We start from the raw sequence: 141,174 nt of genomic DNA, 5'->3' as shown, positions 1-141,174 counted from the left end.
GAATTTAAAGGTTTGGACGGTCCGAGGTTGTCGAACGGACAGGCACAAGCCAGTGGTCTGACGTGAGTGGGCATAAGCCGGCTTATCTAAAGGTAAGGCACTACCTGTTGAATTTTTTCAAAGTGTGCCAAATTGGATATGACTAAATTAAAGTCTACTCACTGAAATTACTGGTAGAGGGTCTGTTTTGATTTTGATGAGGATCCGCGTGTGTTATGCAGTTAAAGTCGGTTAAGAGTATTTAATGAAGTTGAAAAAGTATGAAAGAAATGCTGGGTTAGAGTCCCAAGGAATTGAGTTAAAGGCTCAAGTAGTTTGGTAGGGAATTGGTCATGTTGTTGGTTAAAGTCCAAATTGGTTATAAGTGTGGTCCTGTGTGATCATCTCTAGGCACTTGCCTTAGTCACACTCTTGTTTTAAGGTGTTGACTGTTGTTTCAAATTGTTACAAATTATTATAGGACGGCACCGGAAGTTTCTAAGAAGCGCATAGCCCGGAGGTTACGCTCCCTCCTGGCCGTGGACGCGCGGCTTTGACCTGTCGGCGAACAGGGATAGTTCAGTTTGGCTTATCTGTGGGGTACAGGGCATCCTGAAATAAGCTAGGAGTTAGAGTCTCCTCACCGTTGGAAACGGTGTGATGTGCTTTTTTGGACACAGTTAAATTGAGTTAGGGATTTTAGAAATCAGGCCATAGGCTGTTCTGGAGGAAACAGATACTGGTTAATTGATTACAAAAAAGTTATCTTTCTTCGGTGAGACCCGTTATGGTAAAATTTTTTGAAATTTGTTAGGTGCTGAATCTGTCAGGCCTGTCAGTGGTTGTAAATATAAGACGTCTTTGTAATATAAAATAATAGAGTCTTGCCTGAGTTTTGTCTGACCCTGTGTGTGACGACAGCGCACTGCAGCGCTGCGAGCTATTTTTAGACTGTGTGTGAACATGCAAATGAGCTGTGAGGCGCACAGAGGATTTTTGCTTCCTGTTTAGTGTGTTTTTGAGTTTTATAATTATGATTTGCAAACAATGATACATGCCTGTAATTAAAACGCTGATTTTGCTGATTATAATATTACAAATAAGGTTTTGAATGACTATGCTGAATGTTTGATGTTTGGCTGGGTTTAGATATAGAAGAGACAAATTGTGCTTGATTAAGACCGGCACTTCAGCCGGTCTTAATCTTAATCTTAACTTCTTAATCTTAATCTTAATCTTAATCTTCAACCGGTCTTAATCACAATCTTAAACTTAATCACAATCTTAATCACAATCTTACTCTGCCGGCACTTCAGCCGGCAGAGTAAGATTGTGATGAAAATGATATTAAATAAATCTCTTAGTGTGTTGATACAGGTGGCTACGGGCCTGAACCAACTGCCCCCCACGAGCACACAAAAGGTTAAATTAACCCACCTACAAACGCACATACACTAGAGCTGGGCGATATGAGATTTTTTCATATCACGATATGTTTTTTTCATTTCAGGCGATAACGATATCTATCACGATATAAGCCAAATAACTATATTTGTAAGATTTAAATGTGCCGTTGCTCACAAGTAAAATGTGAAATAATCAGCAGCTTGTTTTTAAATATTTATTTCCCATAATAAGTTCAACAGGGTAGATGTACTTAAGGAACATGAGACTTTTTCAGATAAATAAAGGCAAATATTGCAAACTACACAAAAGGCAGCCGCTAAAGCGTTTAAGTTTCAAAATAGAACAAACAAAACAGACTAAATTGTCAATTCCACTTAGAAACAAAATATTAATTCTAAAAATAAATCTTAGTTTGTTTTACAGAAGAACAGACAAAACTGACTAACTTTTGTCAATATCAAATAAACTGAGAACTAAAAGGAAGTTCTCAATCTCTCCTTGTTGTATAGCTGAGCTTTTCAAACAGTTTTAACAGTTACTTTAGTCTGACAAAAGCCGAATGACGAATCAGCGCTTCCAGTCAGAGACTGAGGCTACGTCCACACGTACACGGGTATTTTTGAAAACGGAGATTTTCCGTTTTCGTTTTAAAAAATAATCCCGTCCACACATAAAGGCAGAAATGAAGGAAAACGCTGCTATGAACATGCCAAAGCAGCAGGTGGCGCTAGATTCCTAACCGTGCCGAAATGTTGGCCAATCAGAAGTCTAGAAGCCTCGGTGGGAAAAAGTAAACAAAGCTGGGGCATAGAAGCAGAACCGAGTCGTATGTGTGGAGGGACAGTAACTGTGTGTATATGTAAGCATTTAAACACTGCAGAGAGTAGAATTAACAGTATTGTAGAAATTCATTTCACCGAAACAATAACGTGGCGCACAGTGTGACGCATGCACCAGTTTATTGTATTTCCAGACTTCCTTTCGGCACATTTACAGTGCACGCTACTCTGTTTTTTGTCAGACTTGAAATAGCCGAAATACCTTCACACTACGGAACTTCTATGGCTCTTCCGTTCGACAATCTCTCCGGCGTTGGAACTATCGTCTGTTTTCTCTTCGGTCACGCTCGGTTGATTTTTCTAGTCGGCACACTCATTTCCTCCATTACGCGCTGGCTCCATTACCCGCTGGCTGCTTCCCAAACAAACACACGTGCGGCTTGGCACTTGTGCTGTACGTAACAAGTCACCCGACGTGACGCTGCGGCTGTGATTGGTTCGGCTCTGCGCTACTTAATTTGGATTGGCTGACCTTTTTTTTTTTTTTTTGAGGACAAGAGCGGCGAGGTCTATCGCGATAGCTTAATTTCTCTATCGAGTAAAAGTTATATCGCGATACATATCGTTATCGTTCTATCGCCCAGCTCTAACATACACGCAATGAAGAAACAGCTTACACCCATGAACACGTGAAGATTTTCCAGCAAGTTTAAAGCAGTGAAACTTAACATACACCCGCCGTTAAACAATAAAGTTATCCACTACTAACAAATAAACTCTCTGGGTTGCAGGACAACAATTTAACTTCAAAAAAAAAAAAAAAAAAAAAGAAGACACTGGTATGACCAACCAGTGAAGGCACGACAAATTTAGTGGTTAGGAAAGTCAAATTGTGACATGTTTTCTGCTGATTGATTAATACAAGTGATTACTGAATGAAAAAAAATTCAATTTTTGAACTTTTAAACAAAATCTTAAGAATTTTAACATGTACCTGTGTTGTCCTGTCAGCTTGGTGGGTTATGAGAGGATTATATGGTGAGAAAAAACAAAAAAAGGGGGAGAGAAGGCTGACACAGGGCCTGGCCCCGGTGTTTCTCCCCTCTCTGAATGACACAGCCAACACAACATCATTATTTTCGTTCTGTTTTGTTTTGTTTTTGTTTTGTTTTTTCTCTTTATGTTTGATTACAGGCTGCTTTGTTGGCCCAGAAAGCCGAGGCTGACCCTGGACTCCTGCTCCCCCTCCCTACCATCTTTGCTCTCTCCTCCACCATCTTTGATGTGACCCTGACCAAATGCTATAGCAGCTGGACCCACAACAACAACTTGAAGATGTCAACAGCGCTGCAGGAAAACGATCTTATGCAGCGGAGACGGAGAGCGTTAAATCCAAGGCCCGTTTCACTACACGGGGGAGATTTCCAGACAGCTTCAGCTGACAGAGCTGTGAGGAGACGCCCATTAAGCCCGGAGGAAAAATGAGGCCGAGAAAGACAATGCTGACCTTAACCACTCTGCATCAAAGCTGTGCAGGACAGTGACGGACCAACACTGATCATCGGGCAGTAAAAAGGGCGTGCCAGAGACAGGAGGAGTAACTGAGGTCAGGAGGCACCTCAGAATGGACAAAAGCACCAGGAGAAAATAAGCTGAAGGCACAGGTGTCGGGGCTCGGCCAGGAGCTGACCTCTAAGAAGACTCGAACAGCAGAGCTGCAGAAGGCCGTGGAGCAAAGCAAGGGAAACATCAATGGACTTCAATCTGATGTGTATGGAAAAGACTCTGAGGTTTCTGCCCTCAGTAAGAGCTCAAGGCATCAGAGCAGAGACTGAGCATGGCTCAAGAGGAGCTGGCTGATAATCGAACCCATCAGGCTTGGAGTCCCAGACACAGGACTTGAAATCAGGCCGGAGCTTGCTGGAGCCAGATGAGCATTGTGATTTGTCCAGTCTGCTGTGGAGTGAACGTTAGGGGGATGGCTTCCTGTCGCCTCTGCCGTCCTCCGGTCGCTCAGCTTCCTTGGCTGCCCAGAGCCGGACTGAACGCTCGAGCCGAGACACCCCAGCAAACATGGACTCCATTCCCCTGGAATGGGACCACGACTACGACCTGAGCCGTGGGCTTGAAAGTGCAAGTGGGGATCCCAGAGAGCACCAGAGTGAGGAGGGAGACTTCCTTCGGCGCCCTGCCTCAGGCTTGTCAGATGTAGTGATCCCAGAGAGCCCTGAGGCCTTTGTTAAACTAACAGAACAAACACTGAGGTCTTCCACTGGGGAGGTTGCTGCTGCAGACTCTCATATACACCCTCTGGATGTCAGCTGTTTCCACCTGCAACAAACGGACAGCAGCCGCACTTCTGGCAAGCACAGAAACGGACTCCTCATACATGGGATATCTGTGACTGATGGGCGACTAGCAGATCCCAGCAGCTCAGAGTCCCAGACTTCAAGAGTGATTGAGCGCTGGAAGCTCCGGCAGGCTCAGGACCTCAGCAAGGAGATGAGAAAAAAAGCAGAACGAGCAGCAGTGGCAGCAGCTGAACTCTGACATGAACAAAATCTTGACCTAGCTGGGAGAGACAGAGGAAGAGCTGGAGCAACAGCGTAGACTGAAGCTTGGCACGGACATCCAGACGGTTGAGCTGCGTATCAAAACCCTGACGGAGCTACAGAAGAAAAAGGGTCAAGTTAAGGAGGAGTGGAACAAGGAGAAGATACAGGACACTGGAGAAAAGGACTGCCCCAATTGGGGCCAGAACCAGTAGGGACAGAACTTTGAGCAGCAGAACCGATGGATGTAAACAGACTGAAATGGAGGAGGGCAGGACCCAAGGGCACGCTTTAGGCCGTGGTTTACCCAGAACACCACAACAGGAAAGTGATGAACACAAACACCCACACAAACACACATACGCATTCGTCGATTGAGGGGGAAATGACACACACACATGCACAAATCGAAATGCTGATTCAATTCACTGAGAAGTGATACACACACACACGCTGATGCAATGAAGAATGCTTTACTAACAAATGCTGCACACTAACATTCAAATACGGAGTCTGTTATAACAACAAGAACCCATCAATTATTTATTGGTTAAATGCATTTCATGTCACCCAGAGGGCATTTGTAGATTTAGGGGACAAGGTCTATTGCAGTTTGGTAATGAAAATAATGTGTGTGCGTGATGTCTGTTTATGGCTCAAGGCCTCCACTGAATTGTTTACTGTGCTTCACACAGCCTAACAAGCAGTGTTGGGAAGGTTACTTTTAAAATGTATTCCATTACAGAATACAGAATACATGCCCCAAAATGTATTATGTAACGTATTCCGTTACGTTACTCAATGACAGTAACGTATTCTGAATACTTTGGATTACTTAATATATTATCATGCTTTTTACAACAACGTGAATGTACTATTGCTGTGTGATTTATTACTATTACTGAAGGTCCGCGACTCCGAACTGTAGTAAAGGCACCTCTGACTAATACGGCGGGGTCCCTGTCGGCTCGTAGCCGAAAAATAGCTTTACTTTGTTGTGTGGGTCAACTTTGCTTGCGAGAGACAGAGAGAGGCGTTGAAAGGCTGCTCCAACAGAACTTATTGTTTCGGAGGAAAACACGAACACGGTGTACAGTCGAGTCTTAATAGCTTACTTACAACTGGGCTCGTCAGGCTCTCTTCTTGGCTGCAGTGGTTATTATTATATTTACATGCTTCCAGCTCCCGTTTTTCCTCGATGACAGCTCGTACCTTTCCACTCCCCTTTTTCTCCCTCCTCGCGCTCACAGACCCATAACGTGTATGGCAGTCCATTCTCCCTGCAGCACGGACTACACTGCCCATGATGCTACATTCTTTAGAGCTATGCTTGTAGCATTCTGCCTGTTAGCTTAGCACAACAACAACAACAACGAAAAGGCGCTCTCTCACCCAGGAAACACGCAGAGAGAGAGCGTCGCCCTGTAACCATGGCAACCGTAACGCTGCCGCCTGGAACAACAGCACGTAGCTGTCAAACAAAACCCAAACAGTCCTGACCCGCGACAAAATGAAACAGGAAAGTACCGCAGTGTAATCCATTTATTTCAACAAAGTAACTGTATTCTGAATACCACCTTTTTAAACGGTAACTGTAACGGAATACAGTTACTCATATTTTGTATTTTAAATACGTAACGGCGGTACATGTATTCCGTTACTCCCCAACACTGCTAACAAGGAGCAGTGGTACAGAGTGAAAATTATGAATGAACGGTGTGAGTTTTATTTCGGAGAGAATATGAAAAGGTTGTGTTGATTTAACTTAGTTGTTTAAGTTTCTGCCAAAGCAAAGCGTCTGTGTGTAACCAGTGTCCACTATTGAGTCAAGTAAATCCAACATGTTTTCGTTGGTGCAGAAAAGGAGTTTCGGTAACTGTATGCCTACACAATATAGTGTGTGGAGTTTTGGTTGATCTTTGGGTTTTGTTTGACACTAGGATGATTCTATCAGTGAGGTTTGGATTGTTTTCCTTCTGTAAGAGAGAGAAGGATGGTTTTATGTTTGAACATGTTTGCAATGGGCCCCAGTATCTGTTATTATATGAGTGTTTTATTGGTTACGTTTGTTTTTGCTTTCGTTACAGTGCACTGAGATAAGAACGTCTGAGAGGTGTGATCCACCGGTGGTGATATTTTTGGTATTTTGTGAGCTCCTGATTTAACAAATCGGCTCCTTAATCCAGGTCTGAGAGATTGAACTTTAAAGCGCTATAAAATATTCTTACTGAAAACAGTGGCAAAGTGTTTTTCTCCATGATTATAATGGGCTGGGGAGAAATTCACTTACATGGGACACTGATCGAATGAGAAGTCCTGAGCCTAAAAGGATTGCAGCGAGTCAATCCAGTCCAAAGAAAAAATAACAAACAAGGAACTGTTTCCTTTAAAATGATGACGTCATCTTGCTGGTGATGGAGGCTCGGATAGGTTGCGCGTGAGACCCCATTATCAGCAATATCTGGAATGAATGTGTGTGGATGTATGCATGTGACTGGACTGTGATGGACTGACGACTAAAAGTTTTAACTGACTTGATACTGAGACAAAAACGGTACTGACTTTAGGATTAGTAAATGTCCATAAACAATTCGCCCAGCCTGTAAAAGAAGGGTGGATGTTTTGTCTTGCTTTGTTTTGTTTTTGCAAGAACAGAAGGTTGACAGAGACTAAGGGGGGAGGCTGTAGCTGCACAGGAGTGTGAACTGCAGACTTAACCCTTTGGTTGCTAATTTTGAGTTACTGATGTTTACATTAAGAAAATTATGTTTTAGTAGCTGTATTTCGATTAATGTATCATATTATATGGTTGGGAATGTTAAATGCTAAAGTGAAGAAAAGGTTTGATTCCACTCATGACTGAACATGTTATTATTAACCATAGTGGGTTACTGTAGAGAGTCAATTAACTTTTATAGAGGTAAAAAACAAAACAAAACAAAACCCTCTACCGAGGTCTATGAATAACAGGGGAATGATAGACTTGTCACACGCAAAATAGAGATATGTAATGATAAACACTGGTCCCCGCCTTTTGGGTGCTTTCTTGAAATAGTCAGCAATTTAAAAGTAAGATAGAACCGACAGGGGTGGTGCTGCACAAGAACAAGAGTAAGATAAAGTAAAATATTGTGTTTAGCTTTGAGAAATTCAAATTAAAATGTACCATTACACTCAGAGGATCAATATGAAGTTCAATATATGCTAATTTTGAATGAAGTACATGACTGGTGACTGTTCTGTCCTGAGCTTTTGTTTTTACAGCACCCGCTTGACCACAGCAACAGTTTCTCGTCACCGAAAAAGGGGTACTTGCAAAGAATAGAGAATGGGGAGGAATATCATCAAAACTGGGAAAGGTAAGCCCCAAAGGGGGTGATAACGCCATAACTTTCACTTATGGTCAAAATTCTCAAAATTTGACCCTGAACTTGAAAAATTCTTCAAACATTTAGAGACAGAGTGGAGGTTTAGATAAACATAATGTCACAAACCACATAAGGATGGAGCACTTGAATCGATAATATGGTGAATTGATACGCAGTGAAATGTTGATCATGTTGATTATGTTTATTCCAGTGTGTAGAGCAAGGTTATTACGGTATTATTAAAGACAACAAATGAAATAACGAAAACTAGAAGTGGAAAAACATTTGCGTTAACGGAAAGTTTTGTAAGCAGGAGATTAAAACTTATTTATATAATAATATCAAAAAATGTAGATCAGTGATTGCACTGGGCTTTCTATTTCACAAAAGTCAATTCATTTATGATATCTGAGGAAGTACTGTGATATTTTTATTGGGAGACACAAAGGAACATTTGGCACTTCCCACATCTCACATATGTTTTACTGTTGCACCCAACTATTCTACAACTGAAATGCCTTGGACCGTTAACCATTTCAGGCAAGTGGACTGAACCATATTTTTCTGCACTCTCATCTGATTGGGCCTCCTTTTCTTGATCTTTGGAGAGAACTTTTCACTACTGGTATTATTCAGGTCTTGTTCACATGTTTGTCCCTGGTTTCTCAGCCAAGAGGAGCTTGAACTCCAGATACGGTGAATTCTTTTCGCACATTGAGATCACTGATAACTTTTAGCAACGATGTGATCTTGTAGAAACAATTAGGTGTCATGGATTCATTTATAAATGCGACTCTTATTTTTTACTTTACTGGAAAACATTTCTGCATTTTACCCATATTTTATTTTTAACTCAAAATCAAAAATTCCAGATTCTCCTACATGTTGGTTTTGGACCAGATAGGACGACAGATTCCAGGTGGCCCTGTGTTTTTCTCTATTACATCTGCCACTGCATCTCGATAATCTTTGTGTGGCTCCTCCTGGGTTCTCACCCTCTCCTATCTGGCTCACATGACTCTCATCTTCTGAAAAATCTCTGTTTGAATCTCGCTCAATTATTCTGTTGAGAATTCTCTCCGCCTTTGTTAAAGAGTTGTCTACTAGGAAAAAGTGAAATAAATACAAGTACAAAGTCCCAACGTGCACTAGAGTACACATTAATAAATTAGTCATGTTCTCTGTGAAACTAAATAAGCCTAATTCTTAAAGACCCCTTAAATTATTTACTAGATGTTTATTTTTGAATAAAATAAAAATCTGAGTTTAACAAAACATTTTAAATGTAAATATCAAGCTTACCTTTCTTTCTTCCATAAAATGTGCTGGTGGGCACGCCAGCCATTTTGAAAAGGTGGGGAAAACAATTGGCAAGGCCACACCCCCACACATGTGATATAATGTTAAAGGTACTGTTTTCCTCTCTAAGAAACATCAGGACTTAGAGGAGTGGCAAGTAGAGTATGAGAGCTACAAGCAAAAACTAAATGTGTACTACAGTGCGCAAAAATGAATTACTGGGTCATCAGGGGGTTATGAGGGACATTTATAAAACTAAAAATCCCACAAACCTTGAAGTGCACTTGAAAAGCTCACACAAGAAGGTTAACCTAGCTTATCTTGAAGAGCTCCCCCACTCAACCCGCATCCCCAGAAAACAGCTAACCCCAGATAAGGCAGCGTGATGCATCCCGAGACAACAGGACTGGGACATCTAAATAAATGTGTGAAACAATCGCCTTCAAAAAGTCTATCAATTAACTTGAACCAAAATTAGGACCACCTGGTGCAGCAAGAGTTAATAATCTTAATACCCAAGGATAAGCAGAGGAGCATGATTGATATAATGGAACTGGGATTTGGTGACAATTTTTAATTTTTGCAAAACAAAACTAAAACTATAACTGGCGCTAATCAAAACTAAACTGAAACTAAGGATTTTCAGAAAATAAAAACTAGACTAAACTAGCAAAGAATTGGTAAAAACTAATTACAACTGGTAAAAAATTGACAATCTGGAGTCGAAGCTAAATAAAAATAAAAACAAATGAAAATGGCAAAATGTTTAAAACCCTGGTACAGAGATTCGCAAAATCTGACCAGGAAACGTTATAAAATGGATTGTCGGAACAGTCAGCGTTAAAGTCACCTTAGGCAGTCCAGACTAAGATGGCGTTGAACATCTTCAGGGCGGAAAAGGGTTGGTGTGACCAAGGTGTGGTTTGGCTTGTTGTATGTATAGTTTGAGATCATATGGCTCTGGATAGACCAGTTACCAGGGCATGGAAGGAGGACAGACTCATTAAATGAGGAGAAGGAATTTCCTGGGATTGGAGATCCTCTGGGTGAGTGGTTGACTGAAAGCATTCATAAAATAAAAGCTATCTGTTGTTATTCACTGATAATAGATTGAAAATTGGCCACATTTACAGCTGTATTGACTTGTGGTGGACGTAGTCTGCTTCATGTTTAAGCACTCTAATTAACAGATTGAAAATAGACACATTAAAGGAAGAGTGTGCAGCGCCACCCTGTCAGACGCCAGTGACGGTGGGGCTCAGTGACGAATCAGGTGAGCTGCATTCATGGCTGACTCATAGCAGAGTTTCCCCTGCTGTGGTCAGTGAAGGAAAAACCAGGGGAAGGTCAAATTTAAGAGAGCCATCTATGAACGTTTATGTGTCAAGTTAAACGGGATAAAAGGGGGTGTTTTACTGTTATTATTGTATGAGAATCATGCAACAAGCATTGCATTGATCATCATTTATTGAAGCTTTTGACCTTATACTAACATCTGTGTTCCTGTGATTGTTATAACCTCTGATTAATCTTCTATTTACAGGTGTTAGGATAATGATATAATCTTTCTTTGCAGGTGTAACCATGATAATTTTTATACATATTGCAGTTTGTTGCTCATTGTAGAGTTGTGCTCAAGTTAATAAGGGTTAAAAGCTACAGTCAGCGCGAATGTCTGACTGATCTATTGAGGGAAAAGGCTTCGAGCATAGAGGGCCGAACGCGCTTACATAACATTGATATCATGTTATTCTTTGTGATCTTTTATTCAATTATGTCTTTAAGCTAAGTTCTAAATAGTGGCAGTTGATTAAACGACATTTATTAAAATATTAAATACCTGAGTCAGAACATCACACACAGATCACCTTAACAATCTGGGAAACCTTGTAGCTGCCTAACCTTTTCTTTGAATGTTCTAGCTCCGTTGATTTGACACATGGGAATGTGTCAAAAAAGGGGGGAAAGTTGAGCTTTAACATCAAACAAGGATTATTTGAACATTTTTATAACTTCATTTGTGTCTTTAATAACTTAGGAATGGTAAAGCTTAAGCTAATAGTGGCCCGAGAAGTTTCCGGACTTTCTGTAGAGGATCAGTGAGAAGCATAAATCATTATTTCCATGTTTAGGCATTAATCATTGAAATGAACTGAATTAATTAGACAAATTAATAATTTTTAGACACACCTTGCAAATGTGCTTATAATGAGTTGGCACTTGGTCTTTTGAAGGTCATAAGCTTCGTTCGGCGTGATGGTCCGGACTGATATATTGTAGGTATTGACTTTGAGTGCAGAGGGCTAAATGCATACACGCTTACACACACATAGGATATGATTAGAATAAGTCCCTGGGACATTCTGAATGTTTTAAACCAATTCTGAAACACTAGAAGGTCAGTAGATAACAACATTAGATTATTAGGGTTAGGAGGAGAGGTGTTTTGGTTTTCTGTCTCTTACAGAGAAAGGAACAGACACCAGACGAGGTCACAGATATGCGAGGATCCTTGGCAGCAGAGATAGATACGGTGACTGCCGAGACACCAACTGGGTCCAAGGGTGATGGCGTTTGGGCTCCGGGTAGTCACCTCAAAAGGATGGATCCCATAAACACAGCAATAACCATGAAGGGGTTGGCGGAAATCCGGGAACACCAGACCAACGAGGTTCGAAAGGCTCTTGGGCAAAAGGGGGACGCCTTCCTGATCTTTTTCTGGAGGACACACAGGACCTGAGGATACACAGATCGTTGTTTGAAATCGGGGCAGAATAATCCCCTGATCTGTGCCACGACTGAAGGGTTGTCTAACCCCTGAGGTTGAAGAAAGAAGAGCAGAGGATCACCCAACTGGACGACACTGGTAGCTGCAGCAATAAAATAAAGGCTAAAAGCTCCTCGGACAGAGGTTCTAGTCTGAGTACGTCTGAAGGGTATAAGGTAGCACCAAATAAAGCTGTGGGAGAACTGGGGAGTGTCATCTGTACCTGCTATTGTTGGAATAATAGTTTTTCTTGCATCTGAACTGCGCAAACACAGAGGTCATCTCACATATGGTTCACCCATCAGGGGGACAAAGGACCTCAGGAGTGAGAAGAGATGAACCCGGCCACACTGGATTATAGGGTGTTGGTGAGCTCATTATTCTAACGAGCTCATCAGGGGGAATTGTTAGATTATAATATTATTTTATGCCATGTTATACCCCTAGTTAAAGATTGTGAATTATTATGTAGTTTTAGTTTGCATTATTCTCCTGAATTAGAAGAAGCTGATAACTATTGCATTCGTTAAACTGATTTGCATTACATTAGACTGCTGATTTATTGTGGATGAATGATATTGTTTTATGATGTTATAAGAAATACTGTTTGCAGAAAGTCATCGCCTTATTTGTCTGATTAGAAGAGAACAGAGCATGCTGGAGTTTTCTGCCCCATCTCAGCAGGAGCAGATAAAACGGGGAGCCAAGGTTGTAGCTTAGGCGCCGTGTGAGAGAAAAGCATGTGAATGTTTAGGCTTTTATGATAAGGTGGGGGCACCAGAGGCTATAAGAGTTTGAGTAATCCTCCACCATTTTGAGATCAGAGGCTGTCTGCATTCAGTTTCCATCTCCCACGTGTGTGACCATTAAAATCATCGTTTGACTTAACCCGGCCAGACCAGTGTTGTTATTTTGGTTTTTCTCTTGTCTCCATCCCCAATATTTTGAACCATAACACGCTCTGTACCCTCTTTATCAAAACCTCAGGACGGGACAGCTGAGTGTGATCAGCTGAGCCCTTGGTATTTCTCCAGCTTCTCGTGTTCCTTCTTCCTGATGTTGCTGTCATTCGGAACCGCTACATCGATCACTACGGCCGTCTTCTTCTGTTTGTCTACCACCACTATGTCCGGTTGGTTAGCCACCACCATTTTGTCCGTCTGTATCTGGAAGTCCCACAGGATCTTAGCTCGGTCATTCTCCACCACCCTTGGGGGCATCTCCCATTGTGACCTCGGGACTTCCAGGTTATACTCGGCACAGATGTTCCTGTACACTATGCCGGCCACTTGGTTATGGCGTTCCATGTATGCCCTGCCTGCTAGCATCTTGCACCCTGCTGTTATGTGCTGGATTGTCTCTGGGGCATCTTTACACAGCCTGCACCTGGGGTCTGCTGCCTGAGGTATTCACTGAGCACGCGGTCAGTTGGGGCCATCTTCCTGATGTATTCGTGGATGTTCATTATCTCATCCTGGACTGTGTTGCTGACACTCACCAGTTCCCGGCCTCCTTCCTTCTGCTTAGCGTACAGCCTCAGGGTGCTGGACTTGGGGAAAAACCCTCCATGCATGGTCAGGAGTCTTGATATCAGTGGCTTCTATCTCTTCCTTTGCTCAACTTATTATCCCAGCAGGGTACCTGATCATGGGCAGGGCGTAGGTGTTGGTAGCCCGGATCTTGTTCTTACCGTTCAGCTGACTCCTCAGGACCTGCCTGACCCTCTGCAGATACTTGGTGGTTGGAGCTTTCCTAGCGACCTCTTCATGGTTCCCATTTGCCTGTGGGATCCCCAGGTACTTGTAGCTGTCCTCTATGTCTGCAGTGTCCCTTCATTGGCTTCCTGTTAAATCCAGAATTCAAAATCCTGCCCCTCACATACAAGGTCTTAAATAATCAGGCCCCATCTTATCTTAATGACCTTGTAGTACCATATCACCCTATTAGAGCACTTCGTTCTCGCTTTGCAGGCCTACTTGTTGTTCCTAGAGTATTTATAAGTAGAATGGGAGGCAGAGCCTTCAGTTTTCAGGCCCCTCTTCTGTGGAACCAGCTTCCAGTTTGGATTCAGGAGACAGACACTATCTCTACTTTCAAGATTAGGCTTCAAACTTTCCTTTTTGCTAAAGCATATAGTTAGGGCTGGACCAGGTGACCCTGAATCCTCCCTTAGTTATGCTGCAATAGACGTAGGCTGCCGGGGATTCCCATGATGCACTGGGTGTTTCTTCTTCACTCACTATGTGTTAACAGACCTCTCTGCATTGAATCATATCTGTTATTAACCTCTGTCTCTCTTCCACAGCATGTCTTTATCCTGTCTTCCTTCTCTCACCCCAACCAATCACAGCAGATGGCCCCGCCCCTCCCTGAGCCTGGTTCTGCTGGAGGTTTCTTCCTGTTAAAAGGGAGTTTTTCCTTCCCACTGTCGCCAAAGTGCTGCTCATAGGGGTCATATGATTGTTGGGTTTTTCTCTGTATGTATTACTGTAGGGTCGACCTTACAATATAAAGCGCCTTGAGGCGACTGCTGTTGTGATTTGGTGCTGTGTAAATAACATTGAATTGAAGAGAAGAGCTGTACATAGCCACACATACACAGAGGTGAGAGCACTAAGGTCAACAGTTTATTCAGCACTGCCATTGTGTGAACAACACATACGTTTCAGTTACATTCTTGGGGTTCCAGCATTTATTCAGTGGACCTCTGTTTAGATGTGCACTGTGGTCAAACTATTATAAACCAACTTATATATGCAGTGTTGGGAGTAATGGAACACATGTACCACCGTTAAGTATTTAAAATACAAAATATGAGTAACTGTATTCCGTTACAGTTACCGTTAGGTGGTATTCAGAATACAGTTACTTTGTTGAAATAAATGGATTACACGGCGGTCTTGTCCTGTTTGATATGTTCGGCTGTCCCCGCTCTATTTTTGGTTTCCACGCCGGTGGAAACCCAAACAAAACATGGATTAATTGGCTCTAATGTCTGTGTCTCAATCTTGCGTCTCATAATGACGTGAAGAAATATATATTTTAAATGATTTAATATGAAGGCAACAGGCAGAGTGTTACAGGCATAGCGCTAAAGCATGCAGCCTGATGGGCAGTGTAGTCCGTTTAACTGCCATAAATGTAAATTATGTCAGTTTGTTTAAGTGACGTAAAGGGAAGTAAAAGGCATGTGCAAGAAGCTAAGTTAATAAGTTAACTAAGGCAGAAGAAGGAATAAATAAGCAGTTTAAAGTAAAAGAAAGCTGCAAAGAAGAAGAAATTGGGAATTATTTTTGTTAAGTTGTTCCTGAAGCGGACTCATTCCCTCACGGTTACGTGCAGCCAGCGAGGTACGTTAACTGTGTTTGTTTATCGCGTATTTGTTAACTTGGGTTTAAATGTTTATTTGTAATATTTATGTTGGTCATTCTGTACTTTTATGTAATAACAGTTTGACGGTGGATTTTTCAAAATGTCACATACAAGTAAAGAAGCTCAGGGTGCAGTAGCTGCTCTGGAAGAAGAGACTGAGTTAGAACAGACAGGTGAATCAAATATCGGGCAAAATATAGCACCACCTGAAGAGCCTCGTAGAAGTGAAAGAGCCCGAACATTAACAGAAAAAGGAAAAGAGTTTCAGAAAGAGCAAATCAAAGGGCTATTGCTTCGCTTTGACAGCAAATATGAACGATGGAAAGCTCTGATTAAGGTAGCTAAAAGATCTGTATTAAAACAGGATCCTAGTGACATCCTACAAGAACACATCACCAGTATTCAAAGGGAATTATCTGAGTTGAACATTGCTTATGATGATTACAGAAGAATTGATCAACCAGCCCATGACATGCGTCGCAAGATGGATAACTGCATCTCGATCACAAAGACTGTAGTACAAAATGCTCAATCTGAAATGCAGGGAACAGCGGAGGAGTTGATTTGGCCAGATAATAGTTCTGTATTCTCATCGTCAGCCTCCAGTGTTTCACTTCCTGCCTCTAATGGTTCTAAAGCTTCTTCTATTCACTCAAACGTATCTTCACTTAGAAGACAAGAAGCTGCTGCCGAGTATGCAGCTACACAGGCTGTACTGCAGATTATGGCTGAACAAGAGGGCCACGAAGAGAAACTGCAAAACCTTGAAGCTGAAGAGAGGTTGATCATTGCAGACCAAGAAGCAGCAGCATTAGCTCGTCGTCTTGAAGGAGAAAGGGAAGAAACTGAACGTAGGCTAGAAAGAGAGAAACAAGAGGCTGCTCTCTTAAAGAAACAGCAAGAAGAATGCTGCAAGAAGAAGGTCTGTAGAAAACCTAAAGAGAGAACTTGAGCGTTTGGAAAATTTGAAAAGGCTGAATGCAGCCAAAGCAAGGCTTCAAGTATATGATGAGAGTGAGCTCAGTCCAGCCCAAGGGAATGCTGCACAGAGCATGGATCTACATACGGTTATGCAGCCACTCAATCAGGTGAAGACTGAGGACCAGCACTCACAACCACCAAAGGATGCAGTGCCAACACATGTGCTCCAAGATAGCACAGGAGAGCTTGTGAAGGCCTTAGCTGAGGCTATATCAGCAAATAGGCTACCCATTCCAGAGCCCACAGTTTTTAGTGGTGATCCACTCAAGTTTAATCATTGGAAGTCATCCTTCCAAACTCTTATTGAAAAGAAAAACATTCCAAGCTCGGAGAAAATATTCGTCCTCCAGAAATATGTTGGAGGAGCAGCTAGAGAGGCATTAGAAGGTTATTTTCTGATTGGTTCAGATACTGCATATGTTGCTGCATGGGAACTCCTCAATGAGCGATACGGCCAGCCTTTTATGATTGCCAAAGCCTGCCGAGACAAATTACATGCCTGGCCAAAGATAGCATCAAGAGAGAGCGCTGACTTAAGGAAATTTGTGGACTTTTTACGCAGTTGTGAATGTGCCATGGCTCACAATGAGAGTCTGCGTATTCTTGATGATGGCATTGAAAACCAAAAACTGACAGCCAAGTTGCCTGATTGGTTAAGCAGCAGATGGAACCGAAAAGCCACACAGTATCAGCTGGAGCATGGAAGGTTCCCAGATTTCAAGTATTTCGTAACTTTCCTGACTTTGGAGGCTAGTATTGCTTGTAACCCTGTTACATCTTACTATGCTTTGCGGCAAGGGGAGCCAGAAAGGACAAGATCTAAACCTCAGAATGTAGTGACCTCTAAGAACCAAGCAGCAAGTGCAAGGATTTTTACAACTAACACCACTGAGAAGAGCATAAGCACATGTATGTTTTGTAAGAAAACAGGGCATGTCTTGCACAAGTGCCGTAGGCTAACTGCAAGGCCAGTTGCTGACCGAGTGAAGTTCATACAAGGTGAGAAACTGTGCTTTGGCTGTTTGAGTCCTGGCCATCAATCCAAGCATTGCAGCAACCGGATGGTCTGCGACACCTGCTCAAAGCGCCACCCCACATGCTTACATGAGGATCGCTCAAAGCAAAAGGAAAATGACGAGACAAGTTGCAGTAAAGAAAGAAAGCCACAATCGCCGCAAGACACCACTCACGAAACCACATCCAATAGAGTTGTGCATGATGGTAACAGTGCTCAGACTTCAGCAATAGTTCCTGTTTATGCATCAATGCCAAGTGATTCAAACAAAGAAGTCCTTGTCTATGCTCTGTTAGATTCACAAAGTGATTCTTCATTCATTCTTGAAGAAGTGGTAGATGCTCTTGATGTTAATGCAGAGCCAGTCAAGTTGAAGCTGTCTACAATGTCTTCCAAGGAGACAATTGTACCATGCAAAAGACTCAAAGGTCTACAAATAAGAGGGTTATCTTCTTCTAAGAAGATCACAGTGCCAACGGTCTACACTCGTGAATTCATACCTGCCAATCGTACACACATTCCAACACCAGAGACTGCAAAGGCGTGGCCTCATTTAGAGCATCTTGCGGAACACATTGCCCCGCCGAAGAAATGTGAAATCGGTCTTCTTATCGGGTATAACTGTCCACAAGCACTAATGCCTAGAGAAGTTGTATGTGGTGAGGACAACCAGCCCTTCGCACAGAAAACTGACGTAGGCTGGAGCATAGTGAGCTATGGTGATCCAGGTGAACACTACAGTGATGTAATAGGAGTAAGTCACCGCATCATTGTAAAGCAAGTGACCCCTGAACCCAAAGTAACAAGTAAGTTGAAGAGCGAAGTTCATTATGTTTGCAAAACAAGAATTAAGGAGATGACTGCTCCAGAAGACATACTTAAGGTGCTGGAATCTGACTTCAGTGAAAGGCTTGGAGAAGAGACAAATCTCTCGCAAGAAGATCTCCGGTTTTTGACTAAAATGAAAGAAGAAATTAAGCACAAAGAAGGCGGACATCTTGAAATGCCTCTGCCTTTTAAACAGAGCAGGCCAGAGCTACCAAATAACAAGCCAAGTGCTGTTCAACGCCTCATGTGCTTGGAAAAGAAGCTCAAGAGAGACCAGAAATATCGGACAGACTACATGAACTTCATGGAAGACATTATCAGTCGTGGTGAAGCAGAAAAGGTCCCAGAAAAAGAGCTTGATAAACGATCAGCTTGGTATATTCCCCACCATGGCGTATACCACCCTCAAAAGCCAGAGAAACTGCGAGTGGTCTTTGATTGCTCGGCAAGATTTCAAGACATGTCATTGAATGACTACCTTCTTACAGGGCCAGAGCTCACAAACACCTTGGTGGGAGTTCTTTGTAGATTTCGAAAGGGCCCAGTCGCTATTATGTGTGATGTGGAACGAATGTTTCATCAATTCCATGTAAAGCCTGAAGACCAAGACTACTTGAGGTTCTTATGGTGGGAGAATGGTGATCTTGAGTCTCCGCCATCAGTTTTTCGGATGAAAGTCCATTTGTTTGGGGCAGCTTCCTCACCTGGCTGTGCCAATTTTGGACTTAAACATCTAGCCACAGAAGGTCAAGATCGATTTAACCAAAGCACTGTCAAGTTCATCCGAAGAAATTTTTATGTTGATGATGGACTGGTGAGTGTAAGGTCTGATGCTGAGGCAATTAAGCTAATCAAGGAAGCAAGAGAGCTTTGCAGCACAGGCAAGCTTAGACTACACAAGTTCATTTCCAACAGCAAGAAGGTATTGGAGTCAATACCAAAGGAAGAGTGTGCAGACAGTGTCAAAGAACTGGACATAGATTTAGGGGAGCCACTCCTAGAAAGAGCACTGGGCGTGCAATGGTGCGTATCCTCTGATGACTTTCAGTTCAGAGTAACCGTCAAGAAACACCCAATGACGAGAAGGGGAGTGCTATCCACAGTAGCTTCCATCTATGATCCTCTGGGAAGAAAAAAGAAAGAGAAGGAGAGAAGGAAACGAAACAAGAGAAGAAAAAAAGGAAGGAGAAAATAGTACTACTTGTTGAAGCAGAATAAGCATGTGTTAAACTGTTGTAAATGCTTATAACTTGAAGATGCAAATCTGTGAAGAAATCTCAAGTTGAGATTTGGTGGGAGTTTAACTGCCATAAATGTAAATTATGTCAGTTTGTTTAATTTATTGTGTTCATTTATGTTATTTATTTTCTTTATTTATTGTTGTTCCTTTTGGGGTAGGAACTAAGGTTCATTCTGTGTTGCGCACAGGCCTTTTAAGTGACATAAAGGGAAGTAAAAGGCATGTGCAAGAAGCTAAGTTAATAAGTTAACTAAGGCAGAAGAAGGAATAAATAAGCAGTTTAAAGTAAAAGAAAGCTGCAAAGAAGAAGAAATTGGGAATTATTTTTGTTAAGTTGTTCCTGAAGCGGACTCATTCCCTCACGGTTACGTGCAGCCAGCGAGGTACGTTAACTGTGTTTGTTTATTGCGTATTTGTTAACTTGGGTTTAAATGTTTATTTGTAATATTTATGTTGGTCATTCTGTACTTTTATGTAATAACAGTTTGACGATGGATTTTATGGGGTTTCTGAGGAGAAGTGTGACGGAAGAATAAATCCATCTGTGAATGAAGAACCGTGGTGTCGTGTATTAACTGGAGGGAGTGATAGTCCGTGCTGCAGGGAGAATGGACTGCCATACCCGTGATGTGTCTGTGAGCGAGGGAGGGAGAGAAAGGAAAAGTACGAGCTGTCATTGAGCAGAAACGGGAGCTGGAAGCATGTAAATATAATAATAACCACTGCAGCCAAGTCAGTGCCTGACGAGCCCAGTTGTAAGTAAGCTATCAAGACTTGACTGTACACTGTGTTCGTGTTTTCCTCTGAAACAATAAGTTCGGTTGGAGCAGTCTTTCAACGCCTCTCTCTGTCTCTGCTAGCAAACTTGACCCAGACAACAAAGTAAAGCTAGTTTTCAGCTACGAGCCCGACGTATTAGCCAGAGGTCCCTTTACTACGGTTCAGAGCCGCGGACCTGTTTTATATACGCACGGAATAGTTTTCTATACGAAAAAAGTGCAGCTTTACCTAATGTCCACCTACTGTTACTCATTTATATTAAGATTTAAACATCTAGTTGGTGTTGGTGTGGAGAGTAACCTTCAGTAACAGTAACAAATCACACAGCAATAGGACATTCATGTAGTTGTGAAAAGCATGATAATATATTAAGTAATCCAAAGTATTCAGAATACATTACAAACTACATTTTGGGGCATGTAATCTGTAATCTGTAGTGGAATACATTTTAAAAGTAACCTTCCCAACACTGGATATATGTTGTGTGACACCTTGGTAACAAGAGAGTTTAAATTCAATTATATATATATTTGATGAGCCTGAACAAGCTGATATTAATTAATTTGAAATGCTTTCTAATTACTGAGATTTCAGATGGTGTCAGGACTGTTCAATACTTTGTCATTTTTCATTATTACAGTTTTAAGGATATTTGTAGCTTGAATTCTTTACGTGTACACTGGATATTACCAGCATCTCAATAGCACCTTTGTTGTTCACTTCTTACCTGCTGAGTGTGAATATTTAGTGGTGGTACAGAAATACTAACTGCATCATATGAAGTGTATTATACAGGGAGTGCAGAATTATTAGGCAAATGAGTATTTTGTCCACATCATCCTCTTCGTGCATGTTGTCTTACTCCAAGCTGTGTAGGCTCTAAAGCCTACTACCAATTAAGCATATTAGGTGATGTGCATCTCTGTAATGAGAAGGGGTGTGGTCTAATGACATCAACACCCTATATCAGGTGTGCATAATTATTAGGCAACGTCCTTTCCTTTGGCAAAATGGGTCAGAAGAAGGACTTGACAGGCTCAGAAAAGTCAAAAATAGTGAGATATCTTGCAGAGGGATGCAGCAGTCTCAAAATTGCAAAGCTTCTGAAGCGTGATCATCGAACAATCAAGCGTTTCATTCAAAATAGTCAACAGGGTCGCAAGAAGCGTGTGGAAAAACCAAGGCGCAAAATAACTGCCCATGAACTGAGAAAAGTCAAGCGTGCAGCTGCCAAGATGCCACTTGCCACCAGTTTGGCCATATTTCAGAGCTGCAACATCACTGGAGTGCCCAAAAGCACAAGGTGTGCAATACTCAGAGACATGGCCAAGGTAAGAAAGGCTGAAAGACGACCACCACTGAACAAGACACACAAGCTGAAACGTCAAGACTGGGCCAAGAAATATCTCAAGACTGGTTTTTCTAAGGTTTTATGGACTGATGAAATGAGAGTGAGTCTTGATGGGCCAGATGGATGGGCCCGTGGCTGGATTGGTAAAGGGCAGAGAGCTCCAGTCCGACTCAGACGCCAGCAAGGTGGAGGTGGAGTACTGGTTTGGGCTGGTATCATCAAAGATGAGCTTGTGGGGCCTTTTCGGGTTAAGGATGGAGTCAAGCTCAACTCCCAGTCCTACTGCCAGTTTCTGGAAGACACCTTCTTCAAGCAGTGGTACAGGAAGAAGTCTGCATCCTTCAAGAAAAACATGATTTTCATGCAGGACAATGCTCCATCACACGCGTCCAAGTACTCCACAGCGTGGCTGGCAAGAAAGGGTACAAAAGAAGAAAAACTAATGACATGGCCTCCTTGTTCACCTGATCTGAACCCCATTGAGAACCTGTGGTCCATCATCAAATGTGAGATTTACAAGGAGGGAAAACAGTACACCTCTCTGAACAGTGTCTGGGAGGCTGTGGTTGCTGCTGCACGCAATGTTGATGGTGAACAGATCAAAACACTGACAGAATCCATGGATGGCAGGCTTTTGAGTGTCCTTGCAAAGAAAGGTGGCTATATTGGTCGCTGATTTGTTTTTGTTTTGTTTTTGAATGTCAGAAATGTATATTTGTGAATGTGGAGATGTTATATTGGTGTCACTGGTAAAAATAAATAATTGAAATGGGTATATATTTGTTTTTTGTTAAGTTGCCTAATAATTATGCACAGTAATAGTCACCTGCACACACAGATACCCCCTAAAATAGCTAAAACTAAACACAAACTAAAAACTACTTCCAAAAACATTCAGCTTTGATATTAATGAGTTTTTTGGGTTCATTGAGAACATGGTTGTTGTTCAATAATAAAATTATTCCTCAAAAATACAACTTGCCTAATAATTCTGCACTCCCTGTATGACAGGTGTAAAGGTACAGGCTGGAGGGTTTTTCTGTTCCATAGAGAAGCTAAACTTAACCTACACTCACACCAACATTAACACGCTACCAGTGCTGCTACAGCTCGTCGTGCAGCAGGTGTTCGCTGCAGGTCAGGAGACAGGACACTGTGACAAATGTAGGATAAAAGCACACAGCAGATTTCAGTAGCAAACATGAGCCTTGGTGAACAGCAATGACCCACAAAGAAAAACATCTTCTCTTTTTATTTAAAATAACTGCTATGGGGACAGAATGCACAGTGGCTCATAATGGTTTTAACACCAACCCTGTGAGTCAACGCCTACCAAACGCTTTTCATCCATACCAAGATCATGTCTTTGGTATGGATGTCTGCAGGATCAGACACGTTAACGTTCACCACACTTAGCAGCTGCTACAGTCTAAAGACTGGCTGGACTTTAAAATGTGCTGCATTCAGGTCATATGGGAAACATAGGAAATATGAGCTACATCAGCTTTCTGCTGGGACCTTATCTTTTATTTAGCTTGCAAACTTAACTACAACCAAATGCAATCAAGGCTGGTTAGTAAACACTTTAAGCACTGCAGTATTTATTTGGAAATGCTACCAGAACCCCCCTCTGGAAAAAAAGAAAACAGTGTGATTCCATCCACACTGACCCTCTCGTCCACTTTTCTGAGTGGATGCTGTGATTGGCTGGTGATGAACTGAGCAACAGGTGGCCCTCTGCACAGGTCTACAGGTCATACAGGACCTCCAGCACAGTGGCTAGAGACCAGGCCTGGGTCTCACAGCTGAATGGACAGTGCTGGCCATTCTCATTGGTCAGCTCTGGCAGACCCTTCCATGGAGACCTGGTGGAGGTGGACAGGTAGGGACAGGTTAGTAAAGAAAAGCAATAAAAGGCAGTCGTTTCATCAGAGGTACAGGGGAGAGCGGCCTACCTCTCCAGGTGAGTGTAATGTTGTGACAGAACATTTTTCACCAAGGTAACCGTTTTGGTGTACGTGTCTTCTCCCAGCTTCTTTGCAAAGTAGAGTTTAGCACGCAGGAAGTACCCGACTGGCCACAGCCATTCCTACGCACAAACACAAAGTGTGTAACAGGTTGTGTGACACGTTATAGGTAATGTATCCGAAATCTGACAGTGAATCCTCTGAGTGCAGCCTGTAGGTGGATGATTTTCTACCCAGAGTCCATGTCTCTGACTTTTCTACCAGTGGAGATCTGATGCATTATTAAAGTTAACTTTTAAACATTTCTTCTGGTTGGCGTTCTGTTCAGCACTGCGTTCAACCATCTGCAGTGACAGACGTGGGACTCACCGGTCCTTGGTGGTAGTTGAAGCCTCTGGCCACGTTGTAGTTGTCATTGTCCAGTGCGTTATCATAGACGCCACAGTAAACCAGGTCACTGAGACAACACAATAAGAGCCATTTAAGTCTTTCACTGCTGTTACTGAACACGCGTTGTGCTGCGGCGTTTAGTTAGAAGCTTAAATGTATTACTCAGGATCGAGGGTTTTCATTCCCAGTGGTCCCAGCAGTTTCTTCCCAGCTATCTCCAAAGCGTTCCAGGCTCTCTCCACCGTGAACAGCTCTGGAGCCTGGAGCACGCACACACGCGCACACACACACACACACACACACACACACGCACGCACGCACGCACGCACGCACGCACGCACGCACGCGCACACACGCACGCACACACACACACACACACGTACGTACGTGTAATTATTACTGAGTGTTTTTCACACAGTACTGAAGATCACAGCGAGGCGTTGGCTGTGGTTGGCTTACCACCACCATGGCGACAGTGAAGTTGGGTCTGAGCTGGTAGTCACACCAGGGGCTGGAGGCGCCGTAGCTGTCCTTATAGATGCCTTTCTTGTGCACCAGCTCAGGGTGCTTCTCATCGGGGTCATCTGGGTCACCGGACACCCAGAAGCCAGCTTCAAAGGACTGGCTGAGCTGCTCGTTCCACTGGGAGTACGAGATGAACACTTCCTTACCTGGAATAAGGTGGTTTGGTTTTAGGTGAATGACGATGGGGAATTCGTTTATGTGAAAACAGTGGAGTTTGTCACATACCATCTCTGTGTAATTTAACTCCATCGTATGGGAACAGGCCCTTGGCGTGAAGTTCCACCACCCAGCGAACTGCAGACTTACTCAGACCAACTATCTCCACCGCTGCTCCATCTCTGCACAAAAGGCACAGGACACGATATCAGTACCAACCTGGACTTTCCTTTGATTCACTGATGTTGTCAATTCAAATTGTAATATAAAGTTCTCTAAGCCAATTAAACTTCTGTGTTTTTGCATCTTTCTAACAGCAAATGTGGCACACAGAGTGAGGACATTTGTGTTTGTCAGTTATTATCGTTGTTCTAACAATGCTGCTTGAATTGGGACTAGAAAGAGAGAGCATATTTCTCCTGTTTTGGCTTCCCTTCATTGGCTTCCTGTTAAATCCAGAATTGAATTCAAAATCCTGCTCCTCACATACAAGGTCTTAAATAATCAGGCTCCATCTTATCTTAATGACCTTGTAGTACCATATCACCCTATTAGAGCACTTCGCTCTCGCTCTGCAGGCCTACTTGTTGTTCCTAGAGTATTTAAAAGTAGAATGGGAGGCAGAGCCTTCAGTTTTCAGGCCCCTCTTCTGTGGAACCAGCTTCCAGTTTGGATTCAGGAGACAGACACTATCTCTACTTTCAAGATTAGGCTTCAAACTTTCCTTTTTGCTAAAGCATATAGTTAGGGCTGGACCAGGTGACCCTGAATCCTCCCTTAGTTATGCTGCAATAGACGTAGGCTGCCGGGGGATTCCCATGATGCATTGAGTTTTTCCTTTCCAGTCACCTTTCTCACTCACTATGTATTAACAGACCTCTCTGCATTGAATCATATCTGTTATTAACCTCTGTCTCTCTTCCACAGCATGTCTTTTATCCTGTCTTCCTTCTCTCACCCCAACCGGTCGCAGCAGATGGCCCCGCCCCTCCCTGAGCCTTGTTCTGCCGGAGGTTTCTTCCTGTTAAAAGGGAGTTTTTCCTTCCCACTGTTGCCAAAGTGCTGCTCATAGGGGGTCATATGATTGTTGGGTTTTTCTCTGTATCTATGAAGCGCCTTGAGGCGACTTATGTTGTGATTTGGCGCTATATAAATAAAATTGAATTGAATTGCCCCTCCTTGAATCGCTACCTTATCGTGGTGGAGGGGTTTGTGTGTCCCAGGGATCCCAGGGGCTATGTTGTCTGGGGGCTTTTGCCCCCTGGTAGGTAGGGGTGCAACGATATTCGTATCGATATTGAACCGTTCGATACAGTGCTTTCGGTTCGGTACGCATATGTATCGAACAATACAACATTTGTAATTTATTTTATCAACTTTCCTTCTGACGATGCTGTCTGTGTGGAGCGCTCAGTGAATCTGCGTTCGACTACTCCGCCTAGGCTGCACTGTCGACCCTAGGCGGAGCAGTCGAACGCAGATTCACTGAGCGCTCAACACAGACAGCATAGTCAGAAGGAAGAGCGCAGGGCAAGCTAGCAAGACAGAAGTTAAGCTCTCCTTGCAACATGGACGTTCCCCACTTTCATTCAGATCTGGCGTTTGGAATTATTTTGGTTTTCATGTGACGTATGACCCTGAAGGTAAGCGAGTCATGGACTAAAGTAAAACAGTATGTTGGATGCGCCATGCAATGCTCAATTACATGGGTGGGAACTAGTGTGTTAGCGCAGTTAGCTCGTTAACGTGTTGGCCGTCTAGCCCCATGCACAGGGCGATCGGCGGTAGCTCGTTAACGGAGATTTGCCGTGTTGTGGCGTTAAGGTCATTTCAACGAGATTAACCTGAAAGCACTAGTGGGAACACAACGAATATGACTGCACATTTACATCATCTTAGTGCAAAGACAAAAACAACAAGCATGCTACTAACTTTAGCCGAGTCATTTAGACAGCTGTTAGCACATGATTCTCCTTATGCTGCTGAGAATATAGCCCAGAAGAAGCGGATAGTATAGCTTTTATTTTGGAAAGAGACATTTCTCTGTAATAAACTCTCTTTTCCAAAGATGAGTGATTCCTCAATCAGATACAGGGCTCGCAAAATCGCTAGCCCGACGTCCTGGGGCTAGCGATTTTTTTCAGACGGGCTACCCTGCCCGTCGGGCTATTGTAGGAAGGAAAAATATATGTCAATGCTTTTGCATTCTTTCAGAAATGTAGCTGGGTAATTATGTCATTGGCATCGGTGAGCCACTGTCAATATGTGATATATTGAAATCGCGTTTGAATTTGCGCTTGTTTTTTTGCTTTCACTTTGCAATCGTGCGAACTGTGTATAGAGAGCGACAGCACTGATCTGTGAGTGATGATAATTTGTGCACCAATTCCTCTGACATCATCTTATTAATCGTTAGCTTACTATGCAAACATGATAAGTGAAATCTCCCGCAGCAAGCTTAAACATGTGAGAGGTTGATCGCGCAGAGAATCGCTGAACTTATGTGAGTGCGTGTGTAAAAGCAGCAGGATTTATATTTGACTACGATGACCTGGATGACTGAGAACCTTCACAGACAGATATATATTTTAGTTCTGCTGAGCCAAATAAGACAGGTCAGGGTGAAGAAGTGACAGCCAAAGAAAAGCTTACCACAAAACGGAGAAGTTATGACAAATCAGACTATAAGGCAAAAAGAAAGTGCAGCTTTATGGTTTCATGGACAAAAGAATTTCTGTGGCTGCAATATGACGAGCTAAATTGTTATTGTGTATATATTTATTTATATTTAGATTTCTTCATACATTCTTATATAGTTCTATATTGTGTATTGTGTATTTTGTTGTACAGTTATTTTATTTTCAACTTTAATTTATATATTTATCTTTATCTTATTCTTCCCAGTTAAATTTACCCTTCATTCTAATTTGTGTTGTACAGTTATTTCATTTTTAACCTTAATTTATATTCTATTCCTTCCTAGTTAAATTTACCCTTTTTAATTTTTCATATTTATTTCCTATCTTATTCATAGCCTTTTCCTTTTTTTGTTTTCTTTAGGTCACGAGCAGTTGTCCAAGCATTTCACTACATATCGTACTGTGTATGACTGTGTACGTGACAAATAAAATTTGAATTTGAATTTGAATTTAAATAACCAGGGGTGCACATAAGTGGTCCGCAGGTGCGCATTCGCTGTCAAAATAAAAAACGCGCACAAGGGTTAGAGTTAAATTTAAAAACTGTACTTTTGAGTTAAAATATATATTTATAATTTTAATAAATGACAAATTAAAAAGGCATGAACATTTTATTTTGTATCGAAAAAATATCGAACCGTGACACCAAAGTATCGAACCGAACCGAACCGTGAATTTTGTGTATCGTTGCACCCCTACTGGTAGGGTCTCCCATGGCAAACTGGCCCTGGGTGAGGGACCAGACAAAGAGCGATTCATAAGACCCTTATGAAAAGGACACCGAGGGAACAGTTTACCCTGCCCGGGATAGGGTTACCGGGGCCCCGCCCTGGAGCCAGGCCCGGGGAGGGTGCCCGAGGGTGAGCGTCTGGTGGCCGGGCCTTAGTCCATGGGGCCCGGCCGGGCACAGCCCGAAGAGGAGACATGGGCCCATCCTCCCGCAGGCCCACCACCCGCAGGAGGCGCCATAGGGGTTGGGTGCATTGTGTGCCGGGTGGCGGCCAGGAGCGGAGGCCCTGGCGGACTGATCCCTGGCTACCAAGACTGGCAATAGGGACATGGAATGTCACCTCTCTGGTGGGGAAGGAGCCTGAGTTAGTGCGTGAGGTTGAGAGGTACCGGCTAGATATAGTCGGGCTCACCTCTACGCATGGCTTGGGCTCTGGAACCAGTCTCCTGGAGAGGGGCTGGACTCTGTCTCAGTCTGTAGTTGCCCCTGGTGAGAGGCGGCGGGCTGGGGTGGGTATTCTAATATCCCCTCGGCTTGCTGCCGGTATGTTGGGGTTTTTCCCGGTGGACGAGAGGGTTTGTTCCCTGCGCCTTAGGGTCGGGGAACGGGTCCTGACTGTCATCTGCGCTTATGCGCCGAGTGGCAGTTCAGAGTACCCAGCCTTCTTAGAGTCCTGGAGACTCTGTTGTCCTGCTGGGAGACTTCAATGCTCACGTGGGTAACGACAGCGAGACCTGGAGGGGCGTGATTGGGAGGAACGGCCTCCCTGATCTGAACCCGAGCGGTGCTTTGTTATTGGACTTCTGTGCTAATCACAGTTTGGCCATAACGAACACCCTGTTCGAACATAAGAGTGTCCATAAGTGCACGTGGCACCAGGACGCTCTAGGCCGTAGGTCGATGATCGATTTTGTAATCGTATCAGCAGACCTGCGACCATATGTTCTGGACACTCGGGTAAAGAGAGGGGCTGAGCTGTCAACTGATCACCACCTGGTGGTGAGTTGGATCAGGTGGCGGGGGAGGACGCTGGACAGACCTGGTGCACCTAAACGCGTAGTGAGGGTGTGCTGGGAACGTCTAGCAGAGGCCCCAGTCCGCGAGATCTTCAACGCACACCTCCGGCAGAGCTTCAACAGCATTCCGAGGGAGACTGGGGACATTGAGTCCGAATGGACCATGTTCAGCGTCTCCATTGCCGAAGCTGCTGCATTGAGCTGCGGCCGCAAGGTGGTTGGTGCCTGCCGTGGTGGTAATCCCCGAACCAAATGGTGGACACCAGAGGTGAAGGGAGCCACCAGGCTGAAGAAGGAGTCCTATCGGGCTTGGTTAGCCTGTGGGACTCTGGAGGCAGCCGACAGGTATCGACAGGCCAAGCGGAATGCGGCTCGGGCAGTGGCTGAAGCAAAAACTCGGGTGTGGGAGGAGTTCGGAGAGGCCATGGAAAAAGACTTTCGGACTGCCTCGAAGAGATTCTGGCAAACCGTCAGAGGTCTCAGGAGGGGAAAGCGGTGCTCTACCTGCACTGTGTATAGTGCTGGCGGGGCGCTGCTGACGTCGACTGAGAAAATTGTCAGGCGGTGGAAGGAATACTTCGAGGACCTCCTTAATCCCACTGACACGTCTTCCGAGGAGGAAGCAGAGTCTGGGGATGAGGGGAATGACCCGCCAATTTCCGGGGGCGAGGTCACTGAGGCAGTTAAACAACTCCTTGGTGGCAGAGCCCCTGGTGTTGATGAGGTCCGCCCCGAGTTCCTGAAGGCTCTGGACGTTGTAGGGCTGTCCTGGTTGACACGCCTCTGCAATGTTGCGTGGAGATCAGGGGCAGTACCTGTGGACTGGCAGACCGGGGTGGTGGTCCCCATCTTTAAGAAGGGGGACCGGAGGGTGTGTTCCAACTACAGGGGGATCACACTCCTCAGCCTCCCTGGGAAAGTCTATGCCAGAGTGCTGGAAAGGAGAGTTCGTCCGTTAGTCGAACCTCGGATACAGGAGGAACAATGCGGTTTTCGTCCTGGTCGCGGAACACTGGATCAGCTCTTTATCCTCTCCAGGATACTTGAGGGTGCATGGGAGTTTGCCCAACCAGTCTACATGTGTTTTGTGGACTTGGAGAAGGCATTAGACCGTGTCCCTCGGGGTGCCCTGTGGGAGGTGTTGCGGGAATATGGGGTGTCTGGCCCATTGCTACGGGCCATTCGATCCCTATACAACCGTTGCAAGAGCTTGGTTCGCATTGCCGGCAATAAGTCGGACTCGTTCCCGGTGGGTGATGGGCTCCGCCAGGGCTGCCCTTTGTCTCCGGTTCTGTTCATAATTTTTATGGACAGGATTTCTAGGCGCAGCCAAGTGGCGGAGGGCTTTCGCTTTGGTGGCCTCAGAATCTCATCTCTGATTTTTGCAGATGATGTGGTTCTGTTGGCTTCATCGGGTGAGGGCCTCCAGCTTGCACTGGAACGGTTCGCAGCCGAGTGTGAAGCAGCGGGAATGAGGATCAGCACCTCCAAATCTGAGGCCATGGTTCTCAGCCGGAAAAGGGTGGAGTGCCCACTCCGGGTCGGGGATGAGTTCCTGCCCCAAGTGGAGGAGTTCAAGTATCTCGGGGTCTTGTTCGCGAGTGATGGGAGAAGGGAGCCGGAGATCGACAGACGGATTGGGGCTGCAGCTGCAGTAATGCGGACGCTGCACCGGTGCGTCGTGGTGAAGAGGGAGCTGAGTGTAAAAGCGAAGCTCTCAATTTACCGGTCGATCTACGTCCTTACCCTCACCTATGGCCACGAGCTGTGGGTAGTGACCGAAAGAACGAGATCGCGGATACAAGCGGCAGAAATGAGCTTCCTCCGAAGGGTGGCTGGCCTCTCCCTTAGAGATAGGGTGAGAAGTTCGGCCATCCGGGAGGGGCTCAGAGTAGAGCAGCTGCTGCTCCACATCGAAAGGAGCCAGCTGAGGTGGTTCGGGCATCTGACAAGGATGCCCCCTGGGCGCCTCCTGGGTGAGGTGTTCCAGGCATGTCCCACCGGGAGGAGGCCCCGGGGCAGACCCAGGACACGCTGGAGAGATTATATCTCTCGGCTGGCCTGGGAACGCCTTGGTATTCCCCCGGATAAGCTGGAGGAGGTGGCTGGGGAGAGGGAGGTCTGGGCCTCTTTGCTTAGGCTGCTGCCCCCGCGACCCGTCCCCGGATAAAGCGGATGAAGATGGATGGATGGATGGATGAATTGAATTGAGCCACATTTAGAAGGACCGTGGATCTGTGGGTTACACCTGTGGACAACACCAAATGATCTCAGCAGCTTCCTCTGCTCCTGTTTATTGTGTTAGATGATTGAAGCCTGAAGAAACTAGATAGTTTATTTATTCTGATACATTATTACCATCCCAACCCGTGTGTGTGTGTGTGTTTCATAATAGCCAGCAGAGTGCACCATGATGAGACCCAGAAACTAAATATTGTGTGTGGCACCCCCACCCCACCCCCACCACAGAGAGCTGGACACCAGCAGCAGGGAGGACCCTGGGAAAGTTTCACAGAGGAGCCCGAACACCAAGCTCTGCTGTTTCGATGTGGCACTCTGTGAGGGCTGCTGTCTCAGCATGTTTAATATGTTACTTATACAACTTTGAACCTGATGGAGGGCTTCAGCGAAGTCTTTTTTGATGATTTGACTTCAGTAAAAACAGTAGAGACAGTAGAATGTGAGCAGCTGGAGTCTGCGGGTCACTTACTGCACAGCGTGAGGAGTTTGTGTTACCTTGGAGTAGCAGGCATGCCTTTGTTCCTGGCTCTCTCACTCTCTCCCATCTTGTCCATCCATGTGCCGCAGTTAAAGCGGTTTCCTCCGCTCACAAAACCTGTGGCGGGGTCGACCCGAGCAACGACGCTGAACCCTGCAAAGAGCAAAAGGTTGTGAGGTGCAGTACCCGAAAAATCTTTGTAGTAAGAACTTAGTAAAACCAGATGATGTCATCGGCTTATCAGCTGTTAGAAATTACTTTCTTAAAATGTGTATAAGTACTCTGAATACGCAACTCATTTAACACACACACCTTCATCTCTCATTTTCATGTCTATTTTGGGTCCAGCGTTTCTCTCTCTGAAGGAAATGCCCTCCAAGTGGCGCCGCAGAGCTTCATGGATCACATCATACAGAGGCTGCTCCTGCACATGTATGAACACACAGAACGTTCGGGGCATAAACACACAACACTCAGCATCTGTGTGGGCCACTCCAGTATTTGGTGACTGCCAGCAGTCGCATTAAAGAGACGCCGATGCTGCTGGAACACAGGAGGAGCAGGTGTACCAGTCCAGGTGTGCACCTGTTAAATGTACTATTAGTGCTCTGATTAATAAGAGGAGCAGCTCGTTAGGATCGTGGTCTTTGTAGTTTAGCCTCCTGTTGGGTCAAAGGTTACACATCAGCTAGCTATGACGGTATGTCAGTGTGCGAGTGCTGACTGCTTTGTTAAATTGTTTGCAGTGTTTAGTGAAGCCCTGAGATAAGCATGCCGCCTGAAAATGAACTTAAGGAAAATATTTTCAGTACTGTGCAAAAATCTTGAGCCACCCCCTCATTTCTTCATATTTTAGGGACAATAGGTGCAGAGATTCATTTAAACGTCCAGAAATACAGTCAAACAGCACAAAGTGAGTATTTGGTACGATCCCTGTAACACAGCCTGAACAGCTCGTCTAAGTAACCCTAAAGAACATTTCTCTGTTCCACTCAGTCATGATGATCCCACACGAACGCTTCATGAACACAGTCTGCATCCTGTTGTACACAGGGCCACAGTCACTGGTGTCATGCCTGACTGTGCTTACAGAGGACAACTTGGACCACAAAGTCCAAAAGACCTGGTGCCACTGATGTTCCTGTCACAGCTCAGCCTTCTCTGCCCGTTTCCCTTAAGAACGGCGTAGAAATGTAGAGAGACTAATACTGGCTGAAGGGCCAGGGGTGAGCTCCAGCCTGAGGTGTGTGTGTGTGTGTGTGTGTGTGTGTGTGTGTGTGTACATACCACCTCTCCAGGTTTACAAGGCTCGCAGTCATCAGTGGGGTACATGCGTGTGACAGGGCAGCTAAGGATTTCATGCCCTCTGGGAACCTGGGTAGTGTAGTCCTGAACACAAGCACGAATGCACAAAGGTGTTTGTTTAGACACAGATTTAATGAGCAGCTTGAAAGTTAAACATTGACGTTTAGCATCATTGATCCCCCATCTCATTGAAGGGCTTTCAGTACTGTTCCACACATGAAGTTTTTAAGTCCTCACTCCGGGCGCCGTACCCTCACTCCTCACTCGTACCCTCACTCCTCACTCCGGGCACCGTACCCGCACTCCTCACTCGTACCCACACTCCTCACTCGTACCCACACTCCCGGCGCCGTACCCGCACTCCTCACTCGTACCCGCACTCCTCACTCGTACCCGCACTCCTCACTCGTACCCGCACTCCTCACTCCCGGCGCCGTACCCTCACTCGTACCCGCACTCCTCACTCGTACCCGCACTCCTCACTCCCGGCGCCGTACCCTCACTCCTCACTCGTACCCCCACTCCTCACTCCGGGCGCCGTACCCTCACTCCTCACTCGTACCCCCACTCCTCACTCCGGGCGCCGTACCCTCACTCCTCACTCGTACCCGCACTCCTCACTCCCGGCGCCGTACCCTCACTCCCGGCGCCGCACTCCTCACCCCGCGCGCCGTACCCGCACTCTGCTCTCTCTTGTTTCTAGTTTAAGTTCACAGCAGCTCCCACCTGGATGCACTGCAGCCACCACCACACAGCGTCCCTGCAGTTGTATCTGGCACATCGACCCTCCCCCAGCAGGTTGGGGATCAAACCGTGGCGCAATGTCCCTGCAAAGGCCAGGATGATGTTGCTATGGAGACCATGATAAGGAATTTAGTTTGTAAGGAAATGTAATATAATTAATACACTCGTGTATCATGAGAATCAGATGAGGTGCACGGGGCCACGCACCGAGCCTCGACGTGTCTACCAGTGAGGAGCAGCAGTCCCCTGAGAGCGATGAAGGTGTCTCTGCCCCAGCAACGGAAAATCCCCGCAGAGAAATGAGGAAGACCTGACAAAGAGACGTGACTCAAAACAAGATTTCATCGGGAAACACAGCATCAGATGTGTGCGACTGTTACCTGCAGCCAGCGAGGCGCAGCACTGCTCCTTCTGGCCCGTGATTGGACTGATGCGGTACGGGACGTCGTCTAATTGAGCAGAAACAGGAGGCAGAGCAGGAAAGCGTCCAACGCTGCACATCTGAACCGAACCGAGCGCCAGGTGACGAACAAAGGTAGAGCCGTTCTGGACAAAGCTGTTTTCAGACGGAGGACAGGTACACGTCATCGCTCGACCGCAGCGAACCGGACACAGAGATGAAGATGAGCTGTACACTAACATTTCAGTACAACAAAGAGATCTGCTGTGTCGACAGACACAGCACAGCCTACCTGGACATGAGTTTGTAGGTGGCATCGAGGGCTGTGGTGTAGGTGGAAACTAGGATAGCATCAAAGTAGCAGGGGATGAGGTAGCGGGGCATGTGTTTGAGGAAATTAAACATGGCTGCCAACCAGCGACCCACCTGCAGACACACAGAAGATGAAGACTTGTGTCTGACAGAAACAAGCAGCCGTGTTTGAGGAAGAACGAGTATAAGGAGGAGACGCAGGAAGGCTCAGTACTCAGCAGCACCTGCCTCAAACAACTATGGTCCAGGGCAGGGACAGAAATATCTAAGCTTGTGTCTCAGTCAGCTGGGTCGCACACGGGCCTGAGCAAATGACTCGGTAGCATTAGCACTTTGTAGGATTAGCGCTTTGTAGGATTAGCGCTTTGTAGCTAGCAGCCTGTGAGTTCAGGTTTTTGGAGCACAATTTAAGGAGTCAGTCATGTTGCAGACGTTTCCTCCAGTGCTAATGTGGATTTCATTGAGCTTTAGTCAGCTTAGGCTTTTAACTTATTTTAGTGTTAGCCGACTAAATATCATTAGATTGTTGGAGAGTATAAAGTTTGTCATGTTTTTACCAGTGACAGTTTACAGAGTCTGTATGCACGCTTCTCTTCTTCTGCAGTACTGACTTTATGGGGTTTCATGAGAAACAGTATGGCAGATAGTCGTTTCACTTCCACACACCCTCCTTTATGTTCATCTTGTTTTTATTCGGTGATTAAAGTCTCAAATACATTTCATCCATTCATGGTTTTCTGTCATGTTTGTTCTCAAACAGCTGCTCCAGTCCTTTAGCACACTCAGTATTTCATCGTTATCTAAATGAACATTAGTGGCGATTCCCTCCGACAGAGTCTCTGAAGTACTGGGACCAACAGGAACAGGAAGAATGTGAAAACTGCACACAGAAAACTCAAACCCAGAAGCCGGCGGCCTGTGTGAGGTGGCCTGTGGTGGTAAGAGGTCATCACAAACAGGAGCCTTAAACCAGTCCCAGTCTCACCTCTGCCAGCGGCCCCTCCCTGTGCATCAGCCTATTGGCGACGAAGTCTATGAGCCAGTCTCCGTCTCTGAGGTTGGCACACAAAGGATGGCCCAGGTCGTTGTTGGGACGAACATCAGCAAACACAGACATCAGACCTGCAAACACAGCAACACTTTAGTAACACTCATTTGGTCTCCATCCTAGATGAGGTACAGACTGGACTGAAGAACATAAAGTTACCCTGAAGTCCTGCGTATTTGAGAGTTTCCCAGCCTGGGATACTGTAACAGCCTCCGCCTTCCTCTTTTTCCTCCGTGTCGCAGCAAAACAGCAGGACATTCATGTCTGCCAGCGTCAGCTTAGACATGAGCCTGTTAAACACAGTCTCAATAAGAAGCTGCTACAGGCCATCAGTCTCCATTGTGCTGCTCGTTCAAAGTACTCCTGACTGCACCTCACCTAAAGCTAAAAGCATGAACATAAACAGCAGCGTTCATCTATCCCGTCACATTTCCCTGATGATTTTATGTTCCTACTAACTGATGGATGATCAGAGTACAGCAACCTACTAATGATGTGACTGACACCTGTTTGACAAGTCCTGGTTTTACACCATAGCTCGTGACAGCTGGTATCCAATTATATCCATCAAGCTATGACGACAAAAGCGCTCAATCTTTGGGTCTGTGTGGGTACAGAGTATGTAAGAGGTGTGTGTGCTAGCAAAAATACTGTACTACTAACAGGATGAAGTACTCTGCATATCTGTGTGTCTGATATACTAGCTTCACCTTTCTGAGTGTACCCTGCAGCTCGCACCGTTGCATCTCATCTTAGCGAGACACGTTCTGTCAGTCCCATTTCATCCATACCACAAAAAGGCCTGTGTTGAGTATGTGGTGTGCTCACTGTGCCAGGGGCTTCTTCAGTGCGTCTGGTGGGTTTTCATCTGCTACGCTGCCTCTCCTGTACTTTGGGCTAAACTGGGACAGATAGTACCTCAGCAGTCCCACCAGCTTCTGGGCTTTGGGATCCAAACTGACCCTGACAAGGAGAGAAAAGAGAAACGCGAGTCTGAAAAGTGACCATAACACACAATCACGCGTGACGTTTGTGTGTGTGCTACCTGAAGGCGATGATGCTGCCGGGTGTCAGCTTCTGGAAGGTGATCTCGTGCACAAACTCTGAACGCCCTTTTGACGTCACTCCAGCTTTCTTCATCACTGTACTCTCATCCAGCTGTGCACACAGCAGAACCAGTTTAACACCGTCCGTCTGCCACTAACGCTCAGAAACACACCTGTGTTAAACACGACGCGCTCACCGAGATGTGCTCTTTCATTTCCACTGTGTATTCTGGCATGCCGTTGATGTAGTTCTCATCCTTCTTATATTTCCCGGCGCTCCTTTCCACCATCCTTGCCTCCAGCACCACCTCCTCTATTTTCCCTGGGAGAGGGAAAAGGTGGCAGCATGCACTGTGAATCCATCCAAACTACACACCTAACATGTTGTGACAAATTTTCCAGATCCGACTTTGCAGGTAACACACACACACCATATGCACTGCCTTTATGTAAAAATGTGTTCTCAAAATACACTGAAAACAATAAATAAGTAAAAGTCAGTATCAAGTAATTATGGTCCTCATGTCTCTGAACAGGACAGACTCTGGGCTCATCCAGTTCTCATGAGAAGCAGGGAGAATTTCATGGTTTGATGCAGATGTCGAAGGTGTATCAGTGTGGGACCATATCTGAGACCAGGACAGCGTTTTTAAACCAGGATTTTATCGTCTGCATCTCTTCACATATTTAGTACTGTTGGGTTACAAGACTGAACGGGGTCCTATCATGTTGTTGTTGATGTGTGTGGCTTGCAGCAGCAGCGCTGCAGCCGAGTGTGCACAGCAACGTGAATAAAGAGATGCTGCAAAGCATGAACGTGCACCCGGGTCTGCTAGCAGTACCTGATCTGAGTGAGGAGCGCACTTGTTTTCAAATGCAATGATAAGATTATTCAGATCCAACTAATCGAAAAAAATAAATCAATGAAAATAAAATTAAAAAAAACAAACGTGGTGGGTGTGCACAGCTGCACTAAGATTCAAAATCCACAGTAATGATGTTGTTCTACCAGGAATGAACATGGGCGGGACACTGGTGCTGTACTGGTGGGTTTTGGGATCCCAGAAGGCGGTCCTGCTCACGGTTACCACAGACTGGTGGGTGCTGGGACAGTGACGAGTCACTGCAACGATGTCTGCATCCACCTGGTCCACGTACACCTGGACAGGAGGAGTTGGACAAACTGTACCAAAAGGTTTTAGCATCGAAGCATCGGCTTTAGCACAGAAAGCACTTCCTGTGTGTGTGTGTGTACCTGTGTGAATCCCTGTGCAGCTAGCTCCTGGTGCAGCTTGTTTACTGCCCGTTTCCCAGCTACGATGCCGGTACAGGAGCTAACCTCACCAGGAGAGGATGGGACTGCTGACGGGTTCCACTTGGGATAGAAGCGCTCCTCCTTCACCACAGAGATCTGTGCACAGGTAAGCATGGAGTCGGTGTGTGCTCTTATTGCAGCGCCTCTCACAGGGCCTCAAAGTAACACTTTTATTTTCTTTATTTGATGAACTGCCTCGTGAATTAGCACTATTTAAACTGGAAGTATAAAGGAATGAGGGTTGACTTGAAATTTTGGATTTTATTATATATGTGACAGATTTATCCAGTGAATCTAAATTCACTGGAACATCAGCATTAACAAAGGAAAAATCCAAAACTATAAAGTGAACTTACGATGTATGTCTGTCATGTTAAGTTTGCTTCTGCTGTTTTAGATTCTAAAGACCGTTTGTGTCCACAAAAACTCCACAAAGGACCAAAGACAGGCTGAGCTTGTGTTAATGAGCAGTTAGGCACATTTTTACAAATACGCCCCATTATTGGAGACTTTGTTCTGTCGTGTTCAGCAAAATGCTGTCAGATAAATATATAATAACCTGATGTGGCACCAGTTCATCGTATCCACGGGTGGAGCCAGTAGCGCAGCACGCCATGGCCACGATAGCAGAACTGGGCAGAGCGTCGAAGGCTGAGCGGAGCTGTAAACGACACACCCGACAATTAACCATCGTACAACAGCTCGACTCCAAGCTCACTGTCAGCTGATCTCAAGAGACCCACCTGGATAGGACACTCGTTGTCATGGGTTACATCAAGAAACATGGCGTGTGATATGGAGGGTGTCAGTGGGCGGAGACTGGGCTGAACAAAAGCTCCTACTGGCTCACCGCCGTAACGATACACCAGGCGGCCCTCCTCGTGGCTGTCACCAGCTGACATCGCCTCTGATGATCGAGTGAAGGGGGAAAACCAAAGTAAGCGCTCGCAGACACAGGTGGACACACGCCATGCTGCATCACTGACAGGTGAGCTCACACACTCAGTTACATTTGTTTCCATGTGAATCCAAACTGAGTACAAATGACATCAGAACCATGATGGGGATGAAAAGTTGAATCTGTGCAAACGGTCCAGCAACATCCATCCATCCATCCATCCATCCATCTTCATCCGCTTTATCCGAGGCCGGGTCGCGGGGGCAGCAGCCTAAGCAAAGAGGCCCAGACCTCCCTCTCCCCAGCCACCTCCTCCAGCTTATCCGGGGGAACACCAAGGCGTTCCCAGGACACGCTGGAGAGATATAACCTGTCCAGCGTGTCATGGGTCTGCCCCGGGGCCTCCTCCCGGTGGGACATGCCTGGAACACCTCACCCAGGAGGCGCCCAGGGGGCATCCTTGTCAGATGCCCGAACCACCTCAGCTGGCTCCTTTCGATGTGGAGCAGCAGCTGCTCTACTCTGAGCCCCTCCCGGATGGCCGAACTTCTCACCCTATCTCTAAGGGAGAGGCCAGCCACCCTTCGGAGGAAGCTCATTTCTGCCGCTTGTATCCGCGATCTCGTTCTTTCGGTCACTACCCACAGCTCGTGGCCATAGGTGAGGGTAGGGACGTAGATCGACCGGTAAATTGAGAGCTTCGCTTTTACACTCAGCTCCCTCTTCACCACGACGGACCGGTGCAGCGTCCGCATTACTGCAGCCGCAGCCCCAATCCGTCTGTCGATCTCCGGCTCCCTTCTCCCATCACTCGCGAACAAGACCCCGAGATACTTGAACTCCTCCACTTGGGGCAGGAACTCATCCCCGACCCGGAGTGGGCACTCCACCCTTTTCCGGCTGAGAACCATGGCCTCAGATTTGGAGGTGCTGATCCTCATTCCCGCTGCTTCACACTCGGCTGCGAACCGTTCCAGTGCGAGCTGGAGGCCCTCACCCGGTCACCTGATCATAACTGCACAGGGTTGTTGGAGTTTATCTGGTTTGATTCCAGGATTTGACAGAGTTGTGTTTGTCAGTGGGTCACACAGCTGTGGATGAAGATCCATGAAAGCCGTGACTTTGGTAACCTGCACAGAGTCACGCAGGCCTGCAGTGTACACACCTGAATAATAAACACCTGCGTTTTGTGTTTGCCTGTGTTATCTTTGTCTAACATTTACATTTGTTTCATGAAGTGTGAGAAATGTGCAAAAAATATGGAACCAGGAAGGAAGCAAACCAGGACACAGTTATTACTGTGACCTCCAACAGGTGCAGCTCTGTGACGGGGTTTGGTGCAGTGGGGTTTGGACCTCACTACATATTAAAGCTACTTCCTATACAAGTAGTTTTTAGTACCACAACTACAAGTACTGAAAGATGTCACTGAATGCCAAAAAAAAATCTAGTTATAATTCCTGAGTTTACATTTTTGGTTTTTACTTCAAGCTTTGGGCGTGCTCCAGGAACAGCGCCACAACAAGCAGAGTTCAGCACGACTGAAATGTGGCTGATCTCCCCTTCGATGCTGGGATGTCCAGAAGTGCTCAGAATTCATTTCGGATCATCTACACAGCACGCTCTGACTTCATCACAGGCTCCACACTTTGTGCACAATCCCAGCTCATCACCAGTGACGAGAGCGGGACTCCTGGAACAGCTGAGCTCTCAGCAGTTTCAGGAGTCTGAATGTGTTTACATGGATTTATTCAAGCTGACTTGAGGCTGTTCTGAAGATGTGGAATTGATACAAATATTTAAACATGAATGAAGTCAGCAGTTAACGAACATGCTGTATTTGTAGGTGTGTTATAGACACGGTACTTTACCTCGTATGAGTGATGTAATCCCTAGCTTGGTAACAAAGACATTATCCAGCTCCTCGCTGCCGGTGAACAGCTCAGCCACCACATACAGGTCAGGACGCACCGTTCTGGCCACATCCAGCATGAACTAACAAACCACAGCATGACAAACCAGTGCGGGGGGGCATGCATGAAAGAAAGATTGAAGGAGGAAGAGGAGGAGAATGAAAGTGAAGGGGACTCAGCCAGTTAGAATGGTGCAGTCGTGCAGTCAAAGAACACACGGAGAGGTGGAGTGTTTGGAGACATGCAGAACAATGCAGTGGGGAGAGAAGAAAGACAGTCACACATTTAGCTTGCACATCAGTGCTGTACCTCGTATGAGACTGCTAATTCCCAGCCGGTTAACAAAAACATTGTCAAGGAGCTCGCTGCCTGTAAAGAGCTCAGCTATCACATACAGATTGGGTCTGACCGCTCTGGCTGCGTCTAACATGGCCTGGACGACAAACATCACGGACAAGGAGAGAGAGAGCTGCTGTTAGCAGGGACACGCTCACACGGGACAACATGGCTGTAATGACGCTGCGTCTTCTCTTTGTACATGCTTGAACTCAGCATTAATCATATTTGTCACTACAGTTAGGACCGTTACAGTGTAGCACAGACGTCCTGAGATCGTTTCACTGAATCTCACTGATAATGCGTGTCGAAGCAGAAGGGTGCGCCACAGCAGCATTTGCTCGCACCTGGACTAGACTCACTGAGGCCACATCACAGTATTACTTCAACACTTGCAGATGGAACAAGCCGGCTCTCAAATGGAGCCGAAACCAGAACAAGTTCCAGAAGGACACGGTGACGTCTGGAAATACAGTTAACACGCTAAGAAGTGGCTATCCTTCCAACATCCTCTGCAAAACACAAGACAGCCAGGACATCCAATAATAATTTGCCTGGGTTATTTATATGGTGGCTGCATACTGTAACAAAGCCCCAAAAATTCAGACCCCTCCCACAGGGCGGGTCAGCACAGGGCCACACAGCGACCTCTCTGCTGTTATCACAGATGTCTGTCTATTCAAACTGTGGCACATCAGTGATTTAAATAAACACTTTCATGCTTTGAGACTAACACAAACATGTCGTGTGTCCTCGACATGTCTGTAGAACAGTTCAACAGTGACGTTCGGCCCCAGTGAGACATCAAACATATTTCTAACATGTAAGCCTGCAGAACAACTTTACTGCAACATGGAGCTAAAGTGTTACGTGTCCTGGATTTAAACGTAGAATAATTGACATGAAGTGTGTGATGTACAGTGAGGTGTGGCGATACCTCAGCAACATGTAAAGGTGTGGAATGGCAGTTGTCCAGGCGGACTCCGTGGAAATACTTGGCTGTGATTTGCGTGTATTTCTTCATGTGATCCCACAGGTAGGGACAGTCGTCAGGCGTGTTGCCGTATCGTAGTTTGACACTGTCACCCCAGGCGATCAGCTCCCGACGAATGTACACGTTGGAGCCTTTATGGAGCAGAAGCACTTCAGTACTGATACGGTCACTTTATTACTCCCAGGTCGCAGCAACAACAGTCACTGACAGGTTAAAGCAGCATCATATTCAACATTTAGTCTTTTTTTAACCACTTGTGTGGCTCATCCTGTTTACCTGGTTCAGCAAAGTTCCTGAGTGGATCGTCGCCCATCACCCAACCGTTGTGGGCCAGGAAATGGCACATCTTGTCTGGCTGGTCCAGCAGCTGCATTTCCTGGTCCAGAGTCATGTCCTGATAGGGGAAGGTGAAATACCTGACCGGAAGATGGGAACATGGCATTATGGCTGCCCGGGTGATGTGAACGTAGTGCAGCTGTGGACACTTTGTGTCAAAGCACTTCATGTTAGACAACGGATCATTTGATGGATCCTATTCAGTGAGGATCAATGAGTTTGTCACCAACATCCACGCTTTTCAAAGAAAACATGAATCCAACTGACTGCTACTGGATATAAAGCTTTCTATGTAGTTTGAGCCTCATTTACCTGTCAGCACACATTCATCCAAGTGCTTTATTGAAATAAGCCTGAATACTTTTATCTTAATGCTCACATAGTTTGATGTATGTGGAACAACTCGGGGTTCAGCATCTTGCCCTGAGTTTGACACACAGGTTGGAGAACCAGGGGTTGAGCCACCCACCTTCTAATTGGTATACAGCTCACTGACTTCTGAGACAGCGCCACCCCTAATACGTACTTATAGTATGGGCCATGATAATATCTTAGCATTATGAAGTGTTCAGCTAACCTGCCTCGTGTCTTTGTTAAAGCTTTAGTAAATGTCCTGAGTTATTAACACACTTCACTGTACTCTGTCTTCCTCTCATTAGTCAGCTCTTTAAACTGGTTACCTGGTGACCATTGGGTTTGTCCTGGTAACAGGGCCCAGCCTGGGACCGTGCTCAGCAAGTCGTTCATAGACGATGTTTCCAATAAGACAGTTGACAGCCTGGAGGGACAAAGAAGAAGGTTGTGACAGAGCAAAAGACAAATCAGACACTTGTTCGAAAACAAAGTACCCGCACACACGTTAAAGATTTTACATGTCACAGAGAAGGTGTTTGCTGAAAATGACCATGTATAGAAACAGTCCACACAGGAGCCCAGCGATGGCGACAGTTCATCTTACAGAGCAGTTATCAAACAGCTAACAGATCAATGGTTAATCTGGAGTTGCAGTCAGGTTTCAGAGCTCATCACTGTACAGGAGGCTGAAGGTTATGAAGACCTTACAGCCTCTGACCGTGGACCTCAGTGCAGTGGTCCATACGTTATTACAGCGCTGTTAGTGTTAGAGGTGCTGTGCTGCAGTGGTTTGACCTGAATCACCTGCAGCTTCCTGCTTTGACATTCAAATGAAAGCGACGTTTCTTGTAAACAGCCACAAACATCAGGATAGCATGAACTTTGCCTCCACGCTGAGCCATGTTCATTCATATTTTTATCAATCTAACATTTTATTTCATTTCACTAACGAAATGTTAGGAAACCCCTGAGCTCGTGCGGTACACCCCACGGCCCCCTTTAGCTCCGCCCCTGTTTGCAGCAGGGTCCTGTGTCCTGCCGTCAGCGTTCAGCATGCTGCCTGTCTGTATCAGTTAAACGTAACTTCTGCAAACAGCGGTGGCTGGAGCAGCTTTACACTTCTGTTGAACAGGTGCTTTGAAGGGCTACTACCAGCTTTTTCATGTGAAGCTTTTAATGGTGATTACTGGTCACAGCTCCGCCTCTTTGCTCTTCACGGCGTGTCCTCAGACTCTGGCTCCAAGTTAAAGTGACAGCATCGTCTCAGGCGTAGCTGTTATCAGTCGTTTTGCTCTAAACCTGGGGCTGCATTGGCCCGATGCTGACTGACAGACGGACGTTAATTCACAGGTTTAACAGCTTTCGATGCTTTTCCCCTCTAGCTAACACGTCAGGTGTGGCCCTGTACAGTGGCAGCCTTACCTGCTCCTGATGCTGGTGCACTATGTGATACTGCTCTGCATTCAGGTCAGTCAGTTTCTGATTGAGCCAACCGCAGCACTCCTCGATGTGTTGAGGTGACAAGCTACAGAGGGAAGCAACATTACATCACACTGCTGTGTGCCGCACACACAGATATACACACTTTACATTAACTACACTGGTCCATGTCAGCGTCACAGAGGTAACTCATATCTGAACAATGAAGAAACATAACAATGTAGTTTTTAAATGTTTGTGGGCTTATTTTTTTCAACCACGCTGTGCTGAGTGATGAGCATGGAGGAACAGGGATGTGCTCCCTACAGATGCAAACATCAGTCTTCTTTTCACAACAGAGGTCCTGATTCATTTAATACTGAACTAACGTTCACACTAAGTCAAAGGGACTGTGTGGCGTCACCTGAATGACTTATTTTGGACTGGAAACCAAACAGAACCATCATATTTAAGAACAAATCCTTTCACACACTCTGGACGATCGTCAGCCAATCACAGGGGTCCATGGGTCTGACATGCAGGGTAAGCTGTACCCACACACGGTGTGTCAGATTAGCTTGCTGAATGTGGTTAATGCTAACACGCAAGGACAGGAGGCTGCTGCTTTTATCCCCACACAGGTCCACACCTGTGCAGGATAAGGTTACACATTGGTCTAATCGGGTGGTGATGTCACCTGACTCTGTCCCCATTGCATGTTTAAAACTACCTGTTGCAGCTCTAATGTGATGGCTGCGTAACATCTTCGAGCCAACTGTCAACTGCATACTTACAGTGCTGTGAAAGCAGAGTTCTTACATTTGAGCAATATTTGTCACGTTTTTCTTTAATATTAGACAAAAATAACCCATTTAAATACAAAACGCTGTTTCTGAATGATGAGGCAAAAAGACCTGGTCCGATGTGATTGTTGAGCTCACTTTGTCAGACAGACATTAAAGTTACGTCCTGATTGAACAGGCGCGGCTCGTTAATCAGTTCATTCGTTCGTTCCACACATGGCGGGATGGGTTTGGACAGCTTCATTTCCCCTTAATAAATGTAATCTTAATTTAAAAATACTTTTATAAATGCCAACAGTCTTTTACGACTGTCGGGTGAAAACAGCACATTTACTCAGCTCATCTTTGTCCAGGATTAAAAACGTGTTTGTCGATCTGAAAAGAACAAAGAAACTCAATCGCAGCACGTTGACCAGCAGCCCAACATCACACTCGTGCCGTGGACCCCGAGTTTCACCTGTGAGGCACAAACGTCTCCAAAGCAGAGTCCATGTCTGCTGTGTTGCCATAGCGACGGTATTGTGGATCCTGAATGATCCTGAGGCCCGTCTGCCCTCCAGTCTTGCTGTGGTCTGGCTTGGTACCTGATGGCAGGCACACACATGTTAACGACACAGTGAATGTGGTTTAACCCTCTGCTCATCTTTGCACACACCGTAAACACAAGTTCTTTTTTGGGGCTTCAAACTGAAAACATGCTGATGAGTTTTTGAAGCTCACATAACGACTCTTGGCTTTGGGACGTCTGTGTGGATTTACACACCGTTTTGCAGCAGGGTCCTAAACTCCTCCACAGCACTGTCCACTTTGACTTGGTAGAACTCCCACAGTTTGATCTGAGGGAACACGTCCTGCCACATCACACTACGGACGGCCTGAAACACAACAAATCAAACACACGTTACACAAACGCGTCTTTAAAGCGTGTACGATGCTGCTGAGAGAAAGTGCCTTTAACCATCTGATGAACTGACCCAGCTCAGTTCATCTGCATAGACATGAGGTTCATTATTACCTGGTTTATTCTGAGGAATTCTACAAACCCTCTTTTAGGTCAGCACTTCTGTGAGCCACTGAAGTAGTAACACACACACTTCAAACTAGTGTGCTAAATTTAGCGTGACTAAAGCCAGTTTTATCCACTGACACTGACCTGGTCCACAGTGGCTCATTTGTGGGCACAGCCACAGTTAACATAGGAAGAGCATTAGTTTAGTTTAATGAGCCGACTCTTGCCAACACTCACCTACCAACTCTGACACAAAGCCAGACTCCAAACAAAGAAACACCAAACTTGGAGCAAAGATTTATGCACCAAATTACAGCTTGCAAGGTAAACGCGGCTTGGTGCTCGGTTTTGGTTGTCTTAACTGTCGGGTGTAAGAGTAAAAAAATAAGGGGCAATGTGCAAATGTATATAAATAAATGACAAAATGATTATCTTTACTATAAAATAAAATCTAAATATAAAAACTGAGTATTCTCCACAGGCGTTACTCAGCAGTGCAGACCGTCAGGTGCAATAGTTTATGTCTCTGTAAAAACAGGTTATTTTTTTAATTGACATGTAAAAGTTTAACAAAAATTTTATTGAAATTGTGTCTAGAAATGTCACACAAGATATGTTCTGCTGTTTTACAGCAGGCCAGGAAAACGCCCCTTAGCTTTGATCGAAATCCCTCATAAGTTACTCAGTAAAAAAAGAATTAAAAAATAGTAAATGGCCTGTATTTATATAGCGCTTTACTAGTCCCTAAGGACCCCAAAGCGCTTTACATATCCAGTCATCCACACATTCACACACTGGTGATGGCAGCTACATTGTAGCCACAGCCACCCTGGGGCGCACTGACAGAGGCGAGGCTGCCGGACACTGGCGCCACCGGGCCCTCTGACCACCACCAGTAGGCAACGGGTGAAGTGTCTTGCCCGAGGACACAACGACCGAGACTGTCCAAGCCGGGGCTCAAACCGGCAACCTTCCGATTACAAGGCGAACTCCCAACTCTTGAGCCACGATCGCCCTGATACTACTGAGTAACTTAAAGAAACATTTTAAAAAAAGCTAGCTGCCTTTGGTGATGAGGCTGTGGATAAGATTTCAATTCATGCTCTCAGGCAAGGCTGTCATTGGCTCACACCACAGCCTGTGACATTTGTGAAAGTTCAAAGGTGAATGAATGTGCAGGAACCCAGAACTCACATTCAGATGACTCTCCGTGGTAATGTCAGCAGGAAGTCCTTTAGCTTTGTAGCGTCCCTCTGCTACTCTGGTGGTTAAATGCCACAGAGCTCTGTCTAAAACCCAGGCTGGGCGCAGGTGAGGAGAGTTCACCAGGTTGTATCCACATTCTGGATGCTCCCTTATCCACACGCTGTTAGCAGCTGTGCAGGAACACAGACAAGAAACCATTGAGCTGTTTAAATACTTTATTCATCAATGTTTTACTCTTTTTACAGATCTAATAATAGTCTGACAGTGAGTCACACATACTGTATAAATCAGAGTTCAGTCTGTATTTAACCTTCATATCAGGCTCATTTTACTGCTCGACCTTTCCTGAGCGAGGATGAGAGGGATCCACGGGTGGTCACTGCCAGCAGGACAGCACAAACACTTTGATACAACGAGCATGTCAAATGAAAAGTCTCGACCTGAAAAAACACTTTCAGAGTAACTGTTAACCAGTTTTGCTATAAGATGTTTTACCAACAACCTAAACCATACCCAGCTAACTTTTTAGTGGTCTTTAAATCTTGACCTGATTCTAAATAGATTTCAAGTGAAAGCCTTAGACAAGGCTACAGCAAGAGTACGGGAGCGTGAGCAAACCTTAACCCTGACAAAGTGTGGCAAAAATGGCACTTTTAAAGCTTAGTGTATCGAGTTAACTGCCATGTTGGACACTGTGGCGTGAAGATTTCTCCTGTTTTGGCTTCCCTTCATTGGCTCCCTGTTAAATCCAGAATTCAAAATCCTGCTCCTCACATACAAGGTCTTAAATAATCTTCTGTGCAAACTACAGATGACCAAAATGATCACAAGGACTTTGGTGCAGCAACCTCTTTGCAAACAGTTTCATCCAGCAGCAGCCAGCGACTGGCAGAAACCATCTGCCAACCAGTCAGATGCATATTCCTGCCTTGCACCTCGTGGTTATAGTGTGTGCTTGAGGTCAGGGAAGAAACCTGTGAGGCTACACTTCCACAGAGGCCGTACTGAGCCCACTATAAGAAAGCAAATGTTTCCAGTCCTCCCCACAGCACAGTGTTCACCTGCTGTGCTTCAAAGGTAACAAAACCAAACGGCTTCTCTTTACTTCCCTTTATGATTGTGAGTCAACAACAATCTTTCCTGTTCTGTCGAACTTCACAGGATAAGGGTAACGATCTGTCTGAAAGTCCTGCCTTTGGGACAGTTTAATGACACTTTCAATCCTTGGAAATGTGCAGACTCTCGGTGAAAGCATGTGTTGTTGTGAAACCTCTCGTACTATAACATGTGGTGGAACAAAGACATGTGATTGCATAAATGTTCAGGCCAAATAAAAGTGAGTGTGTGCAGCATAACAAACCATGAGCTGTAAACAAAGATCACAATAAAAGAACGTGTTGCATGTACGCTGAGTGCACACATGTCGACTTCTCCATCCTTAGTCCATAATCGAGTCCATGCATTATGAAAAGTGATGCACAGGATGTTCCGTCAGTGATCGGCTCCATGGACTGGCTCAGGAAGCCTTGTGATTCACTTCCCCTGCTATCCTTTAAGGCAAGAAAACAGTTGCATTTTTGCTCTTTGTTAACCAATTAGCACTCTTCAGTAACATGTTCTGCTGTTGGTGTGCCTAGTTAAGTTAGCTGCTGTGGGTAACTTGAAGCGTTTAACTTGGTTAGTGGTTGGTACGAGCCAACCATGAAATTTCTGAAGGATGTCGCGTCGCTGCAGTCAAAACAATATTTGGTACGTCTGATTGCAAAGCACAGGGTAGAGCGCTTAGAGGGGAGATGTCAGAATCTAAAGACAGCAGTGAACAGCAGCCGTCTCACATCAGATGCAGGAGGTGGCCTTTGACCTTCGAAGGGAAGGAAGCGGTGTTGCAGTACACTAATGAACGGCCCTCCTCATGGCTCAACTCACCAGTATGGTTATACACCACATCTGTGATGCACAGCATGTCCCACTCTGTCTTTAGCTTCTCCACCAGCCCCCCCACATCTGTCCAGTCGTAGCTGCGACCCGCTGGGCTGAACTCTGGGTTGACGCTCAGCTGGTCAGCTAAGGAGTAGCAGGACCTGGACTCCCCCAGAGTCTGCACTGGAGTGAAGTGGATCATGTTGTATCCTGGAAGACAAACCCACAGACGTACTATTAATCCTTCTATACGGCATTTTGTTTGATAGTCCTGACATGTGATGAATCCCCTCACACACTGCACTGTCCATGTGATGTAGTACCTGCACACACAGGAGGATTGATATAGAGAGTTTAGGCCGATGACAGGAACCATGGTCGTCAATAACAACCAGAAGTGACCGAGTTTGCATTTTATGATTGAACACAAAAGAAAGAACCAGAGTCCGTGTGGGCGTGCCGTGCTAACCTACCCGACTCCTTGGCCACTCTAAGTCTATCTGGCCAGTCGTCCAAGTGTCCCAGACATTTGGACAGGTAGGTCTGGATGGTGATGCAGTCTAACGGCAAAGTATGGTCGTCGGCCCCGACACGGAGAACTGGATCCACCACAATATAACCTCCTCCTATACGCTCCGAGTCTCTGATGGAATTTAACAAAGTACAGCAGGTTAAGGAAATATACAAACGTGTCATATCACAATATGATTGATAGACTGACACCATGTATTTACTTTCTCTAGATAACAACAGTGAGACAAGCGCAGGCTTATCTGAGAGCCACGAGTCCGTTTCAGATGATGATGGAGTACCTAACAGTGAGGAAGAGGAGGTGATACTTGTAGCTGCTGATATGCAACCCAAAAGCAAACAAAGCGTTTAAGAGAGTGTTGCTGGAGCACTTCCTACTTAGAGTCCATGACAGGAGGAGCAGAAAGGTGGATGAAATGACTGATGTGGCTACACGATGGGAACGGAGGGCAAGTGGTTAAAACGCCTGAGCCAAGTAGCCACATCGCTGGGAGAAGTTTCACTTTAAAAATATGATTCCGACTGGGTGACATCACTTTAGATATTTTAATACTTAAAGTGTTAAGCAGTTATCTTACAGTTTTTCTTCATTTGCTGGGAAAAACTCAGTGCAGCGTTTAATACTTGACCATAATATTTTATTACGATATCAGAAAATCCCACAGGTACTGTAGTACTGCAGTGCTTTGAATCATACCCATCTAATAGAGTCCAGTTTGTTAATGTAAACGTGGAGGCTGCTTCATATACAAAGGCTAACTGTGGCTTCCACGGGTTGCTGTGGGCTTTCCTTAGTATTAGGTATAGATACGCGATTCCCACTTTTATCTATCCATGAAGCAAAATAACACACATCACTACTACTTCTAGATTCGACTCTTGTAATTCATCGTTAAAAAAGCCTCCAGTTGATTCACGGTGCTGCAGGATAAGTACTGACAGGGACTACAAACAGCACATTTCTCCTGTATTGGCTTCTCTTCATTGAATCTAACTTAAAATCCTTCTCACATACAAGGTCTTAAATAATCAGGCCCCATCTTATCTTAATGACCTTGTAGTACCATATCACCCTATTAGAGCACTTCGCTCTCGCTCTGCAGGCCTACTTGTTGTTCCTAGAGTATTTAAAAGTAGAATGGGAGGCAGAGCCTTCAGTTTTCAGGCCCCTCTTCTGTGGAACCAGCTTCCAATCCTCCCTTAGTTATGCTGCAAGAGGCCTCTCTTGGTGGAACGGAGCTTTGAGTCAGTGAACTGGACCTTTCAAGCACACCTGTTGTTGGTGCCTCTTGGAAGATTTGATATCGACTGCTGAGCGGTACAGAGTTCCACAATTAAAACGATCTGTTAGAATGAATCTGCAGGATGTCTGTGCATTGCACCAGTACACTTTGTGCATGAACCCTGTCGAGTAAACTATACTGGTTAGTACTTGGCACTCCACCCACTGCTCTAAATGTTGTCTGAATATTACTGGATCCTTTCTGGATGGCGTTACACAGAAAAGCTAACTGAGGTTTCGAGATGTCAGAAACCATTTGGTGACATCAAAGTGGCGACATCCATTTTTCATTTACATGCTATAGTAAACATGAGGGCAATCCCAAAAGTAAGGTGTCCTATTGTTTTAGAAATACAAGCAACCGTTTATTTTCCATAGTATGTGCAGCATTTTAAAGCTTAAAGACTCATTTTCCTACATAATCGCCATTTCGGTCGATGCGTTTTTGTAGACGCTGTGACAGTTTTACAAAGCCCACGTCATAGCCGCTCGCCGCAGAATCACCTTCCTGACAAATGTTTCTTTGGGAACAGGTGGTAGTCACTGGGTGCGAAGTCTGGACTGGTGGCTGATGATGTTTAGGGATGGGTACCGGTGTCCGGTGCCATGATGGCACCGGTTCTGACATAAACGGTAGTAACCAGACCGAAAAGCAGCGCACATTTCGGTGCTTTATTTCGGTGCTTTTTTTTCCTGAGCTGTGATACACTTCTAGCCAATCATTTTACGTTTCCGAGAATAGTAGGCGGGCCCAGGTACGTACGTTCTTTTAGAGCAAACTCAGCAGCAACAAGTGCTTTAAGCTGATACTGTGATACTGTCAAAGGAGGTAACACCTCAAATCCGATGAAACACCTGGCGACGCATAGCGTTTTTTTTTTAAAGCCCAGAAATGCGCCGTATTTGATAGCTTGCTGCGAGACCTCACACCGAGCACATCTACTGCGGGTGGGTTGCCTGTTATGCAACATCCCCCAAAAACACGAAGAGGAGAGTCCTGGCCCCGCCCTGCCAGTGTAGCAGAAATGATGAGGATGATGATGCAGCAGCAGCCGTTCTTCTCTGCGTGAGTAGCTAAATGTTGTTCGTGTGCAATTTAAGTTGAGTAGGCTAACCACGTTATTACATTAATGCATGTAAGGTGAACTAGCAAACATCATCATAGCTACATGCGGCTGTCCTCTTGTTTGATGGCAGATGCTCCCTTCACCCTGGCCAAAAAGGCTAAAATGACCAAAGAAAAAGTGGAAAACAGTTAAACATGAGAGGTTTTTGGACAAAGTTTGTGTTTTTTCCATTGTTTAAGCACTGCTTCCAGCCAAGAGTGATACCATATATGCCCCATAGCTGCAGAAAAGGCTAACATTGTTATTTTTTTACAAAAAACAGCTGAACATGAGAGGTTTTTGGACCAATTTTGTGTTCTCTATTCTTTAAGCACCGGTTTGAGCACCGTTTGAGCACCGGCACCGTTTCAAAAGTACCGATTTGGCACCGGTATCGGATAAAACCTAAACGATACCCATCCCTAATGATGTTCCAACCAAAGTTTTGCAGGAGAGCGACAGGTGGACGGGTGACGTGTGGACACGTGGTATAACTGCAAATGAACGGTTCATATGCAGCTCCAGTTAAATAAAGACAATAAATGTAATATTCTTAACATTGTCTCTAAATGTTACAAACCTGAAAGTGCTCAAATTAGTTAAACTCAATTGTATTTATACAGCACCAAATCACAATTACCCCAAGGTGCTTTATATTTTAAGGTCGACCCTACAATAATGCATCCAGAGAAAACCCAACAATCATATGACCCCCTGTGAGCAGCACTTTGGTGACAGTGGGAAGGAAAAACTCCCTTTTAACAGGAAGAAACCTCCAGCAGAACCAGGCTCAGGGAGGGGCGGGGCCATCTGCTGTGATTGGTTGAGGTTGCTGCTCTAGTCTGCATGCCAAATATCCTTGGGCCAGATACAAACCCCAAGTGCTCTGGGAGATTGCTTTCAGCTGGAATATTAATTTATAACCTAAAAAATAGTAATAATTAGTTCCTGGTTTGATTTCCACCTAGCCAGACCTATTCAGCATCTTATTCCGGGACTGGCCGGCATCTCTGACTGACACCTTTATCACGCTGTTTCACAAAGTATTCACTTCTTAAACAATGTATAGAGTTCTACAATAATTTTTAATAAACATGGACAAATGAAGAAAGGACTGTCTAACATAAAGACATGCTATCACAGGCTTTAGTGATAGCGTGGATGATTCCAACAAAATGATTTAACTGTTGGAATATTTTCCACTGCCATTTCCTGAATTCAGCTTTGACATTGAAACCCCGGATTTATAAAATGTGGGCGACTGTCAGGAGGGTCTTACACATATCCAAAGTAGTACTGATAGGACCCAGCCAACTTGAGGTCCAGAGAGCAGAACTTATCAGAGTCTTCTTCCTTTCCTGTTGGGTAGGTCCATGGCAAAACACGGAAGTTGTTTCGGTCAAACAGCTGTCCTTCAAGTGGATAGTTGGTGTGCACCATAACCTTCTTTCCCTGAAGGCTTGGACCGAGACGGAACTGCAGCTCAAACCCTGGGCAGACAGAAAAGTACGACACAAACTGAACAAACTGTGTTGGGAATTTGAATTGTAAGGAAAATTCCACTTTGTCTTCACCCTGTTAAAATGTCACAACTGTTTGTGTCTCAACAAGTCTGAAAAGATTCCCCTCTTGCAGTAATCATTACTGCTACCCACTCACAAGACAATCCCACATCCCTGACACACACACGCACACAGTCATTAGCAGAAAACTGTAGGTCTTGTTGGTCCTCCAGAGTTAGGACAGAGTTTAATTGTCTGTCTATAAATAGTCCCATATGACAGGCAGCCAACAAAATCCTTATCAGATGCAGAGCCCTCTAAATGCCAAGTGGCACATCTCTTCAACCCTTTCAGCCAAGCCGACACGCACACAAACATTTCACGCATGCACAAACGTGCATACACGGTGCATCCCAACAGAAAGGCCACACTGTTTTCTGCACAGCACTCAGCCAGCAGCTGTGCTGACTGCAGAGATGCTCAGAGCAAACTACAGAGATCATTTTAGCAAAGTTACACAATGATTTAAATCATTCTGCTGACCACCAATTGACACATTATTGCTGATGTGAATTACAAGTTTACCTGACCTGTGTTTCCCCTCAGACAGCAGTTTCAATGCTCTGACCCCGGGAATACATTTGACTGATTCTCTAGTTTCACACTTCAGAGAACAGAGTCACCAATAACCAGAGTTTGTTCCTGGTGTTTGTGTTGTCAAATGAGGAAAATCAATTTTAACAGTGGACAGGCTGACTGTAGGGCTACAATACCTCCTCAGTTACCTAGCTTGTTTCCCGACTGCGCGGGATGATTTGCTAGGGAACAGCTTATGGTGGCTTATCTACCATTGCCCTCACCTAGCTAGCTGCAGGATTTTTGAGGGCGAGAAGCCAGGTCTCCAATTCACTGAGCTTGGCCTCCAAAGCTGGAAACGCATCTTTAACACTAAATGAGGCTGAGGAATAACTACACATTTGATACACCGAGTCAGAAAGTGATGAAGGGTCACATGACAAAGCCACACCCAACTGATTTCAGCTAAGAATTAAGCTAAAAGCTATGCTGCACTAACAAATCCAAAAGACAACATGAGAAATAAGATGAATATAATTTTCAGGAAGTGTATTTCTGAGAAAGCATGTGAAGGCTGCACTATGAAATAAGACGTAGGAATGAGTGGACACGGGAACAAAATGAAATGGCTTTGGTTTATATTTTCTACATGACTTTGTATACATTCAGAAAAGCCCTTCCTAACTTGTGATTTTTATTTTTTTTTTAAATGAAACTGAGTGTTGAAGCTGAACCTTGGTACCTTCCACATAAAACAATGGTTCCCTCAATTGCTTTCCTCAGAGTGAGGACTATAGCTCATCAGTATAACACTGGTTCCTTATGCAAACAGAAAAAGATTGGATCAGTGCATCCCTACACTTAATATATAACCACCTGCAACTGCATCTGCTTACAGTAATGCAATCACCACCATTCTTCCAATGCAGACGTCTGTGCCATTTTCTCACCGTCATAACTCTGACAGGCCACACATGACTGTTTCAGTCTTATCCCCTTATTATGTTTCATTTAAACTGTTTAACCTACATTTATTTGAGCCATGTCCATCAGTGCGCATGCGCCAACCAGCGTGCAGCCTGTTACAGTCGCTCCTGCTTTTCTCTTAGTTTAGCTCTTTTTTCTTACGTATTCTTTTTTTTTCTGACTTGTATTTTCCTCCGTTTTCTATCTCTTACTCAATCATGTGGATTGAGAGAGTTTTTGTTCTTCTGGTGGCCGTGGAACTGTTACTTTTATCATGGAACGGGACCGCGGCACATCTCCTACACGCACGGACTGTTTACTCCAGAGATCAGCTGATCGCCCTGATGCCGGCCGGCTCGCTGGCCAGGCCCGCAGAAGTGCCCGCAGAAGTACCAGCTGAAATTTGGAGGAAAACACATCGGGGATGCAGAGGTCAAGGACAGAAGAGAAGAAAAAAGGTGACGGTGAGACAGCGGAGGCTCGAAGCGAGGAGGAGGTTTAAACCGTGTCTGCCGTCTATCGTGATGGGAAATGTGCGATCGTTGGCAAGTAAAATCGACGAGCTCTCAGCACTGGTACGGAGTCAGAGGGAATACCGAGAGTGTAGCCTGATGTGTTTCACCGAATCATGGCTGCACCAGGTCATTCCCGATGAGAATGCTTCCGTGGAAGGCTTCCACACTGTTCGGGCGGACAGGGACAGCATCGCTAGCGGTAAGCGTAAAGGAGGTGGGCTTGCTGTTTTAGTTAACAACCGGTGGTGTAACCCTGCCAACATAACAATCAAAGAAAGGATTTGTTGCCCGGACACTGAACTGTGTGCTGTTGGACTCAGGCCGTATTATTTACCCAGGGAATTCTCTCACGTCATCTTGGTGGCTGTTTATGTACCCCCCTCTGCTAACCCCACAGCTGCATGTGACACTATCCACTCTGCCATAGCTCGGCTACAGACTCAGCACCCGAGTGCCTTTATTGTGATCTCGGGTGACTTCAACCATGTATCACTGGACAATACACTACCAACATTCAAACAATATGTGGACTGTCCCACCAGGGGAGAGAAAACTTTAGACTTACTGTATGCTAACGTCAAGGATGCATACAGCTCCTCCTCCCTCCCCCCACTTGGTAGGTCAGATCATAACCTGATTCACCTCACCCCCCGCTATGTGCCAATTGTGAGGAGGGAACCTGTGACCACCAGGACTGTTAGGAGGTGGTCAGAGGAGGCAATAGCGGAACTACAGGGCTGTTTCGAGGTGACCGACTGGGAAACACTCTGTGAGCCTCACGCCGAGGACATCAATGGGCTTACTGAGTGTATCACAGGCTACATAACTTTCTGCACCGACTCCATTGTTCCAGCTCAGACTGTTCATTGTTACCCAAATAACAAGCCGTGGGTGACTAAGGACATCAAAGCCCTCCTCAACAACAAGAAGAGGGCTTTCAGAGGGGGCAACAAAGAGGAGGTGAGGAAGGTCCAGGTGTTACTAAAGGACAAGATCAGAGAGGCTAAGGACAATTACAGGAGGAAGCTGGAGTGGAAACTCCAGCAGAACAGCATGAGAGAGGTGTGGAGGGGCATGAAGACCATCACTGGATTCAGGCCAACCAACAGCAGGGGAGCTGAGGGAGGTGAGAATAGAGCCGACGAGTTGAATCTGTTTTTCAATAGATTCGACACCACAGTGTCTGCTCCCACCCCCACAACCTCACCTGCAGTCAGCCTGGAATCCAGAGCCACACCACTGTGCCAGCCTCTCTCTTCACATGTTGCCTCCTGTGAGATTCCTGACACCCCTCCCCCACCCATCACCTTCACTCAATACCAGGTTGAGATGCAAATGAGGAGACTTCACTCAGGCAAGTCTGCTGGACCAGACGGAGTGAGTCCCCTTGTCCTCAAGACCTGTGCCCCCCAGCTGTGTGGAGTCTTTCATAAACTGTTTATGCTGAGTCTGAGTCTGCAGAGGGTCCCGGTGATGTGGAAGACATCATGCCTCGTCCCTGTACCAAAGACGCCTCGTCCCAGTGGCCCCCAGGATTACAGGCCCGTGGCACTGACCTCCCACATCATGAAGACCCTGGAAAGGCTCATCCTGGACCAGCTGCGACCCATAGTAAGACCACATCTGGATCCCCTTCAGTTCGCTTATCAGCCTCGTCTCGGAACAGAGGACGCCATCATCTACCTGCTCAATCGTGTCTACACCCATCTGGACCAGCTGGCGAGCACTGTGAGGGTCATGTTTTTTGACTTTTCCAGTGCTTTCAACACCATCAGGCCGACCCTCCTGGGTGATAAGTTAGCAGCGATGCAGGTGGATGCTTCTCTGGTGTCCTGGATTGTTGATTACCTGACAGGAAGACCACAATATGTACGTCTCCCACAGTGTGTGTCTGACAAGGTGATTAGCAACACAGGGGCACCACAGGGGACTGTCCTCTCCCCCTTCCTCTTCACCCTCTACACCACAGACTTCAGCCACTGCACAGAGACCTGCCATCTTCAGAAGTTTTCTGATGACTCTGCGGTGGTTGGATGCATCAGCAGGGATGATGAGACAGAGTACCGGGCTGTGGTCGACTCCTTTGTCACGTGGTGTGAGCAGAATCATCTGCAGCTCAACGTGGCAAAGACCAAGGAACTGATCGTGGACTTCAGGAAGACCAGGAAACACTTGACCCCTGTTTCAATCCAGGGGGTCAGTGTTGACATTGTGGAGGACTATAAATACCTTGGAGTACACATTGACAATAAACTGGACTGGGCTAAAAACACCACAGCACTTTACAGGAAGGGCCAGAGTCGTCTCTATTTTTTGAGGCGACTGAGGTCCTTCAACATCTGCCAGAAAATGCTGAGGATTTTCTATGAGTCTGTGGTGGCCAGTGCGATCCTCTATGCTGTTGCATGCTGGGGGAGCAGGCTGAGGGTCGCAGATGCCAACAGACTTAATAAACTGATCCGTAAGGCCAGCAATGTTGTGGGGATGGAGCTGGACTCCCTCAAGGTGGTGTCGGAGAGGCGGATGCTGTCCAAGATAAAGACAATGTTGGATAACACCTCCCACCCACTCCATGACATGTTGGTCAGTCACAGGAGCTCGTTCAGTGAGAGACTGAGATTACCGAAAAGCACCACTGAACGACACAGGAAATCATTCCTGCCTGTGGCTCCCTGTACAACGCATCCACTTAACACACTGTTTGCTGCTACAACTACACATGTTTCTTTTCCAAATATTATTTATAAGTGACTTATGTATGTATGTATGTATGTATGTATGTATGTATGTATGTATGTATGTATGTATATATATGTATATATTGTACTATTCTTAGTTAGCGTATTGTCTGTCTTGTCTTAATGTTGGTTTAAAATGGAGCACTGTAACAAAAAATAATTTCCCCCAGGGATCAATAAAGTATTCTGATTCTGATTCTGAACATGAACAAATATAAATGCAACTAACAAACAAACAAAACACAGATTTTTGCATTTGTAGGGATTGTTGCAGAATTTTTAAAGGTTTATGCTTCGTCTTGCATTGAAACCAAGGAACAGTGTCTACACTGTGTGTGTGGATAGGTCTTCAGCAGTGATTTACCGACTATTTGGCTTAATATTAATACAAATATATATGTGGATTGAACATTTCCGACCTTTTCAACCGAAACAACAGCAAGACACACACATTCAAATTTTCAATGTATAAGATTAGTAGCATATAAAAACATTATCAACCAACTTAGCAGCTTAGTAGATGGAGCCACTGCAGCATAATCCCACTGCATAATATTAAACATTAAATGCAGGATTTTATAAAGTAACTGCTATTGAACAGTGCAGTACATTCAGTAATACAGTCAGGTTCTTACCTTGCTCGAGTCTGAACAGAGTTCTCTCTAAATTCTGCTTGTCGTTGAGCATGAGGACTCTAATCTGCTTCAGGTGTTGAGGCAACATACTGGGAGAATCGGTTCAGATTTAGACTGATCCCTGCCCTCCTGTCAGGACAAAAACAGGCAGGTTACTACGTGACCTACCGTGAAACACACTTTCTAACTAAACACAGTGAGAGCCATCTGTCCAATCAGCACCAGCGGGAATCTTAATATTGGAAGTGTATGTGCCATATCAGCATCGCAGTCCAACTGGTAGCACCAAGTGTAATGGAAAAACCCAAGTTCAAAACTTTGGTTTAATAACTACAAAGTTCTTAAACACTGTATTGACAGAGAGGTGCAGGGTCTTAAAGGCTTGTCTTTGTGCCTGCCGTCCTTAAACTGGCTGATGTTGATGATTAAAAAAAAAAAAATCAGTTTGTTTTTTCCTCCAGGAAAGATGATTTTATAAAAAGTGTCAACTCAATAAATAAACACTTTTTCCAGCTATTCATTGGAAATGCGTCACAGATATACAGCACTCACTGGTATCTTTAAATGGCATCTCGTTTTCCAGTATGCCACTATCAGACTGAAGGGTGAGTTTCTTCATCCCTACTGTGAACCTCTAAAGGTTAAATACAATCAGTGCTTTCAGAGTGTAGTTCCTCACTGCCACTGTGGTCATATTCACATTCAATTTTGTTATTTACCAATAAATTTCAACAGGTATCAAAATCTTTTCCAACAAACAGCAGATAATGTTTCAGTAACTGAAAAGCATGACTGCTAACATATACTACTTTACATTTACTGTGAGTTTGGTTTCAGCACTTTCTAATCTTTGTTACACGCCATGTTACAAAAGCAGGATCACAGGGATTCCCGGATGGCAAACAGAGAGAAAACCAAGATATCAGCAACAAGTCCTTCAAGTCCCGGGAACGGTGAAGCCTGGGTTCCATGGATCCCACATGTTTAGGGCTGGGTATCGTCACTGATTCCTAGAATCGATTCGAATCGAGGAAATTTTGCCTCAGAAAGTCAGAAATAATATAATTCAGATCAGTACATTTACATATTTTTCTATCTATAAAAAGGAAGCTGACACTTTCCAGACTTTATCAAAGGTGTGAGCATCACAGCAGAGGCCTTTGTGTCAAAGTCGCTGAAGATAAAACACAGAAACACATGATTTTCCTGGCCTGGGATTTTATAAAAATATTCTGCAGTACATCAAAAATGAAAGAAAACCATTAATCAGCATATGAACATCACCTCCGAAGTTACAGCGGTTTTATTAGAGACACGGCTAAGCGTTTTGCATTTTGTATAATTTTAAAAAGTTTACATTTGTTCAGAAGCCTGTTGAACAGCAGAAATTAGGTTTTCTTTTCAGAAGTAAGTAAAAACAACATCGGCCGACAGCCTGTAAACAACGGTAGACTTGTGCGTAACAAGCAAGCGAATAATGCAGGAGAGAGAGAGAGCGCAACAGCAAAAGTCAGAGTGAATTCATGACGATGTTTATGTGAAGCGTAGTTTGGATCTTCTTTTGCTGCTGGTTCAGTCAATATTGTTTGGAGAGAGATCAGACTAACAGCTTTAGAATCGGCGCAAAAAGGGCGTAAATGCCGACGCATCAGAATCAGCGAGCTGTCGGCTTTCACCCCCGACCGTGTCCGTGCCGTCGGTGAGAAAGGCAACATCTCACCGATTCTGCTCCGCGCTGTGTGTTTACGTCTTTGTGCAGAAGCCGTGTTCCTGTGTAGCAGATGTGAAATGGTCGACTGCGTTGTGACAACAGACACGGACTGGCTGGAAACAGGGTTTATTCCTATAAAACAGAGTGCAGCAGCAAAATCAGTGTCACACAGCGGCAGCAGGCTTCTCCTCACCCAGTGTGGAGTCCGTACAGCTCTGCTTGCATCATATAAAAGAAAATACAACTTATCAAAATAATAATTTTCACAACCGCCACTTCAAAATCAAATATTACAGTGGGGTAAAACAGAGACAATTATGGAATCACTAACAATAACGTATAACATTCAAATTCCCATTAAAATAGGTCAATTGCATAATACATATTCAAACAACTTTTTAACTCTTCCCAACATGGCTGAAGATACTGCTCAGAGCACAGCCTCGGGACATGAGCTCATTATACACATAAAACAAAAACTACACATTTACACATACCTATAAAACAGAGTGCAGCAGCAAAATCAGTGTCACACAGCGGCAGCAGGCTTCTCCTCACCCTGTTTAACACAAGTCAGTTCCACACAAACGGATGATACAACAGATAAAGCGCAGTTCCAAATATCATTTTTCTCACTCAAAGCGATTGAAAACACTTTGAGAGCTTTTAACCCTAGGAGCCAATACTTAACAAAGACAAATACACCGAATTTATATGGATAATTTAGTACAGGGAGAAGAGCTACAGAAAGCGTGCCTCACCAGTGTGGAGTCCGTACAGCTCTGGCTAGGAAACCCCACACCCGCAATGTGGCCGCAGGTGGCGTTACACTGATTAATGTCCCACTTCAACAATAACACACGGAACCTTAGTTCCACAAAAATAAAGTTCACACAATAAAAAAGTATAACCTATGTACAATACAGTTTTGAGAATGTTCACAATTCGTACATTATATCTCAGCTACATACTCCCCCCTGAACTTCTCAAAACCCGTTAGGTAAGGGTGAGCAACTGAGCGTCACATATAACAATTCGTAACTGTCAGTGATCTGGAAATTCACTACCCGGTGATACGTGCAACAAATATGTTTCCCAACTCATGGGGAAAGTAAACAGAAGAAAGTTGGCCAGACCCCCTAATGTTTACTCGCAAGAGAAAGTGCCTTATACACTATCCTGAACAAACAACACGGTAACAGCTACTATATGATGAATAGTACTCTGAGCTGAAGACAATCTCAAAATAGGTGTTAACATCTGACATGAAAATCACCCAACATATAAAACAAGTAGCCCTCACAGAAACAAGTTCTTGGCAAAGCTGCTCACTACATTGCCTGTTTGTAGGTTTCTTTGCTTCATAGTCTGGATTAACCTATTCACAGGCTTCACTATTCGACCCACTCTCGTCCTGATCTGGCCTGCTGCATTACTTGGGGGTACACCACCATGTTTCACGAGGCTCCCAACCTCGCTGACTGGCTGACTTTCAGAGTAACTGATACTTGGTAGTGTTCCCTCCTCAACTGGGGTAGTGCAAGCCCTGCTGTTGTTGTCATCATCTACTTCAGGGTAAGCAGCTACTTCACTACTGGCACTGTCACTGTCCTGATGCTCCTCATCATCCAACTGCGCACAGACACTGTCTCCAATACTGTCACACTCTTGGGGTCCTCTAGGAGCCGGGACACAGTCATCCGTCATCTGAGCCACCCAACGGGCTGTGCGTTCAGTACAATCGTCCTCAGGATCAGCGACAGGGGATTCTCCATCAGATTGACTCTGCTCCTGGCCGAGTTCTGATTCACTGGCAAAAGACATCTCTGGTTCGCCCTCGGACTCTATGGGCAGGAAATTAGCCTGCAAAAGCAAGTTCCTATGGACAACTTTCTCCTGTCCACTCTTGACGTTCCTGATGCGATACGTGTGGCATGTGGGGTTCTTGGAGATCACAGTGTAGATGGTCGACTCCCACCTATCAGCTAACTTCCTACGACCCCGTTCGCCCTTGTTTGCCAAAAGGACACGATCTCCTTCCTCAATGTCAACACCTTTCTGCTTTTTGTTGTACAGGTCTGCTTGACGCTGCTGACTAGCTCTGGTGTTAGTCTGGGCCAATGCGAGTGCTTCTCTGAGGTCATCTCTCATCCTTTTTACATAACTGTCATAGTCTGTTACATCATTGTCCCTTGCAACATTGTGAAACATGACATCCACTGGTAACCTGGGGATACGCCCGTACATTAGGAAGAACGGTGCGTAACCAGTGGACTCATGAGCGGTGCAGTTGTAGACAAAGGTCAATGTCTGCAACATCTGAGGCCACTTGTGCTTCTCCCTCGGAGGTAGGGCTCTGATCATATTTCCCAAGGTCCTGTTAAACCTTTCGGTGTGACCGTTACCCATAGGGTGGTAAGGTGTCGTTCTTGACTTCTGCACCCCGGCCACTTGCAGCAGCTCTTGGATCAACTCACTCTCAAAATTGGCGCCCTGGTCTGAATGGATCCTTTGAGGGAAGCCATAGACACAGAAATATCTGTCCCACAACTGGCGCGCAACTTGTTTTGCCGTCTGATCTGAGCACTGGAAAGCATGGGCCATCTTGGTGAAATGGTCAGTCACTACTAGAACATCCACATTCTTGCCCCTGTGATCCTCTGCGGACCAGAAGTCTATGCAGACGAGCTCAAGAGGACCGGTAGTTTTAATGCTTTCAAGAGGAGCCCTCCCCTCAGGCTCGAGTGTTTTGCTGACAACACAACGTTTACAGCACTTGACATGCTCGCGAATGTCATGCTCCATGTTGATCCAGAAAAATCTCTGCCTGGCTAGGTACAGAGTTCTGCTTTGGCCCTGATGGCCAGCATCATCATGGACACCTGACAGGACTTGACTGATTAATGTGGATGGGGTCACGTACTGATGGCGCTTTTTGCCAGTGAGCAGGTCTTTACTCACTCTGTACAGGATACCATCCAACACTTTCAACTTTTCCCACTGTTTCATCGTCTTTTGCGCTCTGTGCGACAGGTGAGCTCTTTCTCTACGTGATGGACGCCGACCACGTACGACGAACGGAATGACTTGAGACAGTGTCACATCTGCTCTCTGCTCCTCCTGTAGCTCCTGGAGCGAGAAGGCAGACAAGGTGTTCTGGCCTAGTGAGGGAAACCGATCTAGCTCTTGAGTCAACCAGGAGATTGCTCTCTGTTTTGAGCCTTGGTCCCACTCAGCGTGGCCTGCGAAGACTGCGGAAACTTCATCATTAGTCAGGGAACAACACCCTAGGCTCTCTGCAGGGGCCAAACACTCAACACTTTGGTGGTTGGCACTGAGCCTGAATGCATCCTGAACCGAGATTTCTTTGACCTGTTGCGACTCCTCTAACAGGGTTGCATAGGGTTCAGTCATGAGTCTCTGACTAACACGGTTGTGAACGAATGGCTGCCTGCTCAGTGCATCTGCAACGACATTTTTACTGCCAGGAATGTACTTGATGCTGAAGTCGTAGGGGGACAGCTTTGACACCCACCTCTGTTCACATGCATCAAGCTTGGGCTTCGTGAGAATATATGTTAGGGGGTTATTGTCTGTCCAGACGGTAAAGCTATGCCCCTTCAACCAGTGGCTGAATTTGTCACAGACAGACCACTTTAGCGCCAGAAACTCAAGGCGATGGGCGGGGTAGTTTCTCTGTGCACGGGCGAGGGCCTTGCTGGCAAATGCAACGGGACGTGCTTTACTCTCGCCCTCTTGGACTTGTGACAGCACGGCACCCAAGCCGTCCTGTGAAGCATCTGTCGACAAGATAAACGGTTTGTTGAAATCAGGGTGAGCAAGCACAACGGAGTCGAGGAGTGCAGCCTTCAAGCGTTCAAACGAGTCAACATGCTCCTTCTTCCAATCACTTGGGCTGAGCCTCCGGAAAGAAGCAGCACCTCGAGCGTTTACTTTCTTTCCTTTGGGAGCGGCAGTCAGGGTAAAAAGGGGTCTGGCAATCTTAGAACAGTCCTGTATGAAGTGCTGGTAGTACATTACCATACCCAGAAATGACTTTATCTTCTTCTGGGATGGCGTAACCCCGTCCTCCATCATGAGATCAGCCTCTGAGATAGCGGTGACCGCCTTAACCTTGTCAGGATCGGTCGAAACCCCGCCTTCAGTCACAACATGGCCCAGAAATCTCACACTCCTCCGGAGCAGATGACATTTTTTGGGGGCCAGCTTCAGTCCATGGGCACGTAGTCTGCTAAACACAATCTCCAACCTCCTGAGAGCCTCTGCTTCATCGGGTGCATAAACAAGCAGGTCGTCGAGGTAGCACAGCAGGGTTAGGAAATTCTGGTCGCCAAATATGCCCATCATGAGACGCATGAAGCTCGCCGGACTGTTGCACAGGCCTTGGGGGAGTCTGTTAAACTCGTAGAGCCCCATTGGTGTTGTGAAGGCCGTTAGCTTTTTGTCCTCCTCTGCCATCTCAATATTGTAGAAGCCAGAGGTGAGATCCATGGCACTGAAAATTGCGTTACCTCCCAGGGCTGCTAGACAGTCTGACTGGTGGGGCAAGGGATGGGCATCCTTGACTGTGCGTGCGTTCAACCAGCGGTAGTCCACGCATATTCTGAGATCTCCATTCTTCTTCCACACCAGTACCAGTGGGGACGCCCACTCACTGTTGGATTTGCGGATCAGCTCTCGCTCCTCCATCTCTGTGAGCACCTGCCGCAACTTGTGGTACTGCCCTGGAGGGACGCGCCGATAAGGAAGTCTGAACGGCCTGTCGTCAGACAAATGGATGCGATGGACAAAATCCTTTGCCAGTCCACAGTCCAGCTTACCCTTGGAAAAGACATCCTCATACCTGTGGATCAGTTGCAGTACCTGAGCCTTCCAGTGGTCTGAGACTTCACAAGAGTCGAGGTCTAGGTCCTCCAACCCCATCTTCTGCAAGCTGTCACGCAGGCTAGGGCAGGAGGGAGGGCTACTCTGTGCGTCACTACACACTGTCTGGCTCTGGACCCTAAGGGTCTCACTTGGGTTTTGGTCAGAAGCCACTTCGAGATCTTCAACAGCTACACAAGCGGAAGCATCTGCTACCTTAGCGTTTCGTCTCAATGTGATAGGCTTATCACATGTGTTCAGGATTCGAACAGGGACCCACCTATCGCCACTCATAGAAACCACAGTTCTACAGACAATGACACCTTTTTTATGAGTTTGCGATTTTGGTGGTTCAACCAGAATGGCGCTGCCCTCGGAAAGGGGTGATGACGCTGGCAGTCTGCCCCATACAAGGTGCTCTTGCTTGGGGAGTAGAGTCACTGCCTGAGCTAGTTTGACAGTGCCAATGACATCTGGCATTTTGTCACCCCTCCACCGGTTAATGCCAGACAGCATATTCAGAAACTGCACTATTTCAGGCGCTTCTGCTGATTCGGGTTTGCTCAGGACTTGCCAGAAATGGGGGGACAGCCTGAAGTGTCTGAGGAGGTGTTTGATAACATTTGTCCCTAAAATCAACTGATCTTTCTGACCGGGGACCACTAGGGCAGGCACTCTGAACGTACAATCATACACTTCCATTTTCAACTCGCATATACTCTTGGGTTTAACCTGAACTCCACCACAGCCCACTAGCACAATGTCGGTACGAGTGTCGCTTAATTCCAATGCGACCCCAGCGCTCTTTAACTCTCGCTCCGCCTCTTCGCTCAAGGTACACGCCATGGAACCTGTATCAAGAAGGGCCTGCAAAGAGACTTTGTCATTCACCAATGCATTCGTGTAAAATAGGCTGTCTGCCTCATCAAGTCTTACTATATTCTGGGAAAGTACAACAGTACCAGGTGGGGCACACTTCAGGCTTTCTTTGTATACAGTCTGTATGTCATCACTGGGATTGAGGGTTTCACACTCTTCGCTCACACTGTCCCCTCTCAAGTGCAAGCACCCTAGTTTCCCTGGGGATTATTTTGCTGGGTAATGGGCTCAGCTCCTCTGGGGCAGTCTTTCCTCTGATGCCCAACCTCCAGGCAACCTAGACATCTCCTCTCTCTCATGCAGTGAGTGCGCGTGGAATGTGAGCTATTGCCACAAACCTGGCACGAAGGGAACCTGGCTGAGGCTAGAGGCTGTGGTCTAATTACGGGGTGGACAGGCTGGTTGGAGCGCTCTAACACCCTCTCCAGCATACTGAGCACGCGGTCTAGAGCACTTGGGTCTGAAGCGGCAGCTCCAGCAGCCTTACCCGGGCTGTCCTGGGAACATTTTACTGTACCTACTTGGGCATGGTTCAGTTCAAACTCAGGCGACTCGCTTGTGGTTGTGGCAGTGGCCACGAGGAGGGGATGGGGTCTGGCAGAGCCCAGGCTCTTCTTTTTTTGCATGACACTCTCTTTGGTGTTCATCAATGGCTTCCTGAACCTCCATTACTGTCCATTTACTGATGGGCTTACATTTGAAAACACAGGCGAGGCTGGGATCAGGACAATTTCTGATAAACATCATGGCTATCTCTGCCTCCATGTTCTCCATTTTGCCTCCCTGACGCTGTAAATGCTTGTCAGCTGCCTCAGCAGCGATATTAAGCCTCACCCAATAGTCTACTGGGGTCTCTTTTGCAACTGCTTGGGTGGCATAGAAGTCAGCCAGTGGTTGACAGGAGCCAGGACTATCACTAAAATAACGCCTGAGTATGGCATAGATGGTCTCAGGGTTGGTCACTACACCAGAACATGAGTTACTTTTCAAACCCACCTTAACAATGTTTTTAGCTCTGCCGAGGAGGTGGTTTAAGACTTCATCCACCTGCACAGCTCTAGACAACCCTCTCTTCTCTAAGTACACTTCCATCATGTCTATCCACTCATGAACAGAGTACTTATCCGCATCATCACCTCTGTACATAGGTGGGTCTTTGATATCTTGTCGGACCACTAAGTTCACTTTGGAGAGGTCGAGAGTGGTGTCAGGGCTCTTAACTTTGGGGGACTCGGCTGGAGCTGTCTGGTTTGGACCAAGTGGGACTTGACTGGATAGTAGCCGGCTAGCGATTGATTCACCTATCTGGGTTCCCAATTCACCAATGAGCTCACGTAGCTCTTTGTGTGTGCTGTCGTCGCTCAAAGCAGGGGTTGAGGACTGGCGCTCATGAGCTTTATTTCGAATAATGTCATCTGACTCTGCTGGCTCATCACGCGACATTATAGACCTGTCTCTCACTTCATCTGCCCCAGACAGTCTCCAACCTCTCCCAGCAACTGGCGTGAAAAGGTTAAAGGAGTCTTGGCCCCTACCAGCCATGTTGCTTACAGGAGGTTAGCAATAACTACAAAGGGGATCAGAAACAAAAGGAATACAAAAATAGCTATCACTCAGAAAAATACAACACAAGTAAACACGGCTCAGTTAGACTCTAACAGGTGTAACTGGGAGAAATGCCTACTAACAGAACACTGGAAATTTTTTGCTGACCCACAGAATAATTTTACTTATATTACAGGTGTCGGAAGTGTTCAGCTCAACCTCAGCGATCGGCAGCGGCTGATCAGATGCATCCGGGTCACGGCACCACTTTTATGTAGCAGATGTGAAATGGTCGACTGCGTTGTGACAACAGACACGGACTGGCTGGAAACAGGGTTTATTCCTATAAAACAGAGTGCAGCAGCAAAATCAGTGTCACACAGCGGCAGCAGGCTTCTCCTCACCCAGTGTGGAGTCCGTACAGCTCTGCTTGCATCATATAAAAGAAAATACAACTTATCAAAATAATAATTTTCACAACCGCCACTTCAAAATCAAATATTACAGTGGGGTAAAACAGAGACAATTATGGAATCACTAACAATAACGTATAACATTCAAATTCCCATTAAAATAGGTCAATTGCATAATACATATTCAAACAACTTTTTAACTCTTCCCAACATGGCTGAAGATACTGCTCAGAGCACAGCCTCGGGACATGAGCTCATTATACACATAAAACAAAAACTACACATTTACACATACCTATAAAACAGAGTGCAGCAGCAAAATCAGTGTCACACAGCGGCAGCAGGCTTCTCCTCACCCTGTTTAACACAAGTCAGTTCCACACAAACGGATGATACAACAGATAAAGCGCAGTTCCAAATATCATTTTTCTCACTCAAAGCGATTGAAAACACTTTGAGAGCTTTTAACCCTAGGAGCCAATACTTAACAAAGACAAATACACCGAATTTATATGGATAATTTAGTACAGGGAGAAGAGCTACAGAAAGCGTGCCTCACCAGTGTGGAGTCCGTACAGCTCTGGCTAGGAAACCCCACACCCGCAATGTGGCCGCAGGTGGCGTTACACTGATTAATGTCCCACTTCAACAATAACACACGGAACCTTAGTTCCACAAAAATAAAGTTCACACAATAAAAAAGTATAACCTATGTACAATACAGTTTTGAGAATGTTCACAATTCGTACATTATATCTCAGCTACACCTGCTCTCATTCACTGTCTTAGCTATTTGGTGGTTGTTGAAATTTTGTGACGTTTCACCTGAGATTTTGGAATTTTGGGCAAAATACATTTATATTAAAAAAAAAATCGATTCAGGATTTTAATGAATCGATAGCACGTTATCCAAGCCAGAATCGATTTTAATCGATGAATCGATTATTAAAACCCACCCCTGCACATGTTTTTAAGAGTTGCTTGATCAGGAACAGATTTGGGGAGTTAGGAAGCAAAGTAAACAACTCCCTCCTGTCTCCTGCACATACACAAATCCACTGTTCTGTCTGTACTACTACACACTCAGTAATTAGTCTTGCAGTTAGTGGATGGCACTGCAATAATCATGGTGATTCGGGTTTCCCTGGCAACTGGCATGATGACAACAAAGGGTGATGTGGTTAAAAGGGAAAAACAAACACTTCAGGTAGTGAGTTTATTAAGACATGCTTTAAGCAATCCATTCTTACACAAAGTGAGGAAGTTCAGGCCTCATTTCACATAACATACAGCAAGTAACTACAGTTAGTTTAAAGTGACAACGACTCATGAATTTGGACATCAACTATCCTCTGTGAACTGTGAACCTTGTTTTTTTTACACCATAAAAAATATATTTTTAAAAGAATATTTCACAGCACGTCCTACCAATCAGATCTACAGGATAACATACATGTTTAACTGAGTGCAAAATGAAGCCCATTAAACACCCGACAGAGACACTACAGTACGCGGATATAGTGAGTCTTAATATTCCTGCTAGGTTTGAATTCAGGGATTACTGCGATGTAACTGCAAACCTCGCTCTGCACTGACAGGAGCAGGTTAACGCGTCTGAAGTCACTGAACCCCACTGACCTCTCTTCCGAGTCTGCGCAGTGCTTCGAGGTGGCCAGGATAAGGTCAGGAATTCTGCCGTTAATGTCACAGCATCTATTTTTAAAAGCGTCCAGCTCATTCGGTACATTGGGTCCACGCCATTACAAACTCAGAGACATGGACATTTACATCAAGTTAATAAGCATTTGCAACGGAAAAACACGAGTCTGCACAGCTAACGTCCTTCATGTGGCTGCGCTCAGTTTAAAGGCGAGCTCGTTTCTTGTTGCCTCGCTTTGCTGCACAGCACCAGTGTTTAACTATTTCACAGTTCGGCACAGCGTGTCTGAAGAAACACGGTCAACAAAACAGCGGAATCATTGTGTTTCACACGGTGTGACAGCCTGCACACACACACCGTCAGCCAGTAGCACAGCGCGCTGTAGTGGGCGCTGCTGTCAAGCGACAATTTCACTGCGGAAAATAACACAGTAGAGCGATTTGGCCCCAATACTTCAATAATAATTCGCATTTACAAGCTAACGAGGTCAGCGGGGACAGAAGAATGAAAATGCTGTTTACCAGCAAACAGCTGACACTCCGTTTAACCACAGCAGGCTCCAAAAGTGAACAGACAACTGCAACGTGAAAAGGGTCACGTTACAAATAACATCACAGCCGTTAGTTAAGCAAACGCCGCTGAGCTAACGTAGCTAGCAACTTGTCTTCCAAGCTAGCATCGTCATCGTCTAACAACACGAGCAAAGGCAAAACGCCGTTCACCTGTCCGTTGTGTGTCCGGGGTCCGTCACAGCAACAGAACAGTTTGTGGTATTTTCCCGGATAGACAGCAGCTGTAGGGAAGGGGCGTGGCTACAGACCGTACAGTTTAGTGCTTTCACCGTAATGATGCGAAAAAACGAGCAATAAACGTGTAAAGCGAATTTTCCGTTTTGAAAGCCCTATTTAACAAAAACAGCACACAAAGATTTGAGCTAAAGTAGAAGTCTGGGTTTGTCTTTATATGTAGCACTGTGCAAAAGCTTTATGTTTTGTTTCCCACAGCCAGCGTCCGCAGCACAACACCGCCTAAACTTGTTAGTTTGAAGTGTTGTGGTGAAGTTTACAGTGTTGGGCTGGTACAAGGCAGGCTGCGGTGTTAATGGCCAGTATTAGGTATTATAATACAAGACTGGTATTTATGCTGATCTGTCTGTTTTTATCCTGTTGGATTTACCTAATCCACAAAGAGCAGTAAACACAGCGGGTTAGTCTGTATGCAAAGAAGAAAAATATAGAGGAGTTCACATTATACATATTTATATGTTTTATTTTTATTTATTTGCTGCACACCAGCTGTTAGGTTTTCCCCACCCACTAATTCCCAGGTTAACCCCTGGGCACAATGTATCTGCTCCTGTTAACACTGGTGTCTGAGACTGCTGCTGACACTTTTAAGAGATGCTGATAATAAAAGCTTTATTTTGTGGCATGTCTACTTTATTGGGCAGAAGCAGTAGTAGACAGAAGACACAGCAGAGACCTGTGGGACATGACCTGCAGGAAAGAGCCGATACTGGACTCGATCCATGGCCACTGCAAAAACAATATGTGGTACATGTTCTACCAGCTGTTGGTATTGTTATTTGGAACATTTGCAATGAAAAGAGTGAAAGAGTTTATGCTTCTTTAACTTAGGAGCATGTATGTCCCTCTGTCTTCTTTCATCTCTTGTCTCACCTTCACTTCTCACTGGGTTTGCCAGTAGTTAACATTTATTTTGTCATATCTACCCTTCGGATCAGGTACTAGTCTTGTCAAGGATAAATAGATGTAAGTGATTGAATTGAGTTCAGTGTATGATAATGTAATAACAGATCTTTAGGTTTATCTGCTTTTGTAAGCACTGTGTAGCCATTTCATGCTCAGTTTATGCATCTAATGAGATTTACACAGTGCCAGTGTTGTCCATTATAGTCCCTTTATCCAACTGTCTTGGGCCTTTTCGGTCACCTACTATATTAAAGATATATTAGTCTTTAATGGAGACTTAATGGAGCAGCTTTGTCCACTTACTACAGATCCACAGGTTGTGCTGGGGGCATTGCAACTGTTCATGAGAATCACCTCCGTCCTGTCTTTTTTCTGCTTCAATTTCTAACAAACATTTACAGTGGTGTGAAAAAGTGTTTGCCCCCTTCCTGATTTCATATTTCGTTTGTATGTTTGTCACACTTCAATGTTTCAGATCATCAAAAATTTGAATATTAGACAAAGATAACAGAAGTCAACACAAAATGCAGCTTCTAAATGAAGGTTTTTATTATTAAGGGGGGAAAAAATCCAAACTTACATGACCCTGTGTGAAAAAGTGAAACCAGTTCATCAGAAATTCTGCTCCCAAATGAACAAAATGAACATAAGAAATACACAGTACATATAGTTATAATTATAGAAGTTATAGTATATTATACTGTATATAAATGTACCTGTCCACTTGTTAGTTACATACTCACGTGGAGGCAGGGACCTCGCAGAGGAAGCATTACTCCCAACCTATCATAAGATTGTGTTGTACATTGTTATATATAGTTTTTTTTTATTAATAAAAACATCAAGAAGTCACAAACAACAGTAGAACACACCATGGTACATGATTAAACAAGGAAGGCTTATTCATCAAAATTATTTATTATTAAAATAGACACAACATCATTTTTTCACCCCAAAAAACACATGTTCAAAACACCAGCCAGATACCAGACAAGCTGTCACATGATATCAAACAGAAGCTGTCAACTCAGCTCTGTGGGCAATCATAATGAAGCAGTTCATTAGAAGTTGTAGATTCAAGCTGCTCTTCATACCTTTGGCCACCAGATGTCACCAAAGAGGCTTGTGTTGAAAAGCTTGGCGTAATGAACCACTTTTCTCTACAAACGTCAGTGTTTCAGCCTCATTTGGCCATCACTGCGGTAAGCTAAAAACCTTTATTGCACTGTAGCAAATATACTAAAGAAAAAAACCAAAAACAGGAAACAGTAACAGAAATCTGGAAACTAGCAACTATGGATTTAACACACACACAGAACAATAAGGAGAACCAAGACCAAGAATAACAACAAATCAAAGACTATAACTTCAACTAGAATCATACTGGGTCACAGACCCAGTAGACCCAGTAGTCGTAGTCGCTCAGCAGGATCGTTGATATGATGGAAGCACACAGGTGGCATCAGATCAGACGCTATCTGTAATTGGATGCATCGAATTTTCCGTTATAACTTATGACATGTTTATTTATAAGGTTAGCCATTATGCTAGGAACATTAAAAGCTTCCTTCACAAACAGTCTTGGTTTTTTTCCCTCATCAGCATCATGTGTCTAGATTGCTGTTCGTGGTTTCAGTGTTGTTTCTTGCAGTTTTGATGAACATTTGAAAATTAATATTAACACAGATATTTTGTGCATTCTTTTCTAGGAGGGTTGTAGTGACCTGTGTATTAAAAAAGGAAAAATTCTATACATTCAGGACTTATATGTGGTCTAAATGAAACTTTGTTTGAGGGATGTGACAAATATGAAAGATTTGTTTAACTGAGATGGAAATACCACAACATACAATAATACAATTATAATAACAATAGCAGCATGTATTTTTAACCAGCATATTATAGCATAATGCTAAAGTATTTTACTTATTTTACTGTAGTTTTTTTTAATTTTGCTCTCTCTCTATCTGTTTGAGTGTTGGTGTTGTGTTTCAGGGACAGGTGCTCCTCTGGTTTCCCACCCTTGAATTCAGCATAACTACAAACACATCTGTTGGTAATGACCTGATTCCTACTGTCTTCATACCTGCCTCTTGCTTTATTTTGCTCTGCTCTTATCTTACTTTCTTTTCTCACCTGTGCAGAAAACCTCAGAAGCAGAATCTGACTGAGCTGTAGGAGAGAGATTCCCGAGAGGAGATCATACTGTACATGTGTCTGTGGGAGCCCGGGCCTTGCTAACTCAAACTCAAACTTTAACTATTGCACATAAACGTGATGAACTTTTCTTCCACACTAAGCCCATACTGGTTATGACAGAACAATTAGGTCAGAAAATGACCTCTGCAGAGTGCTCGCTGTGTAAGTCTGTGAAGGTTCTCAGTCATCCAGGTCATCGTAGTCAAAGGTGAAACGTCTTCAAGTAACTTAAAGAAGTCCAGACGCTTTTCTTTGCAAGGTCCTTTGGCTCGCTCTGTAAGAACACCAGCTAAAATTCAGGGAATTTAAAATAGAAAGTAGCTCGTCCACAGAAGGACTGGTAGCTCCCCTTACGATGAGGGTTCAGATCGCGCGAACAGGTGTGAAATGTGTGTTTAGTTAGTTTGTTTGTTTGCTTGTTTTAATCAATTTTAAATCATGCTTTTTATTTGTTTTTGTTTCTAATGTCTCTGTAAAGCACTTTGAATCACCTTGTTGTTGAATTGTGCTATACAAATAAATTTGCCTTGCCTTGCCTAAAATATGCGCCGTCACAGCTGTAGACAATAGGATGTAATTGGAGGTATGTTAATATCGTCAGCTGCAGTCAGTACCCAGCCTCAGCTTTTGTTTGCGACCACCTGAACATCTAGGGAGAGCTCGTCCCACTCCAGAAGTACTCAGTGGTGAGTTGGATGAAGGTGGAGGATTCTCAGTGTTTTTGGTGTTTAGACAACAGAATCAAACCTATGCTCCATATAGTGCAAAGACTGCCTTCCTGGTGGTGTTGTTGCGTGGACATGCTTTGAGGTGGGTAGCTTCACTACCAGGTCCTTTCTCTGTCCACGTGCTCACCTGACTTCGATCCCGAGTAAAATTCCCGGATGGCAGCCTGGCTGCTAAATTAAACATCCCATTGGAGGATTTACGTGGACCCTTACAGGTTTCAGCACCTTCTTGGTATCGCTCACAGAACACAGTCTCTCTCTCTCTCTTTGTCTGTTAATCACTCATATCAGATGCAGTTATACATTTTTGAAGCCCCTAATTCACCTGTTATAACCGGAAAAGACGGGGCAGATGTGCATCTGTCTGTTTTACTGGATTACACATAGTTGCAGTCCAAAGTCACAACTGTCCTTGCTAATGTATCAAATGATTTTACAACTTGGTGACATTCAGTTTCCAACATGGCCACGGTGGTTAGCAAGATGAAACTCATCAGTGTCAGGCCAAATCACTGAGGCTTGTTTACTTGCTAATGCTAGCTGTGCTTCCATACAAAGTGCAGATTGTTACTGATCTTAGATCAGTGAAAGCTGAGCACCAGCAGCTTGCCTCCCAGCAGTTTAGAATAAAAGACCAGTGCTTTATCCACAAGTTTATGTGCAAGCCACAAGAACAAAGCTAATGGGCTCTCAGCTTACTCAGGTGTAGTCTTTGTTGATGGGAGAAGGACACATCTGTATGACAGAGAGAGCTTCAGTTACCTATGGGATTGAAATAAGCATAGCTTTCAGTGACAGTAGACGACTGTGGCTAAAGGCTGGTTGCATATATTAACTGACAGACAAGAAGGTTCATGAAAGCACTGCTTCGGATGAAAGGAGATGGCTTTGGCCATGTCCACAGTTACGTTTTCGTTTGAAAACGCATCTTTTTCTCTCCGTTTTGGCCTCCCATCCACACTGAGACGGCATTTTCAGTCAAGGAAAACGCAGCGTTTTGAAAACGCTCTCCAAAGCGGATACATTTGAAAATGCTGTTTTCACATCACAGTGTGGACAGTGAACCCAGAGCCTTTTTGAAAACAATGACACATGTCATGTGACCAATTAAACTAAGATAGCAGAGGGCATTATACAGCAGTTGTTTTGTTTGCTCTCAATTTTGACAACCCTATTAAAGATTAATATCAGTTTGTACATGCTCCAGATATGTCATGGTTCTCAATATCTGGAGAGGTTGAGGTGTGTTTTTTGTCTTCGCCTCTCCCACCAGGGCGGAACTGGACCTTGATTCCCCGCCTCTGAACCTGTCCTGAACACACACCACACATTTACACTGATGCTGGCAGACTACTTAAGATGGCATGAGAGCCTGCTTTTTCACCGGATTGTCACACTACCCAACTGTCCGTGACAGAACGACTCACCCATAATGAACCCAGCTGACAGAGCACAGAGGAAAATGTTCTGGACTTGTAGCTGGTGATGTCAAAACAAAGCTTTACGAAGCTCTGAGGCTTTTTGAAACACGGTGTCACAATGGCCACGGGCCGATAGCTAAATTGGACTCAATTGCAGATAACCACAAACAGAGACGGCTCAAACGTTTTGCAGTGTTTATTATTTAGTCATCAAGTGAATTCGTGACAAGGTGTTGCTAACGATGTAGCCGTGGGTCAGTGGGGGTGAACGTTGATTTAACAGGTTGCGACGGGAACGGAGTGGTTGCATCTGGGAAGAAAAGAGAACAGGGTTAAGAAGGCGGCAGGTTCAGGGTATCCTAGCAGAGGTGGAACTGACTGATAGCGCTTACTGGTGACCGGCGTGAACCTCGCTTTGAGGGAGAGGTGGTGATAGTCCAGGGGAGTAGTGGAAAGGCTGGCAGACCTGAGTTCCGCTGTGTCCAAGGTGGTGAGGCTGGAGGGCAGGCAAGTGAGGGTCCTTGTATTCTTCCTGAATATGAAGATAATCCAAGGAGAGCTGGGGTTGAGGGTGATGACAAAGAAGGTCCAGAAAATGTGAGGTCGTTGAAGAACTGGCGGTGAAGGAGAGTCTGAGGGGGCCTTAAATCCTCAACCTGATTGCCCCGAATCAGTCTCAGGTGTGCAGGACTGCAGCAGGGATGATGGCTCCGCCTAGGGGTGGAGACCAAGGAACTCAGGTGCCTGATAGAACTTTCCAGTCGAGTCTCCAGATCCTGACAGTACCCCTCCCTCAAGGGACGCCTACAGGCAGCCGACCTGGCTGCAGACTCTGTCGTGACCTGTAGAAATCAGAAATCAGAGCGTGGTCAAGAATAAAAGAGCGAGGAACCCATGAGCGCTCCTCAGGACCGTAGCCCTTCCAGTCAACCAGGAACTGGCGACCTCTGCCACGCTGGCGCACATTAATGATCCTCCGGACTGTATGAGCTGGGTGACCATCGATGAGTCGGGCAGGTGGAGGGGTGTTGGAAGGTGGGCACAAAGGACTGGTGTGGACGGGTCGAATCTGCGAAACATGGAAAACTGGATGGATCCGTAGAGATGCCGGAAGGGTGAGTTTGACTGCACTGGGAGAAACAATAGAGTGAATGGTGTACGGTCCTACGAACCGAGGTGCCAGTTTACGGGATGACACTTTGAGAGCAATGTCCTTAGCCGCCAACCATACCTTCTGCCCCGGGGCGTATCTAGGTGCTGGAGTTCGACGGCGGTCCGTGTATTCGCGTTTAGGGGTGGGTTTTAATAATCGATTCATCGATTAAAATCGATTCTGGCTTGGATAACATGATATCGATTCATTAAAATCCTGAATCGATTTTTTAATATAAATGTATTTTGCCCAAAATTCCAGAATCTCAGGTGAAATGTCACAAAATTTTGACAACCACCAAACATTTAAAACAGTGAATGAGAGCAGGAACACGGCTTCTGCACAAAGACGTAAACACACGGCACGGACACGGTCGGGGCTGAAAGCTCTCTCTCTCTCGCCGTGTCTCTAATAAAACCGCTGTAACTTCAGAGGTGATGTTCATATGCTGATTAATGGTTTTCTTTCGTTTTTGATGTACTGCAGAATATTTTTATAAAATCCCAGGCCAGGAAAACCTTCATGTGTTTCTGTGTTTTATCTTCAGCTGCTTTGACACAAAGGCCTCTGCTGTGATGCTCACACCTTTGATAAAGTCTGGAAAGTGTCAGCTTCCTTTTTATAGATACAAAAATATGTAAATGTACTGATCTGAATTATATTATTTCTGACTTTCTGAGGCAAAATTTCCCAGATTCAAATAGAATTGAATTGAATTGAATCGAATCGAATCAAATCGTGGATCGAATCGATTCAGGACCTTTTGAATCGGAATCGAATCGATTCTAGAAATCAGTGACGATACCCAGCCCTATTCACGATGGCAGGCGGCAGCTTTCTTCAAGGCTTCACGGGTTTGGGTCCACACATTCCGGCAACGCTGGAGATGGTGTTGGACCGAGGGCACAGCCAAATCAGCCTCTTCGGTAGGAAACAGTGGAGGTTGGTAACCTAGGGAAGCTTCGAAAGGGGAAAGACCCGTTGAAGCTGAGACATGAGAACTGTGTACATACTCGACCCATGGTAGGTGTGCAGCCCAGGTAGCCGGGTTATGCTTGGTGACACAGCAAAGGGCAGCCTCCAATTCTTGGTTGAGTCTCTCTGTTTGACCATTTGTTTGCGGGTGGTAACCGGAGCTGAGATTGACTTGAGCACCCATGGCAGAGCAAAAAGATCTCCAGACCTGAGAGGTGAACTGGGGTCCTCTGTCTGATGTGATATATGCAGGGATTCCATGGACGCTGGACGGATCAATCGGTGGCCGCGTTACAGGACGCACTCGATGACGCAGGCTGGGGCATGTTCAGAAACAGCTCCGATGATGATGTCAACGTGTTTACGGAAGCGGTTGTGGGATTCATCGGGAAACTAGCGGATGATACCGTGGAGACAAAGACTATCACAACGTTTCCCAACCAGAAGCCGTGGGTGGATAAAACCATCCGCAACGCACTGCTGCCTACAACATGGGACTCACGACGGGGGACATGGACCCGTACAAAGCCGCGTCATATAACGTGCGGAGGGCGGTGAAAGAGGCGAAGCAGCGCTACGGGAGGAAACTAGAGTCACAACTCCAACAGAGTGACTCTAGGAGCCTGTGGCGGGGACTAAGGACAATAACGGACTATAAAGCACCAACAACCGGTATGACGAATGCGGCCGTGACTCTGGCAGACGAGCTGAACACTTTCTATGCTCGCTTCGAGGCTGCAGCTAAGGACTCCAACAATGCTAGTGCTAGCAGCGCTAACGGCTGCAGACAGGAAGATACTGCCAGCACCGGAAACGTGCTCGTCATCTCCGAGCATGAAGTAAGGAGAGCCTTCAAGAGAGTGAACACCAGGAAAGCAGCAGGACCAGACGGCATCCCAGGTCGTATCCTAAGAGACTGCGCATACCAGCTAGCTCCTGTGTTCACTGAGATATTCAACATCTCTTTATCTCAGTCGGTGATCCCCACATGCTTCAAAGAGTCCATCATTGTTCCTGTCCCGAAGAAACCCCACCCTGCTTCTCTCAATGACTATCGCCCTGTAGCCCTCACCTCAGTAGTGATGAAGTGCTTTGAACGCCTGGTCAGAGACTTCATCATTTCTTCACTACCAGACACACTGGACCCACTACAGTTCGCTTACCATCCAAATCGTTCCACAGATGATGCCATCTCTCATCTCCTCCACACATCACTCACTCACTTGGACACTAGAAGGGGGAATTATGTTAAAATGCTCTTCATAGACTACAGCTCTGCATTTAACACCATAATTCCCTCCACACTCACCACCAAGCTGGAGCATCTGGGACTCAGCTCATCTATGTGTCAGTGGATCTCCAACTTCCTAACTGGCAGACCACAGGCAGTAAGGATGGGCGGACATGTCTCAGCCTCCACCACTCTCAGTACTGGAGCCCCCCAGGGGTGTGTTCTGAGCCCCCTGCTGTACTCTTTGTACACATATGACTGTGTGGCCACTACCAGCTCCACCACCATCATCAAGTTTGCTGACGACACCGTCGTGGTGGGCCTGATCTCTGATAACAACGAGACGGCCTACCTGAAGGAGATTAGGAATCTGGAGAACTGGTGCCAGAGGAACAACCTCCTTCTAAACGTCAGTAAGACAAAGGAGCTGATAGTGGACTTCAACACTAAGCAGGAGAGGAACTACCAGACCCCCGTCATCAACGAGTGCCCAGTGGAGAGAGTGGACAGCTTCAAATACCTTGGAGTTCACATCACGCAGGACCTGTCATGGTCCTGTCACATCAACACCGTGGTGAAAAGGACTTTTGGAAAGATGTTATCAAATATCTGTCTGAAGTGTTTAAGGTAAAAATCCCTTTAAAAGGAAAACTCTCTGTACTTGGAATATATCCAAGGAAATTTAAGCAATTGGGGAAAAAACTGAATTACTGGACTATGGACTACCTCAAGCCAGAAGAGCCATTGCGCTATGTTGGAAGAGTATGGATGCTCCCTCCATGGGACTCTGGAAGAAGGAAATTGCAGTCTCTCTAGGCCTGGAAAGACTAACATATATTGCCAAGGGCAAACAATGGGACTTTATGAATATGTGGAAGCCATATATGGATATTTTAGGGAGTGGAGGTGAAGGACATTTATGAAAAAGAAGAAAAGGAAGAAGGGAAGGAGGGGAGAATCTTGTCTATCCTAACCCATTGTATTTTTGTATTACTGTGAGAACTATGCTCATTTCTACATTTGAATGTGAGGTAGGCAGGTTTGATGTATGGATGGATGTGTGAATGTGAGGGTGTTCAACATTTGTTTGTATTGTACTATAAAAAATTTCAATAAAAATATATGGAAAAAAAAACACCGTGGTGAAAAAGGCCCGTCAGCGTCTCTACCACCTCAGACGCTTGAGAGACTTCCAATCATCTTAACCTGGTTCGGGAACAGCACCACGCAGGACAGACGAGCTCTACAGAGGGTTGTGCGGTCAGCTGAGCGCACCATCCGCTCCGAGCTCCCTGACCTGCACTCAATCTACAGCAGGTGGTGCTGGACCAAGGCCAGGAAGATGGTGAAGGACCTCAGCCATCCCAACAACAGACTGTTCTCTCTGCTGAGGTCAGGAAAGCGATTCCGCTCCCTGAAGACCAACACAGAGAGACTGAGGAGGAGCTTCTTCCCGCAGGCGATACGGTCTCTCAATCACACCACCACACAGTACTGACCCACACATATGGTTCTTACACACACACTGGACTTTCTGGACATTGTTTTCACTTCATCACTTAAATCACTTTAAGCATATTTGCACTGCACAAGACATAATGTGGATTGCACAACACTGGTCACTATATTCTTCATTTCCAGTTAATACTTGTACAGCTGCTGTTATTGTGTATATATTTACTTATATTTCTTCATACATTCTTATATAGTTCTATATTGTGTATTTTGTTGTACAGTTATTTTATTTTCAACTTTAATTTATATATTTTATCTTATTCTTTCCCAGTTAAATTTACCCTTCATTCTAATTTGTGTTGTACAGTTATTTCATTTTTAACCTTAATTTATATTTTATTCCTTCCTAGTTAAATTTACCCTTTTTAATTTTTCATATTTATTTCCTATCTTATTCATAGCCTTTTCCCTTTTTGTTTTCTTTAGGTCACGAGCAGTTGTCCAAGCATTTCACGACATATCGTACTGTGTAAGACTGTGTACGTGACAAATAAAATTTGAATTTGAATTTGAAAAGGGTTCCCAGTCATCCAGGTCATGGTAGTCTGATGAGCTTTGAAAGAAAGCAGCTGGAATTCTCTAAGTGCCTTGAAGACCTTTCACCTCTCCTCTGAGAACCTTCGTTAGATCTAAAACTAAACGTTGGAGAGTCCCAGGTATTTAAAACCCAGAGCGGGTTGTCTTTACCAGGGTCGTTGACCAACTATGAAACACATCACATGAGCCAAGGGGTGGAAAAAAGGCGTGGGTAATTATCAGCAGAGGTGAAACCATTATGAGACCTTCACATATGTAGTTTAACGTCTTTACACCGAAATTGAATGGCCTCAATTTCGATCAGAGTTTGTGATCTCTAACGCTTTTCCACTTGCACCTACCTAGCTTGGCTTAACTTGACTCAGCTCGATCTTTAAAGTTTCCATTAGGTGATAGTACCTGGTTACAGGTATTTTTTTAGTACCTGCCCAGTAAGGTTTCCAAGGCAATCTCAAAATGTGACATATACAGATTGCGTGGCAGGGACTGGGCAGTCAATGGCATCACTCAATGACTCATGAGAGTGACTCCTTCACAAACGTTGTTTTAGAAAGACAAATTGGTGTCACAGATCACATTGAAAGGTTTGGCACACAACACATTTACAATGCCCCAGAAGGAATGTGTCTTACCAAAGAATTCCATGAAGCTAAGAGCTTGTGATTTTAAGGGGGCTCGTCCGGGATTTGAACCCAGGACCTCTCGCACCCAAAGCGAGAATCATACGCCTAGACCAACGAGCCACAGGAAGAATGTGTTTAAGTCTGGAACTCTGAAAGGATAGACTTAAATCGGCCTTCAAATTCAAGCAGGAATGGTGTTAAGCTCTCTTCAGTATTCATTTTTGTACCTTCAGGCCTTTGCTACTGACAAGCTCCAACAGGGATGACTCCAGAGGGACTGCACACAGTGAATGAGAAAAAAGGGTTCCCAGTCATCCACGTCATGGTAGTCTGATGAGCTTTGAAAGAAAGCAGCTGGAATTCTCTAAGTGCCTTGAAGACCTTTCACCTCTCCTCTGAGAACCTTCGTTAGATCTAAAACTAAATGTTGGAGAGTCCCAGGTATTTAAACCCTAGATGGGGTTGTCTTTACCAGGGTCGTTGACCAACTATGAAACACATCACATGAGCCAAGGGGTGGAAAAAAGGCGTGGGTAATTATCAGCAGAGGTGAAACCATTATGAGACCTTCACATATGTAGTTTAACGTCTTTACACCGAAATTGAATGGCCTCAATTTCGATCAGACTTTGTGATCTCTAACAGCGCTTTTCCACTTGCACCTACCTAGCTTGGCTTAACTTGACTCAGCTCGATCTTTAGAGTTTCCATTAGGTGATAGTACCTGGTTACAGGTAATTTTTTTAGTAACTGCCCAGTAAGGTTTCCAAGGCAATCTCAAAATGTGACATATACAGATTGCGTGGCAGGGACTGTGCAGTCAATGGCATCACTCAATGACTCATGAGAGTGACTCCTTCACAAACGTTGTTTTAGAAAGACAAATTGGTGTCACACTGAACGGTTTGGCACACAACACATTTACAATGCCCCAGAGGGAATGTGTCTTACCAAAGAATTCCATGAAGGTAAGAGCTTGTGATCTTAAGGGGGCTCGTCCGGGATTTGAACCCTGGACCTCTCGCACCCTAAGCGAGAATCATACGCCTAGACCAACGAGCCACAGGAAGAATGTGTTTAAGTCTGGAACTCTGAAAGGATAGACTTAAATCGGCCTTCAAATTCAAGCAGGAATGGTGTTAAGCTCTCTTCAGTATTCATTTTTGTACCTTCAGGCCTTTGCTACTGACAAGCTCCAACAGGGATGACTCCAGAGGGACTGCACACAGTGAATGAGAAAAAAGGGTTCCCAGTCATCCACGTCATGGTAGTCTGATGAGCTTTGAAAGAAAGCAGCTGGAATTCTCTAAGTGCCTTGAAGACCTTTCACCTCTCCTCTGAGAACCTTCGTTAGATCTAAAACTAAATGTTGGAGAGTCCCAGGTATTTAAACCCTAGATGGGGTTGTCTTTACCAGGGTCGTTGACCAACTATGAAACACATCACATGAGCCAAGGGGTGGAAAAAAGGCGTGGATAATTATCAGCAGAGGTGAAACCATTATGAGACCTTCACATATGTAGTTTAACGTCTTTACACCGAAATTGAATGGCCTCAATTTCGATCAGACTTTGTGATCTCTAACAGCGCTTTTCCACTTGCACCTACCTAGCTTGGCTTAACTTGACTCAGCTCGATCTTTAAAGTTTCCATTAGGTGATAGTACCTGGTTACAGGTATTTTTTAGTACCTGCCCAGTAAGGTTTCCAAGGCAATCTCAGAATGTGACATATACAGATTGCGTGGCAGGGACTGTGCAGTCAATGGCATCACTCAATGACTCATGAGAGTGACTCCTTCACAAACGTTGTTTTAGAAAGACAAATTGGTGTCACACATCACATTGAACGGTTTGGCACACAACACATTTACAATGCCCCAGAGGGAATGTGTCTTACCAAAGAATTCCATGAAGGTAAGAGCTTGTGATCTTAAGGGGGCTCGTCCGGGATTTGAACCCGGGACCTCTCGCACCCTAAGCGAGAATCATACGCCTAGACCAACGAGCCACAGGAAGCATGTGCTTAACTCTTCAACTCTGAAAGGATAGACTTAAATCAGCCTTCAAATTCAAGCAGGAATGGTGTTAAGCTCTCTTCAGTATTCATTTTTGTACCTTCAGGCCTTTGCTACTGACAAGCTCCAACAGGGATGACTCCAGAGGGACTGCACACAGTGAATGAGAAAAAAGGGTTCCCAGTCATCCACGTCATGGTAGTCTGATGAGCTTTGAAAGAAAGCAGCTGGAATTCTCTAAGTGCCTTGAAGACCTTTCACCTCTCCTCTGAGAACCTTCGTTAGATCTAAAACTAAATGTTGGAGAGTCCCAGGTATTTAAACCCTAGATGGGGTTGTCTTTACCAGGGTCGTTGACCAACTATGAAACACATCACATGAGCCAAGGTGTGAAAAAAGGCGTGGGTAATTATCAGCAGAGGTGAAACCATTATGAGACCTTCACATATGTAGTTTAACGTCTTTACACCGAAATTGAATGGCCTCAATTTCGATCAGACTTTGTGATCTCTAATAGCCCTTTTCCACTTGCACCTACCTAGCTTGGCTTAACTTGACTCAGCTCGATCTTTAAAGTTTCCATTAGGTGATAGTACCTGGTTACAGGTATTTTTTAGTACCTGCCCAGTAAGGTTTCCAAGGCAATCTCAAAATGTGACATATACAGATTGCGTGGCAGGGACTGTGCAGTCAATGGCATCACTCAATGAGTCATGAGAGTGACTCCTTCACAAAATCAAAAACGTTATTTTAGAACGACAAATTGGTGTCACACATCACATTGAAAGGTTTGGCACACAACACATTTACAATGCCCCAGAAGGAATGTGTCTTACTAAAGAATTCCATGAAGGTAAGAGCTTGTGATTTTAAGGGGGCTCGTCCGGGATTTGAACCCGGGACCTCTCGCACCCTAAGCGAGAATCATACGCCTAGACCAACGAGCCACACGAAGCCTGTGTTTAAGTCTGGAACTCTGAAAGGATAGACTTAAATCGGCCTTCAAATTCAAGCAGGAATGGTGTTAAGCTCTCTTCAGTATTCATTTTTGTACCTTCAGGCCTTTGCTACTGACAAGCTCCAACAGGGATGACTCCAGAGGGACTGCACACAGTGAATGAGAAAAAAGGGTTCCCAGTCATCCACGTCATGGTAGTCTGATGAGCTTTGAAAGAAAGCAGCTGGAATTCTCTAAGTGCCTTGAAGACCTTTCACCTCTCCTCTGAGAACCTTCGTTAGATCTAAAACTAAATGTTGGAGGGTCCCAGGTATTTAAACCCTAGATGGGGTTGTCTTTACCAGGGTCGTTGACCAACTATGAAACACATCACATGAGCCAAGGTGTGAAAAAAGGCGTGGGTAATTATCAGCAGAGGTGAAACCATTATGAGACCTTCACATATGTAGTTTAACGTCTTTACACCGAAATTGAATGGCCTCAATTTCGATCAGACTTTGTGATCTCTAATAGCCCTTTTCCACTTGCACCTACCTAGCTTGGCTTAACTTGACTCAGCTCGATCTTTAAAGTTTCCATTAGGTGATAGTACCTGGTTACAGGTATTTTTTAGTACCTGCCCAGTAAGGTTTCCAAGGCAATCTCAAAATGTGACATATACAGATTGCGTGGCAGGGACTGTGCAGTCAATGGCATCACTCAATGAGTCATGAGAGTGACTCCTTCACAAAATCAAAAACGTTATTTTAGAATGACAAATTGGTGTCACACATCACATTGAAAGGTTTGGCACACAACACATTTACAATGCCCCAGAGGGAATGTGTCTTACCCAAGAATTCCATGAAGGTAAGAGCTTGTGATTTTAAGGGGGCTCGTCCGGGATTTGAACCCGGGACCTCTCGCACCCAAAGCGAGAATCATACGCCTAGACCAACGAGCCACAGGAAGCCTGTGTTTAAGTCTGGAACTCTGAAAGGATAGACTTAAATCGGCCTTCAAATTCAAGCAGGAATGGTGTTAAGCTCTCTTCAGTATTCATTTTTGTACCTTCAGGCCTTTGCTACTGACAAGCTCCAACAGGGATGACTCCAGAGGGACTGCACACAGTGAATGAGAAAAAAGGGTTCCCAGTCATCCACGTCATGGTAGTCTGATGAGCTTTGAAAGAAAGCAGCTGGAATTCTCTAAGTGCCTTGAAGACCTTTCACCTCTCCTCTGAGAACCTTCGTTAGATCTAAAACTAAATGTTGGAGAGTCCCAGGTATTTAAACCCTAGATGGGGTTGTCTTTAGCAGGGTCGTTGACCAACTATGAAACACATCACATGAGCCAAGGGGTGGAAAAAAGGCGTGGGTAATTATCAGCAGAGGTGAAACCATTATGAGACCTTCACATATGTAGTTTAACGTCTTTACACCGAAATTGAATGGCCTCAATTTCGATCAGACTTTGTGATCTCTAATAGCCCTTTTCCACTTGCACCTACCTAGCTTGGCTTAACTTGACTCAGCTCGATCTTTAAAGTTTCCATTAGGTGATAGTACCTGGTTACAGGTATTTTTTAGTACCTGCCCAGTAAGGTTTCCAAGGCAATCTCAAAATGTGACACATACAGATTGCGTGGCAGGGACTGTGCAGTCAATGGCATCACTCAATGACTCATGAGAGTGACTCCTTCACAAACGTTGTTTTAGAAAGACAAATTGGTGTCACACATCACATTGAACGGTTTGGCACACAACACATTTACAATGCCCCAGAGGGAATGTGTCTTACCAAAGAATTCCATGAAGGTAAGAGCTTGTGATCTTAAGGGGGCTCGTCCGGGATTTGAACCCGGGACCTCTCGCACCCTAAGCGAGAATCATACGCCTAGACCAACGAGCCACAGGAAGCATGTGTTTAAGTCTGGAACTCTGAAAGGATAGACTTAAATCGGCCTTCAAATTCAAGCAGGAATGGTGTTAAGCTCTCTTCAGTATTCATTTTTGTACCTTCAGGCCTTTGCTACTGACAAGCTCCAACAGGGATGACTCCAGAGGGACTGCACACAGTGAATGAGAAAAAAGGGTTCCCAGTCATCCACGTCATGGTAGTCTGATGAGCTTTGAAAGAAAGCAGCTGGAATTCTCTAAGTGCCTTGAAGACCTTTCACCTCTCCTCTGAGAACCTTCGTTAGATCTAAAACTAAATGTTGGAGAGTCCCAGGTATTTAAACCCTAGATGGGGTTGTCTTTACCAGGGTCGTTGACCAACTATGAAACACATCACATGAGCCAAGGTGTGAAAAAAGGCGTGGGTAATTATCAGCAGAGGTGAAACCATTATGAGACCTTCACATATGTAGTTTAACGTCTTTACACCGAAATTGAATGGCCTCAATTTCGATCAGACTTTGTGATCTCTAATAGCCCTTTTCCACTTGCACCTACCTAGCTTGGCTTAACTTGACTCAGCTCGATCTTTAAAGTTTCCATTAGGTGATAGTACCTGGTTACAGGTATTTTTTAGTACCTGCCCAGTAAGGTTTCCAAGGCAATCTCAAAATGTGACATATACAGATTGCGTGGCAGGGACTGTGCAGTCAATGGCATCACTCAATGAGTCATGAGAGTGACTCCTTCACAAAATCAAAAACGTTATTTTAGAACGACAAATTGGTGTCACACATCACATTGAAAGGTTTGGCACACAACACATTTACAATGCCCCAGAAGGAATGTGTCTTACTAAAGAATTCCATGAAGGTAAGAGCTTGTGATTTTAAGGGGGCTCGTCCGGGATTTGAACCCGGGACCTCTCGCACCCAAAGCGAGAATCATACGCCTAGACCAACGAGCCACACGAAGCCTGTGTTTAAGTCTGGAACTCTGAAAGGATAGACTTAAATCGGCCTTCAAATTCAAGCAGGAATGGTGTTAAGCTCTCTTCAGTATTCATTTTTGTACCTTCAGGCCTTTGCTACTGACAAGCTCCAACAGGGATGACTCCAGAGGGACTGCACACAGTGAATGAGAAAAAAGGGTTCCCAGTCATCCACGTCATGGTAGTCTGATGAGCTTTGAAAGAAAGCAGCTGGAATTCTCTAAGTGCCTTGAAGACCTTTCACCTCTCCTCTGAGAACCTTCGTTAGATCTAAAACTAAATGTTGGAGGGTCCCAGGTATTTAAACCCTAGATGGGGTTGTCTTTACCAGGGTCGTTGACCAACTATGAAACACATCACATGAGCCAAGGTGTGAAAAAAGGCGTGGGTAATTATCAGCAGAGGTGAAACCATTATGAGACCTTCACATATGTAGTTTAACGTCTTTACACCGAAATTGAATGGCCTCAATTTCGATCAGACTTTGTGATCTCTAATAGCCCTTTTCCACTTGCACCTACCTAGCTTGGCTTAACTTGACTCAGCTCGATCTTTAAAGTTTCCATTAGGTGATAGTACCTGGTTACAGGTATTTTTTAGTACCTGCCCAGTAAGGTTTCCAAGGCAATCTCAAAATGTGACATATACAGATTGCGTGGCAGGGACTGTGCAGTCAATGGCATCACTCAATGAGTCATGAGAGTGACTCCTTCACAAAATCAAAAACGTTATTTTAGAATGACAAATTGGTGTCACACATCACATTGAAAGGTTTGGCACACAACACATTTACAATGCCCCAGAGGGAATGTGTCTTACCCAAGAATTCCATGAAGGTAAGAGCTTGTGATTTTAAGGGGGCTCGTCCGGGATTTGAACCCGGGACCTCTCGCACCCAAAGCGAGAATCATACGCCTAGACCAACGAGCCACAGGAAGCCTGTGTTTAAGTCTGGAACTCTGAAAGGATAGACTTAAATCGGCCTTCAAATTCAAGCAGGAATGGTGTTAAGCTCTCTTCAGTATTCATTTTTGTACCTTCAGGCCTTTGCTACTGACAAGCTCCAACAGGGATGACTCCAGAGGGACTGCACACAGTGAATGAGAAAAAAGGGTTCCCAGTCATCCACGTCATGGTAGTCTGATGAGCTTTGAAAGAAAGCAGCTGGAATTCTCTAAGTGCCTTGAAGACCTTTCACCTCTCCTCTGAGAACCTTCGTTAGATCTAAAACTAAATGTTGGAGAGTCCCAGGTATTTAAACCCTAGATGGGGTTGTCTTTAGCAGGGTCGTTGACCAACTATGAAACACATCACATGAGCCAAGGGGTGGAAAAAAGGCGTGGGTAATTATCAGCAGAGGTGAAACCATTATGAGACCTTCACATATGTAGTTTAACGTCTTTACACCGAAATTGAATGGCCTCAATTTCGATCAGACTTTGTGATCTCTAATAGCCCTTTTCCACTTGCACCTACCTAGCTTGGCTTAACTTGACTCAGCTCGATCTTTAAAGTTTCCATTAGGTGATAGTACCTGGTTACAGGTATTTTTTAGTACCTGCCCAGTAAGGTTTCCAAGGCAATCTCAAAATGTGACACATACAGATTGCGTGGCAGGGACTGTGCAGTCAATGGCATCACTCAATGACTCATGAGAGTGACTCCTTCACAAACGTTGTTTTAGAAAGACAAATTGGTGTCACACATCACATTGAACGGTTTGGCACACAACACATTTACAATGCCCCAGAGGGAATGTGTCTTACCAAAGAATTCCATGAAGGTAAGAGCTTGTGATCTTAAGGGGGCTCGTCCGGGATTTGAACCCGGGACCTCTCGCACCCTAAGCGAGAATCATACGCCTAGACCAACGAGCCACAGGAAGCATGTGTTTAAGTCTGGAACTCTGAAAGGATAGACTTAAATCGGCCTTCAAATTCAAGCAGGAATGGTGTTAAGCTCTCTTCAGTATTCATTTTTGTACCTTCAGGCCTTTGCTACTGACAAGCTCCAACAGGGATGACTCCAGAGGGACTGCACACAGTGAATGAGAAAAAAGGGTTCCCAGTCATCCACGTCATGGTAGTCTGATGAGCTTTGAAAGAAAGCAGCTGGAATTCTCTAAGTGCCTTGAAGACCTTTCACCTCTCCTCTGAGAACCTTCGTTAGATCTAAAACTAAATGTTGGAGAGTCCCAGGTATTTAAACCCTAGATGGGGTTGTCTTTACCAGGGTCGTTGACCAACTATGAAACACATCACATGAGCCAAGGGGTGGAAAAAAGGCGTGGGTAATTATCAGCAGAGGTGAAACCATTATGAGACCTTCACATATGTAGTTTAACGTCTTTACACCGAAATTGAATGGCCTCAATTTCGATCAGACTTTGTGATCTCTAACAGCGCTTTTCCACTTGCACCTACCTAGCTTGGCTTAACTTGACTCAGCTCGATCTTTAGAGTTTCCATTAGGTGATAGTACCTGGTTACAGGTATTTTTTTAGTAACTGCCCAGTAAGGTTTCCAAGGCAATCTCAGAATGTGACATATACAGATTGCGTGGCAGGGACTGTGCAGTCAATGGCATCACTCAATGACTCATGAGAGTGACTCCTTCACAAAATCAAAAACGTTATTTTAGAATGACAAATTGGTGTCACACATCACATTGAAAGGTTTGGCACACAACACATTTACAATGCCCCAGAGGGAATGTGTCTTACCCAAGAATTCCATGAAGCTAAGAGCTTGTGATTTTAAGGGGGCTCGTCCGGGATTTGAACCCGGGACCTCTCGCACCCAAAGCGAGAATCATACGCCTAGACCAACGAGCCACAGGAAGCATGTGTTTAAGTCTGGAACTCTGAAAGGATAGACTTAAATCGGCCTTCAAATTCAAGCAGGAATGGTGTTAAGCTCTCTTCAGTATTCATTTTTGTACCTTCAGGCCTTTGCTACTGACAAGCTCCAACAGGGATGACTCCAGAGGGACTGCACACAGTGAATGAGAAAAAAGGGTTCCCAGTCATCCACGTCATGGTAGTCTGATGAGCTTTGAAAGAAAGCAGCTGGAATTCTCTAAGTGCCTTGAAGACCTTTCACCTCTCCTCTGAGAACCTTCGTTAGATCTAAAACTAAACGTTGGAGAGTCCCAGGTATTTAAACCCTAGATGGGGTTGTCTTTAGCAGGGTCGTTGACCAACTATGAAACACATCACATGAGCCAAGGTGTGAAAAAAGGTGTGGGTAATTATCAGCAGAGGTGAAACCATTATGAGACCTTCACATATGTAGTTTAACGTCTTTACACCGAAATTGAATGGCCTCAATTTCGATCAGTGTTTGTGATCTCTAATAGCCCTTTTCCACTAGCACCTACCTAGCTTGGCTTAACTTGACTCAGCTCGATCTTTAAAGTTTCCATTAGGTGATAGTACCTGGTTACAGGTATTTTTTAGTACCTGCCCAGTAAGGTTTCCAAGGCAATCTCAAAATGTGACATATACAGATTGCGTGGCAGGGACTGTGCAGTCAATGGCATCACTCAATGAGTCATGAGAGTGACTCCTTCACAAACATTGTTTTAGAAAGACAAATTGGTGTCACACATCACATTGAACGGTTTGGCACACAACACATTTACAATGCCCCAGAGGGAATGTGTCTTACCAAAGAATTCCATGAAGGTAAGAGCTTGTGATCTTAAGGGTGCTCGTCCGGGATTTGAACCCGGGACCTCTCGCACCCTAAGCGAGAATCATACGCCTAGACCAACGAGCCACAGGAAGCCTGTGTTTAAGTCTGGAACTCTGAAAGGATAGACTTAAATCGGCCTTCAAATTCAAGCAGGAATGGTGTTAAGCTCTCTTCAGTATTCATTTTTGTACCTTCAGGCCTTTGCTACTGACAAGCTCCAACAGGGATGACTCCAGAGGGACTGCACACAGTGAATGAGAAAAAAGGGTTCCCAGTCATCCACGTCATGGTAGTCTGATGAGCTTTGAAAGAAAGCAGCTGGAATTCTCTAAGTGCCTTGAAGACCTTTCACCTCTCCTCTGAGAACCTTCGTTAGATCTAAAACTAAATGTTGGAGGGTCCCAGGTATTTAAACCCTAGATGGGGTTGTCTTTACCAGGGTCGTTGACCAACTATGAAACACATCACATGAGCCAAGGTGTGAAAAAAGGCGTGGGTAATTATCAGCAGAGGTGAAACCATTATGAGACCTTCACATATGTAGTTTAACGTCTTTACACCGAAATTGAATGGCCTCAATTTCGATCAGACTTTGTGATCTCTAATAGCCCTTTTCCACTTGCACCTACCTAGCTTGGCTTAACTTGACTCAGCTCGATCTTTAAAGTTTCCATTAGGTGATAGTACCTGGTTACAGGTATTTTTTAGTACCTGCCCAGTAAGGTTTCCAAGGCAATCTCAAAATGTGACATATACAGATTGCGTGGCAGGGACTGTGCAGTCAATGGCATCACTCAATGAGTCATGAGAGTGACTCCTTCACAAAATCAAAAACGTTATTTTAGAATGACAAATTGGTGTCACACATCACATTGAAAGGTTTGGCACACAACACATTTACAATGCCCCAGAGGGAATGTGTCTTACCCAAGAATTCCATGAAGCTAAGAGCTTGTGATTTTAAGGGGGCTCGTCCGGGATTTGAACCCGGGACCTCTCGCACCCAAAGCGAGAATCATACGCCTAGACCAACGAGCCACAGGAAGCATGTGTTTAAGTCTGGAACTCTGAAAGGATAGACTTAAATCGGCCTTCAAATTCAAGCAGGAATGGTGTTAAGCTCTCTTCAGTATTCATTTTTGTACCTTCAGGCCTTTGCTACTGACAAGCTCCAACAGGGATGACTCCAGAGGGACTGCACACAGTGAATGAGAAAAAAGGGTTCCCAGTCATCCACGTCATGGTAGTCTGATGAGCTTTGAAAGAAAGCAGCTGGAATTCTCTAAGTGCCTTGAAGACCTTTCACCTCTCCTCTGAGAACCTTCGTTAGATCTAAAACTAAACGTTGGAGAGTCCCAGGTATTTAAACCCTAGATGGGGTTGTCTTTAGCAGGGTCGTTGACCAACTATGAAACACATCACATGAGCCAAGGTGTGAAAAAAGGTGTGGGTAATTATCAGCAGAGGTGAAACCATTATGAGACCTTCACATATGTAGTTTAACGTCTTTACACCGAAATTGAATGGCCTCAATTTCGATCAGTGTTTGTGATCTCTAATAGCCCTTTTCCACTAGCACCTACCTAGCTTGGCTTAACTTGACTCAGCTCGATCTTTAAAGTTTCCATTAGGTGATAGTACCTGGTTACAGGTATTTTTTAGTACCTGCCCAGTAAGGTTTCCAAGGCAATCTCAAAATGTGACATATACAGATTGCGTGGCAGGGACTGTGCAGTCAATGGCATCACTCAATGAGTCATGAGAGTGACTCCTTCACAAACATTGTTTTAGAAAGACAAATTGGTGTCACACATCACATTGAACGGTTTGGCACACAACACATTTACAATGCCCCAGAGGGAATGTGTCTTACCAAAGAATTCCATGAAGGTAAGAGCTTGTGATCTTAAGGGGGCTCGTCCGGGATTTGAACCCGGGACCTGTCGCACCCTAAGCGAGAATCATACGCCTAGACCAACGAGCCACAGGAAGCATGTGCTTAACTCTTCAACTCTGAAAGGATAGACTTAAATCAGCCTTCAAATTCAAGCAGGAATGGTGTTAAGCTCTCTTCAGTATTCATTTTTGTACCTTCAGGCCTTTGCTACTGACAAGCTCCAACAGGGATGACTCCAGAGGGACTGCACACAGTGAATGAGAAAAAAGGGTTCCCAGTCATCCACGTCATGGTAGTCTGATGAGCTTTGAAAGAAAGCAGCTGGAATTCTCTAAGTGCCTTGAAGACCTTTCACCTCTCCTCTGAGAACCTTCGTTAGATCTAAAACTAAATGTTGGAGAGTCCCAGGTATTTAAACCCTAGATGGGGTTGTCTTTAGCAGGGTCGTTGACCAACTATGAAACACATCACATGAGCCAAGGGGTGGAAAAAAGGCGTGGGTAATTATCAGCAGAGGTGAAACCATTATGAGACCTTCACATATGTAGTTTAACGTCTTTACACCGAAATTGAATGGCCTCAATTTCGATCAGACTTTGTGATCTCTAATAGCCCTTTTCCACTTGCACCTACCTAGCTTGGCTTAACTTGACTCAGCTCGATCTTTAAAGTTTCCATTAGGTGATAGTACCTGGTTACAGGTATTTTTTAGTACCTGCCCAGTAAGGTTTCCAAGGCAATCTCAAAATGTGACATATACAGATTGCGTGGCAGGGACTGTGCAGTCAATGGCATCACTCAATGACTCATGAGAGTGACTCCTTCACAAACGTTGTTTTAGAAAGACAAATTGGTGTCACACATCACATTGAACGGTTTGGCACACAACACATTTACAATGCCCCAGAGGGAATGTGTCTTACCAAAGAATTCCATGAAGGTAAGAGCTTGTGATCTTAAGGGGGCTCGTCCGGGATTTGAACCCGGGACCTCTCGCACCCTAAGCGAGAATCATACGCCTAGACCAACGAGCCACAGGAAGCATGTGTTTAAGTCTGGAACTCTGAAAGGATAGACTTAAATCGGCCTTCAAATTCAAGCAGGAATGGTGTTAAGCTCTCTTCAGTATTCATTTTTGTACCTTCAGGCCTTTGCTACTGACAAGCTCCAACAGGGATGACTCCAGAGGGACTGCACACAGTGAATGAGAAAAAAGGGTTCCCAGTCATCCACGTCATGGTAGTCTGATGAGCTTTGAAAGAAAGCAGCTGGAATTCTCTAAGTGCCTTGAAGACCTTTCACCTCTCCTCTGAGAACCTTCGTTAGATCTAAAACTAAATGTTGGAGAGTCCCAGGTATTTAAACCCTAGATGGGGTTGTCTTTACCAGGGTCGTTGACCAACTATGAAACACATCACATGAGCCAAGGGGTGGAAAAAAGGCGTGGGTAATTATCAGCAGAGGTGAAACCATTATGAGACCTTCACATATGTAGTTTAACGTCTTTACACCGAAATTGAATGGCCTCAATTTCGATCAGACTTTGTGATCTCTAACAGCGCTTTTCCACTTGCACCTACCTAGCTTGGCTTAACTTGACTCAGCTCGATCTTTAGAGTTTCCATTAGGTGATAGTACCTGGTTACAGGTATTTTTTTAGTAACTGCCCAGTAAGGTTTCCAAGGCAATCTCAGAATGTGACATATACAGATTGCGTGGCAGGGACTGTGCAGTCAATGGCATCACTCAATGACTCATGAGAGTGACTCCTTCACAAAATCAAAAACGTTATTTTAGAATGACAAATTGGTGTCACACATCACATTGAAAGGTTTGGCACACAACACATTTACAATGCCCCAGAGGGAATGTGTCTTACCCAAGAATTCCATGAAGCTAAGAGCTTGTGATTTTAAGGGGGCTCGTCCGGGATTTGAACCCGGGACCTCTCGCACCCAAAGCGAGAATCATACGCCTAGACCAACGAGCCACAGGAAGCATGTGTTTAAGTCTGGAACTCTGAAAGGATAGACTTAAATCGGCCTTCAAATTCAAGCAGGAATGGTGTTAAGCTCTCTTCAGTATTCATTTTTGTACCTTCAGGCCTTTGCTACTGACAAGCTCCAACAGGGATGACTCCAGAGGGACTGCACACAGTGAATGAGAAAAAAGGGTTCCCAGTCATCCACGTCATGGTAGTCTGATGAGCTTTGAAAGAAAGCAGCTGGAATTCTCTAAGTGCCTTGAAGACCTTTCACCTCTCCTCTGAGAACCTTCGTTAGATCTAAAACTAAACGTTGGAGAGTCCCAGGTATTTAAACCCTAGATGGGGTTGTCTTTAGCAGGGTCGTTGACCAACTATGAAACACATCACATGAGCCAAGGTGTGAAAAAAGGTGTGGGTAATTATCAGCAGAGGTGAAACCATTATGAGACCTTCACATATGTAGTTTAACGTCTTTACACCGAAATTGAATGGCCTCAATTTCGATCAGTGTTTGTGATCTCTAATAGCCCTTTTCCACTAGCACCTACCTAGCTTGGCTTAACTTGACTCAGCTCGATCTTTAAAGTTTCCATTAGGTGATAGTACCTGGTTACAGGTATTTTTTAGTACCTGCCCAGTAAGGTTTCCAAGGCAATCTCAAAATGTGACATATACAGATTGCGTGGCAGGGACTGTGCAGTCAATGGCATCACTCAATGAGTCATGAGAGTGACTCCTTCACAAACATTGTTTTAGAAAGACAAATTGGTGTCACACATCACATTGAACGGTTTGGCACACAACACATTTACAATGCCCCAGAGGGAATGTGTCTTACCAAAGAATTCCATGAAGGTAAGAGCTTGTGATCTTAAGGGTGCTCGTCCGGGATTTGAACCCGGGACCTCTCGCACCCTAAGCGAGAATCATACGCCTAGACCAACGAGCCACAGGAAGCCTGTGTTTAAGTCTGGAACTCTGAAAGGATAGACTTAAATCGGCCTTCAAATTCAAGCAGGAATGGTGTTAAGCTCTCTTCAGTATTCATTTTTGTACCTTCAGGCCTTTGCTACTGACAAGCTCCAACAGGGATGACTCCAGAGGGACTGCACACAGTGAATGAGAAAAAAGGGTTCCCAGTCATCCACGTCATGGTAGTCTGATGAGCTTTGAAAGAAAGCAGCTGGAATTCTCTAAGTGCCTTGAAGACCTTTCACCTCTCCTCTGAGAACCTTCGTTAGATCTAAAACTAAATGTTGGAGGGTCCCAGGTATTTAAACCCTAGATGGGGTTGTCTTTACCAGGGTCGTTGACCAACTATGAAACACATCACATGAGCCAAGGTGTGAAAAAAGGCGTGGGTAATTATCAGCAGAGGTGAAACCATTATGAGACCTTCACATATGTAGTTTAACGTCTTTACACCGAAATTGAATGGCCTCAATTTCGATCAGACTTTGTGATCTCTAATAGCCCTTTTCCACTTGCACCTACCTAGCTTGGCTTAACTTGACTCAGCTCGATCTTTAAAGTTTCCATTAGGTGATAGTACCTGGTTACAGGTATTTTTTAGTACCTGCCCAGTAAGGTTTCCAAGGCAATCTCAAAATGTGACATATACAGATTGCGTGGCAGGGACTGTGCAGTCAATGGCATCACTCAATGAGTCATGAGAGTGACTCCTTCACAAAATCAAAAACGTTATTTTAGAATGACAAATTGGTGTCACACATCACATTGAAAGGTTTGGCACACAACACATTTACAATGCCCCAGAGGGAATGTGTCTTACCCAAGAATTCCATGAAGCTAAGAGCTTGTGATTTTAAGGGGGCTCGTCCGGGATTTGAACCCGGGACCTCTCGCACCCTAAGCGAGAATCATACGCCTAGACCAACGAGCCACAGGAAGCATGTGTTTAAGTCTGGAACTCTGAAAGGATAGACTTAAATCGGCCTTCAAATTCAAGCAGGAATGGTGTTAAGCTCTCTTCAGTATTCATTTTTGTACCTTCAGGCCTTTGCTACTGACAAGCTCCAACAGGGATGACTCCAGAGGGACTGCACACAGTGAATGAGAAAAAAGGGTTCCCAGTCATCCACGTCATGGTAGTCTGATGAGCTTTGAAAGAAAGCAGCTGGAATTCTCTAAGTGCCTTGAAGACCTTTCACCTCTCCTCTGAGAACCTTCGTTAGATCTAAAACTAAATGTTGGAGAGTCCCAGGTATTTAAACCCTAGATGGGGTTGTCTTTACCAGGGTCGTTGACCAACTATGAAACACATCACATGAGCCAAGGTGTGAAAAAAGGCGTGGGTAATTATCAGCAGAGGTGAAACCATTATGAGACCTTCACATATGTAGTTTAACGTCTTTACACCGAAATTGAATGGCCTCAATTTCGATCAGACTTTGTGATCTCTAATAGCCCTTTTCCACTTGTACCTACCTAGCTTGGCTTAACTTGACTCAGCTCGATCTTTAGAGTTTCCATTAGGTGATAGTACCTGGTTACAGGTATTTTTTTAGTACCTGCCCAGTAAGGTTTCCAAGGCAATCTCAAAATGTGACATATACAGATTGCGTGGCAGGGACTGTGCAGTCAATGGCATCACTCAATGACTCATGAGAGTGACTCCTTCACAAACGTTGTTTTAGAAAGACAAATTGGTGTCACACATCACATTGAACGGTTTGGCACACAACACATTTACAATGCCCCAGAGGGAATGTGTCTTACCAAAGAATTCCATGAAGGTAAGAGCTTGTGATTTTAAGGGGGCTCGTCCGGGATTTGAACCCGGGACCTCTCGCACCCTAAGCGAGAATCATACGCCTAGACCAACGAGCCACAGGAAGCATGTGTTTAAGTCTGGAACTCTGAAAGGATAGACTTAAATCGGCCTTCAAATTCAAGCAGGAATGGTGTTAAGCTCTCTTCAGTATTCATTTTTGTACCTTCAGGCCTTTGCTACTGACAAGCTCCAACAGGGATGACTCCAGAGGGACTGCACACAGTGAATGAGAAAAAAGGGTTCCCAGTCATCCACGTCATGGTAGTCTGATGAGCTTTGAAAGAAAGCAGCTGGAATTCTCTAAGTGCCTTGAAGACCTTTCACCTCTCCTCTGAGAACCTTCGTTAGATCTAAAACTAAATGTTGGAGAGTCCCAGGTATTTAAACCCTAGATGGGGTTGTCTTTACCAGGGTCGTTGACCAACTATGAAACACATCACATGAGCCAAGGTGTGAAAAAAGGCGTGGGTAATTATCAGCAGAGGTGAAACCATTATGAGACCTTCACATATGTAGTTTAACGTCTTTACACCGAAATTGAATGGCCTCAATTTCGATCAGACTTTGTGATCTCTAATAGCCCTTTTCCACTTGCACCTACCTAGCTTGGCTTAACTTGACTCAGCTCGATCTTTAAAGTTTCCATTAGGTGATAGTACCTGGTTACAGGTATTTTTTAGTACCTGCCCAGTAAGGTTTTCAAGGCAATCTCAAAATGTGACATATACAGATTGCGTGGCAGGGACTGTGCAGTCAATGGCATCACTCAATGAGTCATGAGAGTGACTCCTTCACAAAATCAAAAACACTATTTTAGAACGACAAATTGGTGTCACACATCACATTGAAAGGTTTGGCACACAACACATTTACAATGCCCCAGAGGGAATGTGTCTTACCAAAGAATTCCATGAAGGTAAGAGCTTGTGATCTTAAGGGGGCTCGTCCGGGATTTGAACCCGGGACCTCTCGCACCCTAAGCGAGAATCATACGCCTAGACCAACGAGCCACAGGAAGCATGTGCTTAACTCTTCAACTCTGAAAGGATAGACTTAAATCGGCCTTCAAATTCAAGCAGGAATGGTGTTAAGCTCTCTTCAGTATTCATTTTTGTACCTTCAGGCCTTTGCTACTGACAAGCTCCAACAGGGATGACTCCAGAGGGACTGCACACAGTGAATGAGAAAAAAGGGTTCCCAGTCATCCACGTCATGGTAGTCTGATGAGCTTTGAAAGAAAGCAGCTGGAATTCTCTAAGTGCCTTGAAGACCTTTCACCTCTCCTCTGAGAACCTTCGTTAGATCTAAAACTAAATGTTGGAGAGTCCCAGGTATTTAAACCCTAGATGGGGTTGTCTTTACCAGGGTCGTTGACCAACTATGAAACACATCACATGAGCCAAGGTGTGAAAAAAGGCGTGGGTAATTATCAGCAGAGGTGAAACCATTATGAGACCTTCACATATGTAGTTTAACGTCTTTACACCGAAATTGAATGGCCTCAATTTCGATCAGACTTTGTGATCTCTAATAGCCCTTTTCCACTTGCACCTACCTAGCTTGGCTTAACTTGACTCAGCTCGATCTTTAAAGTTTCCATTAGGTGATAGTACCTGGTTACAGGTATTTTTTAGTACCTGCCCAGTAAGGTTTTCAAGGCAATCTCAAAATGTGACATATACAGATTGCGTGGCAGGGACTGTGCAGTCAATGGCATCACTCAATGAGTCATGAGAGTGACTCCTTCACAAAATCAAAAACATTATTTTAGAACGACAAATTGGTGTCACACATCACATTGAACGGTTTGGCACACAACACATTTACAATGCCCCAGAGGGAATGTGTCTTACCAAAGAATTCCATGAAGGTAAGAGCTTGTGATCTTAAGGGGGCTCGTCCGGGATTTGAACCCGGGACCTCTCGCACCCTAAGCGAGAATCATACGCCTAGACCAACGAGCCACAGGAAGCATGTGTTTAAGTCTGGAACTCTGAAAGGATAGACTTAAATCGGCCTTCAAATTCAAGCAGGAATGGTGTTAAGCTCTCTTCAGTATTCATTTTTGTACCTTCAGGCCTTTGCTACTGACAAGCTCCAACAGGGATGACTCCAGAGGGACTGCACACAGTGAATGAGAAAAAAGGGTTCCCAGTCATCCACGTCATGGTAGTCTGATGAGCTTTGAAAGAAAGCAGCTGGAATTCTCTAAGTGCCTTGAAGACCTTTCACCTCTCCTCTGAGAACCTTCGTTAGATCTAAAACTAAATGTTGGAGAGTCCCAGGTATTTAAACCCTAGATGGGGTTGTCTTTACCAGGGTCGTTGACCAACTATGAAACACATCACATGAGCCAAGGGGTGGAAAAAAGGCGTGGGTAATTATCAGCAGAGGTGAAACCATTATGAGACCTTCACATATGTAGTTTAACGTCTTTACACCGAAATTGAATGGCCTCAATTTCGATCAGACTTTGTGATCTCTAACAGCGCTTTTCCACTTGCACCTACCTAGCTTGGCTTAACTTGACTCAGCTCGATCTTTAGAGTTTCCATTAGGTGATAGTACCTGGTTACAGGTATTTTTTTAGTAACTGCCCAGTAAGGTTTCCAAGGCAATCTCAGAATGTGACATATACAGATTGCGTGGCAGGGACTGTGCAGTCAATGGCATCACTCAATGACTCATGAGAGTGACTCCTTCACAAAATCAAAAACGTTATTTTAGAATGACAAATTGGTGTCACACATCACATTGAAAGGTTTGGCACACAACACATTTACAATGCCCCAGAGGGAATGTGTCTTACCCAAGAATTCCATGAAGCTAAGAGCTTGTGATTTTAAGGGGGCTCGTCCGGGATTTGAACCCGGGACCTCTCGCACCCAAAGCGAGAATCATACGCCTAGACCAACGAGCCACAGGAAGCATGTGTTTAAGTCTGGAACTCTGAAAGGATAGACTTAAATCGGCCTTCAAATTCAAGCAGGAATGGTGTTAAGCTCTCTTCAGTATTCATTTTTGTACCTTCAGGCCTTTGCTACTGACAAGCTCCAACAGGGATGACTCCAGAGGGACTGCACACAGTGAATGAGAAAAAAGGGTTCCCAGTCATCCACGTCATGGTAGTCTGATGAGCTTTGAAAGAAAGCAGCTGGAATTCTCTAAGTGCCTTGAAGACCTTTCACCTCTCCTCTGAGAACCTTCGTTAGATCTAAAACTAAACGTTGGAGAGTCCCAGGTATTTAAACCCTAGATGGGGTTGTCTTTAGCAGGGTCGTTGACCAACTATGAAACACATCACATGAGCCAAGGTGTGAAAAAAGGTGTGGGTAATTATCAGCAGAGGTGAAACCATTATGAGACCTTCACATATGTAGTTTAACGTCTTTACACCGAAATTGAATGGCCTCAATTTCGATCAGTGTTTGTGATCTCTAATAGCCCTTTTCCACTAGCACCTACCTAGCTTGGCTTAACTTGACTCAGCTCGATCTTTAAAGTTTCCATTAGGTGATAGTACCTGGTTACAGGTATTTTTTAGTACCTGCCCAGTAAGGTTTCCAAGGCAATCTCAAAATGTGACATATACAGATTGCGTGGCAGGGACTGTGCAGTCAATGGCATCACTCAATGAGTCATGAGAGTGACTCCTTCACAAACATTGTTTTAGAAAGACAAATTGGTGTCACACATCACATTGAACGGTTTGGCACACAACACATTTACAATGCCCCAGAGGGAATGTGTCTTACCAAAGAATTCCATGAAGGTAAGAGCTTGTGATCTTAAGGGGGCTCGTCCGGGATTTGAACCCGGGACCTGTCGCACCCTAAGCGAGAATCATACGCCTAGACCAACGAGCCACAGGAAGCATGTGCTTAACTCTTCAACTCTGAAAGGATAGACTTAAATCAGCCTTCAAATTCAAGCAGGAATGGTGTTAAGCTCTCTTCAGTATTCATTTTTGTACCTTCAGGCCTTTGCTACTGACAAGCTCCAACAGGGATGACTCCAGAGGGACTGCACACAGTGAATGAGAAAAAAGGGTTCCCAGTCATCCACGTCATGGTAGTCTGATGAGCTTTGAAAGAAAGCAGCTGGAATTCTCTAAGTGCCTTGAAGACCTTTCACCTCTCCTCTGAGAACCTTCGTTAGATCTAAAACTAAATGTTGGAGAGTCCCAGGTATTTAAACCCTAGATGGGGTTGTCTTTAGCAGGGTCGTTGACCAACTATGAAACACATCACATGAGCCAAGGGGTGGAAAAAAGGCGTGGGTAATTATCAGCAGAGGTGAAACCATTATGAGACCTTCACATATGTAGTTTAACGTCTTTACACCGAAATTGAATGGCCTCAATTTCGATCAGACTTTGTGATCTCTAATAGCCCTTTTCCACTTGCACCTACCTAGCTTGGCTTAACTTGACTCAGCTCGATCTTTAAAGTTTCCATTAGGTGATAGTACCTGGTTACAGGTATTTTTTAGTACCTGCCCAGTAAGGTTTCCAAGGCAATCTCAAAATGTGACATATACAGATTGCGTGGCAGGGACTGTGCAGTCAATGGCATCACTCAATGACTCATGAGAGTGACTCCTTCACAAACGTTGTTTTAGAAAGACAAATTGGTGTCACACATCACATTGAACGGTTTGGCACACAACACATTTACAATGCCCCAGAGGGAATGTGTCTTACCAAAGAATTCCATGAAGGTAAGAGCTTGTGATCTTAAGGGGGCTCGTCCGGGATTTGAACCCGGGACCTCTCGCACCCTAAGCGAGAATCATACGCCTAGACCAACGAGCCACAGGAAGCATGTGTTTAAGTCTGGAACTCTGAAAGGATAGACTTAAATCGGCCTTCAAATTCAAGCAGGAATGGTGTTAAGCTCTCTTCAGTATTCATTTTTGTACCTTCAGGCCTTTGCTACTGACAAGCTCCAACAGGGATGACTCCAGAGGGACTGCACACAGTGAATGAGAAAAAAGGGTTCCCAGTCATCCACGTCATGGTAGTCTGATGAGCTTTGAAAGAAAGCAGCTGGAATTCTCTAAGTGCCTTGAAGACCTTTCACCTCTCCTCTGAGAACCTTCGTTAGATCTAAAACTAAATGTTGGAGAGTCCCAGGTATTTAAACCCTAGATGGGGTTGTCTTTACCAGGGTCGTTGACCAACTATGAAACACATCACATGAGCCAAGGGGTGGAAAAAAGGCGTGGGTAATTATCAGCAGAGGTGAAACCATTATGAGACCTTCACATATGTAGTTTAACGTCTTTACACCGAAATTGAATGGCCTCAATTTCGATCAGACTTTGTGATCTCTAACAGCGCTTTTCCACTTGCACCTACCTAGCTTGGCTTAACTTGACTCAGCTCGATCTTTAGAGTTTCCATTAGGTGATAGTACCTGGTTACAGGTATTTTTTTAGTAACTGCCCAGTAAGGTTTCCAAGGCAATCTCAGAATGTGACATATACAGATTGCGTGGCAGGGACTGTGCAGTCAATGGCATCACTCAATGACTCATGAGAGTGACTCCTTCACAAACGTTGTTTTAGAAAGACAAATTGGTGTCACACATCACCTTGAACGGTTTGGCACACAACACATTTACAATGCCCCAGAGGGAATGTGTCTTACCAAAGAATTCCATGAAGGTAAGAGCTTGTGATCTTAAGGGGGCTCGTCCGGGATTTGAACCCGGGACCTCTCGCACCCTAAGCGAGAATCATACGCCTAGACCAACGAGCCACAGGAAGCATGTGCTTAACTCTTCAACTCTGAAAGGATAGACTTAAATCAGCCTTCAAATTCAAGCAGGAATGGTGTTAAGCTCTCTTCAGTATTCATTTTTGTACCTTCAGGCCTTTGCTACTGACAAGCTCCAACAGGGATGACTCCAGAGGGACTGCACACAGTGAATGAGAAAAAAGGGTTCCCAGTCATCCACGTCATGGTAGTCTGATGAGCTTTGAAAGAAAGCAGCTGGAATTCTCTAAGTGCCTTGAAGACCTTTCACCTCTCCTCTGAGAACCTTCGTTAGATCTAAAACTAAATGTTGGAGAGTCCCAGGTATTTAAACCCTAGATGGGGTTGTCTTTACCAGGGTCGTTGACCAACTATGAAACACATCACATGAGCCAAGGTGTGAAAAAAGGCATGGGTAATTATCAGCAGAGGTGAAACCATTATGAGACCTTCACATATGTAGTTTAACGTCTTTACACCGAAATTGAATGGCCTCAATTTCGATCAGACTTTGTGATCTCTAATAGCCCTTTTCCACTTGCACCTACCTAGCTTGGCTTAACTTGACTCAGCTCGATTTTTAAAGTTCCCATTACAACAACAACAACAACAATCTTTATTTATAGAGCACATTTAAAAGCCTTGGGCATACCAAAGTGCTTTACATAAAACAATAAAAAATAAAACAGTTCACACATTAACATCAAATACATAAGAGTAACGGATTATGTTCACAGATAAAAGCCACCAATAAGAGTAAACTGCAGCACATAGGTTATAGCAAGGTAAGACTGTACCACCATGATAAAAGACACCAATAATGGAAAGATAGCAGAGAATTTAATACAATACAATACAATACAATAGGTCAATAGGTCACTGCAAGCAAGCCAGCATTTAACTGGTAGAAAAGGCAAGTTTAAAAAGATATGTTTTTAGCCGTGATTTAAAAGAATGAATAGAATCAGACGCCCGGATGCCAATCGGGAGATTGTTCCACAGCTCCGGTGCAACTTGAGCAAACGATCGATCACCTCTAGATTTCAGTCGAGATCTGGGCTGAACCAACAGTAACTGTGAGGATGACCTTAAAGCCCTAGCAGGAGCATATGGGTTTAAAAGTTCCTTAAGATAGCTTGGTGCAGTGTTATTGGTAATTTTAAAAGTAAACAACAAAATTTTAAATTGAATACGATATTTGACAGGCAACCAGTGCAGATCAGCAAGGACAGGAGTAATGTGGGCAAACTTCTTGGTTTTAGTTAGAATGCGTGCTGCAGCATTCTGAACTGTCTGTAATCTATGTAAAAGGGAAGAGTGGAGACCACAATAAAGTGAATTGCAGTAATCAAGCCTTGACGTTACAAAGGCGTGGATGAGCTTTTCTAGGTCTTTATACGGGATATAGTGCCTGGTCTTAGAAATAAGGCGAAGCTGGTAAAAACTGGATCTGACAACAGCAGACACTTGTTTATCAAGTTTAAATGAGCTGTCAAATAAGACACCCAGATTCCTAACAGTGTCAGAGAAAGAACTAGTGAGAAAACCAAAGACATCCCGAAGTTTGGCACGAAGGGCATTACTACCAAAAATCATAATTTCGGTTTTCTTATCATTAAGGATAAGAGTATTTGTCAAAAGCCATTTCTTGACCTCACACATGCATTCTCGAAAGCTATTCAAAGACAGAGCAAGATCATCGTTTAACTCAAAATAGATCTGGATATCATCCGCATAATAGTGAAAAGCAATGTGGTATTTCTCAAAGATAGCACTTAAGGGAAGCATGTACAATGAGAAAAGGGTAGGGCCTAACACAGATCCCTGGGGGACACCACAGCAAACAGGTACAGCCGAAGAAGAGGATGTGGCCAAATGTACCGAAGAGAGCCGATTGGAGAGGTAAGATTTAAACCAATCCAAGGCAGCGCCCTTAATGCCTACAGTGTGCTCTAGTCTCGCCAATAGGATGTTGTGGTCAACCATGTCAAATGCCGATGAAAGATCCAATAGCACTAGGACAGAGGGGCGTCCATTGTCAGCCATTAGTAAAAGATCATTGAAAACACGAAGCAGCGCTGATTCAGTGCTGTGATGTTGTTTGAAGGCCGATTGAAATTTATCATTTATATTATTCTCATCCAGGGTGATAGTACCTGTTTACAGGTATTTTTTAGTACCTGCCCAGTAAGGTTTCCAAGGCAATCTCAAAATGTGACATATACAGATTGCGTGGCAGGGACTGTGCAGTCAATGGCATCACTCAATGAGTCATGAGAGTGAGTCTTTCACAAAATCAAAAACGTTATTTGACAAAGACAAATTGGTGTCACAGATCACATTGAATGGTTTGGCACACAACACATTTACAATACCCCAGAAGGAATGTGTCTTACCAAAGAATTCCATGAAGGTAAGAGCTTGTGATCTTAAGGGGGCTCGTCCGGGATTTGAACCCGGGACCTCTCGCACCCTAAGCGAGAATCATACGCCTAGACCAAGGAGCCACAGGAAGCATGTGTTTAAGTCTGGAACTCTGAAAGGATAGACTTAAATCGGCCTTCAAATTCAAGCAGGAATGGTGTTAAGCTCTCTTCAGTATTCATTTTTGTACCTTCAGGCCTTTGCTACTGACAAGCTCCAACAGGGATGACTCCAGAGGGACTGCACACAGTGAATGAGAAAAAAGGGTTCCCAGTCATCCACGTCATGGTAGTCTGATGAGCTTTGAAAGAAAGCAGCTGGAATTCTCTAAGTGCCTTGAAGACCTTTCACCTCTCCTCTGAGAACCTTCGTTAGATCTAAAACTAAACGTTGGAGAGTCCCAGGTATTTAAACCCTAGATGGGGTTGTCTTTAGCAGGGTCGTTGACCAACTATGAAACACATCACATGAGCCAAGGTGTGAAAAAAGGTGTGGGTAATTATCAGCAGAGGTGAAACCATTATGAGACCTTCACATATGTAGTTTAACGTCTTTACACCGAAATTGAATGGCCTCAATTTCGATCAGTGTTTGTGATCTCTAATAGCCCTTTTCCACTAGCACCTACCTAGCTTGGCTTAACTTGACTCAGCTCGATCTTTAAAGTTTCCATTAGGTGATAGTACCTGGTTACAGGTATTTTTTAGTACCTGCCCAGTAAGGTTTCCAAGGCAATCTCAAAATGTGACATATACAGATTGCGTGGCAGGGACTGTGCAGTCAATGGCATCACTCAATGAGTCATGAGAGTGACTCCTTCACAAACATTGTTTTAGAAAGACAAATTGGTGTCACACATCACATTGAACGGTTTGGCACACAACACATTTACAATGCCCCAGAGGGAATGTGTCTTACCAAAGAATTCCATGAAGGTAAGAGCTTGTGATCTTAAGGGTGCTCGTCCGGGATTTGAACCCGGGACCTCTCGCACCCTAAGCGAGAATCATACGCCTAGACCAACGAGCCACAGGAAGCCTGTGTTTAAGTCTGGAACTCTGAAAGGATAGACTTAAATCGGCCTTCAAATTCAAGCAGGAATGGTGTTAAGCTCTCTTCAGTATTCATTTTTGTACCTTCAGGCCTTTGCTACTGACAAGCTCCAACAGGGATGACTCCAGAGGGACTGCACACAGTGAATGAGAAAAAAGGGTTCCCAGTCATCCACGTCATGGTAGTCTGATGAGCTTTGAAAGAAAGCAGCTGGAATTCTCTAAGTGCCTTGAAGACCTTTCACCTCTCCTCTGAGAACCTTCGTTAGATCTAAAACTAAATGTTGGAGGGTCCCAGGTATTTAAACCCTAGATGGGGTTGTCTTTACCAGGGTCGTTGACCAACTATGAAACACATCACATGAGCCAAGGTGTGAAAAAAGGCGTGGGTAATTATCAGCAGAGGTGAAACCATTATGAGACCTTCACATATGTAGTTTAACGTCTTTACACCGAAATTGAATGGCCTCAATTTCGATCAGACTTTGTGATCTCTAATAGCCCTTTTCCACTTGCACCTACCTAGCTTGGCTTAACTTGACTCAGCTCGATCTTTAAAGTTTCCATTAGGTGATAGTACCTGGTTACAGGTATTTTTTAGTACCTGCCCAGTAAGGTTTCCAAGGCAATCTCAAAATGTGACATATACAGATTGCGTGGCAGGGACTGTGCAGTCAATGGCATCACTCAATGAGTCATGAGAGTGACTCCTTCACAAAATCAAAAACATTATTTTAGAACGACAAATTGGTGTCACACTGAAAGGTTTGGCACACAACACATTTACAATGCCCCAGAGGGAATGTGTCTTACCAAAGAATTCCATGAAGGTAAGAGCTTGTGATCTTAAGGGGGCTCGTCCGGGATTTGAACCCGGGACCTCTCGCACCCTAAGCGAGAATCATACGCCTAGACCAACGAGCCACAGGAAGCATGTGTTTAAGTCTGGAACTCTGAAAGGATAGACTTAAATCGGCCTTCAAATTCAAGCAGGAATGGTGTTAAGCTCTCTTCAGTATTCATTTTTGTACCTTCAGGCCTTTGCTACTGACAAGCTCCAACAGGGATGACTCCAGAGGGACTGCACACAGTGAATGAGAAAAAAGGGTTCCCAGTCATCCACGTCATGGTAGTCTGATGAGCTTTGAAAGAAAGCAGCTGGAATTCTCTAAGTGCCTTGAAGACCTTTCACCTCTCCTCTGAGAACCTTCGTTAGATCTAAAACTAAATGTTGGAGAGTCCCAGGTATTTAAACCCTAGATGGGGTTGTCTTTACCAGGGTCGTTGACCAACTATGAAACACATCACATGAGCCAAGGTGTGAAAAAAGGCGTGGGTAATTATCAGCAGAGGTGAAACCATTATGAGACCTTCACATATGTAGTTTAACGTCTTTACACCGAAATTGAATGGCCTCAATTTCGATCAGACTTTGTGATCTCTAATAGCCCTTTTCCACTAGCACCTACCTAGCTTGGCTTAACTTGACTCAGCTAGATCTTTAAAGTTTCCATTAGGTGATAGTACCTGGTTACAGGTATTTTTTAGTACCTGCCCAGTAAGGTTTCCAAGGCAATCTCAAAATGTGACATATACAGATTGCGTGGCAGGGACTGTGCAGTCAATGGCATCACTCAATGACTCATGAGAGTGACTCCTTCACAAACGTTGTTTTAGAAAGACAAATTGGTGTCACACATCACATTGAACGGTTTGGCACACAACACATTTACAATGCCCCAGAAGGAATGTGTCTTACTAAAGAATTCCATGAAGGTAAGAGCTTGTGATTTTAAGTGGGCTCGTCTGGGATTTGAACCCGGGACCTCTCGCACCCAAAGCGAGAAACATACGCCTAGACCAACGAGCCACAGGAAGCCTGTGTTTAAGTCTGGAACTCTGAAAGGATAGACTTAAATCGGCCTTCAAATTCAAGCAGGAATGGTGTTAAGCTCTCTTCAGTATTCATTTTTGTACCTTCAGGCCTTTGCTACTGACAAGCTCCAACAGGGATGACTCCAGAGGGACTGCACACAGTGAATGAGAAAAAAGGGTTCCCAGTCATCCACGTCATGGTAGTCTGATGAGCTTTGAAAGAAAGCAGCTGGAATTCTCTAAGTGCCTTGAAGACCTTTCACCTCTCCTCTGAGAACCTTCGTTAGATCTAAAACTAAATGTTGGAGAGTCCCAGGTATTTAAACCCTAGATGGGGTTGTCTTTAGCAGGGTCGTTGACCAACTATGAAACACATCACATGAGCCAAGGGGTGGAAAAAAGGCGTGGGTAATTATCAGCAGAGGTGAAACCATTATGAGACCTTCACATATGTAGTTTAACGTCTTTACACCGAAATTGAATGGCCTCAATTTCGATCAGACTTTGTGATCTCTAATAGCCCTTTTCCACTTGCACCTACCTAGCTTGGCTTAACTTGACTCAGCTCGATCTTTAAAGTTTCCATTAGGTGATAGTACCTGGTTACAGGTATTTTTTAGTACCTGCCCAGTAAGGTTTCCAAGGCAATCTCAAAATGTGACATATACAGATTGCGTGGCAGGGACTGTGCAGTCAATGGCATCACTCAATGACTCATGAGAGTGACTCCTTCACAAACGTTGTTTTAGAAAGACAAATTGGTGTCACACATCACATTGAACGGTTTGGCACACAACACATTTACAATGCCCCAGAAGGAATGTGTCTTACTAAAGAATTCCATGAAGGTAAGAGCTTGTGATTTTAAGTGGGCTCGTCTGGGATTTGAACCCGGGACCTCTCGCACCCAAAGCGAGAATCATACGCCTAGACCAACGAGCCACAGGAAGCCTGTGTTTAAGTCTGGAACTCTGAAAGGATAGACTTAAATCGGCCTTCAAATTCAAGCAGGAATGGTGTTAAGCTCTCTTCAGTATTCATTTTTGTACCTTCAGGCCTTTGCTACTGACAAGCTCCAACAGGGATGACTCCAGAGGGACTGCACACAGTGAATGAGAAAAAAGGGTTCCCAGTCATCCACGTCATGGTAGTCTGATGAGCTTTGAAAGAAAGCAGCTGGAATTCTCTAAGTGCCTTGAAGACCTTTCACCTCTCCTCTGAGAACCTTCGTTAGATCTAAAACTAAATGTTGGAGAGTCCCAGGTATTTAAACCCTAGATGGGGTTGTCTTTAGCAGGGTCGTTGACCAACTATGAAACACATCACATGAGCCAAGGGGTGGAAAAAAGGCGTGGGTAATTATCAGCAGAGGTGAAACCATTATGAGACCTTCACATATGTAGTTTAACGTCTTTACACCGAAATTGAATGGCCTCAATTTCGATCAGACTTTGTGATCTCTAATAGCCCTTTTCCACTTGCACCTACCTAGCTTGGCTTAACTTGACTCAGCTCGATCTTTAAAGTTTCCATTAGGTGATAGTACCTGGTTACAGGTATTTTTTAGTACCTGCCCAGTAAGGTTTCCAAGGCAATCTCAAAATGTGACATATACAGATTGCGTGGCAGGGACTGTGCAGTCAATGGCATCACTCAATGACTCATGAGAGTGACTCCTTCACAAAATCAAAAACGTTATTTTAGAATGACAAATTGGTGTCACACAACACATTTACAATGCCCCAGAGGGAATGTGTCTTACCAAAGAATTCCATGAAGGTAAGAGCTTGTGATCTTAAGGGTGCTCGTCCGGGATTTGAACCCGGGACCTCTCGCACCCTAAGCGAGAATCATACGCCTAGACCAACGAGCCACAGGAAGCCTGTGTTTAAGTCTGGAACTCTGAAAGGATAGACTTAAATCGGCCTTCAAATTCAAGCAGGAATGGTGTTAAGCTCTCTTCAGTATTCATTTTTGTACCTTCAGGCCTTTGCTACTGACAAGCTCCAACAGGGATGACTCCAGAGGGACTGCACACAGTGAATGAGAAAAAAGGGTTCCCAGTCATCCACGTCATGGTAGTCTGATGAGCTTTGAAAGAAAGCAGCTGGAATTCTCTAAGTGCCTTGAAGACCTTTCACCTCTCCTCTGAGAACCTTCGTTAGATCTAAAACTAAATGTTGGAGGGTCCCAGGTATTTAAACCCTAGATGGGGTTGTCTTTACCAGGGTCGTTGACCAACTATGAAACACATCACATGAGCCAAGGTGTGAAAAAAGGCGTGGGTAATTATCAGCAGAGGTGAAACCATTATGAGACCTTCACATATGTAGTTTAACGTCTTTACACCGAAATTGAATGGCCTCAATTTCGATCAGACTTTGTGATCTCTAATAGCCCTTTTCCACTTGCACCTACCTAGCTTGGCTTAACTTGACTCAGCTCGATCTTTAAAGTTTCCATTAGGTGATAGTACCTGGTTACAGGTATTTTTTAGTACCTGCCCAGTAAGGTTTCCAAGGCAATCTCAAAATGTGACATATACAGATTGCGTGGCAGGGACTGTGCAGTCAATGGCATCACTCAATGAGTCATGAGAGTGACTCCTTCACAAAATCAAAAACGTTATTTTAGAATGACAAATTGGTGTCACACATCACATTGAAAGGTTTGGCACACAACACATTTACAATGCCCCAGAGGGAATGTGTCTTACCCAAGAATTCCATGAAGCTAAGAGCTTGTGATTTTAAGGGGGCTCGTCCGGGATTTGAACCCGGGACCTCTCGCACCCTAAGCGAGAATCATACGCCTAGACCAACGAGCCACAGGAAGCATGTGTTTAAGTCTGGAACTCTGAAAGGATAGACTTAAATCGGCCTTCAAATTCAAGCAGGAATGGTGTTAAGCTCTCTTCAGTATTCATTTTTGTACCTTCAGGCCTTTGCTACTGACAAGCTCCAACAGGGATGACTCCAGAGGGACTGCACACAGTGAATGAGAAAAAAGGGTTCCCAGTCATCCACGTCATGGTAGTCTGATGAGCTTTGAAAGAAAGCAGCTGGAATTCTCTAAGTGCCTTGAAGACCTTTCACCTCTCCTCTGAGAACCTTCGTTAGATCTAAAACTAAATGTTGGAGAGTCCCAGGTATTTAAACCCTAGATGGGGTTGTCTTTACCAGGGTCGTTGACCAACTATGAAACACATCACATGAGCCAAGGTGTGAAAAAAGGCGTGGGTAATTATCAGCAGAGGTGAAACCATTATGAGACCTTCACATATGTAGTTTAACGTCTTTACACCGAAATTGAATGGCCTCAATTTCGATCAGACTTTGTGATCTCTAATAGCCCTTTTCCACTTGTACCTACCTAGCTTGGCTTAACTTGACTCAGCTCGATCTTTAGAGTTTCCATTAGGTGATAGTACCTGGTTACAGGTATTTTTTTAGTACCTGCCCAGTAAGGTTTCCAAGGCAATCTCAAAATGTGACATATACAGATTGCGTGGCAGGGACTGTGCAGTCAATGGCATCACTCAATGACTCCTTCACAAACGTTGTTTTAGAAAGACAAATTGGTGTCACACATCACATTGAACGGTTTGGCACACAACACATTTACAATGCCCCAGAGGGAATGTGTCTTACCAAAGAATTCCATGAAGGTAAGAGCTTGTGATTTTAAGGGGGCTCGTCCGGGATTTGAACCCGGGACCTCTCGCACCCTAAGCGAGAATCATACGCCTAGACCAACGAGCCACAGGAAGCATGTGTTTAAGTCTGGAACTCTGAAAGGATAGACTTAAATCGGCCTTCAAATTCAAGCAGGAATGGTGTTAAGCTCTCTTCAGTATTCATTTTTGTACCTTCAGGCCTTTGCTACTGACAAGCTCCAACAGGGATGACTCCAGAGGGACTGCACACAGTGAATGAGAAAAAAGGGTTCCCAGTCATCCACGTCATGGTAGTCTGATGAGCTTTGAAAGAAAGCAGCTGGAATTCTCTAAGTGCCTTGAAGACCTTTCACCTCTCCTCTGAGAACCTTCGTTAGATCTAAAACTAAATGTTGGAGAGTCCCAGGTATTTAAACCCTAGATGGGGTTGTCTTTACCAGGGTCGTTGACCAACTATGAAACACATCACATGAGCCAAGGTGTGAAAAAAGGCGTGGGTAATTATCAGCAGAGGTGAAACCATTATGAGACCTTCACATATGTAGTTTAACGTCTTTACACCGAAATTGAATGGCCTCAATTTCGATCAGACTTTGTGATCTCTAATAGCCCTTTTCCACTTGCACCTACCTAGCTTGGCTTAACTTGACTCAGCTCGATCTTTAAAGTTTCCATTAGGTGATAGTACCTGGTTACAGGTATTTTTTAGTACCTGCCCAGTAAGGTTTCCAAGGCAATCTCAAAATGTGACATATACAGATTGCGTGGCAGGGACTGTGCAGTCAATGGCATCACTCAATGAGTCATGAGAGTGACTCCTTCACAAACATTGTTTTAGAAAGACAAATTGGTGTCACACATCACATTGAACGGTTTGGCACACAACACATTTACAATGCCCCAGAGGGAATGTGTCTTACCAAAGAATTCCATGAAGGTAAGAGCTTGTGATCTTAAGGGTGCTCGTCCGGGATTTGAACCCGGGACCTCTCGCACCCTAAGCGAGAATCATACGCCTAGACCAACGAGCCACAGGAAGCCTGTGTTTAAGTCTGGAACTCTGAAAGGATAGACTTAAATCGGCCTTCAAATTCAAGCAGGAATGGTGTTAAGCTCTCTTCAGTATTCATTTTTGTACCTTCAGGCCTTTGCTACTGACAAGCTCCAACAGGGATGACTCCAGAGGGACTGCACACAGTGAATGAGAAAAAAGGGTTCCCAGTCATCCACGTCATGGTAGTCTGATGAGCTTTGAAAGAAAGCAGCTGGAATTCTCTAAGTGCCTTGAAGACCTTTCACCTCTCCTCTGAGAACCTTCGTTAGATCTAAAACTAAATGTTGGAGGGTCCCAGGTATTTAAACCCTAGATGGGGTTGTCTTTACCAGGGTCGTTGACCAACTATGAAACACATCACATGAGCCAAGGTGTGAAAAAAGGCGTGGGTAATTATCAGCAGAGGTGAAACCATTATGAGACCTTCACATATGTAGTTTAACGTCTTTACACCGAAATTGAATGGCCTCAATTTCGATCAGACTTTGTGATCTCTAATAGCCCTTTTCCACTTGCACCTACCTAGCTTGGCTTAACTTGACTCAGCTCGATCTTTAAAGTTTCCATTAGGTGATAGTACCTGGTTACAGGTATTTTTTAGTACCTGCCCAGTAAGGTTTCCAAGGCAATCTCAAAATGTGACATATACAGATTGCGTGGCAGGGACTGTGCAGTCAATGGCATCACTCAATGAGTCATGAGAGTGACTCCTTCACAAAATCAAAAACGTTATTTTAGAATGACAAATTGGTGTCACACATCACATTGAAAGGTTTGGCACACAACACATTTACAATGCCCCAGAGGGAATGTGTCTTACCCAAGAATTCCATGAAGCTAAGAGCTTGTGATTTTAAGGGGGCTCGTCCGGGATTTGAACCCGGGACCTCTCGCACCCTAAGCGAGAATCATACGCCTAGACCAAGGAGCCACAGGAAGCATGTGTTTAAGTCTGGAACTCTGAAAGGATAGACTTAAATCGGCCTTCAAATTCAAGCAGGAATGGTGTTAAGCTCTCTTCAGTATTCATTTTTGTACCTTCAGGCCTTTGCTACTGACAAGCTCCAACAGGGATGACTCCAGAGGGACTGCACACAGTGAATGAGAAAAAAGGGTTCCCAGTCATCCACGTCATGGTAGTCTGATGAGCTTTGAAAGAAAGCAGCTGGAATTCTCTAAGTGCCTTGAAGACCTTTCACCTCTCCTCTGAGAACCTTCGTTAGATCTAAAACTAAATGTTGGAGAGTCCCAGGTATTTAAACCCTAGATGGGGTTGTCTTTACCAGGGTCGTTGACCAACTATGAAACACATCACATGAGCCAAGGTGTGAAAAAAGGCGTGGGTAATTATCAGCAGAGGTGAAACCATTATGAGACCTTCACATATGTAGTTTAACGTCTTTACACCGAAATTGAATGGCCTCAATTTCGATCAGACTTTGTGATCTCTAATAGCCCTTTTCCACTTGTACCTACCTAGCTTGGCTTAACTTGACTCAGCTCGATCTTTAGAGTTTCCATTAGGTGATAGTACCTGGTTACAGGTATTTTTTTAGTACCTGCCCAGTAAGGTTTCCAAGGCAATCTCAAAATGTGACATATACAGATTGCGTGGCAGGGACTGTGCAGTCAATGGCATCACTCAATGACTCATGAGAGTGACTCCTTCACAAACGTTGTTTTAGAACGACAAATTGGTGTCACACATCACATTGAAAGGTTTGGCACACAACACATTTACAATGCCCCAGAGGGAATGTGTCTTACCAAAGAATTCCATGAAGGTAAGAGCTTGTGATCTTAAGGGGGCTCGTCCGGGATTTGAACCCGGGACCTCTCGCACCCTAAGCGAGAATCATACGCCTAGACCAACGAGCCACAGGAAGCATGTGTTTAAGTCTGGAACTCTGAAAGGATAGACTTAAATCGGCCTTCAAATTCAAGCAGGAATGGTGTTAAGCTCTCTTCAGTATTCATTTTTGTACCTTCAGGCCTTTGCTACTGACAAGCTCCAACAGGGATGACTCCAGAGGGACTGCACACAGTGAATGAGAAAAAAGGGTTCCCAGTCATCCACGTCATGGTAGTCTGATGAGCTTTGAAAGAAAGCAGCTGGAATTCTCTAAGTGCCTTGAAGACCTTTCACCTCTCCTCTGAGAACCTTCGTTAGATCTAAAACTAAATGTTGGAGAGTCCCAGGTATTTAAACCCTAGATGGGGTTGTCTTTAGCAGGGTCGTTGACCAACTATGAAACACATCACATGAGCCAAGGGGTGGAAAAAAGGCGTGGGTAATTATCAGCAGAGGTGAAACCATTATGAGACCTTCACATATGTAGTTTAACGTCTTTACACCGAAATTGAATGGCCTCAATTTCGATCAGACTTTGTGATCTCTAATAGCCCTTTTCCACTTGCACCTACCTAGCTTGGCTTAACTTGACTCAGCTCGATCTTTAAAGTTTCCATTAGGTGATAGTACCTGGTTACAGGTATTTTTTAGTACCTGCCCAGTAAGGTTTCCAAGGCAATCTCAAAATGTGACATATACAGATTGCGTGGCAGGGACTGTGCAGTCAATGGCATCACTCAATGACTCATGAGAGTGACTCCTTCACAAACGTTGTTTTAGAAAGACAAATTGGTGTCACACATCACATTGAACGGTTTGGCACACAACACATTTACAATGCCCCAGAGGGAATGTGTCTTACCAAAGAATTCCATGAAGGTAAGAGCTTGTGATCTTAAGGGGGCTCGTCCGGGATTTGAACCCGGGACCTCTCGCACCCTAAGCGAGAATCATACGCCTAGACCAAGGAGCCACAGGAAGCATGTGTTTAAGTCTGGAACTCTGAAAGGATAGACTTAAATCGGCCTTCAAATTCAAGCAGGAATGGTGTTAAGCTCTCTTCAGTATTCATTTTTGTACCTTCAGGCCTTTGCTACTGACAAGCTCCAACAGGGATGACTCCAGAGGGACTGCACACAGTGAATGAGAAAAAAGGGTTCCCAGTCATCCACGTCATGGTAGTCTGATGAGCTTTGAAAGAAAGCAGCTGGAATTCTCTAAGTGCCTTGAAGACCTTTCACCTCTCCTCTGAGAACCTTCGTTAGATCTAAAACTAAATGTTGGAGAGTCCCAGGTATTTAAACCCTAGATGGGGTTGTCTTTACCAGGGTCGTTGACCAACTATGAAACACATCACATGAGCCAAGGGGTGGAAAAAAGGCGTGGGTAATTATCAGCAGAGGTGAAACCATTATGAGACCTTCACATATGTAGTTTAACGTCTTTACACCGAAATTGAATGGCCTCAATTTCGATCAGACTTTGTGATCTCTAATAGCGCTTTTCCACTTGCACCTACCTAGCTTGGCTTAACTTGACTCAGCTCGATCTTTAGAGTTTCCATTAGGTGATAGTACCTGGTTACAGGTATTTTTTTAGTAACTGCCCAGTAAGGTTTCCAAGGCAATCTCAGAATGTGACATATACAGATTGCGTGGCAGGGACTGTGCAGTCAATGGCATCACTCAATGACTCATGAGAGTGACTCCTTCACAAACGTTGTTTTAGAAAGACAAATTGGTGTCACACATCACATTGAACGGTTTGGCACACAACACATTTACAATGCCCCAGAGGGAATGTGTCTTACCAAAGAATTCCATGAAGGTAAGAGCTTGTGATCTTAAGGGGGCTCGTCCGGGATTTGAACCCGGGACCTCTCGCACCCTAAGCGAGAATCATACGCCTAGACCAACGAGCCACAGGAAGTATGTGCTTAACTCTTCAACTCTGAAAGGATAGACTTAAATCAGCCTTCAAATTCAAGCAGGAATGGTGTTAAGCTCTCTTCAGTATTCATTTTTGTACCTTCAGGCCTTTGCTACTGACAAGCTCCAACAGGGATGACTCCAGAGGGACTGCACACAGTGAATGAGAAAAAAGGGTTCCCAGTCATCCACGTCATGGTAGTCTGATGAGCTTTGAAAGAAAGCAGCTGGAATTCTCTAAGTGCCTTGAAGACCTTTCACCTCTCCTCTGAGAACCTTCGTTAGATCTAAAACTAAATGTTGGAGAGTCCCAGGTATTTAAACCCTAGATGGGGTTGTCTTTACCAGGGTCGTTGACCAACTATGAAACACATCACATGAGCCAAGGTGTGAAAAAAGGCGTGGGTAATTATCAGCAGAGGTGAAACCATTATGAGACCTTCATATATGTAGTTTAACGTCTTTACACCGAAATTGAATGGCCTCAATTTCGATCAGAGTTTGTGATCTCTAATAGCCCTTTTCCACTAGCACCTACCTAGCTTGGCTTAACTTGACTCAGCTAGATCTTTAAAGTTTCCATTAGGTGATAGTACCTGGTTACAGGTATTTTTTAGTACCTGCCCAGTAAGGTTTCCAAGGCAATCTCAAAATGTGACATATACAGATTGCGTGGCAGGGACTGTGCAGTCAATGGCATCACTCAATGACTCATGAGAGTGACTCCTTCACAAACGTTGTTTTAGAAAGACAAATTGGTGTCACACATCACATTGAACGGTTTGGCACACAACACATTTACAATGCCCCAGAGGGAATGTGTCTTACCCAAGAATTCCATGAAGCTAAGAGCTTGTGATTTTAAGGGGGCTCGTCCGGGATTTGAACCCGGGACCTCTCGCACCCTAAGCGAGAATCATACGCCTAGACCAACGAGCCACAGGAAGCATGTGTTTAAGTCTGGAACTCTGAAAGGATAGACTTAAATCGGCCTTCAAATTCAAGCAGGAATGGTGTTAAGCTCTCTTCAGTATTCATTTTTGTACCTTCAGGCCTTTGCTACTGACAAGCTCCAACAGGGATGACTCCAGAGGGACTGCACACAGTGAATGAGAAAAAAGGGTTCCCAGTCATCCACGTCATGGTAGTCTGATGAGCTTTGAAAGAAAGCAGCTGGAATTCTCTAAGTGCCTTGAAGACCTTTCACCTCTCCTCTGAGAACCTTCGTTAGATCTAAAACTAAATGTTGGAGAGTCCCAGGTATTTAAACCCTAGATGGGGTTGTCTTTACCAGGGTCGTTGACCAACTATGAAACACATCACATGAGCCAAGGTGTGAAAAAAGGCGTGGGTAATTATCAGCAGAGGTGAAACCATTATGAGACCTTCACATATGTAGTTTAACGTCTTTACACCGAAATTGAATGGCCTCAATTTCGATCAGAGTTTGTGATCTCTAATAGCCCTTTTCCACTAGCACCTACCTAGCTTGGCTTAACTTGACTCAGCTAGATCTTTAAAGTTTCCATTAGGTGATAGTACCTGGTTACAGGTATTTTTTAGTACCTGCCCAGTAAGGTTTCCAAGGCAATCTCAAAATGTGACATATACAGATTGCGTGGCAGGGACTGTGCAGTCAATGGCATCACTCAATGACTCATGAGAGTGACTCCTTCACAAACATTGTTTTAGAAAGACAAATTGGTGTCACACATCACATTGAACGGTTTGGCACACAACACATTTACAATGCCCCAGAAGGAATGTGTCTTACTAAAGAATTCCATGAAGGTAAGAGCTTGTGATTTTAAGGGGGCTCGTCCGGGATTTGAACCCGGGACCTCTCGCACCCAAAGCGAGAATCATACGCCTAGACCAACGAGCCACAGGAAGCCTGTGTTTAAGTCTGGAACTCTGAAAGGATAGACTTAAATCGGCCTTCAAATTCAAGCAGGAATGGTGTTAAGCTCTCTTCAGTATTCATTTTTGTACCTTCAGGCCTTTGCTACTGACAAGCTCCAACAGGGATGACTCCAGAGGGACTGCACACAGTGAATGAGAAAAAAGGGTTCCCAGTCATCCACGTCATGGTAGTCTGATGAGCTTTGAAAGAAAGCAGCTGGAATTCTCTAAGTGCCTTGAAGACCTTTCACCTCTCCTCTGAGAACCTTCGTTAGATCTAAAACTAAATGTTGGAGAGTCCCAGGTATTTAAACCCTAGATGGGGTTGTCTTTAGCAGGGTCGTTGACCAACTATGAAACACATCACATGAGCCAAGGGGTGGAAAAAAGGCGTGGGTAATTATCAGCAGAGGTGAAACCATTATGAGACCTTCACATATGTAGTTTAACGTCTTTACACCGAAATTGAATGGCCTCAATTTCGATCAGACTTTGTGATCTCTAATAGCCCTTTTCCACTTGCACCTACCTAGCTTGGCTTAACTTGACTCAGCTCGATCTTTAAAGTTTCCATTAGGTGATAGTACCTGGTTACAGGTATTTTTTAGTACCTGCCCAGTAAGGTTTCCAAGGCAATCTCAAAATGTGACATATACAGATTGCGTGGCAGGGACTGTGCAGTCAATGGCATCACTCAATGACTCATGAGAGTGACTCCTTCACAAACGTTGTTTTAGAAAGACAAATTGGTGTCACACATCACATTGAACGGTTTGGCACACAACACATTTACAATGCCCCAGAGGGAATGTGTCTTACCAAAGAATTCCATGAAGGTAAGAGCTTGTGATCTTAAGGGGGCTCGTCCGGGATTTGAACCCGGGACCTCTCGCACCCTAAGCGAGAATCATACGCCTAGACCAACGAGCCACAGGAAGCATGTGTTTAAGTCTGGAACTCTGAAAGGATAGACTTAAATCGGCCTTCAAATTCAAGCAGGAATGGTGTTAAGCTCTCTTCAGTATTCATTTTTGTACCTTCAGGCCTTTGCTACTGACAAGCTCCAACAGGGATGACTCCAGAGGGACTGCACACAGTGAATGAGAAAAAAGGGTTCCCAGTCATCCACGTCATGGTAGTCTGATGAGCTTTGAAAGAAAGCAGCTGGAATTCTCTAAGTGCCTTGAAGACCTTTCACCTCTCCTCTGAGAACCTTCGTTAGATCTAAAACTAAATGTTGGAGAGTCCCAGGTATTTAAACCCTAGATGGGGTTGTCTTTACCAGGGTCGTTGACCAACTATGAAACACATCACATGAGCCAAGGGGTGGAAAAAAGGCGTGGGTAATTATCAGCAGAGGTGAAACCATTATGAGACCTTCACATATGTAGTTTAACGTCTTTACACCGAAATTGAATGGCCTCAATTTCGATCAGACTTTGTGATCTCTAACAGCGCTTTTCCACTTGCACCTACCTAGCTTGGCTTAACTTGACTCAGCTCGATCTTTAGAGTTTCCATTAGGTGATAGTACCTGGTTACAGGTATTTTTTTAGTAACTGCCCAGTAAGGTTTCCAAGGCAATCTCAGAATGTGACATATACAGATTGCGTGGCAGGGACTGTGCAGTCAATGGCATCACTCAATGACTCATGAGAGTGACTCCTTCACAAAATCAAAAACGTTATTTTAGAATGACAAATTGGTGTCACACATCACATTGAAAGGTTTGGCACACAACACATTTACAATGCCCCAGAGGGAATGTGTCTTACCCAAGAATTCCATGAAGCTAAGAGCTTGTGATTTTAAGGGGGCTCGTCCGGGATTTGAACCCGGGACCTCTCGCACCCAAAGCGAGAATCATACGCCTAGACCAACGAGCCACAGGAAGCATGTGTTTAAGTCTGGAACTCTGAAAGGATAGACTTAAATCGGCCTTCAAATTCAAGCAGGAATGGTGTTAAGCTCTCTTCAGTATTCATTTTTGTACCTTCAGGCCTTTGCTACTGACAAGCTCCAACAGGGATGACTCCAGAGGGACTGCACACAGTGAATGAGAAAAAAGGGTTCCCAGTCATCCACGTCATGGTAGTCTGATGAGCTTTGAAAGAAAGCAGCTGGAATTCTCTAAGTGCCTTGAAGACCTTTCACCTCTCCTCTGAGAACCTTCGTTAGATCTAAAACTAAACGTTGGAGAGTCCCAGGTATTTAAACCCTAGATGGGGTTGTCTTTAGCAGGGTCGTTGACCAACTATGAAACACATCACATGAGCCAAGGTGTGGGTAATTATCAGCAGAGGTGAAACCATTATGAGACCTTCACATATGTAGTTTAACGTCTTTACACCGAAATTGAATGGCCTCAATTTCGATCAGTGTTTGTGATCTCTAATAGCCCTTTTCCACTAGCACCTACCTAGCTTGGCTTAACTTGACTCAGCTCGATCTTTAAAGTTTCCATTAGGTGATAGTACCTGGTTACAGGTATTTTTTAGTACCTGCCCAGTAAGGTTTCCAAGGCAATCTCAAAATGTGACATATACAGATTACGTGGCAGGGACTGTGCAGTCAATGGCATCACTCAATGAGTCATGAGAGTGACTCCTTCACAAACGTTGTTTTAGAAAGACAAATTGGTGTCACACATCACATTGAACGGTTTGGCACACAACACATTTACAATGCCCCAGAGGGAATGTGTCTTACCAAAGAATTCCATGAAGGTAAGAGCTTGTGATCTTAAGGGGGCTCGTCCGGGATTTGAACCCGGGACCTCTCGCACCCTAAGCGAGAATCATACGCCTAGACCAACGAGCCACAGGAAGCATGTGTTTAAGTCTGGAACTCTGAAAGGATAGACTTAAATCGGCCTTCAAATTCAAGCAGGAATGGTGTTAAGCTCTCTTCAGTATTCATTTTTGTACCTTCAGGCCTTTGCTACTGACAAGCTCCAACAGGGATGACTCCAGAGGGACTGCACACAGTGAATGAGAAAAAAGGGTTCCCAGTCATCCACGTCATGGTAGTCTGATGAGCTTTGAAAGAAAGCAGCTGGAATTCTCTAAGTGCCTTGAAGACCTTTCACCTCTCCTCTGAGAACCTTCGTTAGATCTAAAACTAAATGTTGGAGAGTCCCAGGTATTTAAACCCTAGATGGGGTTGTCTTTACCAGGGTCGTTGACCAACTATGAAACACATCACATGAGCCAAGGGGTGGAAAAAAGGCGTGGGTAATTATCAGCAGAGGTGAAACCATTATGAGACCTTCACATATGTAGTTTAACGTCTTTACACCGAAATTGAATGGCCTCAATTTCGATCAGACTTTGTGATCTCTAACAGCGCTTTTCCACTTGCACCTACCTAGCTTGGCTTAACTTGACTCAGCTCGATCTTTAGAGTTTCCATTAGGTGATAGTACCTGGTTACAGGTATTTTTTTAGTAACTGCCCAGTAAGGTTTCCAAGGCAATCTCAGAATGTGACATATACAGATTGCGTGGCAGGGACTGTGCAGTCAATGGCATCACTCAATGACTCATGAGAGTGACTCCTTCACAAAATCAAAAACGTTATTTTAGAATGACAAATTGGTGTCACACATCACATTGAAAGGTTTGGCACACAACACATTTACAATGCCCCAGAGGGAATGTGTCTTACCCAAGAATTCCATGAAGCTAAGAGCTTGTGATTTTAAGGGGGCTCGTCCGGGATTTGAACCCGGGACCTCTCGCACCCAAAGCGAGAATCATACGCCTAGACCAACGAGCCACAGGAAGCATGTGTTTAAGTCTGGAACTCTGAAAGGATAGACTTAAATCGGCCTTCAAATTCAAGCAGGAATGGTGTTAAGCTCTCTTCAGTATTCATTTTTGTACCTTCAGGCCTTTGCTACTGACAAGCTCCAACAGGGATGACTCCAGAGGGACTGCACACAGTGAATGAGAAAAAAGGGTTCCCAGTCATCCACGTCATGGTAGTCTGATGAGCTTTGAAAGAAAGCAGCTGGAATTCTCTAAGTGCCTTGAAGACCTTTCACCTCTCCTCTGAGAACCTTCGTTAGATCTAAAACTAAACGTTGGAGAGTCCCAGGTATTTAAACCCTAGATGGGGTTGTCTTTAGCAGGGTCGTTGACCAACTATGAAACACATCACATGAGCCAAGGTGTGGGTAATTATCAGCAGAGGTGAAACCATTATGAGACCTTCACATATGTAGTTTAACGTCTTTACACCGAAATTGAATGGCCTCAATTTCGATCAGTGTTTGTGATCTCTAATAGCCCTTTTCCACTAGCACCTACCTAGCTTGGCTTAACTTGACTCAGCTCGATCTTTAAAGTTTCCATTAGGTGATAGTACCTGGTTACAGGTATTTTTTAGTACCTGCCCAGTAAGGTTTCCAAGGCAATCTCAAAATGTGACATATACAGATTACGTGGCAGGGACTGTGCAGTCAATGGCATCACTCAATGAGTCATGAGAGTGACTCCTTCACAAACATTGTTTTAGAAAGACAAATTGGTGTCACACATCACATTGAACGGTTTGGCACACAACACATTTACAATGCCCCAGAGGGAATGTGTCTTACCAAAGAATTCCATGAAGGTAAGAGCTTGTGATCTTAAGGGTGCTCGTCCGGGATTTGAACCCGGGACCTCTCGCACCCTAAGCGAGAATCATACGCCTAGACCAACGAGCCACAGGAAGCCTGTGTTTAAGTCTGGAACTCTGAAAGGATAGACTTAAATCGGCCTTCAAATTCAAGCAGGAATGGTGTTAAGCTCTCTTCAGTATTCATTTTTGTACCTTCAGGCCTTTGCTACTGACAAGCTCCAACAGGGATGACTCCAGAGGGACTGCACACAGTGAATGAGAAAAAAGGGTTCCCAGTCATCCACGTCATGGTAGTCTGATGAGCTTTGAAAGAAAGCAGCTGGAATTCTCTAAGTGCCTTGAAGACCTTTCACCTCTCCTCTGAGAACCTTCGTTAGATCTAAAACTAAATGTTGGAGGGTCCCAGGTATTTAAACCCTAGATGGGGTTGTCTTTACCAGGGTCGTTGACCAACTATGAAACACATCACATGAGCCAAGGTGTGAAAAAAGGCGTGGGTAATTATCAGCAGAGGTGAAACCATTATGAGACCTTCACATATGTAGTTTAACGTCTTTACACCGAAATTGAATGGCCTCAATTTCGATCAGACTTTGTGATCTCTAATAGCCCTTTTCCACTTGCACCTACCTAGCTTGGCTTAACTTGACTCAGCTCGATCTTTAAAGTTTCCATTAGGTGATAGTACCTGGTTACAGGTATTTTTTAGTACCTGCCCAGTAAGGTTTCCAAGGCAATCTCAAAATGTGACATATACAGATTGCGTGGCAGGGACTGTGCAGTCAATGGCATCACTCAATGAGTCTTGAGAGTGACTCCTTCACAAAATCAAAAACGTTATTTTAGAATGACAAATTGGTGTCACACATCACATTGAAAGGTTTGGCACACAACACATTTACAATGCCCCAGAGGGAATGTGTCTTACCCAAGAATTCCATGAAGCTAAGAGCTTGTGATTTTAAGGGGGCTCGTCCGGGATTTGAACCCGGGACCTCTCGCACCCTAAGCGAGAATCATACGCCTAGACCAACGAGCCACAGGAAGCATGTGTTTAAGTCTGGAACTCTGAAAGGATAGACTTAAATCGGCCTTCAAATTCAAGCAGGAATGGTGTTAAGCTCTCTTCAGTATTCATTTTTGTACCTTCAGGCCTTTGCTACTGACAAGCTCCAACAGGGATGACTCCAGAGGGACTGCACACAGTGAATGAGAAAAAAGGGTTCCCAGTCATCCACGTCATGGTAGTCTGATGAGCTTTGAAAGAAAGCAGCTGGAATTCTCTAAGTGCCTTGAAGACCTTTCACCTCTCCTCTGAGAACCTTCGTTAGATCTAAAACTAAATGTTGGAGGGTCCCAGGTATTTAAACCCTAGATGGGGTTGTCTTTACCAGGGTCGTTGACCAACTATGAAACACATCACATGAGCCAAGGTGTGAAAAAAGGCGTGGGTAATTATCAGCAGAGGTGAAACCATTATGAGACCTTCACATATGTAGTTTAACGTCTTTACACCGAAATTGAATGGCCTCAATTTCGATCAGACTTTGTGATCTCTAATAGCCCTTTTCCACTTGCACCTACCTAGCTTGGCTTAACTTGACTCAGCTCGATCTTTAAAGTTTCCATTAGGTGATAGTACCTGGTTACAGGTATTTTTTAGTACCTGCCCAGTAAGGTTTCCAAGGCAATCTCAAAATGTGACATATACAGATTGCGTGGCAGGGACTGTGCAGTCAATGGCATCACTCAATGAGTCTTGAGAGTGACTCCTTCACAAAATCAAAAACGTTATTTTAGAATGACAAATTGGTGTCACACATCACATTGAAAGGTTTGGCACACAACACATTTACAATGCCCCAGAGGGAATGTGTCTTACCCAAGAATTCCATGAAGCTAAGAGCTTGTGATTTTAAGGGGGCTCGTCCGGGATTTGAACCCGGGACCTCTCGCACCCTAAGCGAGAATCATACGCCTAGACCAACGAGCCACAGGAAGCATGTGTTTAAGTCTGGAACTCTGAAAGGATAGACTTAAATCGGCCTTCAAATTCAAGCAGGAATGGTGTTAAGCTCTCTTCAGTATTCATTTTTGTACCTTCAGGCCTTTGCTACTGACAAGCTCCAACAGGGATGACTCCAGAGGGACTGCACACAGTGAATGAGAAAAAAGGGTTCCCAGTCATCCACGTCATGGTAGTCTGATGAGCTTTGAAAGAAAGCAGCTGGAATTCTCTAAGTGCCTTGAAGACCTTTCACCTCTCCTCTGAGAACCTTCGTTAGATCTAAAACTAAATGTTGGAGAGTCCCAGGTATTTAAACCCTAGATGGGGTTGTCTTTACCAGGGTCGTTGACCAACTATGAAACACATCACATGAGCCAAGGTGTGAAAAAAGGCGTGGGTAATTATCAGCAGAGGTGAAACCATTATGAGACCTTCACATATGTAGTTTAACGTCTTTACACCGAAATTGAATGGCCTCAATTTCGATCAGACTTTGTGATCTCTAATAGCCCTTTTCCACTTGTACCTACCTAGCTTGGCTTAACTTGACTCAGCTCGATCTTTAGAGTTTCCATTAGGTGATAGTACCTGGTTACAGGTATTTTTTTAGTACCTGCCCAGTAAGGTTTCCAAGGCAATCTCAAAATGTGACATATACAGATTGCGTGGCAGGGACTGTGCAGTCAATGGCATCACTCAATGAGTCATGAGAGTGACTCCTTCACAAAATCAAAAACATTATTTTAGAACGACAAATTGGTGTCACACATCACATTGAAAGGTTTGGCACACAACACATTTACAATGCCCCAGAGGGAATGTGTCTTACCAAAGAATTCCATGAAGGTAAGAGCTTGTGATCTTAAGGGGGCTCGTCCGGGATTTGAACCCGGGACCTCTCGCACCCTAAGCGAGAATCATACGCCTAGACCAACGAGCCACAGGAAGCATGTGTTTAAGTCTGGAACTCTGAAAGGATAGACTTAAATCGGCCTTCAAATTCAAGCAGGAATGGTGTTAAGCTCTCTTCAGTATTCATTTTTGTACCTTCAGGCCTTTGCTACTGACAAGCTCCAACAGGGATGACTCCAGAGGGACTGCACACAGTGAATGAGAAAAAAGGGTTCCCAGTCATCCACGTCATGGTAGTCTGATGAGCTTTGAAAGAAAGCAGCTGGAATTCTCTAAGTGCCTTGAAGACCTTTCACCTCTCCTCTGAGAACCTTCGTTAGATCTAAAACTAAATGTTGGAGAGTCCCAGGTATTTAAACCCTAGATGGGGTTGTCTTTACCAGGGTCGTTGACCAACTATGAAACACATCACATGAGCCAAGGTGTGAAAAAAGGCGTGGGTAATTATCAGCAGAGGTGAAACCATTATGAGACCTTCACATATGTAGTTTAACGTCTTTACACCGAAATTGAATGGCCTCAATTTCGATCAGAGTTTGTGATCTCTAATAGCCCTTTTCCACTAGCACCTACCTAGCTTGGCTTAACTTGACTCAGCTAGATCTTTAAAGTTTCCATTAGGTGATAGTACCTGGTTACAGGTATTTTTTAGTACCTGCCCAGTAAGGTTTCCAAGGCAATCTCAAAATGTGACATATACAGATTGCGTGGCAGGGACTGTGCAGTCAATGGCATCACTCAATGACTCATGAGAGTGACTCCTTCACAAACGTTGTTTTAGAAAGACAAATTGGTGTCACACATCACATTGAACGGTTTGGCACACAACACATTTACAATGCCCCAGAAGGAATGTGTCTTACTAAAGAATTCCATGAAGGTAAGAGCTTGTGATTTTAAGGGGGCTCGTCCGGGATTTGAACCCGGGACCTCTCGCACCCTAAGCGAGAATCATACGCCTAGACCAACGAGCCACAGGAAGCATGTGTTTAAGTCTGGAACTCTGAAAGGATAGACTTAAATCGGCCTTCAAATTCAAGCAGGAATGGTGTTAAGCTCTCTTCAGTATTCATTTTTGTACCTTCAGGCCTTTGCTACTGACAAGCTCCAACAGGGATGACTCCAGAGGGACTGCACACAGTGAATGAGAAAAAAGGGTTCCCAGTCATCCACGTCATGGTAGTCTGATGAGCTTTGAAAGAAAGCAGCTGGAATTCTCTAAGTGCCTTGAAGACCTTTCACCTCTCCTCTGAGAACCTTCGTTAGATCTAAAACTAAATGTTGGAGAGTCCCAGGTATTTAAACCCTAGATGGGGTTGTCTTTAGCAGGGTCGTTGACCAACTATGAAACACATCACATGAGCCAAGGGGTGGAAAAAAGGCGTGGGTAATTATCAGCAGAGGTGAAACCATTATGAGACCTTCACATATGTAGTTTAACGTCTTTACACCGAAATTGAATGGCCTCAATTTCGATCAGACTTTGTGATCTCTAATAGCCCTTTTCCACTTGCACCTACCTAGCTTGGCTTAACTTGACTCAGCTCGATCTTTAAAGTTTCCATTAGGTGATAGTACCTGGTTACAGGTATTTTTTAGTACCTGCCCAGTAAGGTTTCCAAGGCAATCTCAAAATGTGACATATACAGATTGCGTGGCAGGGACTGTGCAGTCAATGGCATCACTCAATGACTCATGAGAGTGACTCCTTCACAAACGTTGTTTTAGAAAGACAAATTGGTGTCACACATCACATTGAACGGTTTGGCACACAACACATTTACAATGCCCCAGAGGGAATGTGTCTTACCAAAGAATTCCATGAAGGTAAGAGCTTGTGATCTTAAGGGGGCTCGTCCGGGATTTGAACCCGGGACCTCTCGCACCCTAAGCGAGAATCATACGCCTAGACCAACGAGTCACAGGAAGCATGTGTTTAAGTCTGGAACTCTGAAAGGATAGACTTAAATCGGCCTTCAAATTCAAGCAGGAATGGTGTTAAGCTCTCTTCAGTATTCATTTTTGTACCTTCAGGCCTTTGCTACTGACAAGCTCCAACAGGGATGACTCCAGAGGGACTGCACACAGTGAATGAGAAAAAAGGGTTCCCAGTCATCCACGTCATGGTAGTCTGATGAGCTTTGAAAGAAAGCAGCTGGAATTCTCTAAGTGCCTTGAAGACCTTTCACCTCTCCTCTGAGAACCTTCGTTAGATCTAAAACTAAACGTTGGAGAGTCCCAGGTATTTAAAACCCAGAGCGGGTTGTCTTTACCAGGGTCGTTGACCAACTATGAAACACATCACATGAGCCAAGGGGTGGAAAAAAGGCGTGGGTAATTATCAGCAGAGGTGAAACCATTATGAGACCTTCACATATGTAGTTTAACGTCTTTACACCGAAATTGAATGGCCTCAATTTCGATCAGACTTTGTGATCTCTAACAGCGCTTTTCCACTTGCACCTACCTAGCTTGGCTTAACTTGACTCAGCTCGATCTTTAGAGTTTCCATTAGGTGATAGTACCTGGTTACAGGTATTTTTTTAGTAACTGCCCAGTAAGGTTTCCAAGGCAATCTCAAAATGTGACACATACAGATTGCGTGGCAGGGACTGTGCAGTCAATGGCATCACTCAATGAGTCATGAGAGTGACTCCTTCACAAACGTTGTTTTAGAAAGACAAATTGGTGTCACACATCACATTGAACGGTTTGGCACACAACACATTTACAATTTCCCAGAGGGAATGTGTCTTACCAAACAATTCCATGAAGCTAAGAGCTTGTGATCTTAAGGGGGCTCGTCCGGGATTTGAACCCGGGACCTCTCGCACCCTAAGCGAGAATCATACGCCTAGACCAACGAGCCACAGGAAGCATGTGTTTAAGTCTGCAACTCTGAAAGGATAGACTTAAATCGGCCTTCAAATTCAAGCAGGAATGGTGTTAAGCTCTCTTCAGTATTCATTTTTGTACCTTCAGGCCTTTGCTACTGACAAGCTCCAACAGGGATGACTCCAGAGGGACTGCACACAGTGAATGAGAAAAAAGGGTTCCCAGTCATCCACGTCATGGTAGTCTGATGAGCTTTGAAAGAAAGCAGCTGGAATTCTCTAAGTGCCTTGAAGACCGTTCACCTCTCCTCTGAGAACCTTCGTTAGATCTAAAACTAAATGTTGGAGAGTCCCAGGTATTTAAAACCCAGAGCGGGTTGTCTTTACCAGGGTCGTTGACCAACTATGAAACACATCACATGAGCCAAGGGGTGGAAAAAAGGCGTGGGTAATTATCAGCAGAGGTGAAACCATTATGAGACCTTCACATATGTAGTTTAACGTCTTTACACCGAAATTGAATGGTCTCAATTTCGATCAGAGTTTGTGATCTCTAATAGCCCTTTTCCACTAGCACCTACCTAGCTTGGCTTAACTTGACTCAGCTCGATTTTTAAAGTTCCCATTACAACAACAACAACAACAATCTTTATTTATAGAGCACATTTAAAAGCCTTGGGCATACCAAAGTGCTTTACATAAAACAATAAAAAATAAAACAGTTCACACATTAACATCAAATACATAAGAGTAACGGATTATGTTCACAGATAAAAGCCACCAATAAGAGTAAACTGCAGCACATAGGTTATAGCAAGGTAAGACTGTACCACCATGATAAAAGACACCAATAATGGAAAGATAGCAGAGAATTTAATACAATACAATACAATACAATAGGTCAATAGGTCACTGCAAGCAAGCCAGCATTTAACTGGTAGAAAAGGCAAGTTTAAAAAGATATGTTTTTAGCCGTGATTTAAAAGAATGAATAGAATCAGACGCCCGGATGCCAATCGGGAGATTGTTCCACAGCTCCGGTGCAACTTGAGCAAACGATCGATCACCTCTAGATTTCAGTCGAGATCTGGGCTGAACCAACAGTAACTGTGAGGATGACCTTAAAGCCCTAGCAGGAGCATATGGGTTTAAAAGTTCCTTAAGATAGCTTGGTGCAGTGTTATTGGTAATTTTAAAAGTAAACAACAAAATTTTAAATTGAATACGATATTTGACAGGCAACCAGTGCAGATCAGCAAGGACAGGAGTAATGTGGGCAAACTTCTTGGTTTTAGTTAGAATGCGTGCTGCAGCATTCTGAACTGTCTGTAATCTATGTAAAAGGGAAGAGTGGAGACCACAATAAAGTGAATTGCAGTAATCAAGCCTTGACGTTACAAAGGCGTGGATGAGCTTTTCTAGGTCTTTATACGGGATATAGTGCCTGGTCTTAGAAATAAGGCGAAGCTGGTAAAAACTGGATCTGACAACAGCAGACACTTGTTTATCAAGTTTAAATGAGCTGTCAAATAAGACACCCAGATTCCTAACAGTGTCAGAGAAAGAACTAGTGAGAAAACCAAAGACATCCCGAAGTTTGGCACGAAGGGCATTACTACCAAAAATCATAATTTCGGTTTTCTTATCATTAAGGATAAGAGTATTTGTCAAAAGCCATTTCTTGACCTCACACATGCATTCTCGAAAGCTATTCAAAGACAGAGCAAGATCATCGTTTAACTCAAAATAGATCTGGATATCATCCGCATAATAGTGAAAAGCAATGTGGTATTTCTCAAAGATAGCACTTAAGGGAAGCATGTACAATGAGAAAAGGGTAGGGCCTAACACAGATCCCTGGGGGACACCACAGCAAACAGGTACAGCCGAAGAAGAGGATGTGGCCAAATGTACCGAAGAGAGCCGATTGGAGAGGTAAGATTTAAACCAATCCAAGGCAGCGCCCTTAATGCCTACAGTGTGCTCTAGTCTCGCCAATAGGATGTTGTGGTCAACCATGTCAAATGCCGATGAAAGATCCAATAGCACTAGGACAGAGGGGCGTCCATTGTCAGCCATTAGTAAAAGATCATTGAAAACACGAAGCAGCGCTGATTCAGTGCTGTGATGTTGTTTGAAGGCCGATTGAAATTTATCATTTATATTATTCTCATCCAGGGTGATAGTACCTGTTTACAGGTATTTTTTAGTACCTGCCCAGTAAGGTTTCCAAGGCAATCTCAAAATGTGACATATACAGATTGCGTGGCAGGGACTGTGCAGTCAATGGCATCACTCAATGAGTCATGAGAGTGACTCCTTCACAAAATCAAAAACCTTATTTTAGAACGACAAATTGGTGTCACACATCACATTGAACGGTTTGGCACACAACACATTTACAATGCCCCAGAAGGAATGTGTCTTACCAAAGAATTCCATGAAGGTAAGAGCTTGTGATTTTAAGGGGCTCGTCCGGGATTTGAACCCGGGACCTCTCGCACCCTAAGCGAGAATCATACGCCTAGACCAACGAGCCACAGGAAGTATGTGTTTAAGTCTGGAACTCTGAAAGGATAGACTTAAATCGGCCTTCAAATTCAAGCAGGAATGGTGTTAAGCTCTCTTCAGTATTCATTTTTGTACCTTCAGGCCTTTGCTACTGACAAGCTCCAACAGGGATGACTCCAGAGGGACTGCACACAGTGAATGAGAAAAAAGGGTTCCCAGTCATCCACGTCATGGTAGTCTGATTAGCTTTGAAAGAAAGCAGCTGGAATTCTCTAAGTGCCTTGAAGACCTTTCACCTCTCCTCTGAGAACCTTCGTTAGATCTAAAACTAAACGTTGGAGAGTCCCAGGTATTTAAAACCCAGAGCGGGTTGTCTTTACCAGGGTCGTTGACCAACTATGAAACACATCACATGAGCCAAGGGGTGGAAAAAAGGCGTGGGTAATTATCAGCAGAGGTGAAACCATTATGAGACCTTCACATATGTAGTTTAACGTCTTTACACCGAAATTGCAGTTTATTCCAACATCAAAATGGGCTACAGGGCCAGACCTTTGCCACATCTGGGTCAGTCTGACCACTTGTCACTGTTTCTAATCCCTGCATATGCCCCCCTCAAGAAAACTGCTTTTACCATCACAAAGAATATTACCATATGGCCAGAGGGTGCCTCTCAGCAGCTGCAGGACTGTTTTGACAGGACTAACTGGGATATCTTTGAACATCAGGACTTGGAAATGTTCACAGACAGTGTCCTCTGCTATATAAAACACTGCATAGACACTGTTACAGCAGTCAAACGGATCCGGGCTTATCCCAACCAAAAGCCCTGGATGACCCGGGAGGTCAGGCAGCTGCTGAAGGAGAGGAACATTGCGTTCAGGTCTGGCAACAGGGATTACTACACCACAGCCCGATCCAACCTGAAGAGAGGCATCAGAGAGGCAAAGGGGGACTATAGGAGGAGGATTGAGGACCATCTGAAGAGTAATACCAGCCGGCAGGTGTGGCAAGGCATCCAGCACCTAACCAACTATAAGATCAATCTCGGAGCTGCGGACGGTGACCTGGAGCTGGCAGAGGAGCTGAATATCTTCTTCGCCCGCTTTGAAACCAGGGTACCGGAGGTATTGGAGCCACAGCAGCAACACGCCACCCATAGCTGCACCACCCTCACCCTGGAAGAGCACGAGGTGAGGCGCATGCTGCAGGCTGTTAACCCGAGGAAGGCGGCGGGTCCTGATGGTGTGCCAGGTCGAATATTGAGGGATTGTGCAGAACAGCTGGCTGGGATCTTCACCAGGATCTTCAACAAATCCCTCGCACAGGCGACTGTCCCAATCTGCCTGAAGTCCTCCACCATAGTCCCCTTGCCTAAGAAGCCCCACATCACCGGCCTGAATGACTACAGACCGGTGGCACTCACCCCAGTGGTAATGAAATGCTTTGAGAAGCTGGTCTGCAGACACATCACAGCAGCCCTGCCCCGCAGCCTGGATCCACACCAGTTTGCCTACAGAGCAAACCGGTCCACGGAAGACGCTGTAGCCACAGCACTCCATGCTGCATTAACTCACCTGGAAGAGCATGGTAGCTATGTGCGGATGCTCTTCGTGGATTACTGCTCAGCTTTTAACACCATCCTTCCACATAAACTGGTGGCCAAGCTACAAGACCTGGGGCTTCCATACAGCACCTGCATGTGGATCAACAGCTTCCTCTCGGGCCGTAGACAGAGAGTCAGAGTTGGCCATCACACATCCTCAGCCCTGAGTCTCAGCACTGGCTCACCCCAGGGCTGTGTGCTCAGTCCACTGCTCTACTCTCTCTACACACACGACTGCACTCCTCGCCACCACAGCAACATCTTTGTGAAATTTGAAGATGACACCACAGTGGTGGGGCTCATTACCAAGGGAGACGAGTCTACGTACAGAGACGAGGTGGAGCAGCTGACGTCATGGTGTAAGGCCAATAACCTCCTCCTCAACACTTCAAAAACCAAAGAACTCATAATAGATTTCAGAAGGAAAAAGGCAGAGATCCAACCACTATTCATAAATGGGGACTGTGTAGAAAGGGTGGCAAGCTTCCGCTTCCTGGGAGTCAATATAGAGGAGAACCTTTCCTGGAGTGTGAACACCTCCGAGCTGCTGAAAAAGGCCCAACAGAGACTGTACTTCCTGAGAATTCTCAGGAGGAATAACATCACACAGAAACTGCTGGTGTCCTTCTACAGAGCCACCATTGAGAGTGTTCTAACTTACTGCATATGTATTTGGTACACTAGCTGCACAGGGGCTCAGAGGAAAGCACTCCAAGGGATCATTAACACCGCCCAAAAGATCACTGGCTGCCCTCTCCCCACACTGGAAGTTCTACACAATGCCCACTGTTTTAAAAAGGCCCAAAACATCATAAAAGACACCTCACATCCTGGCCACTCCCTGTTCGAACTGTTGCCCTCAGGCAGACGGTACAGGGCAATCAGAGCAAGGACTAATAGACTCAAACACAGCTGTTATCCAACTGCAATAACACATCTGAATACTACAAAAAAAATGTCCATCACGCCACTCTTGTGTTAATCTATGCACGGCCTGAAGCATGTGTGTGGGAATGTATGTGAATGTTTTACTGTTACATCTTATTAGTATTTTAAGTATTCTATCTATTTTATTTATTGAATTTTATTGTTTTATTTATATTTTGATATTGCTAGGGATGATGCAATGATCGGGGACCATTCTTCATTTCGTTGTTCTCGTGACAATGACAATAAAGTTTCTGATTCTGATTCTGATTGAATGGCCTCAATTTTGATCAGACTTTGTGATCTCTAATAGCCCTTTTCCACTTACACCTACCTAGCTTGGCTTAACTTGACTCAGCTCGATCTTTAAAGTTTCCATTAGGTGATAGTACCTGGTTACAGGTATTTTTTTAGTACCTGCCCAGTAATGTTTCCAAGGCAATCTCAAAATGTGACATATACAGATTGCATGGCAGGGACTGTGCAGTCAATGGCATCACTCAATGACTCATGAGAGTGACTCCTTCACAAAATCAAAAACGTTATTTTAGAAAGACAAATTGGTATCACACATCACATTTACAATGCCCCAGAAGGAATGTGTCTTACCAAAGAATTCCATGAAGATAAGAGCTGGTGATTTTAAGGGGGCTCGTCCGGGATTTGAACCCGGAACCTCTCGCACCCAAAGCGAGAATCATACGCCTAGACCAACGAGCCACAGGTATGGCAAGGCAAGGCAAGGCAAGGCAAATTTATTTGTATAGCACAATTCAACAACAAGGTGATTCAAAGTGCTTTACAGAGACATTAGAAACAAAAACAAATAAAAAGCATGATTTAAAATTGATTAAAACAAGCAAACAAACAAACTAACTAAACACACACATTTCACACCTGTTCGCGCGATCTGAACCCTTATCGTAAGGGGAGCTACCAGTCCTTCTGTGGACGAGCTACTTTCTATTTTAAATTCCCTGAATTTAAAATACTCTCTAGACCCAGTCTAGACCCAGCTGGGGAGCTACCCAGAGCTCTAATCCCACACCTGTTCGCGCGATCTGAACCCTTATCGTAAGGGGAGCTACCAGTCCTTCTGTGGACGAGCTACTTTCTATTTTAAATTCCCTGAATTTAAAATACTCTCTAGACCCAGTCTAGACCCAGCTGGGGAGCTACCCAGAGCTCTAAACCCACTTAACAAACAAACAAACAAACAAACAAAACAGTATATAAAATCAAAACAGATCAAATCAGAACAGTAGATAAAATCAGTAGTTAATGTAAGTTTGGAAATTTAAGCTTAACAAACAAACAAAACAGTATATAAAATCAAAACAGATAAAATCAGAAATAGATAAGATCAGTAGTTAGTGTAAGTTTTGAAATTTAAGCTTAAAAGTGTGGATTTGGTGCTTTATTCAAATGCAGCTGAGAATAGGTGAGTCTTCAGCCTGGATTTAAATAAACTGAGTGTTTCAGCTGATCTGAGGCTTTCTGGGAGTTTGTTCCAGATATAAGGAGCATAAAAGCTGAATGCAGCTTCTCCGTGTCTGGTTCTGACTCTGGGAACTGATAAAAGACCGGATCCATATGACCTGAGGGATCTGGAAGGTTCATACTGGGTCAGGAGGTCACTGATGTATTTTGGTCCTAAACCATTCAGAGCTTTATAGACCAGCATCAGGACTTTAAAGTCTATCCTCTGACGGACAGGCAGCCAGTGTAAAGACCTCAGAGCTGGACTGATGTGGTCCACTTTTTTGGTCTTAGTGAGGACTCGAGCAGCAGAGTTCTGAATGAGCTGTAGTTGTCTGACTGATTTTTTAGGTAGACCTGTAAAGATGCTGTTACAGTAATCAAGCCTACTAAAAATGAATGCATGGACTAGTTTTTCCAGGTCCTGTTGAGACATCAGATCTTTAATCCTTGAAATATTCTTGAGGTGATAGTAAGCTGATTTTGTTATTGTCTTAATGTGTTTTTCTAAGTTTAGGTCTGCATCCATCACTACACCCAAATTTCTCGCCTGGTTTGTGGTTTTTAGATGTATGGATTGAAGTTCTCTGGTGACCTGTAATCGTTTTTCTTTGGCGCCAAAGACTATTACTTCAGTTTTGTTTTTGTTTAGTTGGAGAAAATTGTGGCACAACCAGTCATTAATTTCCTCAATGCATTTACCAAGAGCCTGTACAGGGCCTCGGTCTCCTGGTGACATTGTGATATATATTTGTGTGTCATCTGCATAGCTGTGGTAGTTTATTTTGTTGTTCTTTATAATCTGTGCCAGTGGGAGCATGTAAATGTTAAACAGAGGGGGTCCCAAGATGGAACCTTGGGGAACTCCACATGTGATACTTGTCTGCTTGGATGTGAAGTTACCTATTGATACAAAGTATTTCCTGTTTTCTAAGTATGTTTTGAACCAGTTTAGTACAGTTCCTGAAAGACCTGCCCAGTTCTCCAGTCGTTTGAGTAATATGTTGTGGTCAACTGTATCAAATGCTGCACTGAGATCCAGTAAAACTAAGACTGACATTTTTCCACGGTCTGTATTCAGACATATGTCATTGAACACTTTTGTCAGAGCGGTTTCAGTGCTGTGGTTCTGTCTAAAACCTGACTGGAAGGCATCATAGCAGTTATTCTGTTTTAAGAAGTAACTGAGCTGTTGAGAAACTGCTTTTTCAATGATCTTACTTAAAAATGGGAGATTTGAGATCGGCCTGTAGTTTTTCATTTGTGTCTTGTCAAGATTGTCCTTTTTCAGTATAGGTTTTATTACAGCAGTTTTTAGTGGTTCTGGAAACACACCTGACATTAAGGAAAAGTTGACGATCTGTAACAAGTCTGACTCTAAAGTCTTTGAGACCTTTTTGAAAAAACTTGTTGGCAGGACATCTAAACAGCAAGAGGAGGAGTTCAGTTGACCTAAGATGTCCTCCAGGTCTTTGCTGTTAATCGGGTGAAACTGTTTGATGGTGTTTAAACAGTTTTTCGGTGGACACAGTACATATCCTGGATCTGCTGTTGATGTACCAACTGCTTGTCTAATCTTTTGGATTTTGTCTGTGAAGAATTTGGCAAAGTCATTGCAGGCCATGGTCGAATGAAGTTCAGCTGCCACTGGCACAGGAGGGTTTGTTAGCCTGTCAACTGTAGAAAATAAGACCCGAGCATTATGGCTGTTTTTAGTGATGATGTCAGAGAAGTAGGACCTTCTTGCACTCCTCAGTTGTAAATTATAATTGTGAAGTTTCTCTTTATAGATGTCATAATGAACCTGGAGGTTTGTTTTTCTCCATCTGCGCTCAGCTTTCCTACACTCTCTTTTTTCATTTTTCACTAGTGTGGAGTTTCTCCATGGAGACTTTTTCCTTCCAGAGATAACCTTCACCTTAATGGGAGCAATAGTGTCCATTACATTTAACATGTTAGCATTGAAGCTATTGACGAGCTCATTGACTGAACCTTTGGACAGGTCAGGTGTTAATGGGAAGACCTGGTTAAAGATCTCACTACTGTCTTCAGTTATACACCGTTTTGTGATCACTGCTGTTGATATATTTGTGTGGGCTGAGATTTTACTTTCAAAGAAAACACAGTAATGATCAGATAAGCCCACATCAGACACAGTAATGTTTGAAATGCTCAGGCCTTTGGAGATCAGTAGGTCAAGAGTGTGTCCTCTATTATGTGTGGCCTCTGTTACATGCTGAGTCAGCCCAAAGTTGCCCAGAGTGTTACTCAGGTCTTTAGTCCCTTTGTCCTGAGGGTTGTCCACATGGATGTTAAAATCCCCAACAATAATTACACAGTCGAAATCAACACAGGTCACAGACAGCAGTTCACTGAGGTCATTAAAAAAGTCTGTGCAGTATTTGGGAGGCCTGTAAACATTAAGAAACACAACTTTGGATGGGGCCTTCAGCTGTAAAGCCACATATTCAAAAGACTGAAAACTTCCAGGAGATAGCTGCTTACATTGAAATGATTCATTAAATAAGACAGCAACCCCTCCTCCTCTCCTGCTCACCCTGGCCTCACTGATAAAACAGTAGTTAGGAGGGGTCGTCTCGATGAGAACAGCTCCACTGTTATTTTGGTCCAACCAAGTTTCAGTTAAAAACATAAAATCAAGGCTGTGCTCAGTGATTAAATCATTAATTAAAAATGTTTTCCCAGCTAAAGATCTAACGTTTAATAAAGCCAACTTAAGTGTTTTAGAGGCATTACTTGTCCCCTCGTGTTTGGGAGCAGTCTGTGGCACATAAGGTATGTTTACTATGTTTAAAGATCTTTTAGAGTGCAGCTCTCTGTGTTTTGACCAGGCCACATGTCTCCTGTCACCTAAAAGTACAGAGATTTTAAAACCTTCTAGTAAACAGGGTCCCAGCTTCTCCTGGGAAAAGTCACCACTGCCATAATCCTCGCAGCCCGGACCCTCCACACATCACACATCAGACTGCGGAGACAGGGCATGAAGGTGGTAAGGAGGAACTAAGGGGGGCGAGGCTGGGCAATGTGACTTCGATTGCTCTGTTGAGGGTGGGGCTCGGTGGCAAACCTTTGGCTGCTTTGGTGGGGGGTTTATGGGGGACAAAGAGGGATTGGGCCGGGGGGTAGATCTGAGCCCAGCATTGACCCGCTCCATCATCTCTTCAGTGAATTTCAGGTGTGAGGAGGAGGGAGAAAGGGAGGGGGAGGAGGGTGATGGGGGTGATGGCCTGTCAGGGATTTGGGGGACTGGGGAAGATCCTGGTCCTGGTCGTTGGTGTTGTTGAGAGAGTTGGAGGCAAATAGGGACCCCTCTTCTTGCCTCTTCTTGCCTCAGATGTCTCTCCTTTCTGAGGCTCTTCCTCAGATGCCATGGATGTCTCTCCTTTCTGAGGCTCTTCCCGGGTGGGGGCAGATGGAGCTCCTCCTCAAGGTTTCTGCTGGGCTTTGTCTGTTCTTGGAGTACTGTTTGTTCCTCTTTATGAGATAACTCCTCGTTTATCTCAGCCTTGGCTCCAAGCACAGATGGATGACGTATGGAATAAAACAAGTTGGAGGTGAACAGTTTCACCCCTGACTTGTTAAAATTAAATCCATTTGCTTTAAACAGATGCCTGCGTTCCCAAAAAATATTAAAGTTGTCGATAAAATGCACTGAGTGGTCAGCACATGCTGATATAAGCCATTTATTCAGTGTAAACAGCCTGCTGAATCTCTCGTCTCCTCCTCTGACCGGCGGTACAGGCCCACTGATGAATACAGCTGCATTCAGAGAGTGCTTAATAGTGTTTAATGTGTTTAATAATCCAATAAAGTCCCGTTTCAGAACCTCCCATTGTTGTTTGGACACATCGTTTGACCCTGTATGCAGGACAATGTTTGTCACAGTTGGATATTCAGCCTGTGTTTAACTCTGGAACTCTGAAAGGATAGACTTAAATCGGCCTTCAAATTCAAGCAGGAATGGTGTTAAGCTCTCTTCAGTATTCATTTTTGTACCTTCAGGCCTTTGCTACTGACAAGCTCCAACAGGGATGACTCCAGGTTGTAGGAGTCTGGAAGGCCGCTGAGTCCGGGTCTTTAGCTTCAGGCACAGATCTCACATGCAGCAACATATTCCTTTGCATCGCGTTCCCAAGTTCTCCACCAAAAATGGCGCTTAAGGAGACTAATTGTGCGACCTGTTCCAGGGTGACAGGAGAA

General features: G+C 44.6%; 2 protein-coding genes and 37 non-coding genes across 41 annotated transcripts in view; 1 reads left to right on the top strand and 38 right to left on the bottom strand.

The window, feature by feature from the left end:
• LOC146648935 (ADAMTS-like protein 2) overlaps positions 1-3,479 on the top strand; it is a 54,944-nt gene extending 51,465 nt beyond the window's left edge. The window contains exon 21 of the mRNA XM_085390362.1: positions 3,360-3,479. The gene's annotated coding sequence lies outside the window, so the exon portion shown is untranslated. The remainder of the gene's footprint in view (positions 1-3,359) is intronic.
• Positions 3,480-22,162: 18,683 nt separating this feature from the next.
• Positions 22,163-71,047, bottom strand: agla (amylo-alpha-1, 6-glucosidase, 4-alpha-glucanotransferase a). 3 transcript variants are annotated; one of them, XM_085390359.1, is made up of 35 exons: positions 70,944-71,047; positions 59,130-59,258; positions 53,477-53,687; positions 49,752-49,921; positions 49,285-49,488; positions 47,347-47,528; positions 45,907-46,018; positions 45,601-45,727; positions 44,344-44,446; positions 43,248-43,345; positions 42,508-42,647; positions 42,175-42,362; positions 40,860-40,983; positions 38,834-38,997; positions 38,650-38,751; positions 38,031-38,186; positions 37,785-37,935; positions 36,973-37,097; positions 36,775-36,887; positions 36,558-36,692; positions 35,889-36,019; positions 35,667-35,803; positions 34,662-34,795; positions 34,350-34,525; positions 34,177-34,279; positions 33,952-34,075; positions 33,208-33,309; positions 32,233-32,344; positions 31,938-32,073; positions 24,826-24,938; positions 24,535-24,746; positions 24,238-24,335; positions 24,055-24,142; positions 23,674-23,807; positions 22,163-23,583 (listed from the first exon to the last, which is right to left on the bottom strand). In XM_085390359.1, exons 2-35 carry the CDS (start codon positions 59,215-59,217, stop codon positions 23,466-23,468), a joined length of 4,611 nt encoding a protein of 1,536 aa, XP_085246485.1. In that variant the 5' UTR covers positions 59,218-59,258; positions 70,944-71,047; the 3' UTR covers positions 22,163-23,465. The 3 variants fall into 3 exon arrangements, with proteins under 3 accessions (XP_085246485.1, XP_085246484.1, XP_085246486.1); XM_085390358.1 differs by lacking the exon at positions 40,860-40,983 and adding an exon at positions 41,211-41,334 and having other exon boundaries at positions 22,164-23,583; XM_085390360.1 differs by lacking the exons at positions 40,860-40,983; positions 70,944-71,047 and adding exons at positions 41,211-41,334; positions 70,743-70,914 and having other exon boundaries at positions 22,164-23,583.
• An 11,316-nt stretch (positions 71,048-82,363) lies between these two features.
• On the bottom strand, positions 82,364-82,435 carry trnap-ugg (transfer RNA proline (anticodon UGG)). The gene has a single exon. It is a non-coding gene; the product is annotated as a tRNA-Pro (tRNA).
• Positions 82,436-84,252: 1,817 nt separating this feature from the next.
• On the bottom strand, positions 84,253-84,324 carry trnap-agg (transfer RNA proline (anticodon AGG)). The gene has a single exon. It is a non-coding gene; the product is annotated as a tRNA-Pro (tRNA).
• Positions 84,325-85,206: 882 nt separating this feature from the next.
• trnap-agg (transfer RNA proline (anticodon AGG)) lies at positions 85,207-85,278 on the bottom strand. The gene has a single exon. It is a non-coding gene; the product is annotated as a tRNA-Pro (tRNA).
• Positions 85,279-86,160: 882 nt separating this feature from the next.
• On the bottom strand, positions 86,161-86,232 carry trnap-ugg (transfer RNA proline (anticodon UGG)). The gene has a single exon. It is a non-coding gene; the product is annotated as a tRNA-Pro (tRNA).
• An 875-nt stretch (positions 86,233-87,107) lies between these two features.
• On the bottom strand, positions 87,108-87,179 carry trnap-agg (transfer RNA proline (anticodon AGG)). Its single transcript has one exon. It is a non-coding gene; the product is annotated as a tRNA-Pro (tRNA).
• Positions 87,180-88,061: 882 nt separating this feature from the next.
• Positions 88,062-88,133, bottom strand: trnap-ugg (transfer RNA proline (anticodon UGG)). The gene has a single exon. It is a non-coding gene; the product is annotated as a tRNA-Pro (tRNA).
• An 882-nt stretch (positions 88,134-89,015) lies between these two features.
• Positions 89,016-89,087, bottom strand: trnap-ugg (transfer RNA proline (anticodon UGG)). Its single transcript has one exon. It is a non-coding gene; the product is annotated as a tRNA-Pro (tRNA).
• An 875-nt stretch (positions 89,088-89,962) lies between these two features.
• On the bottom strand, positions 89,963-90,034 carry trnap-agg (transfer RNA proline (anticodon AGG)). The gene has a single exon. It is a non-coding gene; the product is annotated as a tRNA-Pro (tRNA).
• An 884-nt stretch (positions 90,035-90,918) lies between these two features.
• trnap-ugg (transfer RNA proline (anticodon UGG)) lies at positions 90,919-90,990 on the bottom strand. Its single transcript has one exon. It is a non-coding gene; the product is annotated as a tRNA-Pro (tRNA).
• A 1,828-nt stretch (positions 90,991-92,818) lies between these two features.
• trnap-ugg (transfer RNA proline (anticodon UGG)) lies at positions 92,819-92,890 on the bottom strand. The gene has a single exon. It is a non-coding gene; the product is annotated as a tRNA-Pro (tRNA).
• A 1,821-nt stretch (positions 92,891-94,711) lies between these two features.
• Positions 94,712-94,783, bottom strand: trnap-agg (transfer RNA proline (anticodon AGG)). Its single transcript has one exon. It is a non-coding gene; the product is annotated as a tRNA-Pro (tRNA).
• Positions 94,784-95,667: 884 nt separating this feature from the next.
• Positions 95,668-95,739, bottom strand: trnap-ugg (transfer RNA proline (anticodon UGG)). The gene has a single exon. It is a non-coding gene; the product is annotated as a tRNA-Pro (tRNA).
• A 1,828-nt stretch (positions 95,740-97,567) lies between these two features.
• On the bottom strand, positions 97,568-97,639 carry trnap-agg (transfer RNA proline (anticodon AGG)). The gene has a single exon. It is a non-coding gene; the product is annotated as a tRNA-Pro (tRNA).
• An 875-nt stretch (positions 97,640-98,514) lies between these two features.
• trnap-agg (transfer RNA proline (anticodon AGG)) lies at positions 98,515-98,586 on the bottom strand. The gene has a single exon. It is a non-coding gene; the product is annotated as a tRNA-Pro (tRNA).
• Positions 98,587-99,468: 882 nt separating this feature from the next.
• trnap-agg (transfer RNA proline (anticodon AGG)) lies at positions 99,469-99,540 on the bottom strand. Its single transcript has one exon. It is a non-coding gene; the product is annotated as a tRNA-Pro (tRNA).
• An 882-nt stretch (positions 99,541-100,422) lies between these two features.
• trnap-agg (transfer RNA proline (anticodon AGG)) lies at positions 100,423-100,494 on the bottom strand. The gene has a single exon. It is a non-coding gene; the product is annotated as a tRNA-Pro (tRNA).
• An 884-nt stretch (positions 100,495-101,378) lies between these two features.
• trnap-ugg (transfer RNA proline (anticodon UGG)) lies at positions 101,379-101,450 on the bottom strand. Its single transcript has one exon. It is a non-coding gene; the product is annotated as a tRNA-Pro (tRNA).
• Positions 101,451-103,271: 1,821 nt separating this feature from the next.
• trnap-agg (transfer RNA proline (anticodon AGG)) lies at positions 103,272-103,343 on the bottom strand. Its single transcript has one exon. It is a non-coding gene; the product is annotated as a tRNA-Pro (tRNA).
• Positions 103,344-104,219: 876 nt separating this feature from the next.
• trnap-agg (transfer RNA proline (anticodon AGG)) lies at positions 104,220-104,291 on the bottom strand. Its single transcript has one exon. It is a non-coding gene; the product is annotated as a tRNA-Pro (tRNA).
• A 4,325-nt stretch (positions 104,292-108,616) lies between these two features.
• trnap-agg (transfer RNA proline (anticodon AGG)) lies at positions 108,617-108,688 on the bottom strand. The gene has a single exon. It is a non-coding gene; the product is annotated as a tRNA-Pro (tRNA).
• A 3,706-nt stretch (positions 108,689-112,394) lies between these two features.
• trnap-agg (transfer RNA proline (anticodon AGG)) lies at positions 112,395-112,466 on the bottom strand. The gene has a single exon. It is a non-coding gene; the product is annotated as a tRNA-Pro (tRNA).
• Positions 112,467-113,328: 862 nt separating this feature from the next.
• trnap-agg (transfer RNA proline (anticodon AGG)) lies at positions 113,329-113,400 on the bottom strand. The gene has a single exon. It is a non-coding gene; the product is annotated as a tRNA-Pro (tRNA).
• A 2,775-nt stretch (positions 113,401-116,175) lies between these two features.
• Positions 116,176-116,247, bottom strand: trnap-agg (transfer RNA proline (anticodon AGG)). The gene has a single exon. It is a non-coding gene; the product is annotated as a tRNA-Pro (tRNA).
• Positions 116,248-118,070: 1,823 nt separating this feature from the next.
• Positions 118,071-118,142, bottom strand: trnap-agg (transfer RNA proline (anticodon AGG)). The gene has a single exon. It is a non-coding gene; the product is annotated as a tRNA-Pro (tRNA).
• An 874-nt stretch (positions 118,143-119,016) lies between these two features.
• Positions 119,017-119,088, bottom strand: trnap-agg (transfer RNA proline (anticodon AGG)). Its single transcript has one exon. It is a non-coding gene; the product is annotated as a tRNA-Pro (tRNA).
• An 874-nt stretch (positions 119,089-119,962) lies between these two features.
• trnap-ugg (transfer RNA proline (anticodon UGG)) lies at positions 119,963-120,034 on the bottom strand. Its single transcript has one exon. It is a non-coding gene; the product is annotated as a tRNA-Pro (tRNA).
• An 875-nt stretch (positions 120,035-120,909) lies between these two features.
• Positions 120,910-120,981, bottom strand: trnap-agg (transfer RNA proline (anticodon AGG)). Its single transcript has one exon. It is a non-coding gene; the product is annotated as a tRNA-Pro (tRNA).
• Positions 120,982-121,865: 884 nt separating this feature from the next.
• trnap-ugg (transfer RNA proline (anticodon UGG)) lies at positions 121,866-121,937 on the bottom strand. Its single transcript has one exon. It is a non-coding gene; the product is annotated as a tRNA-Pro (tRNA).
• An 862-nt stretch (positions 121,938-122,799) lies between these two features.
• trnap-agg (transfer RNA proline (anticodon AGG)) lies at positions 122,800-122,871 on the bottom strand. Its single transcript has one exon. It is a non-coding gene; the product is annotated as a tRNA-Pro (tRNA).
• An 884-nt stretch (positions 122,872-123,755) lies between these two features.
• On the bottom strand, positions 123,756-123,827 carry trnap-ugg (transfer RNA proline (anticodon UGG)). The gene has a single exon. It is a non-coding gene; the product is annotated as a tRNA-Pro (tRNA).
• Positions 123,828-125,643: 1,816 nt separating this feature from the next.
• On the bottom strand, positions 125,644-125,715 carry trnap-agg (transfer RNA proline (anticodon AGG)). Its single transcript has one exon. It is a non-coding gene; the product is annotated as a tRNA-Pro (tRNA).
• Positions 125,716-126,597: 882 nt separating this feature from the next.
• Positions 126,598-126,669, bottom strand: trnap-agg (transfer RNA proline (anticodon AGG)). The gene has a single exon. It is a non-coding gene; the product is annotated as a tRNA-Pro (tRNA).
• An 883-nt stretch (positions 126,670-127,552) lies between these two features.
• trnap-agg (transfer RNA proline (anticodon AGG)) lies at positions 127,553-127,624 on the bottom strand. Its single transcript has one exon. It is a non-coding gene; the product is annotated as a tRNA-Pro (tRNA).
• An 874-nt stretch (positions 127,625-128,498) lies between these two features.
• On the bottom strand, positions 128,499-128,570 carry trnap-agg (transfer RNA proline (anticodon AGG)). Its single transcript has one exon. It is a non-coding gene; the product is annotated as a tRNA-Pro (tRNA).
• A 1,823-nt stretch (positions 128,571-130,393) lies between these two features.
• trnap-agg (transfer RNA proline (anticodon AGG)) lies at positions 130,394-130,465 on the bottom strand. Its single transcript has one exon. It is a non-coding gene; the product is annotated as a tRNA-Pro (tRNA).
• A 2,432-nt stretch (positions 130,466-132,897) lies between these two features.
• trnap-agg (transfer RNA proline (anticodon AGG)) lies at positions 132,898-132,969 on the bottom strand. Its single transcript has one exon. It is a non-coding gene; the product is annotated as a tRNA-Pro (tRNA).
• A 3,153-nt stretch (positions 132,970-136,122) lies between these two features.
• Positions 136,123-136,194, bottom strand: trnap-ugg (transfer RNA proline (anticodon UGG)). Its single transcript has one exon. It is a non-coding gene; the product is annotated as a tRNA-Pro (tRNA).
• Between the last annotated feature and the right edge of the window lie 4,980 nt (positions 136,195-141,174).

Source organism: Rhamphochromis longiceps, linkage group LG18, assembly GCF_057381845.1.
Source record: "Rhamphochromis longiceps isolate RC_006_pf linkage group LG18, R_longiceps_female_GT1.1, whole genome shotgun sequence".
NCBI classification, from domain to species: domain Eukaryota; kingdom Metazoa; phylum Chordata; class Actinopteri; order Cichliformes; family Cichlidae; genus Rhamphochromis; species Rhamphochromis longiceps.
Note: the sequence above shows the minus strand (reverse complement) of the source record. Positions and strands in the feature narration are given on the sequence as shown.

Bases quoted from the DNA above. Each gene is read 5' to 3' on its own strand.
- agla (XM_085390359.1), bottom strand. From the start codon at position 59,217: ATGTTGCCTCAACACCTGAAGCAGATTAGAGTCCTCATGCTCAACGAC. The intron at 40,984-42,174 runs GTATCGCCACAC...GTGGTTTGTTAG, and splicing joins CACCTTTACATGTTGCTGAG to TTCATGCTGGATGTGGCCAG. The intron at 34,526-34,661 runs GTAGGCTGTGCT...GTCTGAAAACAG, and splicing joins ACCTACAAACTCATGTCCAG to CTTTGTCCAGAACGGCTCTA.